This window comes from Schistocerca cancellata, chromosome 3, assembly GCF_023864275.1.
Source record: "Schistocerca cancellata isolate TAMUIC-IGC-003103 chromosome 3, iqSchCanc2.1, whole genome shotgun sequence".
In the NCBI taxonomy this organism is placed as follows: domain Eukaryota; kingdom Metazoa; phylum Arthropoda; class Insecta; order Orthoptera; family Acrididae; genus Schistocerca; species Schistocerca cancellata.
Window position 1 is genome coordinate 88,178,305 of NC_064628.1, and position 144,179 is coordinate 88,322,483.

The 144,179-nt window shown below is 43.1% G+C and overlaps 1 protein-coding gene and 2 non-coding genes across 3 annotated transcripts; 2 read left to right on the forward strand and 1 right to left on the reverse strand.

Annotated features, from left to right (window-relative positions):
- The first annotated feature begins 33,498 nt into the window (after positions 1-33,498).
- Positions 33,499-99,275, forward strand: LOC126176134 (facilitated trehalose transporter Tret1-like). The gene is made up of 5 exons (XM_049923272.1): positions 33,499-33,822; positions 51,879-52,148; positions 83,042-83,350; positions 87,888-87,996; positions 98,728-99,275. Exons 1-5 carry the CDS (start codon positions 33,499-33,501, stop codon positions 98,997-98,999), a joined length of 1,284 nt encoding a protein of 427 aa, XP_049779229.1. The 3' UTR covers positions 99,000-99,275.
- On the forward strand, positions 80,573-80,647 carry Trnat-ugu (transfer RNA threonine (anticodon UGU)). The gene has a single exon. It is a non-coding gene; the product is annotated as a tRNA-Thr (tRNA).
- Positions 99,276-129,292: 30,017 nt separating the features above from the next.
- Trnac-gca (transfer RNA cysteine (anticodon GCA)) lies at positions 129,293-129,364 on the reverse strand. Its single transcript has one exon. It is a non-coding gene; the product is annotated as a tRNA-Cys (tRNA).
- Between the last annotated feature and the right edge of the window lie 14,815 nt (positions 129,365-144,179).

The following is a 144,179-nucleotide window of genomic DNA, read 5'->3' on the forward strand; positions in this document are numbered from 1 at the left end:
TATGGTTTCGCAGTTTTCCACCTGCTACCTAAACCGCTGACTGCAATGTACGTCTTCCGGTTTACCTCTCACCTAATACGTGTAGTGTGCGGATTTAACGGTTCTGCGATGGTTGTCATGTGGAAGACTAGGAAACAAACTAACAATAGCTGCATTTTAGAATTCCCGTAAAATTTTTCTGGACGTTTCCTGTGATTATAAGGAAAATGCTGAAACAGATAATCCTAAAGATCACCACTAGGAAATCTTTTGACCCGCCCCCACTTCGCTAGTATTTAGATGAAAAGAAACGGACTGCTACGGTCGCAGGTTCGAATCCTGCCTCGGGCATGGATGTGTGTGATGTCCTTAGGTTCGTTCGGTTTAAGTAGTTCCAAGTTCTAGGGGACTAATGACCTCAGATGTTAAGTCCCATAGTGCTCAGAGCCATGTGTGTGTGAAAAGAAACGAGAGCTCTACAACGACCCGTCCTTCTTTTGTTAGGGTCTATCAGTAGATAGGGTTTCACTAGGCGTGGCCTGCACCACAATAGGTATGCGGAGGGGAGGCTGGCAAAGCTTATAGGTGACAGTGTAGTGGGTGGTGGTGGGATCACTCATGGAAAAATTCCTGTAGTAGCTGGTGTTAGAGCTGCACGCTTTTACATTGAAGTCAGCTGATAGGTATACCTGCTTAAAGGAAGTCCCTCTAACTAAGGGCTCACCTTCAGAGGACGTCATGTTTCCAAGCAGACAAGGAATTAGTATTTTCAAACAACTTACGGGTACTCAGACAAGTAATATTTTCAGCGACCGCCGATATTTCTACGGGAATACACCCCGCCATTTTCAAGGCAAACTGCTCTCTCCCTTGTCAAAAAAACTGAAGGATAGAGTCAATGTCACCTCACCTGCTAGTTCGCAGTCTCACTATCTCTGACTTTGGTCATCTTTGGTGGCACTAGTGTCAGTGTGTGTTATCTTTCCTGCATCAGTCTAAGACCCGAGGTTTTAAATTTGTCTGTACATCGCCTGTCCGTTGCAGTTTACCTTGAAAATGGCGGGATGTACTCCCGCCGAAATATCGGCGGCCGCTGAAAATGTTACCTGGCTGAATACCCATAAATTTGAAAATTGTATACGCCAGGAGAAACTCAGGGTTCGCAAAATCAAAATATAAGAGGTATTAGAGATAATGTTAGTGAGCTGCTTATAAATGTTGACTCTGAAATTATTGGTATATCGGAGCGCCAATTAAATAATTTGACAATTCATAGCCTTCCTTTACCAGGATACAGATTAGCTGGCTGTTTTTCTAGGCCTTCCTTGCAGGGTTGGGGAGTGGCAATATACGTAAAAAACAGTATTCCATTTGAGTCCGTAGATATATCACGGCACGGCACTGAACAGGTATTGAATGTTTTGCAGGGGTAGTTGAATGTAGTGAAACTAAATTACTCTGACTTCAGAGCATTTCTGCTCAAGCTAGAGAGGGTTCTTGGTTCCCTTTATAGGAAGTACTAAAAACTGGTATGTGGTGACGTCAACATTATTTTTGTATGTGATTGTGCAAGGAAAAGGATGCTGGAAGAGCTTCTACATTCATATGATCTGATGCAGAGCGTGGTTTTTTCCACCCAGGGTGCAGGGGAACAGTAGCACAGCCGTAGTCAATATTTTTATTCATTCTTCGTTACTACTTGGGCTTCTGTTAGTGAAAGGATGAATGGCCTTTCAGACCATGATGCACAAATTTTAACACTAAAAGCCTTTTGTACTCAAACAAATGTCACGTATGATTACAAACTATGTAGGAAAGTTGATCCAACAGAAATAAAGAGCTTTTTAAACCTTCTCAAGGACCAAGAGTAGCAAGACGTTTATAGTGCCGATAACATAGATGATAAATATAATGCTTTCATTAACACATTTCTCATGCTCTTTAAGAGTTGCTTTCCATTAGAACGTTCTAAACGGGGTACTGGCAGTAAAAGGCAGCCCGGGTGGCTGGCTGGTGGGATAAGGATATCATGTAGAACAAAGCGGGAATTATGTCACAATGTTAGAAGTAGTCACAATCAAGCTACAGTAGTCCATTACAAACAGTATTTTAAGGTGCTTAAAAATGTTATTAGGAAGGCAAAGAGAATGTGGTATGCAAATAGAATAGCTAATCCACAGGATAAAATTAAAACCATATGGTCAGTCGTGAAGGATGTGTATGGTCAGCAGCACAAGGTTGACGATACAAAGTCAGTTCGCAGTAAAAATATTTCTGTTACTGATAAATCACATATATTTACAGTATTTAGCAGTCATTTTCTGAGCATTGCCGGCGGATTAAGTGAAAATTTAGTTTCGACGGCGAATCACATAACTTTCTTGGCAAATGCCTTTCCGGGATTGATGTCTGAAATACTCATCTGTGATACACCAAGGTGGAGATTGAGTCAATAATGAAATCACTGAAGACTAAGGACTCTCATGGATATGATGGAGTGACTAGCAGAATATTAAAGTACTGTGCTGCACATGTTAGCTCTGTATTTAGCCATATTTGTAATTTTTCCTTTAGGAACGGTCAGTTTCCTGAACGATTAAAGTACTCAGTAGTAAAGCCGCTTTATAAAAAGGGAGGAAGGGATCATGCAGACAATTTTAGACCTATTTCTATGCCGTCAGTGTTTGCTAAAGTTATTGAAAAGGCTGTGTATGTAAGGATAATTGATCATTTTATACCACACGATTTGCTATCAAATGTACAGTTCGGCTTTAGAAGTCGTTCAACAACTCAAAATGCTATATTATCTTTTCTCTGTGAGTTACTGGATGGGTTAAAGAAAAGGTTTCGAACGCTAGGCATATTTTTTTATGTAAATAAGGCGTTTTATTGTGTTGATCACAAAGTATTGCTCCATAAGTTGGAACATTACGGAATATGGGGAGTAGCTCACAATTGGTTCACCTCTTATCTTGGCAACAGACAGCAAAAGGTTATCATTCACAATGTTGAGAATGGCTGTGATGTGGGGTCTGAGTGTGTTACAGTCATATGCCCTCTAGTATTACAGGCAACTCTCAAATATTTCTGTTTGCTGATGACACTAGCTTAGTAGTAAGGGATGTTGTGTGAAACATTGGCTCGGTTTCAAATAGTGCAATTCATGACCTAAGTTCATGGCTTGTAGAAAATAAACTAACGCTAAATCACACAATTCAACAAAACCTGATGATTTAATTTCACAGAATGGGCATAAGATTAGTGAAACTGAACAGTTCAAATTGGTAGGTGTTCAGATAGATAGTAAACTGTCTTGGAAAGCCCACATTTAGGATCTTGTTCAAAGACTTACTGCCGCCGCTTTTACTATTCGAACGGTATTTGAAGGGAGTGATCGTTCGACACGAAAATTAGTCTACTTTGCTTATTTTCATTCGCTTATGTCGTATGGTATTGTATTTTGGGGTACATGTTCCCATTCTAAAACGATATGTTTGGCTCAGAAATGGGCAGTTCGGGCAATGAGTGGTGTAAGTTCATGAACCTCCTGTCGACCCCTGTTCACGAATCTGGGTATTTTGACATTGGTCTCTCAGTATATATATATTCCTTACTGTCATTTCTTTCTAACAATAGCAGATTATTCTCAAGAATAAGCAGCTTTCACTCAGTTAGTACTGGGCAAAAATCAAACCTGCATTTGGATCGGACTTCCTTAACTCTTGTGCCGAAAGGCGTGCAGTATACTGCTACATCCATTTTCAATAAGCTACCACTCGAATTCAAAAATCTTAGAGGTAATTCATGCGCTTTCAAATCGAAACTGAAGAGTTTCCTCATGGGTCACTCCGTCTGTCGAGGAGTTCCTTAAAATATTAAGCTGATTCTTGTTGTATTGTTGACTGCGTTTACTTAAACTCTTGGATTGACTTTTCTCGGGTTCATAAACATTTTATTTTTATCTATTATTACTTTTATGTTGTAATTTCATGTACTGACACTTTCCATGACCTTGGAGATTTGCTCCTCAGTTTAATACTACGTAACTTGACGTGTAAATAAAAAAATGAAAATAGACATAAACGCCATCTTTTTGGGGTATTTCAGAACACAGACCTTGATGTTGAAACACGATTATGAAAAGTTATGACAAACGTATTTCAATGGAACAATATCTATTGGAGCCATGTGCTTGCGCAGCTAAATTTTAGTAAGGGAAGGAAAAAAAGAACGAAGATTAGGTTTTAAAGTCCCGTCGACATCGAGATCATTAGAGACATAACCACACGGTGGGAATGACGTAAGGCTGGGGAAGAAAACCGGCCGAGCCGTGCCCACGCAAACAAACCATCCCGGAATTTGCCTGGAGCATGTTAGGGAAATCACGCAAAACCCACATGGTGACAATTATTGAACTCTATGAAAAAACGTAAATTACGCACATCAAAAAAAGTTTTGCATCACCTCGATTCCGAGAGTTCCGTAAACTGTACAGAAAATTGGAATAGAGTTCAACATAAACATAATTTCTGCCCTTTTTATTGCTCATGAAAACCACACATTGCCTGTTGTACCACCATACAGCGAGATCTTCAGAGGTGGTGGTCCACATTGCTGTACACAACGGTACCTCTAATACCCAGTAGCACATTCTCTTGCATTGATGCATGCCTGTATTCGTCGTGGCATATTATCCACAAGGTCATCAAGGCACTGTTGGTCCAGATTGTCCCACTCTTCAACGGCGATTCGGCGTAGATTCCTCAGAGCGGTGTGTGTCCACAAACAGCCCTTTTCAATATATCCCAGGCAAGTTCGATAGGGTTCATGTCTGGAGAACATGCTGGCCACTGTAGTCGAGCGATGTCGTTGTCCTGAAGGAAGTCATTCACAAGTCGCCCATGAAGACGAATGTCTCGCCAATATGCTGCCGATATGGTTGCACTATCGGTCGGAGAATGGCATTCACGTATCGTACAGCCGTTACGGCGGCTTCCATGACCACCAGCAGCGTACGTCGGCTCCACATAATGCCACCCCAAAACAGCAGGGAACTTCCACCTTGCTGCACTCGCTGCACAGTGTGTTTAAGGCGTTCAGCTTGATCGGGTTGCCTCCAAACACGAAGGCATTTCACTCATCGGTGAAGAGAAAGGTCCGTTCGGCGTGTTGTTGGGCCCATCTGTACCGCGCTGCATGGTGTCATGGCTGCAAAGATGGACCTCGCCATGGACGTCGGTAGTGAAGTTGCGCATCATGCAGCCTACTGCGCTCAGTATGAGTCGTAACACGAAGTCCTGTGGCTGCACGAAAAGCATTATTCAACATGGTTGCGTTGCTGTCAGGGTTCCTCCGAGCCATAATCAGTAGGTAGTGGTCTTCCACCGCAGTAGTAGCCCTTGGGCGGCCTGAGCGAGGCATGTCATCAACAGTTCCTGTCTCTCTGTATCTCCTCCATGTCCGAACAACATCGCTTTGGTTCACTCCGAGACGCCTGGACACTTCCCTTGTTGAGAGCCCTTCCTGGCACAAAGTCACAATGCGCACGCGATCGAACCGCGAAGGAACTTGCCCCCCTTCTTGCAGCGGTGTACCGTATGTCTCTAGAAGAGCGTAGCGTTCCAAAGGATTGGAAAAGGGCACAGGTCATCCCCGTTTTCAAGAAGGGACGTCGAACAGATGTGCAGAACTATAGACCTATATCTCTAACGTCGATCAGTTGTAGAATTTTGGAACACGTATTGTGTTCGAGTATAATGACTTTTCTGGAGACTAGAAATCTACTCTGTAGGAATCAGCATGGGTTTCGAAAAAGACGGTCATGTGAAACCCAGCTCGCGCTATTCGTCCACGAGACTCAGAGGGCCATAGACACGGGTTCACAGGTAGATGCCGTGTTTCTTGACTTCCGCAAGGCGTTCGATACAGTTCCCCACAGTCGTTTAATGAACAAAGTAAGAGCATATGGACTATCAGACCAATTGTGTGATTGGATTGAGGAGTTCCTAGATAACAGGACGCAGCATGTCATTCTCAATGGAGAGAACTCTTCCGAAGTAAGAGTGATTTCAGGTGTGCCGCAGGGGAGTGTCATAGGACCGTTGCTATTCACAATATACATAAATGACCTTGTGGATGACATCGGAAGTTCACTGAGGCTTTTTGCAGATGATGCTGTGGTGTATCGAGAGGTTGTAACAATGGAAAATTGTACTGAAATGCAGGAGGATCTGCAGCGAATTGACGCATGGTGCAGGGAATGGCAATTGAATCTCAATGTAGACAAGTGTAATGTGCTGCGAATACACAGAAAGATAGATCCTTTATCATTTAGCTACAAAATAGCAGGTCAGCAACTGGAAGCAGTTAATACCATAAATTATCTGGGATTACGCATTAGGAGTGATTTAAAATGGAATGATCATATAATGTTGATCGTCGGTAAAGCAGATGCCAGACTGAGATTCATTGGAAGAATCCTAAGGAAATGCAACCCGAAAACAAAGGAAGTAGGTTACAGTACGCTTGTTCGCCCACTGCTTGAATTCTGCTCAGCAGTGTGGGATCCGTACGAGATAGGGTTGATAGAAGATATAGAGAAATTCCAACGGAGAGCAGCGCGCTTCGTTACAGGATCATTTAGTAATCGCGAAAGCGTTACGGAGATGATAGATAAACTCCAGTGGAAGACTCTGCAGGAGAGACGCTCAGTAGCTCGGTACGGGCTTTTGTCAAAGTTTCGAGAACATATCTTCACCGAAGAGTCAAGCAGTATATTGCTCCCTCCTACGTATATCTCGCGAAGAGACCATGAGGATAAAATCAGAGAGATTAGAGCCCTCACAGAGGCATACCGACAATCCTTCTTTCCACGAACAATACGAGACTGGAATAGAAGGGAGAACCGATAGAGGTACTCAAGGTACCCTCCGCCACACACCGTCAGGTGGCTTGCGGAGTATGGATGTAGATGTAGATGTAGATTGATCGCCTAGACATGGTTGAACTACAGACAACACGAGCCATGTACCTCCTTCCTGATGGAATGACTGGAACTGATCGGCTGTCGAACCCCCTCCGTCTAACAGGCGCTGCTCATGCATGTTTGTTTACATCTTTGGGCGGGTTTAGCGACATCTCTGAATAGTCAAAGGGACTGTGTCATCCACAGTCAACGTCTATCTTCAGGATTTCTGGGAAAAGGGGTGATGCAAAACTTTTTTTGATGTGTGTAGTTACAAACTACGGCGTGCACACACTTTACTCAATGTGTAAACGTCACTAAAGATAATTGGATTTAGGTTATGAAATGTTCGGTATGCGTGGCATCATTGGCGATGATGTGGCGCAGACGAACAGAGAAATTCTGCATGAGCCGCTGAAGTGCCGGAACATCAATACTATCGATGACCTGAATGCTGTTTTCAGCTCAGCAACGGTTTTGACCTTATTGCTGTACACCTTGTCTTTAATAGAGCCTTGTGCGAAGTTTCATGTGTTCAAATCCGGGGAATATGGCAGCCAGTCGAAGCCCACGCCAGTGGCCTCTTGGTACCCCAGAGCCAGAATGCGGTCCCCAAAGTGCTCCTTCCGGACATCAAACACTTTCCTACTTCGGTGGAGTAGATCTCCGTCTTGCACGAACAACATCTTGTGGAAATCAGGGTCACTTTGGGTAATGGGGATGAAATCATCTTCCAAAACCTTCAAGTGCCGTTGGGTAGTCACAGTGCCATCAAGGAATATCGCACCGATTATTCCGTGTCCGGATTTTGCTCGCCACACAGTCACTCGTTGAGGCTGAAGAGACTTCTCGGTCGCGAAATGCGGATTCTCAGTGCCCCAAATGCGCCAATTTTGCTTACTGACGAATCTATCCAAATTAAAATGGGATTCGTTAGGGAACCAAACCATGCATGCTCGTACTAATTCCCATCATGCCCCGCTGCCAACTGTGCAGTTTGAACGTTCTAACTAAACCGCACAGAAGTTATGGCAATTTTATTTCGTATAGTTCAATAATTGTCACCCTGTAAGTCAGGATGGTGGGAAACGGATTTGAACCGTTATCCTCCCGAATGTGAGTCCGGTATGCTAACCACGGCGCCACATTGGCTCTGCGAAACAGTTTGTAAGATAACGCCAGATTACACGTTACCTGAGTTGTCCGAACCTTCTTTTGCATTTTAAAGGATGCACCCTATACAATTTAGTAGGATACTTCACTCATCGAACATAACTGCAAAAGTGTCATTCAGCAATTGTCCTATGTCTGCAGTTTCAATCTTTTTCTACATAACTGAAGCAATGGTAGCGTGCGGAATTGTCTGCTGCACTTAACAGGTGTAAAATTTCCACACTCCCATATCTGCGGAAGTTCCATGGTCGTTTCGGTGATATTCTAAATTAAGTGGAATTCTCTCCACCCCGTCTTCTCACACACGAGCGCAAAATATTCTGTCCAATTTTGCACGTGATGTTGTGGATAACTCTAAAATACCTAACGCCTTCTCTCTACGACATCCTCTGAATATGTCTTTCTCTCTCTCTCTCTCTCTCCAAACAAGTGGATAGACACAAATGCGTGCAATTTCACGAACTACCAGTGATGTACGAACCTCATGTCGTCAGGAACAGTAGTCTCAAGACGTTTCCCCTTTATAATTTTCGATCTTCAGCAGTTCCCTCTGCTTTCTTAATAGCTGAAGGACCTTAAAGCTTCTCAACCTTCTCTGCCGCATCGTGGAACTTTCTGTTTTAAGTTGTTGGGAGGAGGAGATTAGTGTTTAACGTCGACAACGAGGTCATCAGTGACGGAGCACAAGCTCGGATTGCGGAATGACGGAGAAGGAAGTCGGCCGTGCCCTTTCCAAGGAACCATCCCTGAATTTGCCTGGAGCGATTTAGGGAAATCACGGAAAACCTAAATCTGGATGGCCGGACGCGAGTTTGAACCGTCTTCCTACCGAATGGGAGTCCAGTGTGCTAACCATTGCGCCACCTCGCTCGGTGTTGTTCAGTTGTTTGGTACCTTCACCTTTTCTGCAACCTCGTCGGTTATATCCTTAATTTGGTTGGATAAAGTCACTAGTTAAACATACCTAGTTCATGTACTAGAACCGTGCGGTAAGACACGGCACTCGGATGCGAGACGACGTCCCTTCAGACTTTTAGGTTTTCTGTGATTTCCCTCAATAAACGTGGGGCAGTTCAGTCGAAAAGACGGGGGATTATTTCTGTCCCCATCCTTCCATAATCCAAGTTTTATCCTCCGTCTTTATGGTCCCTTTGGCGGCGGGATGTTAAACTCTTATCTTCCTTCATTCCTCGAAGTGCGAGATAAAATTGCATTTTCGCGTTGAGCTCTCATATGAAAAGTGTCATTCACCGGCTTATTAGTTCTCCAGGTACAAAGCTTCGACTTCCCAAGGTCACCGTTTATCAGCTTCGTGGCTGTACTTCACCGGCCTGAAATCTGTAACCTTTGCTTATCTGCACCAGGTAAACACTTGAAATACGAGTCCGTAGCTACATTTAACCTCACGTCAAGCCAATTGTGGTGAGCGTCGGAAGGCGCTTTGGGTAACATTTTCATTCCTTCCCCCCCCCCCCCTTCCCCCCCACCCTTTTTGCTCGTGCTCGATACTGGTGCGCGGGATGAAAGGCTGTTTATGTGATTCCGCGTGTTACTTGAAATATCTTTGACTTCATCGTCGTGGACTTTAGTGATATGTTGGAGGAAGAAAATGGTGTTTACCATTTCTTGGTATGCATGAGTGAACATTACCAGGACGCAAAACGCCACTTTTGCAGAGGTATACACCCAACGGATGACATATTTCGCTGAACTTTCGCATGATTGAAAAGCATACTTGGATAGCAAAAATACTACTCTGCTACGAAGAAATTCTGGGAGATCTAAGTTGAATGTTTTACAAGCCCCTTGAACACCATACGCGACCATTAGATGTGCAGCTGCGGCGTTAGTGGGACTGGCTAAGACTACAAATCCGCACGCTCTGCGTTCGAATCTGCAGAGTCACCATTTTCTTTTGTGACTTAATTTCTGGTAAACAATATTTTCTCTTATGGCAAAAAACAGATTTGCATAACCTCTAAGCTTAGAATGTCAATAACTCTGGAAATATCTTCCTTTCTTTTCTTGCTACATCCTCTTCTAACTTCTTACATTACCTGTTCTCCTCCTACGCCCTATCTGTGCCGAAACGTGCAATTATGTAAGATATCGTTTTGTAGAGTAGTAACAGCTACGATCAAATAGACACATTCTATAGTGTTTACTTCCTTCCGTGTTACGAATTATATATTTGTATTCCTACAGCTCATATTCTGAGAGTGTCAGTGTGTTTTTTACACGACTATAATTACCTGGCCTGGGCTTGTTCTATTTAGACGTCATTACAGCCATCTCATTCAGATAACTACTAATTGCAGTAAGTATACAGGACCTGCTTGTTGTTTTATTTTTTTTAATCACGAAGTCCGATGCAACAGTATCAACAACATCGGTGCACATGAAATATTTAAAATTCGGGATCGCAGAATAATTATCCAAGCCAGATGCTCCTAAAACACCATATTCCGTGTTTTTCATTTAACACTTATTCTAAGCCGTCACTGTAACATTTACTTTAGGTACACTGGTGACTGAAACCAGGATTGTAGTTTTAAAAAATATTATTATGCCGCATATTTAGTTATTCAGAAATATGTATATTTTATGATCTTCAATAAAATTCTTCAGGGTATCAGACCGCATCGTCATAATTTAAAATGCGCCAACGTTTCGGCCAGCGTTGCAGCTAGCCCTCATCAGGGCCTTACGTTAAACGTACATTTAACGTAAGGCCCTGATGAAGGCTAGCTGCAACGCTGGCCGAAACGTTGGCGCATTTTAAATTATGACGATGCGGTCTGATACCCTGAAGAATTTTATTGGAGATGACAAAGGCCGCGGAAGCGTACGCTTACATTTATATTTTATGACTTTGTGGCAGCCATAGACCACAAAGAGAACTTTGAAATCGATATCCTGGCACATCTTTTGTATACCTTTGCACGGGCGGTGTGGCCGAGCGGTTCTAGGCGCTATAGTCTGGAACCGCGCGACCGCTACGGTCGCAGGTTCGAATCCTGCCTCGGGCATGAATGTGTGTGATGTCCTTAGGTTAGTTAGGTTTAAGTAGTTCTAAGTTCTAGGGGACTGATGACCTCAGACGTTAAGGCCATAGTGCTCAGAGCCATTTTTATACATTTGTTTTTTCCCACATGTTCTTAAAATGTGTGCATCATATTCGTCTACCGAATGAAGCGATTTAGATAATAAGTTGTTGGGATTGGTTCTACTCATTATCCGCCGTAGTAACTGAAGCCCACAACTTTATTTTTTTTATGTAACCTTAAACACGAGTGAGAATGCGAAATCAATGAATGTGGATGAAACAGGACACTCTATGAAAATAATAAAGAAATAACTAAATAAAACCATAAAATAAAAGAAGCGGGTAAAATAAAGAACATAAAAAACTTAAAATTACGATATCATCACCCGCAACGAAACAAGGTAAGCTACTGTTTCACTCATTACACTATAAATTGTACTTTTGCTTTCAGTGCCGATAAAAATCCATTTATTTGAGTCCTTTTTTTTCTCATAGAGATTTTATAATTTACAAAATTTGTCATTACTGTATATTTATTTTACTTTTTGTACGATAGCCGCAAGATTGTGCATGTTTATGGTTAGGCGTGCGCAGTTTGCATTAGTGATCTGCAATTGTTTTCAAAGAAGTATTTATTGACAGGTAAGTTCTGCTGCGCACCAACACCATCTGTGACTTATTTACATATTCGTTCAATATGATAAGCGAACTGTTCTTGTGTAATAATATGGTTAAGACGAGGAGTCAACATATTATCATGGATTCGTTAAATTCAGGAAATGGATCACTTCAAATTCCCGGGGCCGAATTCGTTGGTGTGAAGCAAGTGGGGTAATGTCACCTGCTGCGAGCGGAGCTACTGCTTGGTCCGTTGTTGCGACACCTCATCGCGTTATGCGAATTTTAAAAGAGTTAAAAACCGCAGTAGGAACTGTGTCTAATGATTTTACCAGTATGAAGCAACAACAAAATAATTTGATTAGTCAGGTCACACAAGTTAGTGAACAAGTCGGAAATCAAACTGAGTAATTAATGATCGAAGTTGCCAGTCACATAACTGGTGTTATGGATTGACCTAGAGAGCAAAACGTTCGAAATTTAAGGACAGCAAAAAGCTATTAAAAGTATCTCTGAATCGGTAAAGAAATTGACTAAAGCCCCTAATACTCCACTGCCAGAACAAGACACCTTAAAATCGGCACTTCAGCAGGTACCACAAGTAGAAGATATTTCTTCCAAATATGACAAAAAGGTAGATGAGCTCTCAAGACAGAAAGATGATCAGGTCACAGAAGGATTAGAGTCGTAGTTAAAAGGAGCAATACAAGAAACCATTACTGAAGCATATGAAGAGCGAAGCACTTCAGTCCAGGCAATAAAAAGCTGTTTTATACAAATACATAAACACTGACACAAGAGCTGACTCAGTACAAGAACAGTGCACACGCTCTGTATAGTACTCAAACAAATAACATAGAAAAAGAACGGAACGAGGTTAAGGAACAGGTAAGCAATGGTACTGCCCATCTAGTTAGGATTAGTGATGTCTATTAAAGCCCAATATATCCTGAAACACGTATCCTGACGAAGTATATGATAGATATCGGTCACCACAAAACCTTTACAACCAGTACTATGGGAGCAGAGCCCATTGCTTCTTCTGTTTTGCTAGAGGAGTTTAAGCATAGACAATGCCAGGTGTTTACTCCTGAAAAGAAAAGTGTATAGCCTGTCATTTTTATAAAATCTTTCAGAGGTGAGTTGCTTAAAATATGGTCTGTCCAGTGAGAAAACACAATTTATCGTAGGATATGAACAAGGGGAAAACATTATTTCTTCTGTTTTGTTGGACGAAACACGAGCAGTTTCGGGTATTCACATCTACAAGACATAATAATAATTATGACAAAGACAACAACAACAATTGCAGCGCATGTAAAGTTTCTTGCAGCTACATGTAAAGTTTTGTTGGTGCGGCACAAGACGGAAACGTCAATCCGGTGATACAACAAGCTATGCTGCCGCTACATTACACTCGACACCGATGTGACGGAAACCTAGTCGGTACTGTTCTCCGTATCTAGGACAGTACAATAAATATGACATAATCACAATACATGACATATTTCACATTCGATGACAACCAAAATTTAATTCCAAATAGCAGGAATTCGCTACGTGGGGAGATACTAGCTTATATTCCCACAGGACATAAAGAAATAATTTTGCTAGTGCTTGCCAGTTAATTAACTGAGGTGAAAGACCCGCCCAAGGTTCAGGAATCATAACTCGTTATGTATTGTTATGATTATTACATATACAGTCAGGTACAACTAACTCCTTTCAGACCGCAACTGAACTATATCGAAATAAAATCAAATAGCTTTTAATTTGCTTTCATATAGTAACACACTTTTTCTATGCCTTAAATGCTCATCCGTTATAAATATTATTATTGTTGTTATTATTATTATTAAGTAACCAGGATACACTAGTAACCAGTTAATGTACATCAACAGGAATGCAATTGGTATACTGTGTGATGAAAGGAGTTATGACCACTCTAATAGTAAGTTAAGTTTATTAAAGGTGATCGGATCCGGTTGGCACGGTCCTAATAGGTAGTTAAATGTAGTATGGTCGGGATGAAGCAATCTTGCAGGGGATGAATGAATCGGAATCGACCTTTTACCAGGATGGATCCAGCGATGGATAAAATAACAGCTGTACAAGACGTTTTGTAAAGAGTGTAAATGGTAAGACAAGTACCGTCTCACGTAGAAGTAAGTAATTTGTATGCGTAAACTAAAAGGCTGAAATTAGCATTTCCAGAGAAATTGATAGCTAAATAATGTTATGGTAAACACTACTGAAAGTAGAAGCTTAATTGTGATGAATACTGGGATAAGTATGTGCACATTGTCCTGTGGCCTTGAGTGTAGAATTTCAAGAACCATTCACTCATAGGTGTAATATAAAAGTATTCTTTTTACATGGTATAGTGGAAAGTATTTTTTCCGCCATGTGGTTGCAAAGTTACTGAACTGTATCCAGTGGAAGTAATATAACTGATGAAGTACAACTGGTAAATCACCTGGGGATTATTTTTGGTATAGAGGTGATCACCTCATGTCATGTGATGTAAGCTATAGAGATGTTTGTAATGACCTATGACTAACGGTATGTCTTATTATTTATCTGGTGCTGCCATGAATTAGCTATATTGGCAAATAAATACACATACAGAGGGCGTAATGGGTATAATTGTAAATTTTTTGTTGGTGACTAAGAACAGTGTACTGAACAATATTACATCAGTATTTACATCATTTGCAGACTAATAATTACAGCCATTAGAAGTCATGTTTAAGCTGGTTAACACCTCGAAGTACAAGTAGAAAGAGCAAGCCATTAATGTTTATTTTCCCCTGGGCAGTAGGTCATGTGTTGAAGTGTCGGCACATGGCCGCAAAATTGCTAGTCTACACTGACAGGCGTAGTCCAATTAGTTGTTCAGTTGTGACGTGTCTCATATACATATAAAGTCTGCAAGTAATATAATCAAAATCTGATGAGGATCTTAATCATTGTGGTCATTGATAGTGAGCAGTACTGAAATCAGTGGAACGAGACTGTACAGAGGTAAGAGAAAATTGAAACGACAATACAGTAATGGGAAGTCTATAATTATCTGATGGAGCAACATTTACACTAACTGGCCTAGCGTGTAATCTTGTAAATAACAGGCAATAAGAGTTTGGTTCGTACCTCTCAATTAGAAAATGACAACATTATTCTTGATGCACTAAAGACACTCTCCTGCTCGAATTTTTGAAACCTGTGTAAAGTATTAAGTCCTAATAATATTGATTTGGAAACTTTTAAAAACAGTGCAAAATTAGAGAAGCACAACAAGTACCATCAAATAGACATATTGTATAGCACTTATTTAATTCCCTGTTACTTGTTATGCATTTGTATTCTAACAGCTTATACTTTCGATGTGCCGTTTGTTTCATGGGTAGAATTAGCCGTAATCTATTTAGCCACCATTACGACTATCTCATTTAGATAACTACTAATTGCAGTAATTATAAAGAATCTGCTTGTTGTTTTATTTCTTTTTATCACAAAGTCCAATGCAACAGTGTGAGCAAGATTGGCGCGCATAAAATATTTGAAATTCACAGTCACTGAATAATTAACCAAGCCAGTTGCTTCTTAAACACAATATTTCGGGTGTTTCATTTAACACTTGATCTAGGCCGTCAATGTACCATTTTCATTACAAGTCTCGTCGATATATTTTTTTCTGATCTCCCATCAAACACTTGTGTTGCTACAGCGAACCGTGTTTCTTCGGAAAAGAACGGTATTAATAATGGTTAACGTACTGGGATTGTTAATTTAATTTAAATTCTATATACTTTTATTAGGTTGTTTTTCCAAATGTACTAATCTTCTGTTGAGTATAATTCTTTGCTAATGATATCCTCCCTTCCAGCTCATCTTCACATTTAGTATTAATGTTTTAACTCGATCACTCTCCATATATATCTTTATTTACTGTTTAACATTTTCAATAAGGTTCCCACAAAACTGTCAAGGATGGCACGTGCTCTGTGTTTCTACCTCACTCTCAAGGTTTAACTTCCTTCTTGGATATTGTTCATCACCATTGTACCCTTTTCGATGACGACAGTCAGTTAAAGTCTGTAAGGCGAAAACCGTTCACGAAACAAATTAATACTATAGAACATCCACAGCACTGCTCTTTTAATTTGTAAGTATGAAGTCGTTCTGTCAAGAAGCGTCAGACTGCTCACATCCGCTCAGGACGCTCGTTCGCTTCTGTATACTGCAAAGATACGTCTGCTGCAATTTTGAAAACGAGCCCTTTAGACCCTTACCACGACCTGCAACGGTTACTGAAGAGTCGTCATATAATGGTGGAACATCAGAAAAAAAATGAGTACACTAGACCGCAATATAGGGAGCATATCAAAACTACTCCCTTGCTGAAATGAACTGGCTCTTTTTCAAAACTCACAATTCATGATTCACTTGCTAAAATAAATGAAAATCCGGCGCTCTGGCTTTTATTCGAGGTCACTGTACCTGTATTTTGTTCTTATTTTAACCTATTTTCAAAGAGGATTGACAATCTTTCGAAAAGTCCTACGCTTCGTAAAAATTAAAAATATCACAACGAAACTCTGAAAATCTGTGGGTCCTCTCTCTTCTCTGGTAGCGAAACTTTCTCGTGGAAGGCCTTGAGGAGACGGCACTTGCTTCGACAGAAGTTAACACAAAAGTCTTGTGGCGATATGTAGATGATACTTTTAGTGTGGCACTACTGTGACGAGTAAGTGTCACGCTTCCTGCAGCACCTGAATTCGATCCACGAGAACATCAAATTTACGGTGGAAGTGGAGAAGAGCGGTCGCCTGTCGTTTCCGGATGTTTTGGTTAGTCGAAAAGTGGATGGATCATTAGGGCATTCCGTTTACGGTAGGCCCACATGTAAAGGCCTTTATTTGCAGGCATCTGGCTGCCACCACCCATTACAATGAATATTCTTCTCGTTAGATCTGCAGAGCTTTAAGGAGGAAGCAACGTGACCATCCACAAGATCAAGAGGAGAAAGAGCGATTCAGGTCCAGGGTATTCCTCAAATATGCCGGCTATATTTCGTTGAAAGTAGACAGAATATTTAAGAAAATGGTTCAAATGGCTCTGAGCACTATTGAACTTAACATCTGTGGTCATCAGTCCCCTAGAACTTAGAACTACTTAAACCTAACTAACCTAAGGACATCACACACATCCACGCCCGAGGCAGGATTCGAACCTGCGACCGCAGCAGTGACGCGGGTCCAGACTGAAACGCTTAGAAACGCACGGTCACACCGGCCGGCAATATTTAAGAAACGAAATGTAAAAGTAATCTACCGCCCACCTACAAAGACTTGTGCTCTTCTCGGTTAGGCAAAGAATGATATGGGTTTGTCGAGGGCTGGAATCTACAGAATACCTTGCCAGCGTGGCAAAGTCTACGTTGGTCAGACAACGCACACAGAACATGAAAGATGCGCTGAACATGATCGCCACCTCCACAGGACATTCCATAGATTATTCTGCCACGGATATCTTGGCCTCGGCGAAATCCTTCTGGAATTCATTTATTAAGGAATCGGTGAAACAAGTTTGTCAGAAGATCTTATTCATCATGACAGCGGCTTTCAACAGGACAAGGCGTGGGATCTGGTGATTTCTTTAATATCTTCAGAAAGCAGAAAGGAAACATTTTATGACTAGTGACACATTCAACGACAGTTAATTTTATGAATTTGACATCTCAGTTTTAATTCAGTGAGCCCCCCTTTTATACTCATCTGTTTTTGATATCGTTTATTCACCAATTTTTACCTTACCATTCTCGTTTATGTATACTTTTCTCATGTCTCTATGTTTCTTGTAACTCTCTTGGTTGAAGAGCGGCTTATTGTGCCACTGCCAGCCTGCCCCATTATGGGGAGTGAAATAACAATAAAGGAAAAAAATGGTAAAGGCAACACACTCACCTGAAGATGGCTGAATGGTTATCGACGAAAATATCGTCGCAATATGTCGATGTCCTCTGCCTGCAATCCCGAAAATTCATGGAATAATTTTTATCAGGTTGGGAAATCATAAAAATAAAACTCATTCATGTTACCATTTTATAGTTTTTGAAAACAACTAAAATGGAAATGAAATTAATTTTCTACTTCTTGAATCTACCGACATCATCATTCTCTAAGAATAAAGTTTCACTGCATATTTGTGTGCTTAGTAGGCACAGCCTTTTGTTTTAAACGCAGTGTAGTGTTAAGTACCACCACGTGTATAGACGCTTCCATCGAGCCCATTATCATACAGGCTGCTGGTCTTTTGGTTCGGCTAGAACACTTCAGTGTTGGTTAGACAACCAATGAGGCAGCTCACTTTTACGAGCTTCAAACAGGAGCGACTCATTTTCAGTTAACTGAGTGAGTACTAGTTTAATTTTTAGATTTATTTCGTGCTTGAGTGTTTACTAGGCACAGGCTTGCGTTTTAATAATTGTGAGTGTACAGTTTTGCCGTATTTGATATGGATAGGGACTGTGATTGCTGTGTTTGGTCGAAGGCTGAGTTGACGACCTTTCGCTCACAGCTCCAGGCGGTGCTGTCTTTGGTGACACAGCTTATGGCTTTTACCAATGGGCATCACTGTGTGGAGCAGGATGCGGGGAACTGACAGACGTCCAGCACATCCCACATATCCCCCGATCGCTCCACTAATGTTGATGCCCCAGTCACACCCCACACTGAGTTTTCGCAAGTGTTCCAGTGGAAGGCAGTCCCTTGGTGTAGCAGGCACCAAAAGACTTTCCAAGGGGCCTATCGAAAGACCTCCCTGGGTTGTCTGGCAAACTGTTTTATGGTGCTGTCTATGGCTGATATATATCATGAACCAGATGCAGTCGCTTGTCCTGTACTAGAGGAAGCCTCTGTGCCTGCAAGATCTGAGCAGTTACAGAGGATGATGGGATTATTGGTAGTTGGGAGCTAACGAAGAATGTTGTACCTATTTTCAATGTCTGGCGGTACTGTACCCTTTCAGTATGTGAAGCACACCAGCGGAAAACAAAGTCAATACCTTCACTACACGACAGCGAAGGTAATGCCACCGATGACAATGCCACCAAAATGGAGTTAGTTAATAGACTTTACAAAATTGCTTCACCGAAGAAGATGTACGTATTCCAGAATTCAAATCAAGAACTGCAGTCATCTTGAGCAACTTAAAAGTAGTAAATGTGCTCACTCTAGCAAAACACCTAACACTTAATAAAGGCAAGTCCTCAAGTCCAGACTATACCAATTAGATTTCTTCCACCGTATGTCGATTTAGTGGCACTGAACTTAACCATCGAATGCAGCCTCTCGTTCGACGAAAGATCGGTAGTTAAGGACTCGAAAGTTGCACAAGCCCTATCAATACTCAAGAAAGGAAGTAGGAGTAATCCAATGAATTATACCGGGTGATCAAAAAGTCAGTATAAATTTGAAAACTTAATAAACCACGGAATAATGTAGACAGAGAGGTAAAAATTGACACACATGCTTGGAATGACATGGGGTTTTATTAGAACCAAAATGCAGGATGGCGCTCCACCCCATATTGCTAGACGCGTGAAAGATCTCTTGCGCACGTCGTTTGGTGATGATCGTGTGCTCAGCCGCCACTTTCGTCATGCTTGGCCTCCCAGGTCCCCAGACCTCAGTCCGTGCGATTATTGGCTTTGGTGTTACCTGAAGTTGCAAGTGTATCTTGATCGACCAACATCTCTAGGGATGCTGAAAGACAACATCCGACGTCAATGTGTCACCATAACTCTGGACATGCTTTACCGTGCTGTTCACAACATTATTCCTCGACTACGGCTATTGTTGAGGAATGTGGTGGACATATTGAGCATTTCCTGTACAGAACATCATCTTTGCTTTGTCTTACTTTGTTATGCTAATTGTTGCTATTCTGATCAGATGAAGCGCCATCTGTCGGACATTTTTTGAACTTTTGTATTTTTTTTCTTATAGAACCCCATGTCATTCCAAGCATATGTGTCAATTTGTACCTCTCTATCTACATTATTCCGTGATTTATTCAGTTTTCAAATTTATACTGACTTTTTGACCACCTGGTAGATCCTTATTACTGATGTCGATTTTCAGTAGGATTTTAGAACATATACTGTGTTCAAACGTTCAGAATTACCTCGAGAAAAACGACCTACTAACACACTGTCAGCACGGATTCAGAAAATATCGTTCTTGTGAAACACAACTAGCTCTTTATTCTCACCAAGCAATGAATGCTATCGAAAGGGGATCTCCAACTGATCCCACATTTCTAGATTTCCTAAAGGCTTTTGATACCGTTCCTCACAAGCGGCTTATAATCAAGTTGCCTGCCTATAGAATATCGCCTCAGCTGTGCGACTGGGTTCGTGATTTCCCGTCGGAAAGATTACAGTTCACAGTAACTGACGGAAAGTCACTGTGTAAAACAGAAGTGATATCTGGTGTTCCCCGAGAAAATGTAACAGGCCCTCTGCTGTTCCTGGTTTATATAAACGATTATGGAGACAATTTGAGCACGTATCTTAGACTGTTTGCAGATGTTACAGTCATGTGCCGTCTAGTAAAATCTTCAGAAGACGAAAAACAATTGCGAAATGATTTAGACAAGATATCTGTAGGATGCGAAAAGTGGAAACTCAGCTTAAATAACGAAAAGTGTGAGGTCATCCACATGAGTACCAAAAGGAATTTGCTAACTTTTGGTTACATGATAAATTATACAGATTTAAAGGCTGTCAGTTCGACTAAATATCTAGTAATTACACCAACGAACGACTCGAATCGGAACGATCACATAGATAACGACACGGGGAAGGAAAACCAAACTGTCTTTTATTTGGCAGAACACTTGTAAGATGGATCAAGTCTGCTAAAGAGACTGGCTACATTATGTTTGTCAAGGGCAGCGCGTTTTGTGTTTTCGTCAAAAATGGGGGAGAGTATCCGGATACAATACGCAAGTCAGGGCGGCAGTTATTAAAACAAAGGCTTTGTCGTTGTGGCAAGATCTTTTCACGAAATTTCAGTATCGTACTTTCAGCGTCGAATGCGAAAACATCTACATAGGGAGAAATGATAATTGCAATAGAATAAGAGAAATCAGGGCTTCATAGAAGTGCTGGTTTTTCCTACGAGCTGTTAGAGAGTGGTTGGTAGATAAATAGTGTGAAAGTAGTTCGATGAACCCTCTGCCAGACACTTGAAAGTCAGTTGCAGAGTACTGATGTAGATATAGAAGGAACTAACCCATATTATGTTATACAAGCAAAATTATACCAATTTTACTCGAAGTGAGTCCATCTCTTTTCTCGGTGTATATCTGTGCTCCTCTTCGAAAAGTTACGCTCACAGGGTACCAACATAGCTAGGATGCGTAATCTTTCCAGAACCAACAGGTAAAGCGTTAGGTATGGCAGTTATCTGCATTCCCACAAATGTAAGGATTCACTATTTTTTGGTCATTAGTTTTATCACTGGTTTTTACCGCCTACTGCTCCGTCTAGTGCCTCAGAGTAAGCCCTCTGTCTTAAAACATGCCCTTTCATCCTGATCCTTCTTCTTTTCAATGTTTTCCATGTGTTTCTTTCCTCGCGGATTCTGCGGAGAATCTGCGGAAAATTCCCTATCAGCCCACCTAATTTTCAGTATACTTCTGTAGTATAACATCTCAAACGCTTCTACAATGTTCCGTTGCGTTTTTCTCACTGTCCATTGTTCACCACCTTATAATGCTGTTCTCAAAACGTACTTTCTCAGAAATAAAGGCCAATTTTTTATACTTGGAGGCTTCTCTTGACCTGTAATCCTCTCCTTGGTTAAGCTGTTTCATTGTTTTTCTGTAGTGTTCTTCCAGGCCTGGTAGAATATGTAAAGGACGGGAACAACTCCAGATTTGAGTGATTACTGTAAAGGACACGGATGTGCCACGTAGCTGTGTGAGAGTGCGTTATCATCACCAGACAGAGGTTGAAAAGGGGCTCATCGTGGGTCCCCAACTGTCTGGATAGTCGAATCGTGTATATCTAGGTTGGTGGGGAAATCGGGTGTGACAGCGACCGACGCTGGATTGCATGGGAACGTGAGGGATGGCTTAGTCGTCGACATCATTCTGGTCAGGAACACTCACGCTCATAAATTAATTGCAGAATGTGGTGCCACACAACGTTGCACTACACAAAACTGGCGCTAATAGCATAGGCATATAGGGAACACACACACAGCACAGATCTGTAAGTCCACGGTAATGGTGATAAGTTGAGAAAACCGTCCCGAAACACATGTGCTACAAAACATCTCTGTTTCCTGCGCATGTACCCCGACATCAATATGGGATATGATCACCATGCACACACACACAGGCCGCACAAGGGGTTGGCATACTCTGGATCAGGTGTCGAGCAGCTGCGGGAGTATAGACTCCCATTCTTGCACCAGTGCCTGTCGGAGCTCCTGAACTATCGTAGGGGTCTGAAGAGGTGCAGCGATACGTCGAACGAGAGCATCCCAGACGTGCTCGATGCGGTTTAGGTCTGGAGAACAGGCAGGCCACTCCATTCGCCTGATATCTTCTGTTTCAAAATACTCCTCCACGACGGCAGCTCGGTGGGGCCGCGCGTTATCATCCATCAGGAGGAAGGTGGAACCCACTGCACCCCTGAAAAGGCGGACATACTGGTGCAAAATGACGTCCCGATACACCTGACCTATTACAGTTCCTCTGTCAAAGACATGCGGGTGTGTACGTACACCAATCATAATTCCACCCCACACCATCAAATTACAACCTCCATACAGGTCCCTTTCAAGGAGATTAAGGGGTTGGTATCTGGTGCCTGGTTCACTCCAGATGAAAACCCGGCGAGAGTCGCTGTTCAGACCACACCTGGACTCGTTCGGGAACATAACCTGAGACCACTGTGTCGATGACCATGTGCTGTGTTCTTGAAACCAGGCTTTACGGGCTCTCCTGTGACCAGGGGTCAGGGGAATGCACCGTGCAGGTCTCTGGACGAATGAACCACGTCTTTTCAGTCGTCTGTAGACTGTGTGTCTGGAGACAACTGTTCCAGTTACTGTGGTAAGGTCCCGAGCAAGGCTACCTGCAGTACTCCGTGGCGTCTGCGGGCACTGATGGTGAGATATCGGTCTTCTTGCGGTGTTGTAAACTGTGGACGACCCGTACTGTAGCGCCTGGACACGTTTCCTGTCTGCTGGAATCGTTGCCATAATTTTGAGGTCACACTTTGTGGCACACGGAGGGCCCGTGCTATGAACTGCTGTGTTTGACCAGCGTCCAGTCACCCTAGTATTCTAACCCTCATAACGTCATCAATATGTGTTATCTGAGCCATTTTCAACACACAGTCACGTCTGAAAACGTCTGCGCACTTACTCGCTGCACCGTACTCTGACATGCACCAACACACCTCCGCGTATGTGGACTGCTGCCAGCGCCACCGAGCGACGACCGCAGGTCAAATGCATTGCACGGTCATACCCTGAGGTGATTTAAACCGCAAACATCCCACCAGAGCGTGTTTTCACCATTTATCAGCAAATATCCTTAATTTATGAGCATGTACATCTGACCACCATAAGGGAGGATCGCCGTATTGCACACCAGACGTGTCGTAGACCCTTCAGACCTCCGTCTGGCACGCGAGAACAAGTAATGGACTCCCTGCAACATTCCCTGTCACCTTGAACCATTAGACGGTGACTAGCAGCAGCCACACCAGGGCATTACAGTCCCATGCGTGGGCTGCCGTTAACACTACAACACAAACGGCTGTGTTTGGAGTGGTGTCGTGATCGTGAAACATAGACTGCTGGTAAAAGGCGTCGCATTGTGTGCAGCAATGAATCGCGGTTCTGCACTACTCTGGATGAGCATCGTCGACGAGCACGGCGGCATCTTGTGGAGTAATCCCAGTCCTCCACGTCATGGTGTGGGGAGTCATCGGGGATGACTTCAGGTCACAGCCACGGTGTAGGGGGTCATAGGTGATGACTTCTGGTCACAGCCATGGTGGGGGGGGGGGGAATCATAGGGGATGAATTCAGGTCACTACTGGTAGTGACTGAGGGAACTCTTATAGTCACTGAAATCCTGCGACCTCAAGCGTTATCATAAGACAGTATCGTGGTGCCATTTAAAACAGGACAATGCTCGTCCATAGATGGAATGTGGCTGGTGATGTTGAGGTACACCTGTGGCCAGTGAGGTCCCGAGCTCTGTCCGCGACAGAAAGTGTGTGAGCCGAGCTCGGACGTCAACGATGTCCAGGATACCAAGGGGCAGTTAATACAGTTGTGAGCCAACTTGCCTCATGAGAGGACATAACGGCTATAAGACACCCTTCCGAGCCGAATCAGCTGATACATCCACGCCCGAGAGGGTGCAGTGTCGTACCGAAAAGTGGCGTCATACTCGCAAGTTCTTTCTAAATTTGATTCTGTGTTGTAATCACTGTAATAGTATCACACATCTTCTCAATCAGCTAAGTTTCGTTTCGTTTTGTTTTCCCATTGTGGATGCTTCACATTTTTGGCAGGCAATGCGATTAAAAAATGAAACAAGCTAAACGATATAGTAATAAACTCGCAAAACAGTATTCACATTTTTGAAAAAAAAAAACAGCATTGCATCGAAGATCAGAGCTTGTCGTATTTGCGAACGTCCCTTCATGTCAGATACAACCACAACCCGTTTTCTGCCTACAGTGATTGTCTATGGATGGCGTTGGGTGAACGATTTTTTTTCACTAAATGCTGCCCATGATCAATAGCTGTTGAAGATTGCCAATGTAGGCAGATAAACGATTGTGATTTATTATGGAATGTATGTCTGAAATAAAGGGAAGTAATTAAAAGCACAGCGCATGAACTAAAGTGTAAGTAATAGTCATAAACATGAATTACAGTATATAAACTGGATGAGTGCAATATTTTTGTTACTTTACAAGGCTGCTGTCAATAAGAAATCATCCTGTTCATGTACACTATGTGATCAAAAGTATCCGGACACATTGCTGAAAACGACTTACAAGATAGTAGCGCCCTCCACCGGTATGCTGGAATTCAGTATGGTTTGGCCCATTCTTAGTCTTGATGGCAGCTTCGACTCTCGTAGACATACGTTCAATCAGGTGCTGGAAAGTTTCTTGGGTAATGGCAGCCGATTCTTCACGGAGTGCTGCACTGAGGAGCGGTATCGATGTCGGTCGGTGAGGCCTGGCACGAAGTCGGCGTTCCAAAACACCCCCAAGCTGTTCTATAGGATTCAGGTCAGGACTCTATGCCGGCCACTCCACTACTGGGATGTTGTTGTCGTGTAGCCACTCCGCCACAGGCGGTGCTCTATGAACAGGTTCTCGATAGTGTTGAAAGATGCAATCGCCATCTCCGAATTGCTCTTTAACAGTGGAAAGCAACAGGGTGCTTAAAACATCAATGTAGGGCTGTGCTGTAATGGTGCCACGCAAAACAACAAGGGGTGCAAGCCAAGCCCCCTCGATGAAACACACGATCACACCATAACACCAGCGCCCCGAATTTTGCTGTTGGCACTACATACACTGGCAGATGACGTTTACCGAGCATTCGCCATACCCACACCCCGCCATCGGATCGCCACATTGTGTACCGTGATTTGTCAATCCACAACGTTTTTCAACTGTTTAATCATCCTGTGTTTACGCTCCTTACACCAAGCGAGGCGTCGTTTGGCATTTACCGGCGTGATGTGTGGCTTATGAGCAGCCGTTTGACCACGAAATCCCAGTTTTCTCACCACCCGCGTAACTGTCATAGCCGGCCGGTGTGGCCGTGCGGTTCTAGGCGCTTCAGTCTGGAACCGCGTGTCCGCTACGGTCACAGGTTCGAATCCTGCCTCGGGCATGGATGTGTGTGATGCCCTTAGGTTAGTTAGGTTTAAGTAGTTCTAAGTTCTAGGGGACTGATGACCACAGATGTTAAGTCCCATAGTGCTCAGAGCCATTTGAACGATTTTTTAACTGTCATGGTACTCGCAGTGGATGCTGATGCAGTTTGGAATTCCTGTGTGGTGGTCTGGATAGATGTCTGCCTATTACACGTTACGACCCTCTTCAACTGTTGGCAGTCTCTGTCAGTCAACAGACGAGGTCGGCCTGTCCGCCTTGGAAATTTGTGGTAAGGTCTTATGGGACCAAACTGCTGAGGTCATCGGTCCCTAAGCCTATACACTACTTAATCTAACTTAAACTAACTTACGCTATGGACAACACACAAACCCATGCCCGAGGGAGGACTCGAACCTCCGAGGGGGGGGGGGGGGGGGGGCAGCCACATCGACCGTAATAAGGCGCCCTAGACCGGGCGGCGGCTACCCCGCGCGGCTGTACGCTTCTGTGCTGCACGTGTCCCCTCACGTTTCCATTTCACTATCACATCACAAACAGTGGACCTAGGGATGTTTAGGAGTGTGGAAATCTCGCGTACAGACGTCTCACACAAGTGACACCCAATCACGTGACCAAGTTCGAATTCCTTGAGTTCCGCGGAGCGCTCCATTCTGCTGTCTCACGATGTCTGGCTGCTGAGGTTGCTCATATGGAGTACCTGGCAGTAGGTGGCAGCATAATGCACCTAATATGAAAAACGTTTGTTTTGGAGGGTGTCCGGATGCTTTTGATCACATAGTGTATCTGACTCGGTGGTTGAGACTCTAGACCGTAGTGGCATTTTCGTCAGCTGCGTGCTCTGCTGATCATAACTGCGGCCTCTCGCTATTATATGTAATGAATCAGTTTTATTATTATTATTATTATGGCAAATTTTCTCACGGCAAAATATGGCTGATCATACACATAAGGTTATTTTTACATCCACGGAGTGATTTATACTTGACCATATCAGTGTCTCTCTCTCCCCCTCTTAAAGGTTTTTTTACTTGTAAGGAGTGACTTAAACTCGACTACGTTCAATGTCTCTCTCTCTCTCTCTCTCTCTCTCTCCCTTTGTTAAACACACACACACACACACGCACAGTAATACTATCATTCAGAAATTTGTGTGCAGTAGAAAACTTTTCAAGCAGATACTACTTCAGTTTGCATTTGAATTTACTTTTAGTAACCATTAAATTATTTACATCACTAGGTACGTGGCCAAAAATTTCTGTGGCTGAACACGTCGCTTCTTTCTGTGCCACACTAAGGCAGATGATGGACAATGTGAATCGTTTCTCGTTCTTGTTTCATATTTATAAATGTCACCGTTTTTCAAACAGTACTGATTGTTAAAATTTCATAAGGGAGTAAATTTACTACAAGATCTACAGTCTACAAGAAGTGCTAGAGTGGAGACAACACATCCTTCTGTGCTACGAACACTTTTTTCCTCAATGAAAATTTATTCCAGAACAAGATAATAATAACTGAAAATACGAAGAATAAATTAGTTTTTCTATATTATTTCCAAAACTTGACATTATGAAACGCTAAAGTAGAGCTAAGACGTTTAAGAAGATCCATAACATGTGGCCTCCATTTCAAATCATTATCAGAATAAACACCTACGAGTTGAGAATATTCTGTTTCATTTACTGATTTGTCCTCAGACAATATTTCTGATGGTGTGTTCAGGCCTTGTGAAATATTGAAATGCAAGTATTGTATTTTATCTAAATTCATTGACAGTCCATTTGCAGAGAACCAGTTATTAATTTTCAGAAAAATATTGTTTACTTTTTGAAGTGTTGTGTAGGCTTGATTTTTATCAAAGAGAACTATTTCTGCTTTTTTGGACGCGCGAGAGCGTGCTGGAAAGTAACGCCTTCGAACACTTTATCTGAAAACTCGTAAAGCTTTTTAAATAAAACAAACGTTATTAACATTCTACACCTTTATTCTTCATGTCTAAATATTTATTTCCCAACATAGTCACCCTGGTGATGAACTCATTTCTCCCGCCGAGAAATCACTTTGTTGATAACATCACTGTTGAAAGATCTGACTTTGTCGACGGAGCCACAGCCTGACCTCTGCTTGCACTGCTTCATCACTATCAAAGTGACATCCTTGAAGAAATTCTTTAAGGTTTGGAAACAGTTGAAAATCGGATTGGGCCAAGTCAGGACTGTATGGAGGATGATCGATGATGACAATGAACCCAAGGCGTCGAACTGGTGAAGATGTAGCAGCGCTCTTCGAATTCGTGCTTTCAGTTTTCGGAGGGTTTTCTCACGCTCCTACACAGCTGCGTTGCACACCGCCATATTATACACTACAATTCGGAGTCCTCTAGCAGCAGAGGGTTGCAACTAGCGACCGCGAAGTGGGAAAGACGACTGAGTTGGTTGGTTGGTTGGTTGGTTTGGGGAAGGAGACCAGACAGCGTGGTCATCGGTTTCATCGGATTAGGGAAGGAAGACGGCCGTGCCCTTTCAGAGGAACCATCCCGGCATTTGCCTGGAGTGATTTAGGGAAATCACGGAAAACCTAAATCAGGATGGCCGGACGCGGGATTGAACCGTCGTCCTCCCGAATGCGAGTCCAGTGTCTAACCACTGCGCCACCTCGCTCGGTCGACTGAGTACTTCAACTGATACCGTGAGCAGGATAAAAAAATCGGAGTCATTACTTTTCAGCACGCCCTCGTATGATGGAAGATCAGTTATATATAGGGTGATTCAGGAGGAATATCACATAATTTGTGAGGTGATTCTATATACGAGGGTGAGTCAAATGAAAATCTTAAATTTGTAATAACAAATCTAAATTTCGCGCCGTTATCCTGTAAGTTGGTAAGCGTGCTACAAACAGCGTGCAGAATGGCCTGTAGGTGGCAGCATAGTGCAGATACACACATACCGTCGTAGTATCAGTAAAAAGTTGGCCGCCCCACTTGCGACTTGCACCAGGGAAGAACAGCGTTCTGTTATTCACTTTTTGCGTAGTGAAGGTGTGAAACCTATTGAAATTCATCGACGAATGAAGGTTCAGTACGGTGATGCATGTTTGTCACAGCAGCAAGTCTACGACTGGAGTAGGAAGTTCGCAAATAGTGTGACTTCAGTGGAAGATGCTCCTCGTCCAGGTCAGGCACAACGAGTTGTGACTCCACAGAACTTTGCAGCAGTTGAAGCCATAGTGAAGTAAAACCGCCGAGTGACACTGAATGACATTGCAGCACGATTACAGATTAGTCATGGGTCAGCACACCACATTGTGCATGATGTGCTCCAGTTTCACAAAGTGTCTGCAAGATGGGTGCCAAGGCAGCTGACTCCTGAAATGAGAAAACAACATTTTGATGCTTGTAAAGAATTTCGTCGGCTCTTTGAACGAGAAGGTGATGGCTTCCTTGCAAGAATCGTTACTGGGGACGAAACCTGGGTTCACTTCCACGAACCGCAAACGAAGAGAGAGAGCAAGGAATGGTGCCATTCCTCATCACCTAAACCAAAGAAGTTTCGAAAGAACCATCAGCAGGGAAGGTTATGCTGACTCTCTTTTGGGACAAAAAAGGCGTAATTTTGAGCATTACATGCCTAGAGGGACCACTGTCACCAGTGCATCATACACAGATCTCCTAAAAAATCATATGCGGCCTGCAATCGAATCAAAGGGACGTGGATTGCTGACAATAGGTGTCCTTTTGCAACATGACAATGCAAGGCCCCACACTGCCTGGACAACAGTTGCAACAATCACAGACCTTCATTTTGAGTGTCTTCCTCATCCACCATACTCACCAGACCTTGTCCCAAGTGATTTCCATATATTTGGACCACTCAAAGACGCAATGGGAGGAAAGAAGTTCCGTTCTGCTGAAGAGGTACGCCACGCGGTGCATGAGTGGTTGCGCGGACTACCAAAAGAATTTTTTTCTAATCGAATTTATGCACTTTGTAAGCGCTGAAGGACTTGCATTGAGCATGGGGGAGATGATGTTGAAAAGTGATACAGCTTTGTACCACTACTGCATAATAAATAATATTTAAAAAAATATTTAAGGTTTTCATTTGACTCACCCTCTTATGACAATAAACCATAAACGTTCTGTGAACATGTGTCCGATTTTCGATTATTATGGGACTGGAGCGAGTTGAAGATTACTCATGTACATTAATGGACATGAAGACAAGTGTGAACAGTAATTGCCAAAATGCTGTGTAGGGGCTGTGGTGGACAGAATAATGGTGGGATATTACTCATCCATCCTGCAAGAGGTGTGGCGGTTCTCCAACACATGATAGCACTGTGACGTCACACTGAGGCATCGGTTGCAAGTGTACCCAGTGTGCAATCGTGTGTTGGATCAGTGAGCAGTTGTGAGGCCATGTGCGTCTCATGCTTGAGTGTTGTTTAATTTAACAAGTCCATTGTGACTGTGAATACCAACATGCAGAATATGCAGACATGTTTTTGTATGGGTACTGTAATGACACTGGCCATGTGGTTGTGACAGAATACCAGAGACGTTTCCCTGATCGACAAACCCCCTGTGCTGGGACATATCCCAGGGTTTTTCAAACATTACATGGATCTGGAACCTTATCCAGTGTACAAATAACAACAAAACGTGCTCCCAGCTGAGGAAAGTGAAGCCATTATTGCAATGGTACAATGGAGTCCTACCACCACTACACGGCGCTTAGCCATCATCTCGATATTCCACAAACGCGTGTGTGGTGTACATTAAATTCCAAGGGCTTGTATCTATTCCATGTGCAGCCCGTGCAACATCTACATCCAGGTGACTCAGTAAGCAGACGACAATTTGGTGAATGGTTGGCTGTGCATAGAGACGTCGTGCAGTACACTTTATATACAGATGAGGTTACATTTAAATGAACGCGCTCAATTCTCATACATGGTCGATGGAGCACCCACATGAAACTAGGGAAACAAGATCACAAGTTAGATTCTCAGTGAACGTCTAGTGTGCTATGAGTGCTATGAATGATGACCTACTGATAGGGCCCTTGTTCTTGCCAAACCGCATGACAGCCACAGCATAGTCACATTTCCTGATAGAAGAGCTACCTGCTGACATGATGTTAGAACAATGATGACAAATCCACCTGAAACATGATGGATCATCGATTCACTGTACCAGACAAGCATCCCAGTGTCTGAATAACACACACCCTCAATGATGGATTGGCCATGATGGACTCATTAGTTGGGCTGCCACCTCACCCTACCCAACCCCATAAAACTCCCGTTTATGGGGCAGGGGCATGTGTACACTATGAAGGTGGACACACATAAAGAGTTTGTCGCTCGCATCACCGACGCTGTTGGCAGCATTAAAACCCACAGAAATGACGTTTGATGTGCAACACATCACACGCTGCAACATGTTGACAAATGCATTCAGGTGGATGGCCGCCTTATTGAACACCTCTTGCAGGATGGCTCTGTCATCTATCCCACCATTATTCTGTCCACCAGAGCACTTACACAGCATTTCAGTAAGTAATATTCACACTACATCTACATCTACATTTATACTCCACAAGCCACCCAACGGTGTGTGTCGGAGGGCACTTTGCGTGCCACTGTCATTACCTCCCTTTCCTGTTCGAGTCGCGTATGGTTCGCGGGAAGAACGACTGTCAGAAAGCCTCTGTGCGCACTCGAATCTCTCTAATTTTACATTCGTGATCTCCTCGGGAGGTATTAGTAGGGGGAAACAATATATTCGATACCTCATCCATAAACGCACCCTCTCGAAACCTAGACAGCAAGCTACACCGCGATGCAGAGCGCCTCTCTTGCAGAGTCTGCCACTTGAGTTTGCTAAACATCTCCGTAACGCTATCACGCTTAGCAAATAACCCTGTGAGGAAACGCGCCGCTCTTCTTTGGATCTTCTCTACCCCTCTGTCAACCCAACCCGGTAAGGATCCTACACTGATGAGCAATACTCAAGTATAAGTCAAACGAGTGTTTTGTAAGCCACTTCCTTTGTTGATGGACTAAATTTCCAAAGGACTCTCCCACTGAATCTCAACCTGGCACCCGCCTTAGCAACAATTGATTTTATATGATCATTCCATTCCAAATCGTTCCGTACGCATACTTCCAGATATTTTACAGAAGTAACTGCTACCAGTGTTTGTTCCGCTATCATATAATCATACAATAAAGGATCCTTCTTTCCATATATTCGCAATACATTACATTTGTCTATGTTAAGGGTCAGTTGCCACTCCCTGCACCAAGTGCCTATCCGCTGCAGGTCTTCCTGCATTTCGCTGCAATTTTGTAATGCTGCAACTTCTCTGTATACTACAGCATCATCCGCGAAAAGCCGCATGGAACTTCCGACACTATCTACTAGGTCATTTGTATATATTGTCATCACATTCATTCATGGATGTCTGTGGTCTTTAACCTGCTCCGGTTCCATAATGATCGAAAATCGGACACATCTTCATGGGACTTTTTCGGTTTATTTTCATCTGTAGAATCACCTCACAAGTTATGTGACATTCGTCCTAAATCACCCAGTATAAAAAGAACAACAAGGTGTGGTACATCTTTAGTGATGATTTCTCATTTAGTAAAGGCTGTCTGCTTGTCCCCCATGCTAATTCTCTTTTGCAATACTCTGCATGTGGTCACGAGTTGCAGCTTTTGATAAACGTGGGTGTGGATCGACCACCTCTGCGAGGAGCCTGAAGGCAGATAAAGCTTTCATCTCAGCAAGCGCCGGCCGTGGTGGCCGAGCGTTCTAGGCGCTACAGTCTGGAACCGCGCGACTGCAACTGTCGCAGGTTCGAATCCTGCCTCGGGCATGGATGTGTGTGATGTCCTTAGGTTAGTTAGGTTTAAGTAGTTCTAAGTTATAGGGGACTGATGACCTCAGATGTTAAGTCCTATAGTGCTCAGAGCCATTTGAACCATTGTTAGCCATGATGGACTCATTAGATGGACTGCCAGATCACCCTACCTAACACCATTAAACTCCCGTTTATGGGGCAGATGAAAGGGAGATGTGTACACTATGAAAGTGGGCACTCATAAAGAGCGTGTCGCTCCCATCACCGACGCTGTTGCCCGCATTAAAGCCCACCAAAATGATGTTTCGTGTGCTACACAAGACACGCTGAAACGTGTTCACAGGTGCATTGACATGGATGGCCGTCTTATTGAACACCTCTTGCAAGATGTATCTGTCATCTGTCCCACCGTTATTCTCTCCACAACAGCACTTACACATCATTTCAATAAGTAATATTCACACTTGTCATCACATTCATTCATGGATATCTGTGGTCTGCTCCGGCTCCATAATGATCGAAAATCGGACGCATCTTCATGGGACTTGTTCGGTTTATTTTCATCTGTAGAATCATCTCACGAGTTATGTGACATTCCTCCTGAACCACCCAGTATAAAAAGAACAACAGGATGTGGTACATCTTTAGTGATGATTCCTCATTTAATATAGGCTGTTTGGTTGTGCCCCCACGCTAATTTTCTTCATGCAACACTCTGCATGTGGTCACGAGTTGCAACTTTTCATAAACGTGGGTGTGGATCGACTAACTCTGCGAGGACCCTCAGTGCGGATAAAGCTTTCATCTCATCAACCTTCTTGCTTTTTTTGTGCTATCTGCTTCTAAAAGCTGCCCTCACCTGCGGTTCTCATTGGCAGGAGACCTGGCGATGACGACGGCGGGCATAGTGCTGACGTGGACGTCTCCGGCGCTGCCGAAGCTGCCGCAGCTGACGGCCTCGGAGGCGGCGTGGGTGGGCTCCCTGGCGTCGCTGGGCGCCGCCGTGGGGCCCTGGCTGGGCGGCTGGCTCTCCGACCGCGTGGGCCGGCGCAACACGGTGCTGCTGGCCGAGCTGCCCATCGCAGCCAGCTGGCTGGCTCTCCTCTTCTGCGAGTTCCAGCCCACGTGGCTCTGCGTCGTGCGCTTCGTGTCCGGCCTCGGCGTCGGACTCATCTTCGCCGCCATGCCGGCGTACGCTGCTGAAGTCTCACAGGTCATTTTAAAACCCCATCAGTTTCAAAAGTAAGGGCTTAAAATACTGACCCAAATTATTTACAGGTAGAAGCCTGTAACACGCCCGGGAGTACAAATGGGGGTGGAGGTACCTTTAAACTGACTTCCTCACTGTACACCTCTTCTACTCGCCGTGCGTACCCATCCTGGTTTAGCGCAACAGCTGATATCCTGTCTTCACAGTGTTTCACTTCCTCATCCAGTTGTTCCAAATGCTCATCGTAAACCTCAACCTTTTTAGTAAGTTCTCCCTTCACTTCTTTGACTTCCGATTCTACCTTTTCAAAACGTTTAGTATTATCTGCAACGTTCTCCTCAAACCGAACAGTAAGCTCATCTATTCTTTGATGACTTGACTCAACCAGCTTCCTCAGAGCCTCATTAGTCTCGTCGATGTTTTTACTGAGTAGTTCGTTCATCTGCTCCACCATTGCCTAATATCCTCCTTCTGACGCATAATATCTTCCCTTAATTGTTTGTTATCTTGCTCTACTTGTTTATTATTTTGCTCGAAAGTTTGCTTAATATCCTCCTTCTGCCGCTTAATGTCTTCCTCTATTTGTTTGTTACTATTCAATAATGTTTTGAGCATGTCAACGATAGACAGGTCAGGCCTAAGTATACAATCATCTCGTTTGAGCGTCTCCATGATTGGTGACGACACTGCATTAGGACTTCCCATCTCTGTTAATAAACTACTGTCACCTATACCGGAATCCTTCGACATTTCCCCACTACTTGCTTCTGTTTCTGTCTCCACCTGATTACTTTCACCTAAAGAGACTGCTCTCACATCCCTGTCTACTGCAGTTGCACCAAGAACATTACTTGCCATATTGAACCACTGTAAAGTCACCCAAGCAAAAAATAAACAAATCACAGTAACACTCGTAGCATAGAATGGTTGGCAATATCCACAACCAAACTACAACGCCGTACACATTCAACGCTGTAATTCGTGCTCAGGAGCGCACATAACATACAAGATCAAGTAAAAGAAAAGAAGAAAGAAAAGCAAATATAAGCTATGTATAGTTCTGCAATTGTATTAACTGTTGTTAAAAATTTAGATTACTATTTAAGCAGGGGCCGACAGTGCCACTAGCGTCGTCTTCCGTAATGGCTGCCAAATAACTGTTCCCTTTCGCACATAGGTGCCGCTAGCGTCGTCAAAGCGCACCAAAGTGGAGTATGTTTACTCTTTGCACTGTCACTGATCGGACGAGGACATACACTGTGTCACAAGTTCTTTGACGTACACAGCCCACAGCTAGCGTGACGTCACTCAACAATCCAAATTAACTGTTATAGAGAAACAGTTCACACTCCAAATTAATTATACGGCACTTCTTATCCGAAAATTGTAAGTCCTGAATACACGTCGCCTTGTAATACGGCCGGGAGTACGAACGGGTCGGGTCCTTTTAAACTGTTTGTTGTTTCGGACTGTTGCTTTTCTTGACCGTGAGCCCTGTCCACACCACGTACTTGGTAATCCCGCGGCGGTCGTTCTGTTCTGCTCCACACTGCTGCTGGCTGTTGGCTTTCCTGAAAATTATTTATCGAAATATGCAAGCGAATAAGGGGAACCACTCGACGTTAAAACACAACACTGTTCGACGTCTGGTATGAACAAGTATATTCTGAGACGATAAAGGAAAATCGCAGGTTGCACTGTTTACATTCTAAATTGTAGATGTTTATCCCAATAAACAATCTTGATGATTAACAGTCCAAAATATCGTTCGGACGAGCGTACGCGTAACCGACACGACGAGGGTGATTGTTGATGATGCGGCAGCCGATTGATCGCACGAAAGTTCTTAAGCTCGTCACGCCTACACAAATGTTTGGTACCAGTCCTCCTTGACACTAGTAATGTTATTTTCACACTGTTCGTAAAGTTAGTTTTTCAGTTCTCAGTTCTCACTCGTACGAGCGCGGCGCGGCTGATTGTTGATAATGTGGAAACGCGATGACTGAACGCATGTTCTCACGCTTGGTACAAATCACTGGCACTTGACTGCACTCTTTTATCGTAACTAATTTCTACGGAATCACATCAGTTCATTCTGGGAGACCGAACACGGCGCGGATGATCGATGCTGTTCGAGACGCAACGAGAGGATACATAAATATGTTATAGACGGCACTGCTCATTTTTTCATTACTTCTTGACACACTTTCCTCTGAATCACTTCCATATTTCATCACTTTACTGTAACAGCACTTGCAGTAACACCTCAACTTGAATACTAAAAAAGCCTCTCACATGCAGAGCTACACACACAAAACATAACAGTACCGTGTCCCGCGCTCGACTCACTACAGACGCGGTTGCCCGCAAAGATACTCCACAATAGAGATGGGCAAACTGAAACACGTAACTGTTTCGAAACAAATGAAACAGTACAATGTAATGTTTCGATACGCTGTTTCGAAACAGTGAAACAGTTTGTATTTTGTAATCTAATAAACCTACACATTTTATCATCTTGAATGTCTACTGTATAAGTATGTCCATATAAACACAAATGAGGTGCGAGAGCGCTAATCATATCGCAGAAAGTATGAAACTATCACTTAGGCGTCTTGGCAGTTTCGTATTTCCTGCAGCAAATGCGCTGCTTTCGTGTCGTGTGACTTTCATACTTTTCAATTGGCTGAGGACAGCCATAGCTGAAGACAGAAGAGCCACCACAAACGGAACTGGAGATGGGAGCAAACTGCAGAAACAACGGATATGCTACTGGGATTCCCACATTCCGTTAGTATGGGTAATATATCCATCCTGCTAATTTCCATGCACACAGAGGGAATCATTGTGAATAATAGGCACAGTAACTATAGACTCACAAATAACGCCAAATAATTCGAATAAATAACAAAATATAACAGAAAAAATTTTTGTCTTGCAAGGTGTTTCGAACCGTTACTATAAATTCACCATCCTTCCCAGCCCTTCCCGTACACCATTACACTATCAGTGATACGTCAGATTGCTTGCAATTATACCTAGATTAAATTTATGTATATGTCTAATAACTGTCACTCTACGCCTTTTTTTTATTCAAAATGTTGTGGGCTTACTTGCGTTTCTTAATATGATTACTGTCCATGAACAGAGAAGCGTATGTTATAAAAAAAGTGTAATTTAACTGAATGATTTTCACATATTTATTATTCTGAATGTGAATAATATGCGTTGTTTTATTGTTTGGTTAGTGTTTATAAAGCGGATGTTACGCCATTGCGGAATAGGACAGTCCGCCAGAAACGAAGCTTTATTTTCGGATATCTTAAGCTTCATGCTATTGATTGTCAAAAAGATTTCGAGGCTCTTGAAAGTGTTTCATGAAGTGGTATGTTGTGTTTCAGTACCTGTGCCGAGCACGAATCTCGTCCGACACAGAGCGGAATGAAACATCACTGTTTCGATACAGTTAGTCTGTTCTCAGCACAGGTGGACTGAAACAGCCTTATTTCGAAACAACGATACAGTTTCTGTGTCTGGCTCGAGATCGAATCTGGTCCGGTTATCCGAGACAGGGGCGGAATGAAACAGCACTGTTTCGAAACAGTGAACCACAGCCGTTCCGAAACACTGAAACAGTTCCACGTATCGATACACTGTATCGAAACATAGAAACAGTGGCCAAGTCTACTCCATAACTAAACAAGCGTTATGACAATACGCTTACAAGCCATTCTCGGGGAAGATCAGTTTGTGTTCCAGAGAAATATAACAGGTAAGGTGTATCTTAGAAGGTACACTACCTTCCATAAGTTTCGACAATGGAAACGAAATAATTCTAAAACTGCTTTTTATTGTTGACGAAATGTTTATTAAGCTCAAGCAATATATAGAAAAATACAAACAAATACCGTCCAAAAAGGTCCTGACGGCCCAGTGGTACCAAGTGGTCGCTGTGTCATCCTTAGCCCTTACGCATCACTGGATGAGGATACAGAGAGCCATGTGGTCAGCACATTGCTCTCCCAGCAGTTGTCAGTTTTCGTGACCAGTGTCATTGCTTCTTTATCAGTCAAGTAGCTCCTAAATTGGCCTCGCAAGGGCTGAGTGCAAACCCGGACGGTGACCCATCCAAGTGTTAACCGAGCCCGACAGCGCTTCGGTGATCTGACGGGAACCAGTGTCACCGCCGCGGCGAGGCGTTGACTACACAGATGAATGAAACTATTACACTTTCTAGTTCTCGAAACAGCCACCTGAACAGCAAAATGAATTTGTTAGAAAGTATTTACTGAAGGCATTTTTCTGGATTAAAGCTTTATGTTGTTGTTGTTGTTGTTGTGGTCTTCACTCCTGAGACTGGTTTGATGCAGCTCTCCATGCTACTCTATCTTGTGCAAGCTACTTCATGTTCCAGTACCTACTGCAGCCTACATCCTTCTGAATCTCCTTAGTGTATTCATCTCTTGGTCTCCCTCCACGATTTTTACCCTCCACGCTGCCCTCCAGTACTAAATTGGTGATTCCTTGATGCCTCATAACATGTCCTACCAACCGATCCCTTCTTCTAGTCAAGTTGTCCCACAAACTCCTCTTCTCCCCAATTCTACTCAACACCTCCTCATTAGTTACGTGATCTACCCATCTAATCTTCAGCATTCTTCTGTAGCACAACATTTCAAAGGCTTCTATTCTCTTCTTGTCTAAACTATTTATCGTCCATGTTTCACTTCCATACATGGCTACACTCCACACAAATACTTTCAGAAACGACTTCCTGACGCTTAGCCGGCCGCGGTGGCCGTGCGGTTCTAGGCGCTTCGGTCCGGAACCCCACAACGGCTACGATCGCAGGTTCGAATCCTGCCTCGGGCATGGATGTGTGTGATTCCTTAGGTTAGTTAGGTTTAAGTAGTTCTAAGTTATAGGGGACTGATGACCTCAGATGTTATGTCCCATAGTGCTCAGAGCCATTTTGAACCTGACACTTAAATCAATACTCGATGTTAACAAATTTCTCTTCTTCAGAAACGCTTTCCTTGCCATTGCCAGTCTACATTTTATATCCTCTCTACTTCGACCATCATCAGTTATTTTGCTCCCCAAATAGCAAAACTCCTTTATTACTTTAAGTGTCTCATTTCCTAATCTATTCCCTCAGCATCACCCGACTTAATTCGACTACATTCCATTATCCTCGTTTTGCTTTTGTTGATGTTCATCTTATATCCTCCTTTCAAGACGCTATCCTTTCCGTTCAACTGCTCTTCCAAGTACTTTGCTGTCTCTTGCAGTATTACAATGTCATCGGGGAACCTCAAAGTTTTTATTTCTTCTCCATGGATTTTAATACCTACTCCGAATTTTTCTTTTGTTTCCTTTACTGCTTGTTAAATATACAGATTGAATAACATCGGGGAGAGGCTACAACCCTGTCTTACTCCCTTCCCAACAACTGCTTCCCTTTCATGTCCCTCGACTCTTATAACTGCCATCTGGTTTCAGTACAAATTGTAAATAGCCTTTCGCTCCCCGTATTTTACCCCTGCCACCTTCAGAATCTGAAAGAGAGTATTCCAGTCAACATTGTCAAAAGCTTTCTCTAAGTCTACAAATGCTAGAAACGTAGTTTTGCCTTTCCTTAATCTTTCTTCTAAGATAAGTCGTAAGGTCAGTACTGCCTCACGTGTTCCAACATTTCTACGGAATCCAAACTGATCATCCACGAGGTCGGATTCTACGAGTTTTTCCATTCGTCTGTAAAGATTTCGCGTTAGTATTTTGCAGCTGTGACTTATTAAACTGATAGTTCGGTAATTTTCACATCTGTCGACACCTGCTTTCTTTGGGATTGGAATTATTATATTCTTCTTGAGATCTGAGGGAATGTCGCCTGGCTCATACATCTTGCTCACCAGATGGAAGAGTTTAGTCAGGAATGGACCTCTCCCAAGGCCGTCAGTAGTTCTAATGGAATGTTGTCTGTTCCCGGGGCCTTGTTTCGACTTAGGTCTTTCAGTGCTCTGTCAAACTCTTCACGCAGTATCATATCTCCCATTTGATCTTCATCTACATACTCTTCCATTTCCATAATATTGTCCTCAAGTACATCGCCCTTGTATAGACCCTCTATATACTCCTTCCACCTTTCTGCTTTCCCCTCTTTGCTTAGAACTGCGTTTCCATCTGAGCTCTTGATATTCATGTAAGTGGTTCTCTTTTCTCCAAAGGTCTCTTTAATTTTCCTGTAGGCAGTATCTATCTTACCCCTAGTGAGATAAGCCTCTACATCCTTACATTTGTCCTCTAGCCATCCCTGCTTAGCCATTTTGCACTTCCTGTCGATCACATTTTTGAGACGTTTGTATTCCTTTTTGCCTGCTTCATTTGCTGCATTTTTCTATTTTCTCCTTTCATCACTTAAATTCAGTAAGCCTTCTGTTACCCAAGGATTTCTACTAGCCCTCGTCTTTTTAGCTACTTGATCCTCTGCTGCCTTCACTATTTCATCCCTCAAAGCTACCCATTCTTCTTCTACTGTATTTCTTTCCCCCATTCCTGTCAATTGTTCCCTTACGCTCTCCCTGAAACTCTGTACAATCTCTGGTTTAGTGAGTTTATCCAGGTCCCATCTCCTTAAATTCCCACCTTTTTGCAGTTTCTTCAGTTTTAATCTACAGCTCATAACCAATAGATTGTGGTCAGAGTCCACATCTGCCCCTGGAAATATCTTACAATTTAGAACCTGGTTCCTAAATCTCTGTCTTACCATTATATAATCTGTCGGAAACCTTCTAGTATCTTCAGGGTTCTTTCATGTATACAACCTTCTCTCATGCATCTTAAACCAACTGTTAGCTATGATTAAGTTATGCTCTGTTCAAAAATCAACCAGGTGGCTTCCTCTTTCATTTCTTAGCCCTAATCCATTTTCACCTTCTAGCGTTAAAAGGTTTTTTTTTTTTTTTTTTTTTGCTTTTCACATTTAACCAAATATAACATTGATGATGATAATTTATGGCAATGTTTGCCGACAAGATAAAGAATGCAACCTTTAACACTAGATTGCGTACTCACGGCAGTTCTCCTTGGCCGTTTTTTGGTACGACTTGGAAAGAGAGAAAAATTAATGAATGATCGCCGATGCGTCGGTTCTCGATTGTGTTCAGGAGACGTACAGATTGATGGCGCGAAAATAGTTTCTCAGATGACCTCTTAACCCGGATTGCTTTCACGCAATCAGACTCTTCAATGAAATTACCTAAGGGGCCTATTTGAATAATAAAAAAATTGGAAATAAATGCAAATCAGTGTAATTTTGTAAAAAAGTTGTCAGATCGGAAATTGAACACATTAATGGTCTCCCAAATACCGTCGAGACACCGCGATAAAGAGCGAGCCTGTAACAAAGTTCATTTAAACATAAGCATTATTTGTGGTTAATTTAAATAAAAGAATAAGCATAGATTTTCTGTACAGTGAAGCATCAATATATTCTCAAAGAACAAAGGCGTTAAACTATAAACATTAACAAATTTACAATGAATACAAAACTTACATTTTTATGTTTTTCTCATACATGGAGCAGTCCAACAATCGCTGCTTTTGTATGTGTGATATTTTTTAAAAATTAAATGTCCTGGCGTGCGCGTAAGTATTTTTTATCGTCCCAAGGTTTACAAAAGCGTTTTTCTTTTCTTGGTGACAACGTGGTTTTTCACACTAAATGAAATATAACTTGTAGCGGTGCTACACAACACGTCTTAACAAGTCGGCGACCAAACATCAAGGGTAATGAAGTACATGTTAACATATCGGAGACCAGAAGTACAACTAACTATAAAGACTCTAGAATTTTCCTAACAAATGATAAATTGTTCTTTCTTCTGTTTCGCAGCTTCTTGCTATCAAGCGCTGCGGCAATGATTTTAAATATCTGCGCCCAGCGAGTCATAGTGTTTAAAAGTACCTTTTAAACGCTGGCCGCGCGTCTTGGTATAGGCGCACGTTATAAACAGATTTCGTTTCTTTACTCTCGCGTTGTCATGCTTAGTACCATTACAAACTACAGCTCGATGACTGTCCTTTTCTCATATGCAAAATGTCTGAAATCCAATAATATCACAACCTACACGTTTCCTTCTCTTCCTTTTCCTACTGTTGAATTCCAGTCACCCATGACTATTAAATTTTCTTCTCCCTTCACTACCTGAATAATTTCTTTTATCTCATCTTACATTTCATCAATTTCTTCATCATCTGCAGAGCTAGTTGGCATATAAACTTGTACTACTGTAGTAGGCGTGGGCTTCGTGTCTATCTTGGCCACAATAATGCGTTCACTATGCTGTTTGTAGTAGCTTACCCGCACTCCTACTTTTTATTCATTATTAAACCTACTCCTGCATTACCCCTATTTGATTTTGTATTTATAACCCTGTATTCACCTGACCAAAAGTCTTGTTCCTCCTGCCACCGACCTTCACTAATTACCACTATATCTAACTTTACCTATCCATTTCCCTTTTTAAATTTTCTAACCTACCTGCCCGATTAAGGGATCTGACATTCCACACTCCAATCCGTAGAACGCCAGTTTTCTTTCTCCTGATAACGACGTCTTCTTGGGTGGTCCCCGCCCGGAGATCCGAATGGGGGACTATTTTACCTCCGGAATATTTTACCCAAGACGATGCCATCATCATTTAATCATACAGTAAAGCTGCATGCCCTCGGGAAAAATTATGGTTGTAGTTTCTCCTTGCTTTCAGCCGTTCACAGTACCACAAGAGCAAGGCCGTTTTGGTTAGCGTTACAAGGCCAGATCAGTCAATCATCCAGACTGTTGCCCTGCAACTACTGAAAAGGCTGCTGCCCCTCTTGAGGAGCTACACGTTTGTCTGGCCTCTCGACAGATACCCCTCCGTTGTGGTTGCACCTACGGTACGGCTATATGTATCATTGAGGCACGCAAGCCTCCCCACCAACGGCAAGGTCCATGCATGGTTCATAGCTTTATACTGAACTGAAATGTGGATGGTAAACAGTTCAGTCAATAAAGAGTAGAATCTTTTGAAATGTGTTGCTGCAGAAGAATGATGAAGAATAGATGGGTAGATTGCGTAACTAGTGATCAAATACTAAATCGGACTGGAGAGGGAAGATATTTGCGGCACAAATAGACTTCAAGTAGGGCTCAGTTGATAGAACACATCCTGAAGCATTGAGGAACAGTCAGTTTAGTATTGGCTGAAAATGCAGAGGTAAAAAACGCAGAGAAAAACTAATGAAAAAATACAGTTAGCTGGTTTAAATGGCTTTAGGCTGCACTAGTTATTCGGAGATGAAGACGTTTGCACAGGATAGGTTAGCACGCACAGCTGCAGCAAACCAGTTTTCGGACTGATGACTATAACAACAACATGGTCTGCTACGCCAAAGTCACCTAATTTGTGCGAACATTCAAATTCGGGGTTTCCGCATATTATTGCCATGTTCAGATGTGATATTAATCCACAAATCATGACCAAACTGTTTGTGGATTAATTATCACATCTGAAGCTGTCAATAATATGCTGAAACTGGTAATATGGATGTTTGTACTAATTAGGTGATCTTAACATAATAAATTATTATATGAACCCTGAAAGGTGAGTTCTATCTCATTTGGATGGAGTCGAGTGAGGTACAACATTTCGCGTCGACCATGAACTGTAGAAGTCCTATATATGCACCCAAACATGTTCCAGTAACCTGCGCTGGTCGATCCACTGCTCATCCACATCTATATCTACATCCATACTCCGCAAATCACTTCGAAGTGCATGGTAGAAGATATTTCCCAATGTAACAATCGTTAGCTGTTCTTCCCATTCTAGTTACGTGTTGAGCACAGAAGAATGTTAGTTTAAACGCCTCTGGGCTCGCTATAATTAATCTCGTACTCACGATCCCTATAGGAGTGATACATAGGCGGTTGGTATATTTATAGATTCGTCAGGTAAAGTTGATTCTTGAAACTTTGTAATTAGGCTTCCACGGCGTCGTTTGCACGGATCTTGAAACGGTTGCCAACTCAGTTCTTTCACCATCTCCGTGACGCCCTCCCCTGTATCAAACAAACCTATAACCATTCGAGCTGTCTTTTCTTTGTAAATGTTCAGTATCTCTTTAGTCCTATTTGGCACGGATCCCACAAACTTGAGCAATATTCTAGGGTTCACTAAAGAAGTGTTTTCAGGAAACGTGATCAGCAGGTTGTTGAGTCTTGTCTATCAGTGTGAGACCCTTACACAGAAGATGTAACACCGAAAATGCAGGATGCACGGCATCTGCTACCGATATATAATTTTTTTCTGATTTGAATGTTAATATTTGTAATTTAAATGGTTTCTTTTAATAATTAAGGACATTGCTTCACTGTATGTGTAAATTTAGGTAGAAGTCTGTTGACATTTCATTGTATTTATCTGTGTCTGACTGTGAAACTTATAAGCTCTGGGAAAAAGCCAAAGACATTGTTATTTGCATCGACTAGCAACGATAATAGCAGTGCTTGTGCGTTATAAGATCTTTGGGTAGGGAGTTGTTGCTCGGAGCACGCAGAGAGAGAGACGGGTTCCAGCGCTTGTAGGGTGCGGAAGTATGGCGTTAACTCTCTCGTAGTAGGAGTACCGTTTTCGGCGGCATCATGTACGCACACCAGCCATATGTCTAGTAGCAGGAGTACGGACAGTGGACGGGTGGAAGAGGCTGTATTAATTACGATTGCCCGTTACTAGAATTAGCCGTAGCTCCACAATATGCTACCGTCTTCAACGACAGCAGCAGTTCCAGCGACACACTTTTCGTCGTCGGCTCCGTTTCGTCGTATGCATAGCACTGAAGTAAGACTGTTCATTGGTAGAAAGTGTTAATGGGTAACCCAGCAGCACAACTGAATGTGATTTGATTGATGTAATTTATTTAAATAATAATCAGTTAAACTCAGAGCGATTGTGTCCTCATTGTCCTCAGACATTGTTACCAAGTAGGGTCCGTGTTCCTTTTCTTTCCTTATATGCTGAGTGTCATAAGAAACTAATTGAATAGTTACAGCCAGTTTATTAGTGAATAATTTCACTTTTAAGAATTTTTGCCTCAGTCTACTTTTAATTAACTGTTGTACAACAGAGGTTTCAGTATATTACTAAAGTAAAGCAGTTTCATTTTTCAAGTTTGAGAATCAATCACTGGAAAAAATCAAAATCTAAAGAAATGCACAAATTAAGAGTGCGGAAGTTTTACTTATTTTACATATAGCTTGGAGCACTTGGCTGTTTGGTTTGGTACGTATTCTAGTGTTCAATTCTGTTCAAGTCAGTAAAAAAGGCTCAGTTGTTCAGACAATAATATGAAATCCGATTTGCAAAATAAGTAACGGCAAATTAAAAAGTGCTTGCTTTTTTTCTAAATTTCTTTGATGACGTTATGTTGAGCTCACTGAAAGTCATTGTTCACGTAATGAAGTTCAATAGTAACATACAGTTTAATTGCATATTTTCAAATTATTACTCCATTGCCTTTTTCAAAATTTTATGCCAAACATAACGTAAGAGTGACTTCTCAGTTTTCTTTATCATTACATACTCATTTAAAATTAGTGTCGAAAAACGTGACAACCTTCGGTTGCCCTGTGAGTGTTTAATAATACAGTACATGTTTTTCTTTGCCATCATCTTATACAGGATTTTGGATGTATATTTCCCTAGTGGGTTGCCGACCATTTATTGTTTCCTTTTCGTTCATTAGGGTAACTTTTGGATTCATGATCAGTGGTACTCCTGTTCCGTCCAGTGTTGTTCATGAGTGAATGCACAAAATAACTTTCATTTTTCCAAATTATAGCTCTGTTCCGTTTAATTACTTTTAATTTTAGTAGTCTTTTCCATCAGAATGGTCGGGTGCACACTTTCCTCCTACTTACCGGTATTACTTCTTATCCAATTAATAAAAATCCATCAGGCATACACGCGATCCACGGTCATATTTTATATGGCAAGCAGAATAGGCCGATTAGTAAGAGGGAGATTACAAAGAGACAGAGAAGATCCGGCGAAGAACGGCGTGTTTCGTCACGAGATCGTGTAGTAAGCGTGAGATCGTTACGGGGATACTCCAACAGATGTGTTGCGTATCATAGTTAATGTTGAAATTCCGAGTGTTGCGTTCGAAAAATATGGACCACGTATTACTTCAGTGACGTATGCGGGGCGGCCCCGACATAGTTCGACCACCATACATTCGTCTGCCTTACCTTCGAGGTGTCCGCGGCTCGTGGTCTTGCAGTAGCGTTCTCGCTTCACGCGCACGACGTCCCGGGTTCGATTCCCGGTGGGGTCAGGTATTTTCTCTGCCTCGAGATGACTGGGTGTTGTGTGTCTTTCATCATCATTGACTCCCAAGTCGCTGAAGTGGAGAACACTAAAAATAACTTGTAATACGGCGGCCTCCCGGCCAACAGTGCAATACGATCATTTCATTTCACCCACGAGATTATCAGTAAATAGACGAGGCAAGGCAATGTATACAGTCTAGCCGCCAGCAGATGCTCTACGTCCAGGGAAGGAAACTTCGCAACTACGTATCGTGTGAGCCACAGCGCACAGTGCTGCTATCGGCCGGCACTATGCTCATGCTCATGCTCATGTGGTACCGCGTCGTATCCTTCCGCAGATATAGATCCGGGCTCCAACAGCCGTCATTTTATCATCTAATTAAGCAGAATACATCAAAATTCTATGAAACATCCAATGCATCACCACATCAACTCATCCACTCTCTGGGAAGGGATGACAACCCCTCACCAGAGAGCACCAGTCACTACCATCCACCGCCAATTCAGGCGCTAATCATAAGTAACTCATAAACACACATACTATCACATCAACTGCATCACTGCAACTGCTGTGTACGGATGCGGGCTGAGTTGGCATCCCTTCGCTCCCAGCTTCAGGCTTCGGTCACACAGCTTGAGGCTGTTGCCAATGGGCCTCACTGTGGGGGTCCGGATGGGGGTTTGTCGGGGACGGCCAGCTCGTCCCGCGCATCCCCCGATCGGACTACGACTGTGGCTGCCCTGGATACTGCCCACATTGAGGCTGATCCCTCACCTGTGGTAGAGTGGGAGGTCGTCTAGAGGTGTGGCAGGGGGCGAAAGACATTCCGGAGGGCTGAACGGAAGGCCTCTTCAGTTTGTCTCACGAACCAGTTTCAGGCTCTGTCTCAGGCTGATACTGATCTTCGGCTGGACATGGCTGCTCGTCCTGTTCCAGAGGTTGCCCCTCGGTCTGCAAGATCCAGGTGGTTGCAGAGGGTGGGCTTACTGGTAGTTGGGGGCTCCAACGTCAGGCGCGTAATGGGGCCCCTTTGGGTTATGGCAGCAAGAGAGGGGAAGAAAACCAATGTGCACTCCGTGTGCATACTGGGGGGAGTCATTCCAGATGTGGAAAGGGTCCTTCCGGATGCCATGAAGGGTACAGGGTGCACCCATCTGCAGGTGGTCGCTCATGTCGGCACCAATGACGTGTGTCGCTATGGATCGGAGGAAATCCTCTCTGGCTTCCGGCGGCTATCTAATTTGGTGAAGACTGCCAGTCTCGCTAGCGGGATGAAAGCAGAGCTCACCATCTGCAGCATCGTCGACAGGACTGACTGCGGACCTTTGGTACAGAGCCGAGTGGAGGGTCTGAATCAGAGGCCGAGACGGTTCTGCGACCGTGTGGGCTGCAGATTCTTCGACTTGCGCCATAGGGTGGTGGGGTTTCGGGTTCCGCTGGATAGGTCAGGAGTCCACTACATGCAGCAAGCGGCTACACGGGTAGCAGGGGTTGTGTGGCGTGGACTGGGAGGTTTTTTAGGTTAGATGGCCTCGGGCATGTACAGAAAGGGCAACAGCCTCAAAAGGTGCGGGGCAAAGTCAGGACATGCGGGACCAAGCAGCAATCGGTATTGTAATTGTAAACTGTCGAAGCTGCATTGGTAAAGTACCGGGACTTCAAGCGCTGATAGAAAGCACTGAAGCTGAAATAGTTATAGGTACAGAAAGCTGGCTGAAGCCAGAGATAAATTCTGCCGAAATTTTTACAAAGGTACAGACGGTGTTTAGAAAGGATAGATTGCATGCAACCGGTGGTGGAGTGTTCGTCGCTGTTAGTAGTAGTTTATCCTGTAGTGAAGTAGAAGTGGATAGTTCCTGTGAATTATTATGGGTGGAGGTTACACTCAACAACCGAGCTAGGTTAATAATTGTCTCCTTTTACCGACCTCCCGACTCAGCAGCATTAGCGGCAGAACAACTGAGAGAAAATTTGGAATCCATTTCACATAAATTTTCTCAGCATGTTATAGTCTTAGGTGGAGATTTCAATTTACCAGATATAGACTGGGACACTCAGATGTTTAGGACAGGTGGTTGGGACAGAGCATCGAGTGACATTATACTGAATGCACTATCCGAAAATTACCTCGAGCAATTAAACAGAGAACCGACTCGTGGAGATAACATCTTGGACTACTGATAATAAACAGACCCGAACTTTTCAACTCTGTAAATGCAGAACATGGAATCAGTGATCATAAGGCCGTTGCAGCATTCCTGAATGTGGAAGTTAATAGGAATATAAAAAAAGGGAGGAAAGTTTATCTGTTTAGCAAGAGTAATAGAAGGCAGATTTCAGACTACCTAACAGATCAAAACGAAAATTTCTGTTCCGACACTGACAATGTTGAGTGTTTATGGAAAAAGTTCAAGGCAATCGTAAAATGCGTTTTAGACAGGTACGTGCCGAGTAAAACTGTGAGGGACGGGAAAAACCCACCGTGGTTCAACAACAAAGTTAGGAAACTACTGCGAAAGCAAAGAGAGCTTCACTCCAAGTTTAAAAGCAGCCAAAACCTCTCAGACAAACAGAAGCTAAACGATGTCAAAGTTAGCGTAAGGAGGGCTATGCGTGAAGCGTTCAGTGAATTCCAAAGTAAAATTCTATGTACCGACTTGACAGAAAATCCTAGGAAGTTCTGGTCTTACGTTAAATCAGTAAGTGGCTCGAAACAGCATATCCAGACACTACGGGATGATGATGGCATTGAAACAGAGGATGACACGCGTAAAGCTGAAATACTAAACACCTTTTTCCAAAGCTGTTTCACAGAGGAGGACCCCACTGCAGTTCCTTCTCTGAATCCTCGCACAAACGAAAAAATGGCTGACATCGAAATAAGTGTCCACGGAATAGGAAAGCAACTGGAATCACAACACAGGAAAGTCCACTGGATCTGACGTGATAGCAATTCGATTCTACACAGAGTACGCGAAAGAACTTGCCCCCCTTCTAACAGCCGTGTACCGCAAGTCTCTAGAAGAACGGAAGATTCCAAATGATTGGAAAAGAGCACAGGTAGTTCCAGCCCTCAAGAAGGGTCGTCGAGCAGATGCGCAAAACTATAGACCTATATCTCTGACGTCGATCTGTTGTAGAATTTTAGAACATGTTTTTTGCTCGAGTATCATGTCGTTTTTGGAAACCCAGAATCTACTCTGTAGGAATCAACATGGATTCCGGAAACAGCGATAGTGTGAGACCCAAGTCGCTTTATTTGTTCATGAGACCCAGAAAATATTATATACAGGCTCCCAGGTAAGTGCTATTTTCCTTGACTTCGGGAAGGCGTTCGATACAGTTCCGCACCGTCGCCTGATAAAAAAAGTAAGAGCCTACGGAATATCAGACCAGCTGTGTGGCTGGATTGAAGAGTTTTTAGCAAACAGAACACAGCATGTTGTTATCAATGGAGAGACGTCTACAGACGTTAAAGTAACCTCTGGCGTGCCACAGGGGAGTGTTATGGGACCATTGCTTTTCACAATATATATAAACGACCTATTAGATCGCCGGCCGGTGTGGCCGTGCGGTTCTAGGCGCTTCAGTCTGAAACCGTGTGACCGGTACGGTCGCAGGTTCGAATCCTGCCTCGGTCATGGATGTGTGTGATGTCCTTAGGTTAGTTAGGTTTAAGTAGTTCTAAGTTCTAGGGGACTGATGACCACAGATGTTAAGTCCCTTAGTGCTCAGAGCCATTTTTGACCTAGTAGATAGTGTCTGAAGTTCCATGCAGCTTTTCGCGGATGATGCTGTAGTATACAGAGAAGTTGCAGCATTAGAAAATTGCAGCGAAATGCAGGAAGATCTGCAGCGGATAGGCACTTGGTGCAGGGAGTGGCAACTGACCCTTAACATAGACAAATATAATGTATTGCGAATACATAGAAAGAAGGATCCTTTATTGTATGATTATATGATAGCGGAACAAACACTGGTAGCAGTTACTTCTGTAAAATATCTGGGAGTATGCGTGCGGAACGATTTGAAGTGGAATGATCATATAAAATTAATTGTTGGTAAGGCGGGGGCCAGGTTGAGATTCATTGGGAGAGTCCTTAGAAAATGTAGTCCATCAACAAAGGAGGTCGCTTACAAAACACTCGTTCGACCTATACTTGAGTATTGCTCATCAGTGTTGGATCCGTACCAGATCGGGTTGACGGAGGAGGTAGAGAGGATCCAAAGAAGAGCGGCGCGTTTCGTCACAGGGTTATTTGGTAACCGTGATAGCGTTACGGAGATGTTTAGCAAACTCAAGTGGCAGACTCTGCAAGAGAGGTGCTCTGCATCGCGGTGTAGCTTGCTCGCCAGGTTTCGAGAGGGTGCGTTTCTGGATGAGGTATCGAATATATTGCTTCCCCCTACTTATACCTCCCGAGGAGATCACGAATGTAGAATTAGAGACATTCGAGCTCGCACGGAGGCTTTCAGACAGTCGTTCTTCCCGCGAACCATTCGCGACTGGAACAGAAAAGGGAGGTAATGACAGTGGCACGTAAAGTTCCCTCCGCTACACACCGTTGGGTGGCTTGCGGAGTATAAATGTAGATGTAGATGTAGATCATCATAGCCGCCGCCTCCACTACCGTCATCTACCCAGGGGCCAATACAACATAACCCCCGAATCCGCATCAATAAGGATGATTGGAAAGACAGGGTGTTTTCAAGGACGCTGGCTCTCCATACACATCATGGGTACAGACCCAGCCATTTCATGTCGGGAGGCCAAACACGCCCTGGACTCCAACGGATCAAGAATCGCTTCACGTCTTCGCAACGGACCCTGCTTACTGTGACCGCTGTCGCTGCCGCCGCCCTCCGTGTTGTAGTGCCTTCTTCGCACTGAGCCACATCCTCCGCTACGCTTTCGACAGCCGCTCAGGGCACCGCTTCGTCGTGGTTACCCATGGCTGCCTACGAGCTCCTCGCCTTGTAGGACCGTGCAGAACTCCCTTCCGTGCTCCTCGAGATACTGTCTACGATATACAGTTTACTGTTATCAAGTTGTGAAGATATTCCCTCTCAGAAGTGTGCTTTGTTCAGCTACTGTAATAAACATTGAGTTGTAAAACGGTATTTCATCACCCCTGCCAGCCGCTGTGGCCGAGCGGTTCTAGATACTTCAGTCCGGAACCAGGCTGTAGCTACGGTCGCAGGTTCGAATCCTGCCTCGGGCATGGATGTATGTGGATGTCCTTAGGTTAGTTAGGTTTCAGTAGTTCTAAGTCTATGGGACTGATGACCTCAGATGTTAAAGTTCCATAGTCCTCAGAGCCATTATTGAATCAGCACTCCTCAGCAAAGGATAGAACAACTTCCTGCAGTGCATGTGCCGTGAAAAAAAATCAGAAAAAGTAGAGTTCAAGCAGAAGTTTGTCGATAGTCGTTCTTCCCACGCGTCAGTCGTGAATGGAACAGAGGTGGGGGGTGGCGATAATAGGAGTGGTACCAGATGTACCCCCCGCCACATACAGTATAACTGTTTACGGAGTGTAGATGTAGATAAGAATTCACTGATGCTCGTCTGATTGTTCACACTCTGGTGTACACCAAATTTGCGATTCAAGCCAAATTCTGATTTTGTCGTGCTAAGCTGCGAGGGTTCGCAGTCGCACCTAACGTGTGACTTCGCATTCGCAGGCGGACGTGAGGGGGGGCCTGTGCTCGCTGATCCAGGCGTCCAACACGCTGGGCTTCATGGTCGACTACTGCGTGGGCCCGTTCGTTTCGTACGCGACGCTGGCGCTCATCGGACTGTCGTCGCCGCTGGTGGCCGTGGCGTGCTTCGCCTGGATGCCCGAGTCCCCTTACTACCTGCTGGCAGTGGGCAAGGACGCCGCCGCCGAGAAGGCTCTGCGCTGGCTGCGGGACCCGGACCGCGACGTCGCCTCGGAGCTGCGCGAGATGAAGGTTCGTGTGCCGTCTCTCAAATCTGCCGTCTCCTCTTATTCTCTTCTCTCGCCGCCACTGAACCGTTCGTAATATAAGGGTCGATCAAAAATTTCCGTCTGAGGCTGTTGCTGCAGCTTATACTCAACGTAGCGCGATTCCAATATGGTTGTATAAGCACCGAAATGCAAGCAAGCGATTAGTGCATACATACATACATTAATCCTTGTTCCATAGATCATGAATACGACATTTCGCAATGATGTGGAACGTGTCACTTTAACATAAGTTTTCTTTACACGAAATAATTAATTTTTTTTTTTTTTTGCAGTTACTACTTCATATCTAAGAATTCATCTATTGAGTAGAAGGAGTTGTCATTCAGAAATTCTTTTAATATGCTTTTAAATGTTGGTTGGCTATCTTTCAGGCATTTAATACTATTTGGCACATGACCAAAGATTTTTGTGGCAGCATAATTCACCCCTTTCTGTGCCAAAGGGAGATTTAATCCATAATAGTGAATATCATCCTTTCTTCTAGTGTTGTAGCTATGCACTTCCTTGTTATTTTTGAATTGGGATGGGTTATTAATGACAAATTTCGTAAGTGAGTATATGTGTTGCGAAGGTACTGTGAATATCCCGAATTCCTTAAATAAATGTCTGCAAGGTGATCTTCGGTGGGCTCCAGCTATTATTCTGATTACACGCTTTTGCGCAATGAATACTTTCTCTCTTAATAACTCCTGAAGATTAGATGGGTAGATCACATAACTAATGAGGAGGTACTGAATAGGATTAGGGTGAAGAGAAGTTTGTGGCACAACTTGACTAGAAGAAGGGATCGGTTGGTAGGACATGTTCTGAGGCATCAAGGGATCACCAATTTAGTATTAGAGGGCAGCGTGGAGGGTAAAAATCGTAGAGGGAGACCAAGAGATGAATACACTAAACAGATTCAGAAGGATGTAGGTTGCAGTAGGTACTGGGAGATGAAGAAGCTTGCACAGGGTAGAGTAGCATGGAGAGCTGCATCAAACCAGTCTCAGGACTGAACACCACAACAACAACAACAACAACAACAACAACAACAACAACTTCATATCTAAGAATTCATCTATTGAGTAGGAGTTGTCATTCAGAAATTCTATTAATATGCTTTTAAATGTTGGTTGGCTATCTGTCAGACTTTTAATACTAGTTGGCAAATGACCAAAGATGTTTGTGGCAGCATAATTCACCCCTTTCTGTGCCAAAGTGAGATTTAATCCAGAATGGTCAACATCATCCTTTCTTCTAGTGTTGTAACTATGCACTTCGTTGTTATTTTTGAATTAGGGTTGGTTGTTAATGACAAATTTCGTAAGTGAATATATGTATTGCGAAGGTACTGTGAATATCCCGAATTCCTTAAATAAATGTCTGCAAGGTGATCTTCGGTGGGCTCCAGCTATTATTCTGATTACACGCTTTTGCGCAATGAATACTTTCTCTCTTAATGACGAATTGCCCCAAAATATGATGCCATATGAAAGCAGTGAATGAAAATAGGCGTAGTAGACCAATTTACTGATATCTTTATCACCAAAATTTGCAATCACCCTAATAGCATAAGTAGTGGAACCTAACCATTTCAGCAGATCAATTTCTCATCAATGCACACACCCAGAAATTTTGAGTATTCTACCTTAGCAACATACTTCTGTTCATAGTCTATATTTATCAATGGTGTTATGCCATTTACTGTACTGAATTACTGTAAACTGTGTTTTCTCAAAATTTAGTGATAGTCCATTTGCAGAGAACCACTTAATGATTTTGTGAAACACATTATTTGCAATTTCCTCACTTGATTCTTGCTTCTTGGGTGTGATTGCTATACTTGTATCATCAGCAAAAAGAACTAACTTTGCATCTTCATGAATATAGACTGACAAGTCGTTAATATATATTAAGATCAATAAAGGATCCAAGACTGAACGCTGTGGGACACTATTCTTGATACCTCCCCAGTTAGAGGACTCTGCTGGTTTTTGTACACTATCTGTACTGTTAATTTCAACATTCTGCATTCTTCCAGTTAAATATGAATTAAACCATTTGTGCACTGTCCCACTCATACCACAACACTTAAGCTTATCTAGAAGAATTTCATGATTCACACAATCAAAAGCCTTTGAGAGATCACAAAATGGGTGATGTTCAGTTATTAATTGCATTTAATATTTGATCAGTGAAAGCATATATAGTATTTCCTGTTCAGAAGTCTTTCAGAAAACCAAATTGACATTTTGTTAGTACTTCATTTTTACAAATATGTGATGCCACTCTTGAATACATTACTTTTTCAATAATTTTGGATACAGCTGTCACAACTGAGATTGGGGGGTAGTTGTTAGCATCAGATCTATCCCCTTTCTATGCAATGGTTTAACAATAGCATATTTCAGTCTATCTGGAAAAATTTCCTGTTTCAGTGAGCTACTGCATATGTGGCTGAGAATCCTACTTATCTGTTGGGAACACGCTTTTAGTACTCTGTTGGAAATACCATCAATTCCATGTGAGCTTTTACTTTTGAGTGAATTTATTATTTTCCTATTTTCAGTAGGAGATGTGGGTTGAATTTCAATTTTATCAAATTGTGTAGGTACTGCTTCTTCCATATACTGCCTTGCATTTTCCAATGAATAGCTGGAACCTATTTTCTCTACAACACTCAAAAAATGATTATTAAAAATGTTTTCTACTTCTAACTTCTTGTTAACAAACTTTTCATTGTGTTTGTAAGAAATAAAGTCTTCCTGTGCTCTTGGTTGCCCTGTTTCCCTTTTTATAATATTCCAAATTGTTTTAACTTTACTATCAGATGTGCTAAACTCAGACATAATGCACATACTTCTGGACTTTTTAATAACTTTTCTTAATACAGTGCAAGGTTTTTATAATGTTTCATTGTTTCGGGATCATTACTCCTCCTAGCTATACATTTACCTTTTCTGTTTACAAGAAATTTGTATCCCTTCAGTAAGCCATGGCTTTTAACATGGTTTCTTACAGTTATATTTCTCTGTTTTCTTAGGGAAACTGTTTTCAAATATACTCACAAAGGTGTCATGAAATAGGTTAAATTTTAAATTAGCATCATGTTTCCTATACACCTCATCCCAGTCTAACTGTTGCAAGCTTTTCCTAAAATTCTGAAGTGTTAAATCGTTAACGTAACGCACTATTTTGGAGGACTGTTTTGCATTACTGTATGGAGCTATATCATATACTGTAACTAGCTGTGCGTCGTGATAAGACAGACTATTCTCAATAGGAAAAGCTTTTATTTGACTGAATTTATCTTGGTCTATGAAAACGTTATCTATCAGTGTGCTGCTTTCCTGTACCACCCGAGTAGGAAAATCAATAACTGATGTCAAATTGAAAGAACTGTATGGAGTTCGTGTATTTCCGACGAGCGTGCGGTAAATTCGGAAAGTGAACTAAGGCGTCGTTATTACCAAATGCGCCCAAACAGTACCAGTCTACAGTTATTCTTTTCTTGGTTGCCGAAGGACGAACAATAGTAGACATCCGTCGGTGAATGAAGAATATGTTCGCGGCAGCATGTCCGTCGAAACCCGTCATTGTGGGATGATGCGCCAAGTTCCGTGCTGCTTCGTGATAACGCACGTCTCCATATCGTAACGCTGAAGTTACATCACCTGAAGTGGGAGACGCTCGAGCACTCGCCCTATAGTCCTGATCTATTCCCACAACATTATCGCACCTTTGGGTCCCTTAAAAAAAAAAGGCCTTGAAGGGACGACGCATGCTTTGGGACGAGGATATGCAGCTGGTAGTTGCGGACATCTTCATGCAGCAGGGCCAGTATTTTATCACCCTGGTGTGTCGCTCTGGTGATTATCTCAGAGGTCACAGCTATGGGCATACCGATTCTGGACTGTAGGGCCTTCGAAAGCAAACTGTTTTACTGCCCTCATACTATCACTGGAAAAAATATAAGGTACCCATTTGAAACAGAACATTGTATTACATATGATTTTCTGCCTGTTTGCTAGTTTCTGTGCTATCGTGTGCTCCAGGGAAGGAAGTTAACCAGGTGATGGGCCACTCATTCCCTAATCACCCTAAGCGGCTTGTGGAGGAGACCTAAACTGCTGACTCAAGAGCTGGTCATTGTAGTAGACTGATTGGTGTCTCTAAGCACCTGCTGTGAAGTAAACGTTTCAAAAGCCCTCGCGGCAGGCACTGTTTTGCAGTAAAGTGACTGACGTCAGCGGGAAATAAACAGTGAAATTGCCTGCATGTAGCTGCTGAACCTGGCTGCCCCGAAAGCCTTGGATGTTAAATAATTTGGTGGAGCAGTTTGGAGCTCGAAAACCAGAGGAGTCTGCTGGCAGCATTCGTGGCTTTGTGCCCCCCTGAGACAGAGGCCGCTGGTTTGGTTGTGTATTGTCGAAATCAAGAGAAGGTGATCCTTCATTAACCGACTTTTTTCTTGCGTTAGGAAATATCGAGAAAGTTCGGAAGTGCGACTGCAGTGCGCGGCTGAGGATTTCACGTTGAACCATTCCGAGTTTCGGGCCGAGTGTTCCTGTTTTGTTGTTGTGGAGATTAACGACGGGAGATATGTAGAAACTGTTGGTAGTGTACATATTCCGGTCCAGTTGTCAGAACTTCGAATCTTTCTGGGTTGCGACATTGCTTGTTGACTTCGGACTCGTGCTGATGCAATGTCAGCTAACGTTTTGATTCACACTAGGCAGCCTTCATCTCCCGTGTCCCACGGCTCTGACGGAGCAAGGTGGCGCAGTGGTTAGCACACTGGATTCGCATTCGGGAGGAGGACGGTTCAAACCCGGCTCCTGCTATCCTGATTTAGGTTTTCCATGATTCATCTAAATCGCTTCCGGCGATTGCCGGGGTGGTTCCTTTGAAAGGGCACCGCCGAGTTCCTGCCCCATTCTTCCCGGGACCGATGGGACCGATGACGTTGCTGTTTGGTCCCCTCCCCCAGGCCAACCAACCAACGATCCACGGCTCTGAGGCTGCGATCCAGGCCATCTCAACTCCTTCCTTCTTGTGCTGGTTGACAGCTACCGTTATGGCACCACGCAGAGGTGCCGCGACGAGGTGTTACTATCATGCACAACAACGTCTCCTGTCTGCGTCGATTGTCTCGTAGAGGCAGTTTCAGTCTTTCTGTGGAATATTTGAGAACTAAGGTCAGATGAGGAATATACAGTCAGCCCCATAAAGATTGAAGCACGTGCCCGAAGTGAATTAAAAACTAGGATATCACAAAGCGAAGACAGACATCGGAACGACTGCTGGGATCTGACTGGGGGGGGGGGGGGGGGTGAGGTGCCTCCAGAAGGCAAAGCTGGAATACAGTGTGTAAAGCAGCCCACAAATCACTCCTCCTCAGACGTATCTCGGTCCTCCTCTCACTCATCGATCTCTTCTATCTTCGCTCACCGACAGTCTGGTCCCGTGCCTGCCTTTGCTCGACAGGTTTGTTTATTTTTTGCCACTCCATCCTTCAGAGAGCCGATTGCCCGTCGTATAGTCTTTGTCATTAGTGAGTTCAGTTTGCAATCTCACCCAATGAATGATCGAAACTACGTAACCACATAGAGCAGAGTTCATGCAGGATTCCAAAAATTCCCATCAAGTGAGTCGAAAAGTCTCTGGATTGTGGATTGCGTGTGACATGCAAACGCCCTCACTGTTCTCATGCTGGCTGCTCAGCGTCGGCTCTTGGTTCCATTGTTACTCGCTCCATTCCGATAGTCCGATGGCAAATGGCAGAGCCAACAGTGGAAACGTCCCACATCTCCCTCACTAAAGAAATGCAAAACTGTTCACACAAGTTTCGGTAAGGCTATGAGGACGTTCTTCTTTGACTTCAGTTCTTCTTTGACTTCAAGGGCCTCTGCTTGTCGAGGTCCTCGAGTGTCGAACCACAATCAGTAAGAAGCGCTATGAAGACACTTTGCAGAAATTATGATGCACCATGAGGTCCAAACGCCCAGGAATACTGTCGGACGCAATCATCCTGTTGCACGACAGAGCACGTCCTCACACTGCCAATCGGACAAAGGCTACGCTCCAGTGATTTGGTTGGGAAACACTGCAACATCCTACGTACAGCCTGGATCATGCATCAAGTGATTTTCAAATCTTTGGCGACCTGAAGAAAGACGTGTGAGGACGTCGGTTTCAAAAATGTTACAAATGGCTCTGAGCACTATGGGACTTAACATCTGAGTCCATCAGTCCCCTAGACTTAGAACTACTTAAACCTAACTAACCTAAGGACATCACACATATCCATGCCCGAGGCAGGATTCGAACCTGCGACCGTGGCAGTAGCGTGGTTCCAGTCTGTAGGGACGTCGGTTTCAGTCGGACGAGGAAGTGCAAGAGTGGGTGCGGTTGTGGACCTGTCAGCGGCCGACCGCGTTCTAATGAACAGAAACTGATCGTCACTTTGCCTAGTGGGATAAATGTCTTAACGCGTGTGCTGCTTACTTTGGAATGAAACCATTCCATTGCTCCGTTGTGGCGGATGTTCGGTTTTTATTTGATCGCTCTTATATTTCCGTCGTTGGTAAAGGGCTGGGCAAAATGACGTAAAATATCATTGTACTGTAGACTGACCCGCGGTGTGTTATTCTAACCAAGAACTCAACACTGAACATAACTGTAAGCCTCAATATCTCAAATTACTGCAATGTGTTGGAGTTGTTGCTTCCTTGTTACATAAATCAATGTCTTTCATTCTTAAAATAAAAAAAGCAAATAAATTCCGCATGTGTAAATGCCAAAACGAAGCGCCATTTTCAGTTTAACATGAAAAGACAGAGATTTAGGAACCAGGTTTTAAATTGTAAGACATTTCCAGGGGCAGATGTGGCCTCTGACCACAATCTATTGGTTATGACCTGTAGATTAAAACTGAAGAAACTGCAAAAAGGTGGGAACTTAAGGAGATAGGACTTGGATAAATTGAAAGAACCAGAGGTTGTACAGAGTTTCAGGGAGAGAATAAGGAAACAATTGACAGGAATGGGGGAAAGAAATACAGTAGAAGAAGAATGGGTAGCTTTGAGGGATGAAGTAGTGAAGGCAGCAGAGTATCAAGTAGGTATAAAGACGAGGGCTAGTAGAAATCCTTGGGTAACAGAAGAAATATTGAATTTAATTGATGAAAGAAGAAAACATAAAAATGCAGTAAATGAAGCAGGCAAGAAGGAATACAAACGTCTCAAAAATGAGATCAACAGGAAGTGCAAAATGGCTAAGCAGGGATGGCTGGAGGACAAATGTAAGGATGTAGAGGCATATCTCACTAGGGGTAAGATAGATACTGCCTACAGGAAAATTAAAGAGACTTTTGGAGATAAGAGAACCACTTGTATGAATATCAAGAGCTCAGATGGAAACCCAGTTCTAAGCAAAGAAGGGAAAGCAGAAAGGTGGAAGGAGTATATAGAGGGTCTATACAAGGGCGATGCACTTGAGGACAATGTTATGGAAATGGAAGAGGATGTAGATGAAGATGAAATGGGAGATACGATACTGCGTGAAGAGTTTGACAGAGCACTGAAAGCCCTGAGTCGAAACAAGGCCCCCGGAGTAGACAACATTCCATTGGAACTACTGACGGCCTTGCGAGAGCCAGTCCTGACAAAACTCTACCATATGGTGAGCAAGATGTATGAAACAGGCGAAATACCCTCAGACTTCAAGAAGAATATAATAATTCCAATCCCAAAGAAAGCAGGTGTTGACAGATGTGAAAATTACCGAACAATCAGTTTAATAAGCCACAGCTGCAAAATACTAACAGGAATTCTTTACAGACGAATGGAAAAACTAGTAGAAGCCGACCTCGGGGAAGATCAGTTTGGATTCCGTAGAAATACTGGAACACGTGAGGCACTACTGACCCTACGACTTATCTTAGAAGAAAGATTAAGGAAAGGCAAACCTACGTTTCTAGCATTTGTAGACTTAGAGAAAGCTTTTGACAATGTTGACTGGAATACTCTCTTTCAAATTCTAAAGGTGGCAGGGGTAAAATACAGGGAGCGAAAGGCTATTTACAATTTGTACAGAAACCAGATGGCAGTTATAAGAGTCGAGGGACATGAAAGGGAAGCAATGGTTGGGAAGGGAGTAAGACAGGGTTGTAGCCTCTCCCCGATGTTATTCAATCTGTATATTGAGCAAGCAGTAAAGGAAACAAAAGAAAAATTCGGGGTAGGTATTAAAATCCATGGAGAAGAAATAAAAACTTTGAGGTTCGCCGATGACATTGTAATTCTGTCAGAGACAGCAAAGGACTTGGAAGAGCAGTTGAACGGAATGGATGGTGTCTTGAAGGGAGGATATAAGATGAACATCAACAAAAACAAAACGAGAATAATGGAATGTAGTCGAATTAAGTCGGGTGATGTTGAGGGTATTAGATTAGGAAATGAGACACTTAAAGTAGTAAAGGACTTTTGCTATTTGGGGAGCAAAATAACTGATGATGGTCGAAGTAGAGAGGATATAAAATGTAGACTGGCAATGGCAAGGAAAGCGTTTCTGAAGAAGAGAAATTTGTTAACATCGAGTATAGATTTAAGTGTCAGGAAGTCATTTCTGAAAGTATTTGTATGGAGTGTAGCCATGTATGGAAGTGAAACATGGACGATAAATAGTTTGGACAAGAAGAGAATAGAAGCTTTCGAAATGTGGTGCTACAGAAGAATGCTGAAGATTAGATGGGTAGATCATATAACTAATGAGGAAGTATTGAATAGGATTGGGGAGAAGAGAAGTTTGTGGCACAACTTGACCAGAAGAAGGGATCGGTTGGTAGGACATGTTCTGAGGCATCAAGGGATCACCAATTTAGTATTGGAGGGCAGCGTGGAGGGTAAAAATCGTAGGGGGAGATCCAGAGATGAATACACTAAGCAGATTCAGAAGGATGTAGGTTGCAGTGGATACTGGGAGATGAAGAAGCTTGCACAGGATAGAGTAGCATGGAGAGCTGCATCAAACCAGTCTCAGGACTGAAGACCACAACAACAACAATGAAAATTGTACTTCACTTTTCGCATCCAGTAAAATTATTGCCATGTCATATTTTGTATGTGACTAATGACAAAAGTCATTGTACAGTTCGAGATGATATATCTTTTAGGTTAGTTTTTCTTACTTTAGTTTGCCTCATTTTTATGGATAGTGAATATCCTTTTCGGCGTTCACTGTTAAGATACGTTCCCTGAACTGCCAATGGAATATCCGTAACCCCTTCGGACCGACCAATAAAAAGAGTAACGAGTGTCACACGTTTCATTACAAACTATTCTTTAACTTCTTCGTTTATTCTGACTCGATAAAGACCAGAAAAGTCTGTCATACATTGCTGTCTCTTTCAATCACCTATCCGGTTCACTTTAAACCTCTTTCAATAGCCACAGAATGGTACTTCATTCCTATAAATGTGTAATGATTTGTTGTGGATACTACACTCAGAGGATTTTTGTCTGTTTCTAAGGATTAGCTTGAATTCCTTTAGCTAATTCCGCAAGTCATTGTACAGTGAGAGATAGTGGGTACACAGTAACAATAATTATCAGCTAATTCATCGCGCTAGTAGTATGAGTTCGTGTATTTCACTGCATGCGTCTTACCTAATCTCATTTTGCTGCGATCCTTACGCATTACACACGATGCAGCCTTATTACGGTATGATGCTGCTCCTTCGCGATTTCGTCCACTACACATGAGGGCGTCATAGGGTCATTTTCTTCAACAAGTGAATATAAAAGAAGGTTCCTCATAATCATATTCACGGTAACATCTGGTGCCTGTAGCACTGAACCTTAACTCTTTCGCGATCGTTTATGATTGAGCTATGTTCATTATCACTGAGTGGTATGGAGCATTGTCCAATGTAATTATTATAGCGACAGAAAACTGTTTTGAAATGTTCCCAAACCACTCACCAAATAGTGTGTGTTGCTTGTCTTCATGACACTCACCTCTCCCTTTGGATCGAAAAACTAAAAGTGCACCAAAGACAAAACTGTTGGAAGAGCCTGCATGGACCACAATTAATCTAGCTCCTCCTCCCGTCGCTACATCTACATCTACATCTACATCTACATCTACATGGTTACCCTGCAATTCACACTTCAGTGCCTGGCAAAGGGTTCATGAATCATTTTCATACTACTTCTCTACTATTCCACTCTCGAATGGCGCGTGAGAAAAAGGAACACCTAAATCTTTCCGTTCGAGCTCTGATGTCTTTTATTTTATTATGATGATAATTTCTCCCTACGTAGGTGGGTGTCAACAAAATATTTACGCATTCGGAAGAGAAAGTTGGTGATTGAAATTTCGTAAATAGATCTCGCTGCAAAGAAAACCGCCTTTGTTTCAGTGACTGCCACCCAAACTCGCGTATCATATCAGTGACACTCTCACCCCTATTGCGCGATAACACGAAACGAGCTGCCCTTCTCTGTACTTTTTCGATGTCCTCCGTCAATACTACCTGGTAAGGTAGGTAGAGGACGAACAAGTGTAACGTATGCTGTCTCTTTTGTCGGTTTGTCGTATCTTCTAAGCGTTCTGCCAACAAAGGTTCAAATGGTTTAAATGGCTCTGAGCACTATGCGACTTAACTTCTGAGGTCATCAGTCGCCTAGCACTTAGTACTAATTAAACCTAACTAACCTAAGGACATCACACACATCCATGCCCGAGGCAGGATTCGAACATGCGACCGTAGCGGTCGCTCGGTTCCAGACTGTAGCGCCTAGAACCGCACGGCCACTCCGGCCGGCTGCCAACAAAGCCCAGTCTTTATTTTGCCTTCCCCACAATATTATCTGTGTGGTCTTTCCAGTTTAACTTGCTCGTAATTGTAATTCCTAGGTATTTAGTCGAACTGACAGCCCTTAGATTTGTGCGATTTATCATACACCCAAAAATTATCGGATTTCTTTTAGTACCCGTGTGGATGACCTCGCACTTTTCTTTGTTTAGTGCCAATTGCCACTTTTCGCACCATACAGAAATTCTCTCTAGATCATTTTGTAATTGGAATTGACCGTCTGATGATTTTACTAGAAGGTAAATTACAGCAAACAATCTAAGGGGGCTGCTCAGATTATCACCTAGATCATTTATGTAAATCAGGAACAGCAGAGGGCCTATGACACTACCTTGCAGAACGCCAGATATCACTTCTGTTCTACTCGATGGTTTACCGTCTATCACTACGAACTGTGACTTCTCTGACAGGAAATCAAATTCCAGTCACATAACTGAGACGATATTCCATAAGCACGCAATTTCAGTATGAGCCGCTTGTGTGGTACAGTGTCAAAAGCCTTCTGGAAATCTAGGAATATGGAATCGATCTGATATCCCTTGTCGACAAAACTCATTACTTCATGGGAATAAAGAGCTAGCTGTGTTGCACAAGAACGATATTTTCTGAATCCGTGTTGGTTATGTATCAATAAGTCATTTTCCTCAAGGTGATTCATAATGTTCGAGTACAGTATATGCTCCAAACCCTATTGCAGATTGGGGTCAGTGATATGGGTCTGTAATTCAATGGGTTACTTCTATTTCCGTTCTTGAATATTGGTGTGACCTGTGCTACTTTCCAGTCTTTAGGAACAGACATTTCGTCAAGTGAACAGTTGTATATGATTGCTAAGAAAGGCGCTATTGTGTGTGCATACTCTGAAAGAAACTTGTTTGGCATACTATCTGGACCGGAAGACTTGCGTCGCTTAAGTGATTTGAGTTGTTTCGCAACACCTAAGATATCTACTTTTATGTCACTCATACTAACAGCTGTTCTGGTTTGGAGTTCTGGAATATTTACTTCGTCTTCTTTCGTGAAGGAATTACAGAAAACTGTATTTAGTGACTCCGCTTTAGTGGCACCATCATCGGTAACATTTTCATCGCTATCGCGCAGGGACGGTATTGACTGTTTTTTGCTACTGGTGTACTTTACATACGACCAGAATCTCTTTAGGTTTTCTACCATATTTTGAGACAATATTTCATTGTGGAAACTATTAAAAGCATCTCGCATTGACGTCCGCACTAAATTGCGAGCTTCCGTGAAACTTAGCCAGTCTTGGGGATTTTGAGTTCTTCTGAATTTGACATGCTTTTTCGTTGCTTCTGCAACAGTGTTCTGACGTGTTTTGTGTAGCATGGTGGATCAGTCCCGTCTCTTATTATCTTATGCGGTATGAATCTATCTAGTGCTGTCGATACTGTATCTTTGAATTTGAGCCATATCTGTTCTATACTTACATAATTAGCTTGGAAGGAATGGAGACTCTTTTAAGAAGGCCGATACTGTTTGGAGTACAATGCGTCCAAAATTTAATGACAGCTTCCCCGGCATTAAGTTACTCTTCGTCTAGGCATTTGGAATGGCTGTCTTTGTCCACAATTTTTTGCAAGAAAATGCTTCGAGCCGTAAGAGGATTTCGCGTCCGTCTAGCGTAGTATAATGGAAGCTGATACTTCTCAGCACAATTTTAATGATGTTTTCCCTCCCCTGAAAACTTCACTTTCTTTTAAAGACACTAGTAACTTTACTGCGGTGGGATACTCTTTACTGCTGCAGTAAGCATAAACATGCCTGCAAATTGCGTCAGTCAGGATAGAATCCGAGTCTGTGACGGGATGAGGCTGCGTTTTCTTCTTTTCAGGAGTCGCTAAAAACATATTATTTTTTATTATGTGGTTAATGCGGGTCAGGATCGTTAAGGCTCACGTCTTCATGTTTCAACTACTGCAGTAACACTCGGTTACTTGTTACTGTTCTTGCGGTACTTACAAGAGTTTTTGATGTTCATGCCACAACTGTACTGGCAGGAACTCATGGCTGTCCACGAATACTTACGTATTCTTTCTCCATCTCGTGAAACTCGTCAGTACTCCGCAGTAACTCCAGTGCCTGGCTGTTTAGCGGCACATATCGACGCAAAGGAGACTGTCACCAGGAAACGAAGTCTTTTCGGTGGCATTTCCCAACAATTAGAACTTTCTACACTCCTGGAAATTGAAATAAGAACACCGTGAATTCATTGTCCCAGGAAGGGGAAACTTTATTGACACATTCCTGGGGTCAGATACATCACATGATCACACTGACAGAACCACAGGCACATAGACACAGGCAACAGAGCATGCACAATGTCGGCACTAGTACAGTGTATATCCACCTTTCGCAGCAATGCAGGCTGCTATTCTCCCATGGAGACGATCGTAGAGATGCTGGATGTAGTCCTGTGGAACGGCTTGCCATGCCATTTCCACCTGGCGCCTCAGTTGGACCAGCGTTCGTGCTGGACGTGCAGACAGCGTGAGACGACGCTTCATCCAGTCCCAAACATGCTCAATGGGGGAAAGATCCGGAGATCTTGCTGGCCAGGGTAGTTGACTTACACCTTCTAGAGCACGTTGGGTGGCACGGGATTCATGCGGACGTGCATTGTCCTGTTGGAACAGCAAGTTCCCTTGCCGGTCTAGGAATGGTAGAACGATGGGTTCGATGACGGTTTGGATGTACCGTGCACTATTCAGTGTCCCCTCGACGATCACCAGTGGTGTACGGCCAGTGTAGGAGATCGCTCCCCACACCATGATGCCGGGTGTTGGCCCTGTGTGCCTCGGTCGTATGCAGTCCTGATTGTGACGCTCACCTGCACGGCGCCAAACACGCATACGACCATCATTGGCACCAAGGCAGAAGCGAATCTCATCGCTGAAGACGACACGTCTCCATTCGTCCCTCCATTCACGCCTGTCGCGACACCACTGGAGGCGGGCTGCACGATGTTGGGGCGTGAGCGGAAGACGGCCTAACGGTGTGCGGGACCGTAGCCCAGCTTCATGGAGACGGTTGCGAATGGTCCTCGCCGATACCCCAGGAGCAACAGTGTCCCTAATTTGCTGGGAAGTGGCGGTGCGGTCCCCTACGGCACTGCGTAGGATCCTACGGTCTTGGCGTGCATCCGTGCGTCGCTGCGGTCCGGTCCCAGGTCGACGGGCACGTGCACCTTCCGCCGACCACTGGCGACAACATCGATGTACTGTGGAGACCTCACGCCCCACGTGTTGAGCAATTCGGCGGTACGTCCACCCGGCCTCCCGCATGCCCACTATACGCCCTCGCTCAAAGTCCGTCAACTGCACATACGGTTCACGTCCACGCTGTCGCGGCATGCTACCAGTGTTAAAGACTGCGATGGAGCTCCGTATGCCACGGCAAACTGGCTGACACTGACGGCGGCGGTGCACAAATGCTGCGCAGCTAGCGCCATTCGACGGCCAACACCGCGGTTCCTGGTGTGTCCGCTGTGCCGTGCGTGTGATCATTGCTTGTACAGCCCTCTCGCAGTGTCCGGAGCGAGTATGGTGGGTCTGACACACCGGTGTTAATGTGTTCTTTTTTCCATTTCCAGGAGTGTAAATCACAATAAAATAAAGCACAGTACAACAGAAGCACGTTGTAGAAACATACGCAACACTCGTTGTTTGTATCCACAGAATACGAAGCGAGCAACGTGGGAGATTCGATATCACGACACGTCACGACCGGCAGTAATTACAGCGCTGTGACTGGTTCGCTCCCATCGCCTAGTGCCTCGCATCTCTCGTTCTTCACTTGTTAAACTGTTACGCTGCCAACTTGAAACGCATAAGTCAAGCGCAAATTTTCAGCGGCTTGTCTCCTCAACGACAGTTCATCGAACGGTGCTGCATTTGGGCCTCAGCTGCAGGAGCTTGGTTCATGCACCCACCCTCACTGCTGTTCACAGCCGGGCTGGAATCTGCACGCCAGTACCCCAACTGGACGTCCACTGAGAGGCGACAGGTGACCTTTTGGGACTCATCACATTTTATGCTTCGTCGGACATACGGCAACTATCCTGCAACAATAATCCGAAAGGTGGAGGATGGAGGAGGGAGCGTTGTCGTCTGAATGTTTTTTTGACATTCCTTGGGTGATCTCGCCATTATGGAAGGCACAATGGATCCCCAGGCGTATACATCCATCGTCGGGGACCGTGCCCACCACTACTTGCAGTGTGTTCCTCTTCGGCATGAGCCGGCCGTTGTGGCTGAGCGGTTCTAGGTGCTAGAGTCCGGAACCGCGCGGCTGCTACGGTCGCAGGTTCGAAAGCTGCCTCCTGCATGAATGCGTGTGATGTTCTTAGGTTAGTTACGTTTAGATAGTTCTAAGTTCTAGGGGACTGATGACCTCAGATTGTAATATTTCTGGCTTAGTCAGCCATCATATTAGGCTGCAAGAAGCTGTTCCCAGAGCAGTGGAGATGCAAGAAGTACATAGATGACGAAATGTGGTGTGAGGTACCTGTGACAGATGTTTGATTCGGTACCATTCCCGTGAGAAAGACCGCCTGCATAATGCTACTGCTCTGTGATTGGCTGCTGTGTTAGGAGCAAGGGCGCCAGAACGTTAAAGTATAGTTATTATTGATTACGTAGGCTTTCCCGGCGTAATAAGTCTTGAAAGTCTCTTCGGGTTTGCTGCCGGATCCTAAAATCAACTTGACTCGATATTTCGGCGATCCAACTGTTCGCCATCTTCAGGAAATGCTGCTTCTGCTGATGAGTCCCGCTGAGAACTGACGCAAGATTGCAATTCGACGTCCTATATAGGCCACCGTTCAGTACACGGCGCATGCGCCGCCCATCACGGTTTCTGCCTTACAAAACAGGGAGGTGGCGCCGCCCTTAGTGAAACACTGCTGGCAGCGATATATCGCAATCCATGCCGCACCGAAGAACGTTCAGTTTTTGATGCGAGATAATACGGGATTCCACGTTTTGCTAAGAGGAAACCCATTGTCTCTGTTGATTAAATTATCAGCCAACCTAATTTCAATCGCCTCTTTATAGACACTATTCCAAAAACCGGAAATGTTGGCAATCACAACACTTTCCTCAAATTTCATTTTGTGTCCCTCATTTAGGCAGTGTTCCGCTACGGCCGATTTTTCCGGCTGTTGTAGCCTCGTGTGACGGCGATGTTCCACACACCTGTCATGCACTGTGCGAATAGAACGGCCAACGTAAGCTTTCCCACATAGACACGGGATTTTGTACACTCCGGGTTTCCTAAGGCCCAAATCATCCTTCACAGAGCCGAGAAGAGCCCTAATCTTAGAAGGTGGACGGAACACACTCTTAATGTTAAAATTCCTTAAAATTCGTCCAATCTTAAACGATAAGCCTCCAGCATAAGGAAGAAAGGCGACAGACCTATGTTCCTCTTCGTACACCTCCGGAGATGGTCCAAATTCCATAACCCGACGAATCTGTTTCTCGGTGTATCCATTTTCCTTAAAAACAGTCATCAAATGCTCAAGTTCTTGGGTTAAGCTGTCTGCGTCGGAAATGGCATATGCTCTCCGTACGAAAGTCCTAAGGACGCCACTACGTTGGTGTGGTGGATGAAAACTCTTAGGGTGCAGATACCAATCTGTATGTGTCGGCTTTCGGTGAACACTGTGTCCCAAAGTTCCATCTGGTTTTTTATAAACCATTACGTCTAGTTATTATTATTATTATTAGTTAAACTACTCATTGGAATGACTTCACATTTTAATATAAATATCTCTCAACAGCGGACTATCAATTAGTCATTTTAGAATTATTAAAAACAATTTAAATCAAAAACATAAGACTGACGAAACTGCAGACGAAGCGCTTCGGAAGCGTTCGGGTCACTCCTTTTCTGGTACGGCGCGCGAAGTGTTTCGGGCTGTTCATCACTCTGGATTAGGCAGTCGAAATGAACAGACATTTTATCTATCGTAGGATGTGTTTCCAAATTTTAAGTTCTTGTTCGTCACTCTGGATTAGGCAGCCGACAAGAACAGACACGTTATCTGTCGTAGGATGTGTTTCCAATTTTTAATTAAGTTCCTGTTCGTCACTCTGGATTAGGCAGTCGAGATGTACAGTCATGTTGTCTGTTGCAGAATGTGTTTTCCAGTATTCACTATTAAAAGATTCACTCCGGTAGTCATGAGGCACAGACACGTGGCACAAATAGTGTAAAGATACATTTTCGTAAACATTGTGTTTGATCATGTACTTTGCTGTATCAGAAGGTGTTGTGCTGAGATCATGTAGTCTTCTCGTGCGGCTCTATTAAAATACGCGAGTGGCATCCCAAAGATGTGATACATTATTTCAGAACAGAACCTCGCTAAAAGTCAGCTTCAGCCTCAAGATACAGAACCTACGACCTGCGTACTGTTTTCTGCGCTGGGGACATCAACTTGAAGACAGCAGGTTAGTGAACTATAACTGAACCTTCGTATTCCACACAGTGCAGTGGAAACATCTAAGCGCCTCACGTGTACTGCATGCACAGAACAAATGTGCTCAGTGACACGTCATCTGCAGTAATGCAGAGGAGGTAAAGGAGGATGATCGTTATTAACACCAACAATAAATTCATTCTTCCTCTCTTGCCGTAAGATGTTAAGTCCCATAGTGCTCAGAACCATTTGAACCATCCTCGGCATGATGGCATCTACCAGCAGGATAGTACAACTTGTCACACAACTCACAGTGTACTTACATGCTTCGAAGAACGCCAGAACGAGTTTAGGTACTCCCCTGGCTACCAAACTCCTGTTTTTAAATCCAATCAAGAATCTGTGGGATCACCTCGATCGGGCTGTGGACGTCATGTGCCGCCAACAGAGAAACCTTGGCGCAGCTGGCCACGACACTGCAGTCCGAAAGGCTCCACATCCCTGTCTACATCTACATATATACTCCGCTAGCCACCAAGCGGCGTGTGGCGGAGGGCACTATTCGCGCCAAAGTCACATTTCCCCGCTCTGTTCCACTCGCGGTTCGCGCGACGGAAAAACGACTGTCTGAACGCCTCAGTACGAGCTCTAATTTCCCTTATCTTTGAATGGTGATTATTGCGTGGTATGGAAGTTGGTGGTAATAATACACTCCTGGAAATTGAAATAAGAACACCGTGAATTCATTGTCCCAGGAAGGGGAAACTTTATTGACACATTCCTGGGGTCAGATACATCACATGATCACACTGACAGAACCACAGGCACATAGACACAGGCAACAGAGCATGCACAATGTCGGCACTAGTACAGTGTATATCCACCTTTCGCAGCAATGCAGGCTGCTATTCTCCCATGGAGACGATCGTAGAGATGCTGGATGTAGTCCTGTGGAACGGCTTGCCATGCCATTTCCACCTGGCGCCTCAGTTGGACCAGCGTTCGTGCTGGACGTGCAGACCGCGTGAGACGACGCTTCATCCAGTCCCAAACATGCTCAATGGGGGACAGATCCGGAGATCTTGCTGGCCAGGGTAGTTGACTTACACCTTCTAGAGCACGTTGGGTGGCACGGGATACATGCGGACGTGCATTGTCCTGTTGGAACAGCAAGTTCCCTTGCCGGTCTAGGAATGGTAGAACGATGGGTTCGATGACGGTTTGGATGTACCGTGCACTATTCAGTGTCCCTTCGACGATCACCAGTGGTGTACGGCCAGTGTAGGAGATCGCTCCCCACACCATGATGCCGGGTGTTGGCCCTGTGTGCCTCGGTCGTATGCAGTCCTGATTGTGGCGCTCACCTGCACGGCGCCAAACACGCATATGACCATCATTGGCACCAGGGCAGAAGCGACTCTCATCGCTGAAGACGACACGTCTCCATTCGTCCCTCCATTCACGCCTGTCGCGACACCACTGGAGGCGGGCTGCACGATGTTGGGGCGTGAGCGGAAGACGGCCTAACGGTGTGCGGGACCGTAGCCCAGCTTCATGGAGACGGTAGCGTATGGTCCTCGCCGATACCCCAGGAGCAACAGTGTCCCTAATTTGCTGGGAAGTGGCGGTGCGGTCCCCTACGGCACTGCGTAGGATCCTACGGTCTTGGCGTGCATCCGTGCGTCGCTGCGGTCCGGTCCCAGGTCGACGGGCACGTGCACCTTCCGCCGACCACTGGCGACAACATCGATGTACTGTGGAGACCTCAAGCCCCACGTGTTGAGCAATTCGGCGGTACGTCCACCCTTCCTCCCGTATGCCCACTATACGCCCTCGCTCAAAGTCCGTCAACTGCACATACGGTTCACGTCCACGCTGTCGCGGCATGCTACCAGTGTTAAAGACTGCGATGGAGCTCCGTATGCCACGGCAAACTGGCTGACACTGACGGCGGCGGTGCACAAATGCTGCGCAGCTAGCGCCATTCGACGGCCAACACCGCGGTTCCTGGTGTGTGCGCTGTGCCGTGCGTGTGATCATTGCTTGTACAGCCCTCTCGCAGTGTCCGGAGCAAGTATTGTGGGTCTGACACACCGGTGTCAATGTGTTCTTTTTTCCATTTCCAGGAGTGTATATGCTGTACATCCTCGGCGAAGATCGGATTTTGGAACTCAGTGAGTAGCCCCTTCCGTTTAGCGCGCCGTCTATCTGCAAGTGTATCCCATTCCAAACTCTCCATGAGACTTGTAACGCTCTCGCGATGGCTAAATGTAACAGTCACGGTTTTTGCCGCTCTTCTTTGGACCTTCTCAATCCTTTGAATCAGACCCAACCGGTAAGGGTCCCGTACAGACTAACAGTACTCTAAGATTGGACGAACTAACGTATTGTAGGCAATTTCCTTTGCTGAAGGACTGCATCGCTTCAGGATTCTACTGATAAACCACAATCTAGAGTTCGCCTTGCCCGTTACTTGTGTAATCTGACCATTCCATTTGAGATCATTTCGAATAGTCACAGCCAGATGTTACCGCTTCCAAAGACTGGCCATTTATTTTGTACTCGTACATTAAGGGGGATTTTCGTTTTGTTATATGCAGTAGGTTACACTTACTAATATTGAGAGATAACTGCCAGTCATTACACCACGAATTTGTTTTCTGCAGATCCTCGTTAATTTGTTCACAACTTTCGTGTGATACTACTTTCCTGTAGACTACAGCATCATCGGCAAACAGTCTAATGCCGCTGTCAATACCATCAACCAGATAGTTTATGTAAATCATAAAAAGTAGCGGACCTATTACGCTGCCCTTGGTCACACCTGATGTTACGCTTGTTTCTGTTGAGGTCACCCCGTTCAGGACGACATAGTGCTCTCTGTCTGTTAAAAAACTTTCTATCCAACCGCTTATGTCATCGGATAGACCGTAAGCGAGCACTTTTTGGAGCAAGCGACAGTGCGGAACTGAGTCTAACACCTTTCGAAAGTCGAGAAATATGGCATCAACCTGGCAGCCGGTACCTGGAACCTGTCGGTATCTTCCACAACTTCACTGACTTTCTTTCTGCACATCTCGCAGCAGCCTGCGCTTCCAAAGTTAGTTATTCAAACCTTTGGCCGGTTGTCACATTAATGTGACTGGACAGTGTACAAGTGCGAAGATCACGTAGCTGTTTCCCAGAAATTATCTCGACATATCACTCGCCTGTAAACACCAGTTCTACTCGATTATATAGATGTTTCTGCAATCGTTGCGTAACGGACGCCAATACTTCTTCCAGAATTTGATAATATCTGTCCATCTAGTTTTAAATTTTGTGTTCTGATAAGAAATCTTCGATTCAAACAGCTATCTCAAGTGATATTCCGCAAGCGCGTGACACCTAGATTAAATGAGACTTTGCAACGTTATCAAAGTCTTCCATAAAGGTCGAACCGGAAACCATAACGAACTCCTTTAAATTAAGCATAAAAATGGTTCAGAATTCGACAGTATGTGATTAGCAGTACAGTTCCGTAAGCTACCTCCAGACAGTTGAGGTCGTAGTACGCACACACAGTCACAGACTCAACGAAAGATTTTTAAATTCAGTGAGAAGTGGCAAAGTGATTTACATACAGACTGACTATCTCGTTTTACCTACAAATCGCCAGTAGGGAGGTGTTACATCAATTTTAAAGCAGAAACAGCATTATAGAAGGATGGAAGAATTAGTAATGTGGAACAAACGATCCAGTGTTTTTCATTTTTTGATGTTGTATGCGTTTCAACCTGTTTTATATGCTGCAGTTTCCCTCGTTTTTCTAGTCTTAACAATTTGGCGCCTTTATATATTCACAAACTCCGCACGCAAATTTACACTTCGTGGTAACTTGTAACGTTGGTGCTTTATTTTGTGGTGTAAGCGGTGCTCCTAGACAATAAAAGCGGGTTAAAAGCTGTGAGCTGTCTGGGGAAGTTAACCTTGCGTTACTGCGCAACTGTTTCACCAGGTATCCAGTCTAGCTTACCAAATTCCCAACCAGACTAACATTAATTATAATCTTTTAATAGTCATACGCCAACCGGTGATATATATATAAAAGAGAATTTAAATAAAAAGAAATAAATCAGTTTATATTTGGAAATTTATTTTAACATTGATCATTGAAATTTCAGCATATTAAATTTGATTCATAACTAAACTGGTGCCTTATTTAGGATTGTGGAAAATGTGAGTTTGTAATCTTACGGAACACATCAAATATGGAGCCTAGATTGGGAGACTGCATACAACACTGCATTCATAAAATAACACACGAAGAACGTTGAAACATATGCAAGAGGAAATTAACCACAGCCAACCGATTCAATTTTCACCCAAAGAAGTTACGTTCTTAGCACAATCCTGTCCGTCATGGAATTAACACACACTGGTATACTAAATTCATACTAACTCTCTGTGAAATCTTCCCGAAAAGAATAGCTGAGGGCTACTTTGATGATTACACCACATGATTCACGTGGTCAACTTGGTTTACACAAAGAGTGTAACTCCACAATAATTTTGATAATTAAAATAAATTAGATCGAAAAGCAATTTACAAAAGAAAAACCTCGAACTGGTTACTAACATCTTACTATTAACCTGATGGGTCAAACAATTGTATATGCACGTGGTACTGGTCTCACAAAGTACACCCCACGTGGGTTGAACAAAAAGAAAAGTTGCTATATTGCAAAATAATCTCACGCACATTCGCATTTAAGATTGATGATCTTAGTTAGAGTTACTGATCAACACGTGGTTCCACTTTACTCAAAAAGTAGTGACAAAGCAACTACCGGAAAATAATCTGAACTTCACACGCGAATTACACTGCGTTGCAATTTAAGATAACATTAGATATTTTAGAGCTAAACCTGAAATAAAGGTGATTAAATTTTCAGTTAGGCTGAACTTAAGAAATCCATTGTCCTATGGACTTAGCAGACACGCGCTTAGCAGACACGTAATGAAAAGTAGTTGCTGGACTTTTGGGCAAACTAATTTGAAATCGCTTCTGCCGCTCTTAGTTGTTCCCGCAGATGCACTGTGACAGCTTACACCAGAGCTCTGCGAAGACCAATCCTGGAAACCAACTGTTTTTTTTTTAGTACACTATGCTATGGCCGTTGGATAGTAGGTTTATCTTGTTATTCAGCAGAGGTACTAATATGAAGTTCAGAGTTAAGAAATATTTTCTGAAAGTAGTTGTCTGATACGAAAATAAACGTCAACTATTGGCCGAGATCACCCTGAGGCATCAATGAATTGTCCATATGGTTACGGTGGAGAATGGATGAGGAGGATAAAAATTGTAGAGGGGATACAACTTCCTGCAGTAATACAGAGGTGAAGTAACTTGCACACCGACAGACAAGAGTAGAAAGTAATGGTACTCAGGCTTCGGGGAGGACCACGCGAGGTGGGGCAGTGGTTAACACATTGGACTCGCATACGGCAGGACGACGGTTCAAACCCTCGTCCAGCCATCCTGATGTAGGTTTTCCCTAATTTCATTAAATGGCCTCAGGCAAATTTCGGGATGTTTCCTTTGAAAGGGCGCGGTCGATTTTCTTTCCCCATCCTTCCCTCAACCGAGCGAGGTGGCGTAGTGGTTAGCACACTGGACTCGCATTCGGGAGGACGACGGTTCAATCCTGCTTCCGGCCATCCTGATTTAGGTTTTCCGTGATTTCCCTAAATCGCTCCATGTAAATGCCGGGATGGTTCTTTTCAAATGGCATGGCAGACTTCCTTCCCTAATCCGATGAGATTGATGACCTCGCTGTCCGCTTTTCTCCCCCAAAACAAACCCAACTCAACCTTCCCTCATCCGATGGGACCGATGACCTCGCCGTCTCGTCTTCTCCCCCAAATCAACCAACCAACCAACCAATCTCCAGGGAGGGGCTACAACAACATTTTTGGTATTTGTAGGAGTAGCAATATAGATAATCGTTATCACTCCTAATTAATGCGGCACTAACAAGGGGACGTCACGACGTTGGAATCACGGATTTACTTCAAACTTTGTACACCTTTAGTAGCCCATTAAAACAACATAAGGTGGAGGTAGTAAGTGCACTACTCTAGCAATTCAGAGAAAAACGCAAGAGAAATTTTACGTGTCTTTCATGTACGAGGGTAATCCCGAAAGTAAGGTCTCCTATTTTTTTATAAGTACATAGACCTGTTTATTTCTACCATGGTTTACATCAGTTTACGTCTTGAACATTTAGCTATTTTTCGACATAATCACCATTTCTGTCGATGCACTTTTGTAGACGCTATGGCAGTTTTTGTATGCCCATGCCATACCAGCTCGCCGCCACGCTGTTCAGAAAGTTATGAACCTCTTCTTTCACCTCGTCGTCGGAGCTGAGTCGCTGGGACCATAATTAACGCTGACAGATACTGTGAGAGTCTGAAAAATCTCAAACGGGCAATTCAGAACTGAAGAATAGGAATGTTGAGCAAGGGCGTACACATTTTCCATGACAACGCTCGCCCACACATCGCTCGGCAAACCGTTGCTCTCCTGCAACAGTTTCAGTGGAACATAATCTCCCACCCACCCTATATCCCTGACTTGGCACTCAGTGACTATCACCTGTTCCCTAGGTTAAAAGAACATTTGGCCGGAAAGCGATTCAGCTCCGACGACGAGGTGAAAGAAGAGTTTCATTACTTTCTGAACAGCATGGCGGCGAGCTGGTCTGACATGGACATACAAAAACTGCCACAGCGTCTAGAAAAATTATCGACAGAAATGGTGATTATGTCGAAAAATAGCTAAATGTTCAAGCCGTAAACTGATGTAAACCATTGTAGAAATAAACAGGTCTATGTACTTATAAAAATAGGAGACCTTACTTTTGGGATTAACCTCGTAAATTATATTTCTGTGCAAAGGTACCGGTCACAAGAATCCATTGTGGTCATGTGGTTAGCGTTCGTGCAAAGCAAGATGACGAGGCGACGGTTCGAATTCCGCCAACACTTACTTTTTAATGTATATTTTTTCATCACTGGTCTCATTATTTAATTTATATGACGTTTGAGAGGTAATATAATGAAAGAAAATCACATGTATTTTGATGAAGTTGTAGTGAATTTCATATGTTATTTGATTACTTACTGTATGTAATTAAATTTTCAAGGACGAGGGGCAGGCTTTGAAAGCCCATGGCAAAACTCGATCAATAATGATGCGAATGACGTTACTTGCAGTCAGTGATATGGTAAGTGACCGTGTGCCAGACCAAAAAGGTAATGTAGAATTATTTGTCGAATGTGCTTTCTACATCTCAAGTTGTTGTTGTTGTTGTTGTTGTGGTCTTCAGTCCTGAGACTGCTACTCTATCCTGTGCAAGCTTCTTCATCTTCCAGTACCTACTGCAACCTAGATCCTTTTGAATCTGTTTAGTGTATTCATCTCTTGGTCTCCCTCTACGATTTTTACCCTCCACGCTGCCCTCCAATACTAAACTGGTGATCCCTTGATGCCTCAGAATATGCCCCACCAACCAATCCCTTCTCCTAGTCAAATTGGGCCACAAATTTCTCTTCTTTCCAATTCTATTCAATACCTCCTCATTAGCTTAGCTAGATTAAGAAAAGAGAAACCTACGTTTCTAGCATTTGTAGACTTAGAGAAAGATTTTGACAATGTTTACTGAAATACTCTCTTTCAAATTCTGAAGGTGGCAGGGGTAAAATACAGGAGCGAAAGGCTATTTACAATTTGTACAGAAACCAGATGGCAGTTATAAGAGTCGAGGGACATGAAAGGGAAGCAGTGGTTGGGAAGGGAGTGAGACAGGGTTGTAGCCTCTCCCCGATGTTGTTCAATCTGTATATTGAGCAAGCAGTAAAGGAAACAAAAGAAAAATTCGCAGTAGGTATTAAAATCCATGGAGAAGAAATAAAAACTTTGAGGTTCGCCGATGACATTGTAATTCTGTCAGAGACAGCAAAGGACTTGGAAGAGCAGTTGAACGGAATGGACAGTGTCTTGAAAGGAGGATATAAGATGAACATCAACAAAAGCAAAACGAGGATAATGGAATTTAGTCGAATTAAATCGGGTGATGCTGAGGGAATTAGATTAGAAAATGAGACACTTAAAGTAGTAAAGGAGTTTTGCTATTTTGGGAGCAAAATAACTGATGATGGTCGAAGCAGAGAGGATATAAAATGTAGACTGGCAATGGCAAGGAAAGCGTTTCTGAAGAAGAGAAATTTGTTAACATCGAGTATAGATTTAAGTGTCAGGAAGTCGTTTCTGAAAGTATATGTATGGAGTGTAGCCATGTATGGAAGTGAAAGATGGACGATAACTAGTTTGGACAAGAAGAGAATAGAAGCTTTCGAAATGTGGTGCTACAGAATAATGCTGAAGATTAGGTGGGTAGATCACGTAACTAATGAGGAGGTATTGATTAGAATTGGGGGGAAAGGAATTTGTGGCACAACTTGACAAGAAGAAGGGACCGGTTGGTAGGACATGTTCTGAGGCATCAAGGGATCACCAATTTAGTATTGGAGGGCAGCGTGGAGGGTAAAAATCGTAGAGGGAGACCAAGAGATGAATACACTACGCAGATTCAGAGGGATGCAGGCTGCAGTACGTACTGGGAGAAGAAGAAGCCTGCACAGGATAGAGTAACGTGGAGATCTGCATCAAACCAGTCTCAGGATTGAAGACCACAACAACAACAACCTCCTCATTAGTTATGTGATCTACCAACCTAATCTTCAGCATTCTTCAGTAGCACCACATTTCGAAAGCTTCTATTCTCTTCTTGTCCAAACTAGTTATCGTCCATGTTTCACTTCCATACATGGCTACACTCCTTACATATACTTTCAGAAACGACTTCCTGACACTTAAATCTATACTCGATGTTAACAAATTTCTCTTCTTCATAAACGCATTCCTTGCCATTGCCAGTCTACATTTTATATCCTCTCTACTTCGACCATCATCAGTTATTTTGCTCCCCAAATAGCAAAACTCCTTCACTACTTTAAGTGTCTCATTTCCTAATCTAATTCCCTCAGCATCACCCGACATAATTCGACTAAATTCCATTATCCTCGTTTTGCTTTTGTTGATGTTCATCTTATATCCTCCTTTCAAGACACTGTCCATTCCGTTCAACTGCTCTTCCACAAGTCCTTTGCTGTCACTGACAGAATTACAATGTCATCAGCGAACCTTAAATATTTTATTTCTTCTCCATGGATTTTAATTCCTACTCCGAATTTTTCTTTTGTTTCCTTTACTGCTCACGTTACAGGATGTTATTTGTCATGCAATAATGGAAACCACAAGTTGAAACTTCATGCAAATACACGTGGTTTTTTTCATTATATTACTTCTCAAATGTCATAAAAGATTAAGATATGAGATTAAGATATGTGAACACAAAATAAGCAGTCTTGCATATGCGGATGACTTAGTTGTGATGGCAGATTCGATTGAAAGTTTGCAAAGTAATATTTCAGAGCTGGATCAGAAATGTAAGGACTATGGTATGAAGATTAGCATCTCCAAAACGAAAGTAATGTCAGTGGGAAAGAAATATAAACGGATTGAGTGCCAAATAGGAGGAACAAAGTTAGAACAGGTGGACGGTTTCAAGTACTTAGGATGCATATTCTCACAGGATGGCAACATAGTGAAAGAACTGGAAGCGAGGTGTAGCAAAGCTAATGCAGTGAGCGTTCAGCTACGATCTACTCTCTTCTGCAAGAAGGAAGTCAGTACCAAGACTAAGTTATCTGTGCACCGTTCAATCTTTCGACCAACTTTGTTGTAGGAGAGCGAAAGCTGGGTGGATTCAGGTTACCTTATCAACAAGGTTGAAGTTACGGATATGAAAGTAGCTAGGATGATTGCAGGTACTAGTAGATGGGAACAATGGCAGGAGGGTGTCCACAATGAGGAAATCAAAGAAAAACTGGGAATGAACTCTTTAGATGTAGCAGTCAGGGCGAACAGGCTTAGATGGTGGGGTCATGTTACACGCATGGGAGAAGCAAGGTTACCCAAGAGACTCATGGATTCAGCAGTAGAGGGTAGGAGGAGTCGGGGCAGACCGAGGAGAAGGTACCTGAATTCGGTTAAGAATGATTTTGAAGCAATAGGTTTAACATCAGAAGAGGCACCAATGTTAGCACAGAATAGGGGATCATGGAGGAACTGTATAAGGGGGGCTATGCTCCAGACTGAACGCTGAAAGGCATAATCAGTCTTAAATGATGATGATGATGTCATATAAATTAAATAATGAGACCAGGAATGAAAAAAATATGGGTTAAAATTCGAGCTGTCGCCTCGTCCACGACCTGCTAGCCGCGCACGAACGCTAACCACGTGACCACAAGGAATTCTTACGGTGGGCACCTTTGCACACATACATGATTCACATAATAGCCTCATAAACCTTCTCTTGTGATTTTTTCTGAATTGCTAGAGTAATGCACCTTACGGCCTTCACTTTATCTTGTTTTAATGGTCTATTAAAGGTGTTTGAAAAAAATCCTTGATCCCAATGTCATGGCCTCCCCTTACGAGTACTGCATTTACAGTGGAATAATTAGAATCTATATATGACGGTAGTATCTGTTCCCGAAAGAACAGTTACCGTGGATGACCATGCAGCTTTGCTAGAAATGAAATGATAATTAAATGGACACCCTAGCTGCAAACAGGCATTGATGTACTTCATTGGGGACATGTTGAAAATGTGTGCCCCCACCGGGGCAAAGCTGCATGGTCATCCACGGTAACTGTTCTTTCGGGAACAGATACTACCGTCATATATAGTTAAAATATGGCTTCCCGGCCATTGACCTTCTTGTGCGAATGCACACGCTACGCCCGAACTCGTACGGGACTTGGTAGATTAATCTGCCACGAGTAATGAGTATGATGGGCAAACATCTATTAGGCGCACTACGAATGTAGTGGTGTGCACATGTTGGGAATGTGGATCTCACGGGAAGCGTGCAAGGGATAAGTCCCTGCAGACGCACTTTCTTCTGTGCCCGCGGTGGCTCAGAGGGATAGAGCGTCTGCCATGTAAGCAGGAGATCCCGGGTTCGAGTCCCGGTCGGGGCTCACATTTTCAACATGTCCCCATGAAGTACATCAACGCCTGTTTACAGCTAGGGTGTCCATTTAATTATCATTTCAATTAGAATCTACCGTCATATTCCCATACAGTACAACGTCTGGTCTTTGTCACATCCAAATATCCCACAAATCTGCATACTGCAGACCAGCTGATTAAATGGAGACCGCAAAGAGATCCGTTTCAAACACTGTCAAGAACTGATATCGCGGTCTCACAAGAGTACACAGCATCTACGTTTCCTTCACAGAGATCACCCAACATCTGATACAGTTCACGTTTATTATACAGGGTCGTCCATTGATCGTGAGCGGGCCAAATATCTACAAAGAACAAAACTTGTCTAGCTTGAAGGGGGCAACCAAATGGTGCTGTGGTTGGCCCGCTAGATGGCACTGCCATAGATCAAACGGATATCAACAGTGTTTTTTAAAAAAATAGGAACCCCCATTTTTTATTACATATTCGTGTAGTACGTAAATAAATATGAATGTTTTAGTTGGACCACTTTTTTCGCTTTGTGATAGATGGCGCTGTAATAGTCACAAACATATGGCTCACAATTTTAGACGAACAGTTAGTAACAGGTAGGTTTTTTAAATTAAAATACAGAACGTAGGTACGTTTGAACATTTTATTTCGTATGTTCCAATGTGATACATGTACCTTCGTGAACGTATCATTTCTGAGAACGCATGCTGTTACAGCGTGATTACCTGTAAATACCACATTAATGCAATAAATGCTCAAAATGATGTCCGTCAACCTCAATGCATTTGGCAATACCTGTAATGTCATTCCTCTCAACATCGAGTAGTTCGCCATCCGTAATGTTCGCACATGCAATGACAATTCGCTGACGCATGGTGTCAGGCGTTTTCGGTGGATCACGATAGCAAATATCCTTCACCTTTCTCCACAGAAAGAAATCCGGGGACGTCAGATCCGGTGAACGTGCGGGCCGTGGTATGGTGCTTCGACGACGAATCCACCTGTCATGAAATATGCTATTCAATACCGCTTCAACCGCACGCGAACTATGTGCCGGACATCCATCATGTTGGAAGTACATCGCCATTCTGTCATGCCGTGAAGCATCTTGTAGTAACATCGGTAGAACATTACGTAGGAAATCAGCATACATTGCACCATTTAGATTGCCATCGATAAAATGGGGGCCAATTATCCTTCCTCCCATAATGCTGCACCATACATTAACCCGCCAAGGTAGCTGATGTTCATAGTTCCACTTGTCGCAGCCATCGTGGATTTTCCGTTGCCCGATAGTGCATATTATGCCGGTTTACCTTACCGCTGTTGGTGAATGACGCTTCGTCGCTGAATAGAACACGTGCAAAAAATCTGTCATCGTCCCGTAATTTCACTTTTGCCCAGAGGCAGAACTGTACACGACGTTCAAAGTCGTCGCCATGCAGTTCCTGGTGCATAGAGATATGGTACGGGTAATGTAACATTCTCAACACCGACGCGCAATTTGTCTGCTACTGATGTGCGGATTAGCCGCGACAGCAGCTAAAACACCTACTTGGGCATCATCATTTGTTGCAGGTCGTGGTTGACGTTTCACATGTGGCTGAACACTTCCTGTTTCCTTAAATAACGTAACTATCTGGCGAACGGTCCGGACATTTGGACGATGTCATCCAGGACACCGAGCAGCATACATAGAACACGCCCGTTGGGCATTTTGATCACAATAGCCATATATGAACACGATCTCGACCTTTTCCGCAATTAGTAAACGGTCCATTTTAACACGGGAAATGTATCAGGAAGCAAATACCGTCCGCACTGGCGGAATGTTACGCGATACCACGTAGTTATGCGTTTGTGGCTATTACAGCGCCATCTATCACAAAGGGAAAAAAGTGGACCAACTAAAACATTCATATTTCTTTACATACTACACGAATATGTAATAGAAAATGGGGGTTCCTATTTAAAAAACGCAGTTGATATTCGTTTGACCTATGGCAGCGCCATCTAGCGGGCTAACCATAGCGCCATTTGGTTACCCCCTTCAAGGTAGACAAGTTTCGTTCTTTGTAGTTTTTTCGTTTGACGCCTATTTCGTGAGATATTTGTCCCGGTCACCATCAATGGACCACCCTGTATACCCTACCAGGCCTGGTGGCAATACTAAAACACCAACAACTCCAACGCGCTATGCTGGCCGTTCTACCTGTAATAGAGAATTGCAGCTCAAATCATTTACATATTCGCCATCGGTGTGTACGTGTACAATGTTCCAATGACGTCAGAGCACGTCTTCCGGGTGCTGCACATTTTTTGTGAGGAAGCGTGTATTTATAGATTAACGAACATCCTTACCTCAAAAGACGCAATACTGCTGTTCGCAGAAAGCTGTGGAGGACTCCAAGGTGAACGAGGCGTCGGTGTTAGACCTCTTCCGGTCGCGCCGCTGCCGCCGTGCGCTGGCCATCTCGCTGGGCGTGGTGTGCGCCGAGCAGCTGGCGGGCATCAACGCGGTGCTCTTCTACACGCAGAGCATCTTCATCGCGGCGGGCGGCGCCGTCAGCGACAGGGTGGCTCCCATCATCATCAACGGCATCATGCTGGTGGAGGCGTGCATCGTGCCCTTCCTGGTGGATCGCGTCGGCCGCAGATTCCTGCTGATCTTCTCTTCCAGCGGCATGTCTTTCGCTCTGGTGAGTCCACGGAGGAAAAGCTTGGTGGCCTGTGTACCGCTCGGAGGACGTGGAGAGAAACAAGCAGTAAGATGAAAGTCTGGATCATATCGCGACCCCTGCGCATATACTGTAACTGGTGGCACGCCGCCTGCTAAAAACAAGCGTTTTGATTCACGTCTGTTTCTGGCACAACACAGTGTTAACTTTTCAGAAAAGTCCAAAGTGTATACTCCGCCTCCGCCTGCGCCGCCGCTGGGTTGGGGGTCGGGACAAAAGGCATCACTTTTGTTACCAGAGGGTCTGTGGCGAGTCGTTCTCCGATTAGGTGCCTCCACTGCAAGTTGTTTTGGATCACTCGAAATAACTTCTCGATAGCCGCACTTTATTTGATTGGTTGGTTCGAGAGAGGGGACCAAACTTCGAGATCATCATTCTAATCGGATTAGGGAAGGATGGGGAAGGGAATCGGCCCTGCTCTTTCAAAGGAACCATCCCAGCATTTATCTGAAGCGATTTAGGGAAGTCACGGAAAACCTTAATCAGGATGGCAGGGAGCGGGTTTTTAGCCGTCGTCCTCCCGAATGCGAGTCCAATGTGCTAACCGCTGTGCCACCTCACCCGGTACACTTTATTTCTGTATTTACGAGGGCTATTCGTAAAGTAAAGAACGACAGGTCGCGAAATGGAAACCATGGTGAAAATCAAAACTGTTTTATTTGTAACGGTTAGCTACACCTTCCACCTACTTCACAGTCGCTGCTGAGACTTAGACATCTGTCATATCGTTGTACTAACTTTTCAATTCCCTTGCCGTAGAAGACAGCCGCCAGTGCTTTTCGACAATTTTCTACTCTGGACTGCAGCTCGTTGTCTGTGTCAAAATATTGTCTTCATAGTGGTTCCTTGAGCAGAGATGAACCTCAGGGGTAGCCAATTCAGGCTGTATTGTGGGTGATCAAACACTTCCCATCGAAGACGCTGCAGGAGCATCTTCATTGCCCCTGCACAGTGCGGCCGAGAATTGTAGTGTAGAACGAACTGCATGACAGCTATGTTATGTGGATTGCATAGCTTCAGGCGAAATCATTCGCCAGGCCCTCATACTTGGCGGGAAACGCTAATTTCTAGTCATCTTTACGTTCTCACTGTGAGCTCAGAATTGAAAAGAGCGACATGATGCGATCGACGGGCGTATCAGACACAGTTCCCAACACATCTGTGCAAAGCTTCATCAGATTTTCACTCTATTTTCCATTTCGTGACCGATCGTTCCTTACTTTCCTAATAACCCTTGTATTTTTTCATACGTAGATTCAACGCCGAAGGCCCATTATCAGCGTTCAACACTAGCTATCATCGTATCCCCAAATCAAATTCCTGTCTGATCACTGACCAGATATTTAAACTTTCCATCGTTGACTGGTCTACGGAAAACGCAGTCATGTGACTTAGTCAGGAAAAAGGAAACTGCCTCAGAAAACTGCCTCAGACAGCAGTTCCGATTTCAAATGCATGTAGTCTCATTATCAGATGCAAGCTACCTGTTCGCAACACAGACATACAGTAAAACAGTGCCGTACGTAATACACTTACATTATTTGCGAAATATTCCGTCGCTAAATAGAGGAACATAGACATATTAAAATCATAAATACATAGTATTGATTTTCCACAATAATATTTATTTAGTAGTTCGTTTTGAACCGCCTTGCACCGTTCTAGGCATCGTCAGGTAACTTAACACTAAACAGATGGTCCACACAATATCAGCAAGAGCTCATAGGTGTATAAAGATTGTTTGCCAAAGACCTCTGGTATCGTAGGACTCTATATCGACAGAAAAACACAAGTATAATATAATTTCCGAAGATCCTCTGAACAAGTGAACCTTATGGTAGTTCATATTCAAACATTGGAATTATATTAGCTAGGTGCTACTTTAGTAAGGGTGAATAAAGAAACAGTGTTTGACCATTAAGGACTAGGACAGGATTTTTTGACTAGTGCTTATTATTAGCCAAAATATCGAGTAATGTTAGTTGTCTGCCTTTATTTCCTTTGTGGAGAACATCACATTTAATATCACAAGTACACTACAACTCGTGTGTGTGCTAAAAAATTTATTGACATCTTCCGATCGTGAATTCTGTCACTAAAGTACGTCAAGAGCCTTCACCTCCTATTTTTGTGAATCTTATGTGTAAACATATTTACTAACGTCATCAAGGTATTCTGAAAGATGCAAATTATATATTGCCAGTTACTACATATATTTGTAATTTTGTACATTTAATATTAGTCTAGGGATCGACATGTCAGTCTCACAACAGAAAGAGATCGTTGAATTTATTGGCAGACACGTAATTAATCTGTTAATACACTCCTGGAAATGGAAAAAAGAACACATTGACACCGGTGTGTCAGACCCACCATACTTGCTCCGGACACTGCGAGAGGGCTGTACAAGCAATGATCACACGCACGGCACAGCGGACACACCAGGAACCGCGGTGTTGGCCGTCGAATGGCGCTAGCTGTGCAGCATTTGTGCACCGCCGCCGTCAGTGTCAGCCAGTTTGCCGTGGCATACGGAGCTCCATCGCAGTCTTTAACACTGGTAGCATGCCGCGACAGCGTGGACGTGAACCGTATGTGCAGTTGACGGACTTTGAGCGAGGGCGTATAGTGGGCATGCGGGAGGCCGGGTGGACGTACCGCCGAATTGCTCAACACGTGGGGCGTGAGGTCTCCACAGTACATCGATGTTGTCGCCAGTGGTCGGCGGAAGGTGCACGTGCCCGTCGACCTGGGACCGGACCGCAGCGACGCACGGATGCACGCCAAGACCGTAGGATCCTACGCAGTGCCGTAGGGGACCGCACCGCCACTTCCCAGCAAATTAGGGACACTGTTGCTCCTGGGGTATCGGCGAGGACCATTCGCAACCGTCTCCATGAAGCTGGGCTACGGTCCCGCACACCGTTAGGCCGTCTTCCGCTCACGCCCCAACATTGTGCAGCCCGCCTCCAGTGGTGTCGCGACAGGCGTGAATGGAGGGACGAATGACGAATGGAGACGTGTCGTCTTCAGCGATGAGAGTCGCTTCTGCCTTGGTGCCAATGATGGTCGTATGCGTGTTTGGCGCCGTGCAGGTGAGCGCCACAATCAGGACTGCATACGACCGAGGCACACAGGGCCAACACCCGGCATCATGGTGTGGGGAGCGATCTCCTACACTGGCCGTACACCACTGGTGATCGTCGAGGGGACACTGAATAGTGCACGGTACATCCAAACCGTCATCGAACCCATCGTTCTACCATTCCTAGACCGGCAAGGGAACTTGCTGTTCCAACAGGACAATGCACGTCCGCATGTATCCCGTGCCACCCAACGTGCTCTAGAAGGTGTAAGTCAACTACCCTGGCCAGCAAGATCTCCGGATCTGTCCCCCATTGAGCATGTTTGGGACTGGATGAAGCGTCGTCTCACGCGGTCTGCACGTCCAGCACGAACGCTGGTCCTGTGGTTCTGTCAGTGTGATCATGTGATGTATCTGACCCCAGGAATGTGTCAATAAAGTTTCCCCTTCCTGGGACAATGAATTCACGGTGTTCTTATTTCAATTTCCAGGAGTGTATTATGTATTGCAACAGCTTGTGAGCAAGGTGTGGGAAGGTCGGGTAGCATCGGACATGTAAGGTTTTGCGAAATCATATTTTCTGTAGGTTGTACATTGTTCACACTAAACAATACTATAATATGTTACTTAAGACAGGACAAAAATCGATGTCATAAGGATATTCACTCTAAGAATAAGATTTATTGGCAGAACACTAAGAAAATGCAACAAGTCTACTAAAGAAACTACCTACACAACGCTTCTGTAGTATTGCTGTGCGGAATCCGCATCAGGTAGCATCGACTTAAAAGAAGAGGAGCTCCTATTGAGCCAAAATGGGAGAGAGAGTGCGATGGACATGATAAGTGAATTAACTGGGTTGGCAGTCGTTAAAATAAAGGCTTTTTACTTTGCGGTGAGATCTTTTCACGAAATTTCAATCACCAACTTTCGCGCTAGACGGCCGAACATCAGATGCGATCTCCCGGCCAGTAACGCCATACGATCATTTCATTTCCCCTTGTCGCGAAAACATTTTGTTGACTCCCACTTATATAGAGAGAAATGATCATCGTATTAAAATAATAGAGGTCAGAATTCGCTCGAAAAGATTTAAGTGTTCGTTTTTTCACGCGCTGTTACAGGTTGGAAGAGTAGTGAATAGTAGAAGGTGGTTCAACGAACCCTCTGTCTGGCAACTAAGTGTGAGATGCAGTGCAGTCACGTAGATGTAGATGTAGATATGCTTCAACTCCCTAGTGAAAGGGTTTCTTTTGTTTTCCAGTTGGTGTACCACAGTTTTAACCTGTAAGGTTATGTGTCCCAGTCACAAATGATGTGCTGGACAATCGTACTTAAAAGTAGCGAGAGGCAAGAATCAGATGCTATTATAACGCAACTGTTTAAAATGTGTGGACATTGTCGATGTTGCAGCTGTGCCTGGGCGTCTACTTCTACCTCCGTGAGACCGGGAAGTACGTAGGCAACATCGGATGGGTTCCCGTTGTCTCTCTGATTCTCTACATCGTCGTCTATACGCCAGGTAAGCTTCTTACACTTCATTTAAGACTAGCTTCATATATGATGAATTTCATTCTGAGACAGAAGGGCTTGCATCACTTATAGGGGACAAGACACAGATAAACTAATCAAGAAGTTCAGTTCAGTTTAAATAGCAAATTTATGCCATTTGTTACTTCATGGAGTTATCTGTTGGGGCAGTGCAAAGATAATAGTGGAAAGTAGATAACCACACTTGCAGCAGAAGCATCTTCCAGCATCTCAGAATTCTGATACTCGGTCCCCAGTACTTTTATACGTTAATGGAATTTGGTACTGATAATACCAATCGCAGCTGAGTGGCCTGTTATGCGGTTGTGACCACTGAGGGCTACGGCGGGATGAAGCCTCTCCGTCGTTTCTAGGTCCCCGGTTTAATACATACACACATACAGACAATCACAGCTGAAATGTTCGCTAATATAAGATACAAAAATAATTTTGGTTCAGACTTTGCCACCTTATCAAGCTCAGAGCTGAGTTATGTACTCTGATGTAAATATCTTCAGCTATTTCCGATCTAACAAAAACGAAAAAATTAGGAATCTCTGCCAGTTTTAAGGGGCCCCAGAACGCCCTATACTTGCAATGTTAAAATAACGCTTATAAATTACATCTTTCCTCACAAAGTATTTGAGGTACGAAGTTGAACTTTTTACAGATTATTTATTGGAATATGGGCTACAACTTAACACAGGGATTTTACAAAATTTTAGTTCAGTTATTAAAGATGATTTTTTTTCAATTGTAATGAAAATTCATAACATTTTTTTGCAATTTTTTATTTATATATTCAAAAATATACAGTTTTTTGGAAAAAGGCTGAGTTAAATTATACAGAAGGTACTGTGTAACATTTACTGAAAGTTTGAAACAAATCCTTAGAAAACATGTAATTAGTATGAGAAAATAAAAGTTTTGGGAATCGAGCGACAAAGATTGGATTAACTTTTTAGTGCATTCCAGGTCCATAGGATGGATTATCTTCATCCTCTGCAAACTCCTCCTCCAGCTTTCTCTTGTTCCTCCTCCTGTTTACTCTTGCTTGTATTTCTAGACTCTTTACAGCCCTGTCTGCAGCCCGAAGGCGTTCCTTGTCTAAAGCAAGCATCACTCGTACCATGTTAGAACCCATCTTCATTCCCATATTTCTAAATACCTTGCACCTTACAATGTTGCCATCATTGAAAGTCGCAACAGCATCATACACACCAAAGTGAAGTGTTTCCATTCCAACTAATACAGTCTTGGGGATTCTCGACCATATAACACTATTTACACTTTCATTGGGGTTTTGAGTTTTTCCGTGAATACACTTTTTCAACAGTTCAGGTGCTGCTAAGTCTCTGAAAATAGGTTTAGCCACAACACATACTGTATCTCACATCACTAAAATGTACCTGATGAACACGGACGTTAATAATAACACCATTTGACAGCAGTTTAACAGCGCCACAATGGGTCACGCCCATGTAGAACACATTTCAAAAAAAATTTAAAAATAGTTGTAGTCTTCGGAATTGAATAAATTATATATCTATTAAAAGGTAATAGTCTGCAGATTCAGAAAACGCAAAAAAGTAAAAATTGAACTTTTCATGATTTTGAGCCTTTCCGGAGCCCCTTAAAGAAAATTTAAAATGTACTCATTCTACAAATGTATTCATTCTACAAATTGTCCGATTATTCAGATTCAGTAACTGAAACTGCTATTAGCTGTATTGCAATTCCCAGTGTGCATTAAAAAATCTGTGCGACAAGTAGTAGTATATTGTGAATAAACCTTCGTTGTCACAGATGTAATTGTTTTCTTCAAACATACAATATCCTCATGCAAGTATGACGTTATCACTAGAAGTCTATCATCAGCTATTTATTACAATTGAAGAAACGTCAACCATTTTTTTTCAAAATAGCAACTTCACTATACTACTAGTCACATTTCACCGGTGTAAATACAAACAGTATTACTCAATACCCGTAAGGTTAATGTTAATAATATGTACAGAATAACGTTCTAATAGTGTCTACGCTTCTGTTAATGTGTACCTTTACGCGTTCCACATCGCTGATGTTTCTGATGGGAACTGCCAAACACGATCAATGAATGAAGAAATGAATGTAGGGTGCTATTGGAAGAAAGAAGTATTGTATTTTGAAATTCACTGCAAAAATTTGAAAATATACAAAAACCTCATTTTGTGAAGCTATGGCGATAGTTGGATAGATAAAAAGAGAATTGACAGTAACATACAAGCAACAGAGATGAGGTTCTTGAGGTGAATGAAGCGCTACATAAGAAGAGACTTAATAAAAAAAAAATGAAAACGTTCGTAATGCGTTGAATGTACATGCTATTAGCGAGGAAATAATTGAATATAGAAATGTTGGAAACAACAACTGAATAAAAGGATAGATAAAAGACTACCCCAGAAAATTCTAAACTTTAACCGTACTGGGAGGAGAAGCATATGTCGAACAAGGAAAAGATGGACATAAACTTTGTGAAGATCGAATAGGCGGATGTCTAATTCTTGTATTTAATCCGACGACGGCAACTTTCACATACTTAAAGCACACCTTCACGTGGATTATTATTTTACAAAGTCAAATTCATGCACTATTCGCAATTACATAATACCAATACTGCATGAATTTGACTTTGTAAAATAATAATCCACGTGAAGGTGTGCTTTAAGTATGTGAAAGACTTATTTGGTGAAAGAAGTGAAAACTAAGAAAAGCCAAAACACAATTATGGCTATCATGTGCGTAGAAACTACCTTTAAACAGTTGTTTGTAATGTGAAAAGGGTAGGTGCAAAATATGTTAACAGGAAGTTCAGAATACGTGCAGATATGGTAGTAAGGCAGATAGACAACCCATATGGGAACTGCCAAAACTGTACACTGAAGAACCTATCTGTTGTCGGGGTCGTTACATTTTCAGTATGTGCTACACATCAACACAGGCGCTTCCAATTAGAGGCTCGTATTTGTTGTTTGGCCTCATTAACGTAACGATAAATGGTTAATAGTAGCCTATGAGCCAATATTGTCATTCAGTATCCAACCCTCTTCGAAGTGAACCTTTTACTATTTCACTTCACCAAAATACAAAACCATCTTCTCGGCCATCCAAGTATAAATTTGCCGTGGATTACCTAAATTGAGTACAGATAATTCTGAGATTGAAGTTAAGATCTTCTGGGTTGTTAGGTTCCGTCATATTTCTTCAAAAATCGATAATTCGACTCCTCTGCCGGAATCTCCTTCAGGATCTTGTGGTGTCCACTGCAGATTGGGCTCAATCTACAATGGACACTACATGGAAAACGTCGGCGACGAAGGCTGGAATTTGCACACCGCTAACTCAAGTAGACTCCCACTGAATGGCTACAGACGGTCTTTTCAGATGAATCTCCACTGGAGAGATGGCTGTTGGTGTGTGTGGCGCGAAACGTCAGAAAGCAAACACTCTGCAACCGTTATGACCTGGGGAATGTTTTCGTGGCAATCGCTGGGTGATCTTGTCATTCTGGAAGACGCAGTGGATCAACACAAGGTCGTGTCTATCCTTGGGGACCACGCCCACCTCCAAGTGCAGCATCTACCAGCACCATGATGGAACGTGTCACACAGTAGCAGTGGACGTGCGTGTTTTGAAGAGCGCCAGAATGAGTCTACCGTACTCTTCTGGTCGCAGACTCACCGCATTTAAAGTTAGGCGAGAATCTGTGGGACCACCTCGATTAGTCTGTTCGCGCCATGGATCCTCAACCGAAAATCGTAACGTAGCTGACCACGGCTCTAGAGACGGCATGACTCTACATAGGTGTCGGTGCCTTCCAGAATCTCATTGACTCTCTACCTGCACACCTCGTAACGGCCCGCTTTCCAAAAGACTGTTATTCAGCTTTCTGGCAGGTGGTCACGTTAATGTGACAGGACGGTATAGTTCCAATTCCAAAGGAAGGAGGGGCTGACAGGTGTGAATATTATCGAACTATCGGTTTAGTGAGTAGTGGTTACAAAATGAATAGTGGTTACAAAACACAGAAACGAATTCTTTACAGACGAATGGAGAAACTGGTAGAAGCCGACCTCGGGGAAGATCGTTTTGGGTTCTGGAGAAATGCGGAAACACGCGAGGCAATACTGACCCTACGACTCATCTTAGAAGAGATTAAGGAAAGACAAACCTACCTTTACAGCATTTCTAGATTCGGAAAAAGCTTTTGACAGTGTTGACTGGAATACACACTCTAAATTTCTGAACGTAGCAGGGGTAAAACACAGAGGGTGAAAAGTTAGTTGCAACTTGTACACAAATCAGGCGGCAGTTATAAAGAGTCGAAGTGCTTGTAAGACTAGCAATGGCAGAAAATTGAGTGAAGCAGGTTTGTAGCCTATCCCAATGTTATTCAGTCTGTACACTGAGCAAGCTGTGAAAGAAAGTAATGAGAAATTTAGAGACTGCATTAAATTTCGGGAAGAAATAAAAAGTTTGAGATTTGCCGATGACAATGTAATTATTTCACCAGAGACAGAAGAGTACTTGAAAGTGCAGCTACACGGAATGTACAGTGTCTTGAAAGGAGGAATTAAGATGAAGATCAACAAAAGCAAAGCAAGGTAATGGAATGTAGTCGAATTAAATCAGGTGATCCTGGAGGAATTAGAATACGAAATGAAACACTAGAAGTTATAGATCAGTTTTGTTATTTGAGCAGTAAAATAACGTATGACGGCCCAGGGGGAGAGGATATGACATGCAGAATGGCCATGACTAGAAACACTTTCCTGACGAAAATAAATTTGTTAACCTCGAATATAAATTTAAGTGTTAGGATGTATTTCCTGAAGGCATTTGTCTGGTGTGTTGCTTTGTACGGAAGTGAAGCGTGGACAATAAGCAGTGTGGAGAAGAAGAGAATAGAAGAGTTTGAAATGTGCTGCACAGAAGAGTGCTGGAGGTTATATGGGTAGATCGCGCGTGTGATAAGGAGGTACTGAGTAGAGTTCGGGGGGAAAAGATAATTGTGGTACAACGCAACTAAAATCTAAAAATAGAAATCGGTTGATGGCACATATTCCAAGACATTAAGGAACCTTCGAAATTTGTAGAGGGATACAAAGAGACGGGTGCTGCAAGCGGGTTCATATGGTTGCCGTAGATGTAGAGGCTTGCACAATATACAGGGTGAAAAGTATTTAAACCGACAAACTCTGGGAGGCTGTATGGGACATCAAAACAAATATTTTTCCCTGGTGTCTTTTTTTCCTTTAGGGAGTATTTAAACCGGTAGAGGAAGATGTCTCTGGCGGAAAATTAATTAAACCAGCAAACACTTTTCCATTTTATTATGACCAAGACACAACACATTAACACAGCCCAATTTCAATTACAGTAGATTTTAAAAAATGCCTCCATTGACACGTAAACAAAGGTTACACCGTCGGATCATGTTCTGTCTGACACGGTCAAAAACCCCAGGAGTATCCTGAATTGTTCCTGCTGCTGCTACTATCTGGGCAACCAGATCCTCTTCTGGTGCAACAAGAGTTGCGTAAACAGGGTTGCGCATCTCTCCCCACACAAATCAGTCAAGAGGTGACATATCTGGGGAACGAGTAGACCATGGTACAGGACCACCTCTGCCAATCCACGTTTCTGGGAACCGTCGGTCTAGGAATCGACGCACACGATTATTGAAATGTGCCGGCGCCCCGTCATGCTGGAACCACATGCGTTGTCTTGTAGGGAGCGGCACGTCTTCCAGCAATTCTGGCAATGCTCTGGCGAGAAAATTGTAATAGTGCCTGTCATTTAATGGTCTAGGTAGCAGATACGGCCCAATTAAACAGTCCTTAACAACACCGACCCACACATTAATGAAGAACCGCACTTGATGAGCGCTAGTAACTATGGCATATGGGTTATCCTCACTCCAAACATGAGAATTGTGCATCCTGAAGACTCCATCACGCTCGAACATTACTTCATCGGTAAACAAGAAAGAGGATGGAAATGTAGGATGCATTTCACACTGTTCCAGGTACCACTGCGAAAACTGTGCTCTGGGTGGATAATCAACTGGTTCCAGGTTATGGATACGCTGTTAGTGAAATGGACGTAACAACTGCTCTCGAAGGACAGTTCTTACGTTCATCTGATTTGTCCCCATGTTACGTGCAATTGCATAAGTGCTGTTGAAGGATCCCACTCCACATGCTGCAAGACAGCTTCCTCAGATTGCAACGTTCTTACCGTGCGGCGGCGTCCCTGTCCTGGTAATGTGCTAAATGACCGGTCTTACGCAGACTTTGGTACACAGCAGCAAAGGTCGTATGATGCGGGATACGGCGTTAGGATATTTTTGTTATTTATTTAGCGTAAGGCTAATACAGACGTATCATGAAATTAAATTACTTATACATATGTACATATTGACACACAAGAAACTTATGTTTGTCTTTATAACTGTATATCCAGTCCTTCAATCCAGTGCACTGCATCTGGAGTTGCTAGCAGGAAGTCCTCTTTGGCGCCGTGATAGGCTCGAATCCTGCATTCACTGACAATGTGGTGAACAGTCTGGTATGGAGCCCCGCAGTCACAAGCTGGATCAGGCAGTTTCTTCCACTTAAAGAGAGCATCCCTGCATCGCCCATGGCTGGTATGGATTCTGTTGAGAGTAGTCCAGGTCTTGCGTGGTAAGTCGAATCCACTTGGAAGTTTAGCACCTGAGAAGAAGCTATGCAGGTGCGCATCTGTCACTGCTTCCCACCGACCTTTCCATTCTTCAAGAGATTTGAAATTCTTAACAACCATGTCAGCAGCATCGCACAGAGTTGGATGGCGTGATTTCAGTCTCTTGCGATTTAAAAGTGGCAGGTCGCTATGCACGGGTAGGTTAGAATTCCTGGAGATCTTGTGGAATTCTCTCTTAAGGGCAGTACATCTGCGTAGATCAGGAGGCATTATACCGGTTAACAGTGGAATCCAATAAACTGGAGTAGATCTGATTGCGCCAGATATTATGCGCATTGTCTTATTTAGCTGGGTATCAACAAGCCTTGTATGATGACTGTTCATCCAAACAAGTGCACAATACTCAGCACTTGAGTACACCAAGCACAGAGCTGAAGATCGCAGGGTGGTTGCTGAAGATCCCCAAGTAGTTCCGCATAGCTTATGGAGGATATTGTTTCGAGTCCTCAGCTTTTGAGCTAAGTTAAGAAGGTGTTGTTTGAAGCATAGTGTACGATCCAGGATGACACCAAGATATTTTGGGTTCCAATTATGATGAAGAATTCTGCCTCCGAAACTTACTTCCAGTTTTACGTTCACCAACCGGTTATTTAGATGGAAGCAACACACTTCTGTTTTACTCACACTGGGTTGGAGTCTCCAGATTTTGAAGTAATTGTCTAATGCAGACAGATCATTGGCTAGAATCTCTTCTGTTGTCTTCATTTCCTGGTGTTTTACGGCTAGAGCCAGGTCATCGGCATAGCAGTATTTTCTGGACGAAGTGTCAGGTAGATCAGATAGATATAGGTTGAACAGTAAGGGTGAGAGAACTGATCCTTGAGGCAATCCGTTGCTCAGCTTCCTCTCCTTACTTATGTTGCTTCCACTGATTACCTGGAACTTCCGATCACTTAGCATGCTGTTAATCAGTCGAGCCATTGTTCTGCAGGGTATGATGCGGAGAAATTTGTAGCTAAGGCCTTCCCTCCACACAGTGTCGAAGGTGGCAGTTAGATCAACAAATGCCACATATGTTTTCTGCTTCATTTGGTATCCTGACTCTATGAAGGATGTGAGAGACAATACTTGGTCGCAGCAGCTACGCCCTGGTCTGAAGCCTGCCTGATCAACTGGAACGTTCTCCAAGATAGCGCTACTTATTCTGTTATATATTAGCCTTTCAAAAAGCTTGTAGCAGCAGCTGAGTAGGGAAATGGGGCGATAGTTTTCTACCTAGTTGCTGGGTTTGCCACGTTTCAGAACAGATATTATCTTCGCCTTTTTAAACTCTGCTGGAAGTTGACCAGTCAGCAGGATGTCAGTGAAGAATTCTGCCAGCCATTTCTTAGCTTTTCCTCCCATATGGATCAGGAATTCTGGATGGATACCATCGAATCCAGGTGCCTTAAGAGGTTTGAGGTCCTTCAGTCCAGAGTCAATGTCTGAAACTGTGAAGGGATGGGTATTCTCAGATGAGGGAGATGCCTTCTTTTTCAGGTCACGAAGCTGTCGTCTGATATGTCTTGTATGTTTCTTGTCAGGAGGTATTCTTGAGATAGTAATGATGTGGGAAGCAATTTGGTCTGGTGTTACTTCGGAATTTTTTCTGCATGCTGGTGCACTTCCTCCCAGTTTTCTCAGGAGACACCATGCCTTCCTGCTCGAGTGGGTAAAGTCCATATTTTCGACTGTTTCTGCCCATTTATGCCTCCGAGACATGTCCAAGCTGGACAATAGTTCCGTAGCTATCTCTGGGTCACCACTTTGCTGGAAGTGTTGGAACAGTGCCGGCCGCGGTGGTCTCGCGGTTAAGGCGCTCAGTCCGGAACCGCACGTCTGCTACGGTCGCAGGTTCGAATCCTGTCTCGGGCATGGATGTGTGTGATGTCCTTAGGTTAGTTAGGTTTAAGTAGTTCTAAGTTCTAGGTGACTGATGACCACAGATGTTAAGTCCCATAGTGCTCAGAGCCATTTGAACCATTTTTTTGTTGGTACAGTGTTTCACTTTCATCATTCCATCCTGGAACATATTCTTTTCGGTATCCGCTTGGCATACACTTTTTAGCTGTTGCTGTTACTGCACCAATGAAGCGTTGATAGTTATTATGTGATGGAGGTATCCATCGAATGGTCTTATCCAGTTCCGTTGAAAACTTCATCCAGTCAACTTTCTGGAAATTCCATCGAGCATGCGGAGTTGATCGTATGACAGGAACAGTGCAGCCAATTTGTATTATTACAGGTCTGTGTTGGCTGTGAGGAAAGGCATCTATCGCTTTCCTTGTGGTGTTGATGGGAAAACCAGTTTCGTTGCAGCTAACAAAGCATAAGTCAGGATTTGAATCCTTGTCCCAAGCACCTGATCTGAAAGTGCCTTGATCTTTGGCATCAAACACTAGATGAAGATTATTCTCTTCGATCCATTCTGCAAGCATGCTCCCATTTTCATCATTTTGAGAGTACTTCCAAAGTTCATAATGACTATTGAAGTCTCCTATGTAAATTGCAGGATGTTCCTATGTGTAGGACAAAATCGGGCCATGTTGTTTTGGGTGGTTTGTAAACATTTGTAATAGTAATGCCGTGCAATTGTATGACAACTGCATGTATATCTGCCTCCACACTTACAGAAATCAGTGAAGCTTCGTTTATGTTGTTACGGACATACGTAGCAATTCCATACACCATCATGGTAAGTTACACCAAGTGCAGAATATTCAGGAATTCGACCTCGGCTTCGGAATATTTCTTCGCTGGAAGCACGAGTTTCTTAAATGGCGACGACATCGATATTGTTGTCCGGTAAAAATTTTGACAGGTAGCCACACTTTGCCCTGCTAATGCTTTCGATATTCAGATGAAGGAGTCTGATAGTTGGTCCAATGTTTCTTGTTAATGAGCTCTGAAAAGAACTGTTTCTGCTATTTAGTTGATACGTCATTGCCAGGAGAACCTATGGATAGTCTGACTGCCTGTAATCACTGTTGCTCAATTAGAACCACCCAGGAGGCACGTGTAGGGTATTTTAAGGTTAAACCTACGGACGTGAGCAACGCTACCTCCCGATATTTTTGTTCATAAGCCCGCTGTGCAGCTCGTCCGTTGTGGTGCGCTGCGTAGTACGCACCAACCGTATCAGTGAGCTCACTGCAGGTGTATCGCTCCATTAGTAAACAGAGACAATGAACTACTACACTGGTGAACAGCATTTGCCTACAGCTGAAGAGCGTAATACGCCCTCTAACAACTTGAGATCGTAATAGGCGTTCAACAACTGAAGAGCGTAATACGGCCTCCACCGGTTTAAATAATCTTCATCGGAAAAAAAGACACTAGGGAGAAATATTTGTTTTGATGTCCCCTAGAACCTCCCAGAGTTTGTCGGTTTAAATACTTTTCACCCTGTAGAGTAGCGAGAAGAGCCTCATCAAAGCAATCTTCGGACTGAAGACCACAGTAACAACAACAGGGTACTTTCCTATCAACTTCGTGACAACCACAACATGAATCAAGTTGTGCAGTTTTTGCTAAAGCCACATTATTTCCCGTAACGCTTGGCAAATTTATATATGCCGATTAGTAGAATTGCAGACGATCATTGCTGGACATGTTTGAGAATTTTGTAATGAATAAATAGTGTGTACACCCAGAACAAGTATCTCCTCTTCCAGACGCCACCCCTCACCCCTTCCATGCCGCTATAATCTCAGTTTATAAAACACTGTGGATGTGGAATTTAGCCCAGGACATCAGCATACAGGTGGCTTAGGACCATACGTAGGCAAGTTCCTTCCCAACTTTGGTCATACAACAGAAATAAAAATCTCCTCGGGAACCAGGGTTGCTACTTTCTTCTCTCGCGTGGAATACTGTCGCATCATACCACGTTTTCAGCAGGAGCCACGGAAGTCTGATGTGTCTTTAATTTTTCTCTGACTATGCTGTGTGTCTGTTGCAGGTTACGGCTGTCTTCCTTACACGGTGACTGGCGAAGTCTTCCCGCCGAATGCAAAGTCCGTGGCGATGCCAATGGCCGCTTTCGTGACGTGGTTCACGTCCTTCCTGGTCACCAGATTCTTCGGGGACATCGTCGCCGTGGTTGGGAACTACGGCCCGTTTTTCGTCTTCTCCGGGTGCGCACTCCTCGCTTCGTTCTACGTGTACTTCGTGGTGCCCGAAACGAATGGGAAGACTTTAGAAGAAATACAGGATATGCTCGGCGAGGAATAATGTTGGTATAAGATGTGTGGTAACTAACACCACTATGAGAGCCAACGGTCCCACCATTAGATACCTGCACTGAGAAAGGAGAGGAATACGTTTGTTTTGCATTTTTGCAAATGTTTGGATGCAGAATGAGAAGGTGGCAACACTTCTTCTTAACTTGATTTGTCTATGAGGAGTCATCATGCAAACTGCGTGCATTAATGCATGCAACATTGAGATGCGGCGCTCGCTACTAAGAAATTAACTCCAGCGAATCATGTGTGTTACGTCTTTGAAGGTGAAAGGATCACGCTTTCGTGTGATCTACAACACAAAAATACTCAGGGAGCGGTATATCTGTTACGAAGTATGCACTGCACTTCGTGAAAACTGACGGCGTCCTTTTAACCAGTTTGAAGAATTAGAAAATAGGAGTAGAGGTTAGTCATCTAAAGACGCATAATTCGGTACATGAGTGCGACAGAGAGGAAGAGTCTCGTCTGGGGATGCTGAGCCACCATCTCTGGTGTTGACAGAGAGTGCGGACGTCCGCCTAGAGAAGCTGTATCGAGGCTCCTTCAGAACGAGTGTGGTGGCTATTGCGAGAACTAGCACACTACTGGCCGCACAAACACGCGCCATACATTCGTAGGAGGCACACTATACGGTGGAATAAGCATACGGTCCACAAAATGGCACTTGTAGCAGGATACTTCTAGAAAGGGACTCAACTTTAATTCATTTTCACAAAAACGCCGCTGGCCAGTAGAAGACTTCAATACAAGATCTGCTGTTTAGAAGTTCGTCGCATTACTGTGCAGGCTGCAGTATGAAATGCAGAATTCGTAGCTCTGTGACTAAATCTGGTGCGATGTCGCAGCCATAGACTCAATCATGGAAAGCAAACTTTTTCATCCTTGAGATATCACACTGTGTTGTCTCTCTTCTAGCGCAGAAAATGGTATTTTCCTTTTTCGACTGATGTACTTGGGAAGGTAGCTCTACACTCTACACTACAGCATGGCTTTGTTCTTCCGATTGTACAGAAGCTCCATCGTGTAACACTGTATGCAGAGTCAGCAAGTCATAATGAATTTTCTTTTTCCGTAAACAAATGGTTGTGATTCCGTTGTGCATCAAGATTGTCGAGGACGTCCACATGGGAAATGGGAACAGCAGACTGCCAAGTGTACTGCAGCCACGTTTACTGTGTTGGGAATCGCCTACGGAATCAATGCGGTAGGGTGTTAGGGCGCCACATTTCAGCAGCACGGTAAGGGCTGAATGAAGGAGGAGGAGGAGATTAGTGTTTAACGTCCCGTCGACAACGAGGTCATTAGAGACGGAGCGCAAGCTCGGGTGAGGAAAGGATGGGGAAGGAAATCGGCCATGCCCTTTCATAGGAACCATCCCGGCATTTGCCTGAAGCGATTTAGGGAAATCACGGAAAACTTAAAGGCTGAATGAGGAAGCTGCAGAAAAAAGAGTGAAGACTTTACTTCGATGCCGTAATGTAAAGGACCGTATCCATTTCTGACTGCACATAGAAACAGCAGTCACAGCAAGGAATTGCCACAATTTCCCGCTGATAGAGTGACAACTCAGAAAACTCAAAATACACTCCTGGAAATTGAAATAAGAACACCGTGAATTCATTGTCCCAGGAAGGGGAAACTTTATTGACACATTCCTGGGGTCAGATACATCACATGATCACACTGACAGAACCACAGGCACATAGACACAGGCAACAGAGCATGCACAATGTCGGCACTAGTACAGTGTATATCCACCTTTCGCAGCAATGCAGGCTGCTATTCTCCCATGGAGACGATCGTAGAGATGCTGGATGTAGTCCTGTGGAACGGCTTGCCATGCCATTTCCACCTGGCGCCTCAGTTGGACCAGCGTTCGTGCTGGACGTGCAGACCGCGTGAGACGACGCTTCATCCAGTCCCAAACATGCTCAATGGGGGACAGATCCGGAGATCTTGCTGGCCAGGGTAGTTGACTTACACCTTCTAGAGCACGTTGGGTGCCACGGGGTACATGCGGACGTGCATTGTCCTGTTGGAACAGCAAGTTCCCTTGCGGGTCTAGGAATGGTAGAACGATGGGTTCGATGACGGTTTGGATGTACCGTGCACTATTCAGTGTCCCCTCGACGATCACCAGTGGTGTACGGCCAGTGTAGGAGATCGCTCCCCACACCATGATGCCGGGTGTTGGCCCTGTGTGCCTCGGTCGTATGCAGTCCTGATTGTGGCGCTCACCTGCACGGCGCCAAACACGCATACGACCATCATTGGCACCAAGGCAGAAGCGACTCTCATCGCTGAAGACGACACGTCTCCATTCGTCCCTCCATTCACGCCTGTCGCGACACCACTGGAGGCGGGCTGCACGATGTTGGGGCGTGAGCGGAAGACGGCCTAACGGTGTGAGGGACCGTAGCCCAGCTTCATGGAGACGGTTGCGAATGGTCCCCGCCGATACCCCAGGAGCAACAGTGTCCCTAATTTGCTGGGAAGTGGCGGTGCGGTCCCCTACGGCACTGCGTAGGATCCTACGGTCTTGGCGTGCATCCGTGCGTCGCTGCGGTCCGGTCCCAGGTCGACGGGCACGTGCAACTTCCGCCGACCACTGGCGACAACATCGATGTACTGTGGAGACGTCACGCCCCACGTGTTGAGCAATTCGGCGGTACGTCCACCCGGCCTCCCGCATGCCCACTATACGCCCTCGCTCAAAGTCCGTCAACTGCACATACGGTTCACGTCCACGCTGTCGCGGCATGCTACCAGTGTTAAAGACTGCGATGGAGCTCCGTATGCCACGGCAAACTGGCTGACACTGACGGCGGCGGTGCACAAATGCTGCGCAGCTAGCGCCATTCGACGGCCAACACCGCGGTTCCTGGTGTGTCCGCTGTGCCGTGCGTGTGATCATTGCTTGTAGAGCCCTCTCGCAGTGTCCGGAGCAAGTATGGTGGTTCTGACACACCGGTGTCAATGTGTTCTTTTTTCCATTTCCAGGAGTGTACATTGTGATTTCTAAGGCTGCAGTATTACTATTAGCGGTCGTCAATATAAAATCTGCAGTTGAGTGGAGTAGCAGATAGTGGTTGCTAAATGGGGCTATGTGTGAGGGACACTATTAAGCATGTAGCCCGATTTACATCTGGACATAGAAGAATTCATGAAACATCATATCCTAGGATTTCTCTTGCGTTTACAGTGACAGCTCACGAACTTAAAATGTCTTTCTTTGACGAAGACTCCAAAGGAAAACTAATCCAGGATAGGGAGATCCAGTGATCCGGGCCGCCAGCTAAAGTTGCCGTATCCAGAAATCATATTTCCTGGAACATCTCTTCGAAAATGACACAGTCAACAATAGCCCTATTTTGTTGGAACCGCGTGTTAGGCAACATCCACAGCAAACAATGGAGGAAGGAGTGTCGAGAATGTGTCGATAAGATTCAACAGTCACAGCACCGGTGTTCAAAAAATGGTTCAAATGGCTCTGAGCACTATGGGACTCAACATCTTAGGTCATAAGTCCCCTAGAACTTAGAACTACTTAAACCTAACTAACCTAAGGACATCACACACACCCATGCCCGAGGCAGGATTCGAACCTGCGACCGTAGCAGTCCCGCGGTTCCGGACTGCAGCGCCAGAACCGCTAGACCACCGCGGCCGGCAGCACCGGTGTTCCCTTTTTCACTCTAGAAAAAAAAAAGAAAGAAGAGAAAGTGGAATAGACTATGGGTAATTATCGTACATCTAAGTCGCTTGTCGGCCATGAAAATATTTTCATGGAAGTGGTTTCTGACTCGTTCTTTTATACGTCAGCCTCATCTGTTACCATTAGCTTCTTGTGAAAATTTGAGCTTTCGAACAGGATGCGGAATTAATTTGCAACCTCTAGTTGATCCAGTTAGTAGTAAATTCTGAACAAGCTGAATTAGGTGTGTATATCAGCCTTTACGTGTTCGTTCACGCATGATCTGTTGATGCAAAGTTCTTGACAATGGCGGCAAGTCAGAGTACAGTTTATTAGTAACGGATTGACAGTTTAGAAATTCTGTGGACAGCGAGCTGTTTTTGGACGCCAGAGTTGGAGACGTTCATTAACATTGTCCTCAGGATATAATTTCTCTTCGTGTCCTTCCATGATCTGTTCTGAAGGAGCAATGCGAATATTGAATCTTCATTTGAATTCTCTGAGAGCTTCCATAACGCAGCGCATGTGAGTGAAACATATTTTCAGAATTGCTACACGTCCTTGTTGAGACAATCTATTGGTATCTGAATCTTGTAGGACACGTCTTATATTTTCAACGGAGAGAGATGTAAAATATTTCAGATAACTGTAGTTATGTACATTTGCAGCTCTTCCTGCTTTAGAAACACCTGCCTATTTCACCTAGTCAAATTTGAAATAAGCGATCTGTATTTATTGAATAAACATCTTTATTCAATAAACGCAGACCGCTTCCATACAATTTGTCTATATCAGACAACAACATCACTGTGGCAGATCAGGAGAATGAAGACTATAAAAAACTTTGTAAGATCTGAAAATGGCTAATTTAGCAGAAACTAGTTATCAATGAATAATTATACTTGTAATACTGACTAATAAAGGATTTTTTCTTAATCAGCATCTTTCAGTTAACTAAATGCGTAAACACTTGAATTCAGTATAATGTATGTTTACTTTTTTCACTACATTTACTGAAACCACTGAGACCTTTTACCATTCAAACCAAATTCGTAAGTTAGTTTGATGGTTCGTGGATCATTCGTGCAATGAGTCATAATGATGTGCAACGAGTCATTTTATATCCACATCATAAATTATTTTGTAAATATGGCTGCATGTTGATAATTTACAAGTTTTTCTTTATTTTTTTAAAGAAAAAAGGCACACAGATGTATGTTAGTAATTCCCATCCATCACCTTTTCACATTACAATAACAAAAATTCTTCTATGGAATAGAAGAAGTTGCCAGAGAGAAACTGTTTCAGTTTGGTTTCAGATTTTACTTTGCTGTCTGTCAAATACTTGATATCACTGGGTAACTGATCAAAAAATTTGGTTTCTGCTTTGTGAACCCCTTTTTGTGCTAGAGACAACATTAATGTGGTATAATGAATGTCATTTCTTCTTATAGAAATGTAATTATGTTCATCATTGTTCCACCTGAACTGCAGTGGGTTATTTACAATAAACTTCATGAGTGGATAAATATACTTTGAAGCAATAGTCAGTTAAATAGATCTCTACAACATGATTGTGGGTGAGTACCACATATTATTCCTGCGGCACGTTCCTGAGCAGTAAAGACTTTCTTTCAGATATAAAGTTTAGTTACCCCAGAACATAATTTCATGTGACATTATTGAATGAAAATATGCCAAATATGTCAACTTACTGATTTGTCTCTCCTCAAGACTTACAATGATTCTAAGTGCAAATGTTACTGAATTAAGTTGCTTTAGGAGTTCCAAAATGAGTTTTTTCGGTTTAAATTCTTGTCAATTCGGACACATAACAATTTTAAGATTTCTACCTTATTTATTATTTTCTCAGCCATGTGTTACACTAATCATTGGTGTAGTATATCTAGATGTGCAAAACTGAATATATTGTGTCTTCTTAAAACAGAAGATGAGGCCATTAACAGACAATTAGCCAATGATAGTTTGAAGAACATTATTTACCATTTTTTCTGTCGCTTTATGTATCTTTGGGTTGATTACAATACTAGTGTGATCCGAAAAAAGAACTAATTCTGCTTTTTGTATGTTAGATGGAATAACAGTTATATATGTATGAGGAACTATAGAAGACCTAATCTTGAGCCTTAGGGAAACCTCATATGTATTTCCTCCCCATTCACAATAATGTCCTCTAACTACACTGGTTGAATTCCTAAGTACAGCTTTCTGCATTCTTTAGGTTAGACATGAAATTTTATCCGTTGCTTGCCTGTACCATCAAGTCCATAAAACCTCAGTTGATCCAGATGAATACTGTGATTCGTAGAGTCAGATGCCTTATACAGGTCACAGAAAACACCAAAAGGCGCTCTTTTGTTATTTAATGCCTTTCATATTTGGTGAGTGAACGTCTTACTTGAATCGGTTTTCGATCTGAAGTCGAAAACGTCACACTCACGCTAACTGAGCTTTATCAAATACAAATCTTTATTCACTACATTGTGAGCCCACTTTTATGAGACGCTTGGGTTTTCGAAAGTCTCACTTCCCTTAATGTCCATCGTCCTATTATAGTAGAGTTCATTACATTATATTTGCCATGAATAAAGAAACATCAGAAATATGGAAAATAGCCAGTACTACTAGGACAACTCTTAATTCCATTAATTCAGGAGTGAATATTCTTACAGTCTGGTGCAGAGTTTTCGTTCTCTTTCTTCAGTTCATTTCGTACCTGGACTCCAAGCGATCTGTTTCTCTTTTTCTTTTTTTTGTTTGTACAACGAGATACTCAGCTTCAATCACTGCAACTAAAGGTCAAATCCATCACTTAAAGTGATAAATGCCTACCAATAACAATCCAGTGATCTTTTAGGTAGATGGTACAAAAGCACTTTAAGAAACACCAACAGTCACGTCGCTCGACAAAAATTTACCTAATTTTTTATAGAAATGTATCACATATTTCTTTCTAGATTTGAACCGAATTACAATTCTCACACTATATTTTGTGTAGAAAATGTGATCTCCTGCAGATCCCATGCAGACCAGTGTCAGAATCTGAGGATTTCGGAAGTCATATAATGATACAGAAGGACCAACAGGATGACATTGTTTGTGCCTAAGTAAACTTTCAGTAAAATATATTTTTTGTCGACAAGAAATACAGTCCGCATCTAAAGATATACTATATAGGCTAAGATGTTAAGGATTTGATTCAGTATGCAAGTTACAATAAAAATACACGCACAAGTACTAGTTGTGGTGCTTTATTCCTTGTTAATAAGCTGATTATAGACAATCCATTAACCAGTCATGGAGACACTGGTATTAAAAATGTGCAACTGAGTGCATTAACTGCATTTAATAAAATTTGTGATGTACATCGGCTGTAAGGACATAAATACACTCCTGGAAATGGAAAAAAGAACACATTGACACCGGTGTGTCAGACCCACCATACTTGCTCCGGACACTGCGAGAGGGCTGTACAAGCAATGATCACACGCACGGCACAGCGGACACACCAGGAACCGCGGTGTTGGCCGTCGAATGGCGCTAGCTGCGCAGCATTTGTGCACCGCCGCCGTCAGTGTCAGCCAGTTTGCCGTGGCATACGGAGCTCCATCGCAGTCTTTAACACTGGTAGCATGCCGCAACAGCGTGGACGTGAACCGTATGTGCAGTTGACGGACTTTGGGCGAGGGCGTATAGTGGGCATGCGGGAGGCCGGGTGGACGTACCGCCGAATTGCTCAACACGTGGGGCGTGAGGTCTCCACAGTACATCGATGTTGTCGCCAGTGGTCGGCGGAAGGTGCACGTGCCCGTCGACCTGGGACCGGACCGCAGCGACGCACGGATGCACGCCAAGACCGTAGGATCCTACGCAGTGCCGTAGGGGACCGCACCGCCACTTCCCAGCAAATTAGGGACACTGTTGCTCCTGGGGTATCGGCGAGGACCATTCGCAACCGTCTCCATGAAGCTGGGCTACGGTCCCGCACACCGTTAGGCCGTCTTCCGCTCACGCCCCAACATCGTGCAGCCCGCCTCCAGTGGTGTCGCGACAGGCGTGAATGGAGGGACGAATGGAGACGTGTCGTCTTCAGCGATGAGAGTCGCTTCTGCCTTGGTGCCAATGATGGTCGTATGCGTGTTTGGCGCCGTGCAGGTGAGCGCCACAATCAGGACTGCATACGACCGAGGCACACAGGGCCAACACCCGGCATCATGGTGTGGGGAGCGATCTCCTACACTGGCCGTACACCACTGGTGATCGTCGAGGGGACACTGAATAGTGCACGGTACATCCAAACCGTCATCGAACCCATCGTTCTACCATTCCTAGACCGGCAAGGGAACTTGCTGTTCCAACAGGACAATGCACGTCCGCATGTATCTCGTGCCACCCAACGTGCTCTAGAAGGTGTAAGTCAACTACCCTGGCCAGCAAGATCTCCGGATCTGTCCCCCATTGAGCATGTTTGGGACTGGATGAAGCGTCGTCTCACGCGGTCTGCACGTCCAGCACGAACGCTGGTCCAACTGAGGCGCCAGGTGGAAATGGCATGGCAAGCCGTTCCACAGGACTACATCCAGCATCTCTACGATCGTCTCCATGGGAGAATAGCAGCCTGCATTGCTGCGAAAGGTGGATATACACTGTACTAGTGCCGACATTGTGCATGCTCTGTTGCCTGAGTCTATGTGCCTGTGGTTCTGTCAGTGTGATCATGTGATGTATCTGACCCCAGGAATGTGTCAATAAAGTTTCCCCTTCCTGGGACAATGAATTCACGGTGTTCTTATTTCAATTTCCAGGAGTGTAGTATTTGAAAGCAATTCACTTACAAATACATTGTCCACAGCTGATAACATTCTGAAGGACATTATTTCTATCTGTGTTTAAGCTACCTAAGACACTCGTACACGGCGAGCTGTATCATTCTTATCTGCATGCTACATTGCACTGCACTGACCATTAGGTGGAGGCGGCAGTGACTTAACTGCATTAGCTACACTGCAGTGACAGCCTGTCATGTGTGAGGTGCTGACGAATTATGTGACAGTCACTTCGGCAGCTGCATCAGCTGTCTTTTACCACTGCTCAGACTTGCTTCAGATTTTAACTCAGTGCCCATCTAGCTAGACAAACCTAGTTTATCCAGCACAATTAGAGGTGACAAATGTCTCTCATTTCAGCTAGATAATGTTGTGTTGATATTAGCAACAGTGTACAGGTCTCCACTAGGAGATTGGGAGCTTTTCATAAAAAAAGTGTGACTCCCTATTATGCTGTCTGTCAGACAAAAAGAAGAAGTTATTAATCTGTGGTGATTTCAATGTTAACTTTCTAAGCAATTCTGATAGGAAAAGTGAACCAGAAGTGTTGTTAACAACATATAACTTACAATCAGTGATCAATTTCCCTACACGTATAGCTCAGGGCAGCAGTACTCTAATAGATAATGTACTTGTACAGCTAGAGGATGTACAACAAACACATGCTTTCCCTGTGGTAAATGGATTGTCTGACCATGATGCACAACTGATTAATTTACAAACCCTGACAGGGTGTACACTTCAGATACAATTAAATAAAAGTGTGAGGGTGCTCAACCCGGTATCTATAGATCACTTCAGAGAAAGTTTAGGAAATGTAAACTGGGAAGACGTATATAATGAGCCAAATGCTAATGATAAATGCATCATATTTCTTGATAAATTTATATCCCTTTTTCAACATTGTTTTCCAAAGAAAATTACTAAATGTAACACCATAACTTTTCAAAGAAACCTTGGATTACCACAGGTATTAAAGTGTCTTCAGAAAGAAAAAGAAAACTGTATGAGACAGCAAGAACTAGTAAAGATCCAGAAGCAGTTTTACACTATAAAAAGTATTGTAACATACTGAGAAAAGTTGTAAGGAAATCAAGAAATATGTGTGTTAGAGAAGAAATTAACAACTCTAGCAATAAAATCAAATCAATATGGAATGTTGTTAGAAGGGAGACAGGAAAAGTAACCACTGGGGTAGGTAGTATTACTGTCAAAGAGAATGAGAGCATCTTGACCAACAGTACACAGGTAGCCAATGTATTTAACAATCACTTCTTAAGTGTGAGAACATATCAAAAGGAAAAGTCAGGCACTACATGGAAGAGTCAGTTTTGAAAAATTTTCGTCAGGTTAAGTTTCATCTAACAACCTCTTGTGAAATAAGGAAAATTATTAAATCTTTGAAAAATAAATGTTCTGTTGGAGTAGATGACATCTCTAACAAGTTATTAAAACAATGTGGAGCAATTGCAGCTGATGTTTTGAGTCACATATGTAATGTATCACAGACTCAGGGTATTGTTCCAGACAGGTTAAAATATGCCATTGTCAGGCCTCTCTACAAAAAGGGGGAAACCACAGATGTCAATAATTTACTGGCCAGTATCCTCACTTACAGCATTTACAAAAATCTTTGAGAAAGTAATTTACTCAAGAGTGGTTAGCCATCTCAACAGTAATGGGATACTTAGTAAATCACAGATCGGATTTCAGAAATGCTGTTCCTCTGAGACAGCAATATACAATTTCACTGTCCACATAATAGAGCCTTTAAATAGTAAAATGACACCAGTAGGAATATTCTGTGACTTATCCAAAGCATCTGATTGTGTGAACCATGACTTTATGTTAGAGAAATTACAATTCTATGGTATAAATGGAACAGCATATGAGTGGTTTAAGTTATAGCTACAGAACAGGAAGCTAAAAGTCTCTTTATATGCTTCAAGTGATTCAAAGGAGTTCGCCACTTCATCTAACTGGGGTGAAATTACATTAGGTGTTCCACAATGTTCGATCATGGGTTCCTTCCTATTCTTGATATACACTCCTGGAAATTGAAATAAGAACACCGTGAATTCATTGTCCCAGGAAGGGGAAACTTTATTGACACATTCCTGGGGTCAGATACATCACATGATCACACTGACAGAACCACAGGCACATAGACTCAGGCAACAGAGCATGCACAATGTCGGCACTAGTACAGTGTATATCCACCTTTCGCAGCAATGCAGGCTGCTATTCTCCCATGGAGACGATCGTAGAGATGCTGGATGTAGTCCTGTGGAACGGCTTGCCATGCCATTTCCACCTGGCGCCTCAGTTGGACCAGCGTTCGTGCTGGACGTGCAGACCGCGTGAGACGACGCTTCATCCAGTCCCAAACATGCTCAATGGGGGACAGATCCGGAGATCTTGCTGGCCAGGGTAGTTGACTTACACCTTCTAGAGCACGTTGGGTGCCACGAGATACATGCGGACGTGCATTGTCCTGTTGGAACAGCAAGTTCCCTTGCCGGTCTAGGAATGGTAGAACGATGGGTTCGATGACGGTTTGGATGTACCGTGCACTATTCAGTGTCCCCTCGACGATCACCAGTGGTGTACGGCCAGTGTAGGAGATCGCTCCCCACACCATGATGCCGGGTGTTGGCCCTGTGTGCCTCGGTCGTATGCAGTCCTGATTGTGGCGCTCACCTGCACGGCGCCAAACACGCATACGACCATCATTGGCACCAAGGCAGAAGCGACTCTCATCGCTGAAGACGACACGTCTCCATTCGTCCCTCCATTCACGCCTGTCGCGACACCACTGGAGGCGGGCTGCACGATGTTGGGGCGTGAGCGGAAGACGGCCTAACGGTGTGCGGGACCGTAGCCCAGCTTCATGGAGACGGTTGCGAATGGTCCTCGCCGATACCCCAGGAGCAACAGTGTCCCTAATTTGCTGGGAAGTGGCGGTGCGGTCCCCTACGGCACTGCGTAGGATCCTACGGTCTTGGCGTGCATCCGTGCGTCGCTGCGGTCCGGTCCCAGGTCGACGGGCACGTGCACCTTCCGCCGACCACTGGCGACAACATCGATGTACTGTGGAGACCTCACGCCCCACGTGTTGAGCAATTCGGCGGTACGTCCACCCGGCCTCCCGCATGCCCACTATACGCCCTCGCCCAAAGTCCGTCAACTGCACATACGGTTCACGTCCACGCTGTTGCGGCATGCTACCAGTGTTAAAGACTGCGATGGAGCTCCGTATGCCACGGCAAACTGGCTGACACTGACGGCGGCGGTGCACAAATGCTGCGCAGCTAGCGCCATTCGACGGCCAACACCGCGGTTCCTGGTGTGTCCGCTGTGCCGTGCGTGTGATCATTGCTTATACAGCCCTCTCGCAGTGTCCGGAGCAAGTATGGTGGGTCTGACACACCGGTGTCAATGTGTTCTTTTTTCCATTTCCAGGAGTGTATGTGAATGACCTCATTTCTTATGTAAAACAAGATGCTGAACTGACACTATTTGCTGATGATACAAGCATAATTATTAATCCAGTAAAAGAAAGTCCGATAGAAAATGATACAAATAAGGTCTTTGGAAAAGTTATTAATTGGTTTTCTGCGAATGGGCTTGCTCTCAACTTTGAAAAAACACAGTACATCCAATTTTATGCTGCAAAAAGTATAATTCCTTCAATAAACATAACACATCAAAAGAAGTCAGTAGCCAGGGTAGACCATACTAAGTTTTTGGGTGTACATATAGATGAGAATATTAATTGGAAAAGTCATATTTTGGATCTCCTAAAGCGACTAGGTTCAGCAACTTTTGCAATCAGAATAATTGCCAATTTTGAGGATGTAGAAATTAGTAAGCTAACATACTTTGCATACTTCCACTCTCTGATGTCATACGGAATAATATTCTGGGGCAACTCAACACTTAGGCAAAAGGTATTCACTGCTCAAACGAAAGTAGTTAGAGAAATGTGTGGGGTTCATTGTCGTACATCTTCTAGGCATCTGTTTAAAAGGTTAGGAATTCTTACAACTGCTTCACAGTACATTTACTCAGTAATGAAATTTTTTCTCAACAACGTGGACCAGTTTAAAATCAACAGCGACATTCATGATTACAATACCAGTAAAAAGAAAGACCTACACTATCCTTTACTTAACCTATCTTTGGCACAGAAAGGAGTAAAATATGATGCTATAAACCTTTTTGATAAATTACCAGACTGTCTGACAGACAGCAGTAATTGCTTCAAAAATAAATTGAAGTCATATCTCCTTGATAACTCCTTCTATACCATAGATGAATTATTGAATATGATTAAACAAATCTGGAGATATAATATATGCATTTTGTGCCATTTAAGGGAATGGGAAAGTTAATAGAAATACATAGGTGCAACACTATACTGTAAAAAAAAAGGAACTTGTTTCCTGTGCACATTTCTTGTGCATTTGACACGTTCCACATCATAATGGTTTTTCCGTGCTATTGATCAATGGAACACTTAACTAACTAACTAAATAACTAACTAACATTTAACGCAAATGTGGCATAATATCTTTTGCAGCAATATTTGCAACCTCTCAGGTGGTTTTACTGAAGACCAACGTGTATGAAGTGTAAATGCCTAGAGATGTAAGGGTTTACAGTCTTCATTACGCAAAAAATGTCCTGACAACATGCCTGGCTTGTCTCCTAGGACTCACAATCGATCATTTGTTATCTTTTAGCTCCATTACACGTCTGTTACAACGTTCTGTACCATCTATGAACTTGATGTCATGTAAAAGTTGAAATTTTTTAGCAACACCCAATGAACTCGTCTGTCTTTCCTGATCTTCTTCCAGCACAAACTCATTAGAAACTCACAGTCCAGGCAGGGACGCTAAGGCGAAATGGGCACGTGAAAGATGTGAAGAAATCTAAAACGAAATGATCGTGGAAAGAACAGGCTCGACATATAGAAAAGTCGAAATAACCTTCGGTGAAATTATAATCAAGGGCGCTAACATTGAGAGTGCAATTGGAATTCCACTGTTAAATGGAGGGGAAGGAGCGGATAGGTGGAAAGACTACCTTGAGGCCTCTATGACGGGGAGGACTCATCTGACGACGAGACAGAACAAGAAACAGGAGTCGATAGAGAAGAGATAGGGGATCCAGTATAAGAATCGCAATTTAAAAGAGCTTTGGGAGACTTAAAATCAAATAAGGCAGAGGGGATCGATAAAATTACATCAGAAATTTGTAAAATCGTTGGAGGAAGTGGCAGTAAAACGACTACTCCCGCTTGTGTGTAGAATGTATGAGACTGGTGATACACCATCAGACTTTCGGAAAAAACATCATCCACACAATTCCAAACATTGCAAGAGCCGAAAAGGGCGAGAATGATCGCACAATCACCTTAGCAGCTAATGCATCCAAGTTGCTGACAAGAATACTACACAGAGGAATGGAAAAGAAAATTGAGGATGTGTTAGATGACGATCAGTTTGGCTTTAGGAAAGGCAAACGCACCACAGAGGAAGTCCTAACGTTGCAATTGGCAATGGAAGTAAGACTGAAAAAAAAATCAAAATATATTCACAGGTTCAAAATGGTTCAAATGGCTCTGAGCACTATGGGACTTAACAGCGATGGTCATCCGTCCCCTAGAACTTAGAACTACTTAAACTTAACTAACCTAAGGACAGCACACAACACCCAGTCATCACGAGGCAGAGAAAATCCCTGACCCCGCTGGGAATCGAATCCGGGAACCCGGGCGCTCGCTATATTCACAGAATTTGTCGACCTGAGAAAGGCGTTCGACAGTGTAAAATGTTGAAAGATGTTAGAAATCATGAGAAAAACAGTGGTAAGCTACAGGGAAAGACGGATAGTATCTGTACAAGAACCACGAGGGAACAATAAGACCAAGAACGAAGTGCGCGGTTTGAAAATGGTGCAAGACACTCACACAGACTTTCGTCCCTGCTATTCCATCTATACGTCGAAGAAGCGATGATGAAAACGAAAGAAAGTTTCAAGAGTGGAATTAAAATACAAGGTGAAAGGATATCAACGTTAAGATTTGGCTATGACATTGCTATTCTGAGAGAAAGTGAAGAAGAATTACATGATGTGATGGATGGAACGTACAATCTAATGAGCACAGAATATTGATATAGAGTAAATCGAGGAAAGTTGAAAATTATGAGACGTAGCAGAAATGAGAACAGCGGGACATTTCGCAAGCGCCTATGACTATCTGCGATGCTCTCAATGACAGCTCTCTGAGTGGAATGCACCTCCATTAAATATGCCATTTTGAAGACTACGTATAGGGCCACCATCTATCGGAACTTAATGAAACCATAGGGACTGAATCGGGAGTATTCCACGACGTCCCACAACAAATTCTGCATTTTTTAAAACAGAAATTGGCCGACAAAAAACTGTGTTGCATTACTTATAGAACGCTCCTCGTATATTTGTTCCAAGTTCAACCATTTGAATAACTATCTCGAGTCGAAATTTCTTCTGCTGTACCAAAAGAGGACGGCTTAACTTTTCGACAAATTTCTCGTTACCCACTATTCCAATGAATAGCTTAACTCTTAGACAAATATCTGGTTATCCAATAAAATAATCATTTCCATTTTGGAACAAAAATATTGCAACTGTTCCTTTGCGCGCATTCAAATTTTACGTGCAACAGCCTTCGATGTGTTGAACAACTCCATAAAGTTTGATAAACATCGAACTGGTGCTTCATGGTGTAACACCGATTCCGTCGATGCAAATACAGGGCACTTTAAAATAGTGTCACATATTTCTACAGGAGGTAGTATTGGACGAAAATAGAAAACTAGAAGAAACATACCTGTAATTGTATATCCACAAACCAATATTTGTTGACATATGGACAGTTATGACTGGTAATGTGTGTGTAAGGCAGGATTCACAAGAGATAGCATACTAAATCAATACAATACTCACATGTGAGCACATGCAAATTCTCGAGCAGTCGTGGAGGTGAGGTTCGCATCAGTACCAATGTATGAGCAGGAATTGTCTTTGACGCATTCAGAAACAAAAAGATTAACAGGCACTCTGCGTCACCTTTTTCTGAGGGAACAATTGCCAGAGCTATCATGGAACGGTTCGCTTGCTGAAAGACAGCGACTGTCATTTATGCACGACAGGCCCTAGCATGGCCTCCCCATTCAACGGACCTGAACCAGATGGATTTCTGGCTATAGGGACATTTCAAGGTATTGGTGTACGCCAACCTCATCGATAATGTGCAGACGTTAGCGGTGCGTGTGGCCAATGCATGTGACGCCATCTGAATGGTGGCAGGTGTATCTGAAAGAGTGCGTGAGTCATTGCGAAGGATGTGTTAGGATGGGCAGCCACATGCAGCATTCTCTGTAGTGTCTGCTTCCGCATAACACACAGATGGGAATGAGACGACACGTTGGCCCATATCTCAACAGGTATTTGTTTCTGGACATATCATTACAGGAACTTAGCTTCTAAGTTAACGAGGATAGGATAAGTAATCGGTCGTGGCCTTGATGACAAGGAAACCACAGACAAACTTATGCAGAGTGGCGTGAGCAAATGTGAATCTGAGGCCAAGATACTGAACACAGAGCTACCTCATTCGGTTTATGTTTAGTATACAATGTTCTTTTGTTTATATATACCTTGAACAAATTTGCTTCATGACACGTAAAACATTTACAAACTTCTCACTGGGTGCACTTCGTTAGTATATTTCCATTAACGAGAATAACCATTATCAGTTAACTGCCGCCCTCGAAATACTGGAAGCTCAAATTAACGTGTGCATGAAGTGACAAAACCGTTGTAAGGTTTCTAGTTTATTTTTGATGTTCAAGAAAAGTGATGTGATCTGTATATTTCCATTGCACGTGCGCTAAACATTTTTCAGACAGTTGTTTTCAACAGTCGATATGTTGCGCCATATACACTATGTGATCAAAAGTATCCGGACAGCCCCAAAAACTTACGTTTTCCATATTAGGTACGTTGTGCTGCCACCTACTGCCAGGTACTCCATATCAGCGACCTCAGTAGTCGTTAGACATCGTCAGAGAGCAGAATGGGGTGCTCAGCGGAACTCACGGACTTCTAATGTGATCAGGTGAAAAAAATGGTTCAAATGGCTCTGAGCACTATGGGACTCAACATCTTAGGTCATAAGTCCCCTAGAACTTAGAACTACTTAAACCTAACTAACCTAAGGACATCACACACACCCATGCCCGAGGCAGGATTCGAACCTGCGACCGTAGCAGTCCCGCGGTTCCGGACTGCAGCGCCAGAACCGCTAGACCACCGCGGTGATCAGGTGATTGCGTGTCACTTATGTCAGACGTCTGTACGCGAGATTTCCACACTCCTAAACATTCCTAGGTCCACTGTTTCCGATGTGATAGTGAAGTGGAAACGTGAAGGGACACGTACAGCACAAAAGCGTATACCCCGACCTCATCTGTTGACTGACAGAGACCGCCGACAGTTGAAGAGGGTCGTAACTATAACAGTTAGGCGAGAGGTGAGAAAACTTGGATTTCATGGTCGAGCGGCCGCTCATAAGCCACACCTCACGCTTGTAAATGCCAAACGACGCCTCGCTTGGTGTAAGGAGCTTAAACATTAGACGATTGAACAGTGGAAAAACGTTGTGTGGAGTGACGAATGACGATACACAATGTGACCTATTACACTAATAGGCAGACATCTATCCAGATCATCACATACGAATTCCAGACTCCATCAGGATCCACTGCAAGTACTATAACAGTTAGGCGAGAGGTGAGAAAACGGATTTTATTGTCGAGCGGCTGCGAATACATAGAAAGATGGATACTTTATCATTCAGCTACAAAATAGCAGGTCAGCAACTGGAAGCAGTTAATTCCATAAATTATCTGGGAGTACACATTGGGAGTGATTTAAAATGGGATGATCATATAAAATTGATCGTTGGTAAAGCAGATGCCAGAGTGAGATTCATTGGAAGAATCCTAAGGAAATGCAATCCGAAAACAAAGGAAGTATGTTACAGTACGCTTGTTCGCCCACTGCCTGAATACTGCTCAGCAGCGTGGGATCCGTACCAGATAGGGTTGATAGAAGAGATAGAGAAGATCCACCGGAGAGCAGCGCGCTTCGTAACAGGATCATTTAGTGATTGCGAAAGCGTTACGGAGATGATAGATAAACTCTACTGGAAGACTCTGCAGGAGAGACGCTCAGTAGCTCGATACGGACTTTTGTTAAGGTTTCGAGAACATACCTTCACCGAAGAGTCAAGCAGTATATTGCTCCCTCCTACGTATATCTCGCGAAGAGACCATGAGGATAAAATCAGAGAGATTAGAGCCCACACAGAGGCATACCGACAATCCTTCTTTCCACGAACAATACGAGTCTGGAATAGAAGGGAGAACCGACAGAGGTACTCAAGGTACCCACCGCCACACACCGTGAGGTGGCTTGCGGAGTATGGATGTAGACGTAGATGTAGATAAGCCACACATCGCGCCAGTAAATGCCAAACGACGCCTCGCTTGGTGTAAGGAGCTTGAACATTGGACGATTGAACAGCAGAAAAACGTTGTGTGGAGTGACGAATCACGGTACACAATGTGGCGATCAGATGGCAGGGAGGGGTGTGGCGAACGCCCAGTGAACGTCATCTGCCAGCACATGTTGTACGAACAGTTTAATTTGGAGGCGGTGGTGTTACGGTGGGGTCGTGTTTTTCATGGAGGAGGCTTGCATCTCGTGTTGTTTCGCGTGGCACTATCACAGCACAAGCCTACGTTGATGTTTTAAGCACCTTCTTGTATCCCACTGTTGAAGAGCAATTCGGGAATGGCGATTGCATCTTTCTACACGATCGAGCACCTGTTCATAATGCACGACCTGTGCGGAGGGTCAAACGACAATAACATCCCTGTAATGAATTGGTCTGCACAGGGTCCTGACCGAGGCATTTGCTCTGATTGTTGCCAGCATCATATTTAAAGTACCAGGGAAGCAGGTTGCTAGCCTTACTTGCCCCGAGTCCCATTGGGTTTTACCCCTAACGGCTGAGGGACTAACCGGTGGATCTGGTAGTCTTTGCCGTATGAGCACAAAGGTGACCACGACTCAGAATATGTCCGAGTTGCCCAGCCTTATTCCAAAGTAACTGGTATCCCGACTGTCAGGACTTGGCCACTCATACGTTGCCCGTGGTTCATGAACTAGGACACGACTACAGGAACCCACACCATGAATTAGCAATTAAAGGTCTTTACATGGATAGTCAGGCAGCAGTTAGAGTTGACGGTAAATTGAGTTCATGGTTCAGAGTAGTTTCAGGGGTAAGACAAGGCTGCAACCTGTCTCCACTGTTGTTCATATTATTTATGGATCACATGTTGAAAACAATAGACTGGCCGGGTGAGATTAAGATATGTGAACACAAAATAAGCAGTCTCGCATATGCGGATGACTTAGTTGTGATGGCAGATTCGATTGAAAGTTTGCAAAGTAATATTTCAGAGCTAGATCAGAAATGTAAGGACTATGGTATGAAGATTAGCATCTCCAAAACGAAAGTAATGTCAGTGGGAAAGAAATATAAACGGATTGAGCGCCAAATAGGAGGAACAAAGTTAGAACAGGTGGACGGTTTCAAGTACTTAGGATGCATATTCTCACAGGATGGCAACATAGTGAAAGAACTGGAAGCGAGGTGTAGCAAAGCTAATGCAATGAGCGCTCAGCTACGATCTACTCTCTTCTGCAAGAAGGAAGTCAGTACCAAGACTAAGTTATCTGTGCACCGTTCAATCTTTCGACCAACTTTGTTGTATGGGAGCGAAAGCTGGGTGGATTCAGGTTACCTTATCAAAAAGGTTGAGGTTACGGATATGAAAGTAGCTAGGATGATTGCAGGTACTAGTAGATGGGAACAATGGCAGGAGGGTGTGCACAATGAGGAAATCAAAGAAAAACTGGGAATGAACTCTATAGATGTAACAGTCAGAGCGAACAGGCTTAGATGGTGGGGTCATGTTACACGCATGGGAGAAGCAAGGTTACCCAAGAGACTCATGGATTCAGCAGTAGAGGGTAGAAGGAGTCGGGGCAGACCGAAGAGAAGGTACCTGGATTCGGTTAAGAATGATTTTGAAGTAATAGGTTTAACATCAGAAGAGGCACCAATGTTAGCACTGAATAGGGGACCATGGAGGAACTGTATAAGGGGGGCTATGCTCCAGACTGAACGCTGAAAGGCATAATCAGTCTTAAATGATGGTGATGATGATGATGAGAGCCCTGACCTGAATCCTATAGAACAGCTTTGGGGTGTTTTGGAACGCCGACTTCGTGCCAGGCCTCACCGACCGACATCGATACCTCTCCTCAGTGCTGCACTCCATGAAGAATGGGCTGCCATTCCCCAAGAAACGTTCCAGCACCTGATTGAACGTATGCCTGCGAGTGTGGAAGCTGTCACCAAGGCTAAGGGTGGCCCAGCACCATATTGAATTCCAGCATTACCGATGGAAGGCGTCACGAACTTGTTTGCCATTTTCAGCCAGGCGTCCGAATACTTTTGATCACATAGTGTAGGTTTCGAGTACAAGCAGAGTGGTCTTTGTTTGCCAGTGGCATTGTCGTTGCAGTAGCATTCTAAGAGAAGCTAGCGAGGGAGTCATGTGTTGGCTATGCTACTGATCGGTGTGAGATGGCCTGCAGAGCACAGAGATAAAGCTACAGAGAACAATGAATTCTGAAATGTGATTTGATAAAGATTAATTTCAAAAGTGACGATTAACAGACACAGATGTTGCTGCATTGCTTCCTTTGGCGTAAGTATGATGCGCTTTTTTTTCTTTATTGGTCTGGGTTTCTTAATGTAAAAGTTATCGATTCCCATGGCTTGCATGCCGATGTTATAGATTTTACCACTCCTTTATCAGTTTCAGTAATTAATCTCTTGGCAGAGTAAAATTTGTTATAAAAGATAAATATTGTGCCGGCCGGAGTGGCCGTGCGGTTCTAGGCGCTGCAGTCTGGAGCCGAGCGACCGCTACGATCGCAGGTTCGAATCCTGCCTCGGGCATGGATGTGTGTAATGTCCTTAGGTTAGTTAGGTCTAATTAGTTCTAAGTTCTAGGCGACTGATGACCTCAGAAGTTAAGTCGCATAGTGCTCAGAGCCATTTGAACCATTTGATAAATATTGTAAAGATGATTGCAATATTCAGACAACGAGTTCCAGTTTTGCAATAAAATTTTTTTGAAGGTCAGTTTCCCTTCAATCATTTAGCAAATGCAAAGTCCATTATCACGCCGCTTTGCACAGAGCGGAACACAGCTGCTTAAAAGAAAAAAATATGAACTACTTAGACTAGATTCACGTTCTTGCATTGCACTGAGCAAGTTTTTACTTTATTTTTAGCTAGGTTACTGCTGCACTGCATATTTTATGTTCTTCACTTCGAGCAGTACCGAGTTTTCGGCGCCACAGGACAGCCACATAACCGAACAGTTACCATGGGTTCGGTGTGGAGTGGTGATGGGGTGGTTGGACTGCTGTGACCTGTTGTGGGGTTGTGAACCACTGAGGGCTACGGTGGGACGAAGCCTCTCCGTCGTTTCTAGGTCCCCAGTTTAAGACAATACAATAGGTCGTTCCCAGCCAGCCTTCGTTTTCAAAGTTCATTGCCAGTTCTGTTTAGGTAAAGTTCATTTCAGATGTCACTTCATATTCAGACAGTCTTATTCTCACAGTGCAGTGTTATAGCTGTGTTTGTATCACTTACTCACTGGTCATACCGGACTCGAGAGTCCATTACCGCAGTAACGTATTTTCGCCACCTGTCCCTGTCTTGGGCTATTTCCTTCCATCCACCTTCAATACCTAGGCTCCTCAAATCAGCCTTCACATTGTCCTCCCATCTACGCCTCGGTCTCCCCACAGGACGTTTTCCCTCTAAGTGCCCTACCAGAACTCTGCGCGCTGCCCTGCCCTCATCCATTTGAGCTACGTCACCCGCCCATCGCAGCCTACGTGATTTAATGACACTGATTATATCAGGGCTTGAATAGAGTTCGTGAACCTCTTCGTTACGCAGTTTTCGCCACTCTCCGCTAATGTCATCCCTTTTTGCTCCGAAAATTATCCTCAAAATTTTGTTTTCAAATACTCGAAACGGCTTTTCATTTTGCACAATGAGAGACCAAGTCTCACACCCATACAGCATAACTGGTAGAATAATAGTTTTGTATATTCTAATCTTTAAATTCTTAGACAATATCCGTGATGAAACTAATCTGTTCGGTGAGAAGTAGCACGCATTTCCCGCCCGTAATCTCTTCTTCAGTTCGGATTCAATCTCATTTCTCGAAGTGATGTCCACGCCTAGATACTTAAATGTGTTCACTTTTTCAAACTGCATGTCTCCAACTCTTAACATTTCCTGATCTACTGCTGTTGGCATTCTAGTAGTAACCAGGTATTAAGTTTTGTCTTCACTTATCCTTAGACCTACATCTTCACTAGCCTTGATTAACGCATTCGCATTTGCTGTTACAGATTCTTTCCTGTCGCTAATGATGTTTAGATCATCTGCATACCCTAATATCTTAATATTTCCATTTAACTCCAAACCGTCTGAATTATCTGCTGCCATTCGTACAATATATTCTAGGACTAAATTAAAAAGTAGCGGAGACAGGGCATCTCCCTGCTTAAGTCCGTTCTTTATTACAAATTCTTCTGACTCCAATTTCCCCACGCGTACTCTTACCTTTTGTGTTTTTCAAACTCGCTTCTATAAGTCTAACATACTTCTTTGGTATTCCAAGTTCCAAAAAATTTCTGTAAAATTTTGATTACAATACTGAATCATGTGCTTTTGTAAAATCTATGAAAAGATTGTGAACTGGTTTATTGTATTCCCATTTCTTTTCCAAAATTTGACGCAAGGTGAATATTTGGTCTATAGTTGATCTGTTCCTCCGAAAGTCGGCTTGGTAATCCCCCACAATTTCATCTGCATATGGTGTAAGCCTGCTTAGCAGAATATTCGAGAAAATTTTGGAACATACTGGTAATAGCGAAATCCCTCTATAATTACTACAATCCATTTTGTCGCCCTTCTTAAAAATTGGGATCAGAATCGACTCCTGCCACTCTTCAGGTATCATCTCTGAGTTCCATACTTTAGTTATCACTTTGTGAACTATTTCCACCAATTTCTGTCCCCCATTTTTAACTAATTCTGCGGTTATGCAATCTGATCCTGATGCTTTATGGTTTTTCAATTTGTTGATTGCATCTCTTACTTCCTTTAACGTTGGTTGGTTGGTTCTGAGCACTATGGGACTTAACTGCTGAGGTCATCAGTCCCCTAGAACTTAGAACTACTTAAACCTAACTAACCTAAGGACATCACACACATCCATGCCCGAGGCAGGATTCGAACCTGCGACCGTAGCGGTCGCGCGGCTCCAGACTGAAGCGCCTAGAACCGCTCGGCCATTCCGGCCGGCCTTTAACGTTGGCTCAGGTATCTGGAGTTCTGCTGTATGTATTTCATACGCCTGCTCATTTCCTGCTTCCTGGTGTACATTCCACAACTTTTCTACACTGACATGATCAGATAGGAAGGAGTGAAGACTGTCTCTTAAAAAGGCGTTAAGAGCATTTTTATCAGCTTTTTTAAATAGATATATTTAGATATGCTGGAAAAATTATACGTTTAAAGCCGGCGGCAGGCATAAAACATAATCTGAAATTGTATTGAATGCTTTCTCAGAAAATTATTTTCATCAATCAGTTCATGATCCCACTCGAAGCGTAAATGGTTGCGAAAGTATACCTGACCTTTTAGCAACAAATAGTGAGTGTTGTGACGAATACAGGGATTAGCGACCACAAGGCAGTTGCTGCTAGTCTGAATACCGTAACACCTATAACCATAAAAAAGCAACGCAAAGTATATCTATTTAAAAAAGCTGATAAAAATGCTCTTAACGCCTTTTTAAGAGACAGTCTTCACTCCTTCCGATCTGATCATGTAAGTGTAGAAAAGTTGTGGAATGTTCTCAAAGAGATAGTATCAACAGAAATTGAGAGACATATACCGCATAAATTAATAAGTGATGGTACTGATCCCCCATGGTGCACAAAAAGGGTCAGATTGTTGTTGCAGAAGCAACTAAAAAAGCATGCCAAATTTAAAAGAACGCAAAATCCCCAAGATTAGCAAAGTTTTACAGAAGTTCGAAATATGGCGCGTACTTCAATGCGAGATGCTTTTAATAATTTCCACAACGAAATTCTGTCTCGAAATCTGGCAGAAAACCCAAAGAGATTCTGGTGGTACATAAAGCACTCCAGTGGCAAGACGCAATCAATACTGCGTGATAACAACGGTGAAGTCACTGATGACAGTGCCGCTAAAGCAGAGTTATTAAACACGGTTTTCCGAAACTCCTTCACCAAAGAAGACGAAGTAAATATTCCTGAATTCCAATCAACAACAACTGCCAAGATGAGAAACATAGATATCTCGATGTAACAAAGCACCTTAAATCACTTAATAGAGGCAAGGCCTCCGGTCCACATCGTATACCAGTCAAGTTCCTCTCAGAGTATGCTGATAAAATAGCTCCATATTTAGCAATTATATACAACCACTCGCTCACAGAAAGATCCGTACCTAAAGACTGGAAAATTTCTCAAGTCACACCAATACCCAAAAAGGGAAGTAGGAGTAATCCGCTGAATTACAGGCCTATATCACTAACGTCGATTTGCAGTAGGGTTTTAGAACATATAGTGTATTCAAACATTATGAAGTACATCGAAGAAAACGATTTATTGACGTATAGTCAGCACGGATTCAGAAAATATCGTGCTTGTGAAACACAACTAGCTCTTTATACTCATGAAGTAATAAGTGCTATCGACTGGGGATCTCAAATTCCATATTTTTAGATTTCCAGAAGGCTTTCGACACCGTTCCTCACAAGCGTCTTCTAACCAAACTGCGTGCCTACGGATTATCGCCTCAGTTGTGCGACTGGATTCGTGATTCCTGTCAGAAAGGTCACAGTTCGTAGTAATAGACGGAAAGTCATCGATTAAAACAGAAGTAATATCCGGCGTTCCCCAAGGAAGTGTTTCTGATCTATATTAACGACATAGGAGACAATCTGAGGAGCAGTCTTAGATTCTTTGCAGATGATGCTGTCATTTACCGTCTTGTAAAGTCATCAGATGATCAAAACGACTTGCAAAATGATTTAGATAACATATCTGTATGGTGCGAAAAGTGGCAATTGACTCTGAATAAAGAAAAGTGCGAAGTTATTCACATGAGTACTAAAAGAAATCACTAAATTTCGATTACGCGATACGTCACCACACAAATCTGAGAGCTGTAAATTCAACTAAATACTTAGAGATTACAATTACAAATAACCTACACTGGAACGATCACATAAATAATATTATTGGTAGAGCAAACCAAAGACTGCGATTCATTGGCAGAACACTTACAAGGTGCAACAGGTCTACTTAAGAGACTGCTTACACCACGCTTCTCCGCCCTATTCTGGGGTATTGCTGTGCGGTGTGGGATCCGCATCAGGTGGGACTGACGGATGACATCGAAAAAGTACAAAGAAGAGCAGCTCGTTTTGTATTATCGCGAAATAGGGGAGACAGTGTCACAGACATGATACGTGAATTGGAGTGGCAAACATTAAAACAAAGTCATTTTTCGTTGTGGCGGGATCTTCTCATGAAATTTCAATCACTAGTTTTCTCCTCCGATTGCAAAAAACATTCTGTTGGCACCCACCTACATAGGGAGAAAGGATCATCACGATAAAATAAGAGAAATCAGGGCTCGCACGGAAAAATTTAAGTGCTCGTTTTTCCCGCGTGCCGTTCGACAGTGGAACGGTAGAGAGACAGCATGAAGGTAGTTCATTGAACCCTCTGCCAAGCACTTTATTGTGAATAATAGAGTAATCACGTAGATGTACTCGTAGATGAGCGAGCAAAATAACAGAAAAAGACTCGCAGCACTGCTTTCAACAGTGGAAAATTCGCATGGAGCGGTGCAGGGATCAGGAGAGGGGATTATATCGCAGGTGACGACATTTCAGTTGTCTACCTAAATAAAGAGTAGGAGTCCGGTTTCTTTACAACAACACATCGAACATTCTCATGAATTCCTCTCTCAATTAAAGGCTTATGTTTGATACTAGTACACTTTATTTCACGAGATATGCCCTCTTTTCCAATACTAGTCACCTTATATCCTCCTTGCTTCCGTCTGCCATTCATATTTTGCATCCAAGGTAACAGAACTCCTTCATCTGTTATATAGTTACGAATTTCTTAATGTTTAGGTTATCGTTAGTCTTATTTCTGCTGCTAATCAAGACTCTCGTCTAATTTTTTTAACTCTCAGTCCATATTCTGTGCTCAGAAGTCTGATCATTCCATTCTTCAGGTTTTTTAACTCTTCCTCACTTTGAACAAGGCAGTAATATCATCAGGGAATCCTATCATAAATGTTCTTCCATTTTATTTTATTTTCGTTGTTGTCTTTCGGTATACAGGCTGAACAGTAGTCGAGATAAATTGTATCTGTACCTTTAGGCAATTTAAATTTGAGCACACTCTCTTCGTCTTCCATTCTTATTGTTCTCTGTCGGTTCTCGAATATACTGTAGAGTTCCTGCCTTTCCTTATAGCGTATACCAGTTCTCCTGAGGATCTCAAATACTCGGCACTATTTTACATACGGGAACACTTCTCTAAATAAATCCTTACAACATGTCTTGATTCTTTTTTAATTTAATTTATTTTATTTTTATTTTATTTTATTTTGTTGATTCCATTTTCAGCCGTAACGCCAGAACTTTTCCTCCAGCATCTTTACCTTTCTGAAATTCATTACTTCGTTGCAGATTCACATTCTGCCTTACTTGCTTTATGAGAAGGTGACACAAATTAAGAAACATCGTAGGAGCAATGCAGCCGTCACAAAACTGTTCATGCCGCCTTAAGAATTGTTATTTAACAAATATGAATCTTATTGGTGTTTTTAACATTGTGCGTTCTAAAGCCATCCCAAGACAGGACAGTGCCCACTTTGTTCGGGAAGAAAAATTAGTTTCATAAAAAAGTAATAACTGCACCAAACCAAGAAAAATAGGTCTAACGGATAGATTATGTTCCTGAAAATTTTACAAAGGTTCGTGAAAGGGAACGGCAAAAAAAGGCACGCTCTGCGTAACGTGTTACATTTCTTGTTATTCTCATATAGTATGTGATGTCACCATTAATGAACAGTTGTGTTTGTATTTTAAATTTCCATAGCCCTGCAATTCCGAGCGATTTGCGTTTGCTCGCGAAGGGCGGTTGGTGATACGGTGATAATTTCTGTACTCTCTAACGATGCTGGTGCAGCGTAAGTTCTTAAGCATCTGCGAGCACTATCGATACTTGCTCTAAAGCCCGGCGGGGAGCAGCGGCTGCAGGGGATGTGCCAGTTGTTTACGTAACCAACGCCTGGGCGAACAGGACACTCGGAACTCCAACCCCCTTGCTGCTGAGTGGTCGGTGAGTGTTGTTATGCTATAATTACATCAATATAGTTCATAGAACAAATTAAGAACTGCGGGTTTATTTATACTCGCAGTACGTTTAATTCTGAGTACATTTTTTATGTAATGATGAATTTGCTACGGAAAGGAACTGTGACATTACTGATCACGGTCCTCAATTAAATGCGAAGTAGGATTACATATTCGTTAAATAAGCTGTCACATTTCTGGTCATTACGTGAAATTTCGTTCAGACAAGCGATTTTAGTCTCGGTTGAATTGGTGTAGCACAAAAAGCCAGTATTACGATACGAATGGAGGTAGTAACGATATTTCACAGTTCACACCTGTCCGCCTCTAACATGTACCGGTTGAGAGAATGTCGTACTTTTATTTCCAATTCTTCAGTCCCGTTTTTTCATTTTAGTCTTCCTATGTTATGCTGTTACAATTTTTTTGAAAAATTATTTTTGTTCAGTGACGCGTGACTGAATTCACCTGTATGTTTACAAAAGCATATTCACTAAGGCTACCAAGCAACAGATAGAACAAGTTTTTAGATGTCGTTTAGATTCTTCTCTGGTATAGGGTCCCAAATTTTATAGTTTGCAAGTGGTATATGAAAAGTCGGTTACAGGATCGTTGCAATTATACGAGCTAATACAAGCAACACAATTCTGTGAAACTTTCACGCTTTATGAAAAAAAAGGCGTGTCATCAGAGTTTAAGTTGTTGTGATACCTGAAAAAACTTGCGATGTTATGAAACTGGACGAACGCTGGCGTAAGCGAAAGTAGTATTGTCTACCTAGAAATGGAAAAAGTTTGATTGCTTCGAAGAATTTTTGATAGTGTGTATTACGGTCGTAATTGTTGTGCAAGTGGAAAATATTACCTCATCTAACTTCCATGAAATTAGACATCACTCGGAAGCCCACAAATAGTTGGCTTCCGCTTGTTGCTGTGCGCATAATGTTACTCATGCAATGAAGTGGCGATATGAAGTCAAAGACCACTAAAAAATTAAGGAAACTACCGTTAACGAATCATATTCCATTACATAGAAATGTTCCAATCATTGTAGCCAATGAAGTGGCAAGGAAGATATATAATACTAGTCTCTAACCATTTTATAGGTAGGCAATGGGTTTCACTGTCAGATGTGCAAGAATCGAATAATTACTTCCCGCTAAAAAGTGGAAGAGCTACACAACATAGTTTACCTTAATGGTTTATTTTTTTAGAAGCAGGAAGTGTAACTTCCCAGTATCTCCTATATAAATTACAGAAATGGCCTATCGCGCCTTTCAAGGAAGTTTCAGATTTCATGGTAGGATGACAATTCCTCCGTAGCTCTCCAGCAAACAGGAATGATATTGTGCTATTAGGTTTGCTCCCTTGTGACTTTTATAAAAAAATCTTCGTCAGTAGATTAAGACGACCTGCTTGAACCGCATTCAGGTTTTATGCATGTCCTTAAGTTCCACTATTGCCGGAATAATTTATAGAAATTTCATTTTCACTGCTCTAACTTGCTAGCATGTAATCCTACGTGTCGCGGAGTGGCACCAAGTGTGTAGTTAAGGCTCTGTTTTTTAGAATTGGAACCCTCAACCATGCTTCTAGAGGTCTACGTGTTACCGTGTACCTGAAGTTGCTACATGAAATCACGTAGGAATCTTGCAACCACAAAGTAAAAAGAGAACACTAAACATTACCGATGACTGGCTCGCTTGAAATGAACAGAACAATGTTTCAAGCGACCCATTCATCACTGGTATAAGAAGTGCTCTCCATTTGCCGTGTTTCATTTCTGTTGACTCAAGTTCAAAAACATTCAGTTGGTCTGAAGAGCATGTCGCCAGCAATTGTAGACTGTAAATTCCTTCCCCTTCGCACCATACCCGTACTTTGATACTCGCTTAGTTTCACAACATTTCGCTCAGTGTTTGGCTGTTCTGCTGTAGTATTTGGGATCATTAGGCCTTTAATCTGCTTTGAACAGAATCGATTGTATACGTAGCTGAACGTGAATGTTTAGATACGTCGTGCTAAACATTTACTATCGGTATTAAAATGTTTCGTCTTTCTCTCGCCACGTAAAATAAGGGGAAGGGTGGATTATATAAATGACGAGAATCCCACCGAAAACACGAAAAGCAATGATTTGTCTGCGAATGTGCCTGCTTATCAGTTCTATAGTCTATCGGTTTCACAGCTCTGACTTTCTGCAAATATTGGGGATAGGGGAAGGGGAAATAGAACTCAGAATCGATGAGTCACGTGGGAATTTACGTAATTTCATAAAAATGTTTATCATGTAGGTATGAATGCCATGCACCTTTTCGCAAGTGAATTTGTCAAAAACATTCAACTGCTAAGACAGATTTACGTGAGTGAGTGTTAGACAAGAAGTAACTGAGCATATTGGCTACGAAGTTTCTCGCGACGCCGTCTTTGGATAAAAATTTCTCGGTTCACTTGCAGAGTCAAATTCGGACAAAATTCCAGGCTTTCGATGATATCCACCACCTTCGCCAGAGACTAAAACTGACGTAATCGAGCCAATGGGGTCTAAGAGGGAACCTTGTTAGCTCAAGAGTCAGTTTGTACCTGACGAAGATGACGGATTTCGTCGAAAGCTTAGAATTTTACACGAATTAGACGCGGCAAGTAAACCGAGAAATCTATGCAACTGAGGAAATCGGCTGCATATATAAATTATGGTAAACTATTAACTTCAACTCTTTGGCAGTTTGGCTAAAGTCTTCTTTTCGTATCTTACACTTTACGCTTAGAATAGCAAACAACATACCTATTCAATTTATTTCGTCGGTGCAACTATTTTATAAAGAAATTACACGTTGCTTTAGTGTCACAAACCTGATGTAGGCCCAAATATTAACTGTGCAGTAATAAGCAGATCCTTACTTTCTGATATAATGAAGTGCACGTGCAGTCTGTAACTTTAGATTGTCCACGAAAACTCACTAACTTTTGATCTTTACTATTAAAGGTTAAACATTTGGCTGCGTGTGATTAATGAACGATAGAATAAAATAGGTCAAAATGTAAGGGGGCACCCGGGTTTGAACCGGGGACCTCTCGATCTGCAGTCGAATGCTCTACCACTGAGCTATACCCCCGACGATGCAATGTTCTCTTGGTAGTGCATCTGACAGTCATGAACTGATCTGGTGTAACAAGTTAATTTTGTTCAGACAGAAATCACTTTTAATGCTGCGTGTTTTTTACATCCGTATGTCAATATGCATAATTTGTCCGCAAGTCCGTGCTACAGCAAGTTTGTGTATGTTATTTAGATAAACAGAAATTCTCATCGAAGATAGAATTTGAAGTGTCTGATTTTAATTTGCTTGACTTGTATTCACCCTTCTTTCGATCCAGTATCTTATCACCGCTCTACGAGGAGAGAAAAATAACCTTGAGTGAACAACGGCTCTTTGAGTTAAGTGTTAGAGCACTGAACGCCTTAAAGGCTACTTCAGATATTTCAAGGGAACTCAATAAAACGGAGAAATTTTTCCTGTAATGCATTTTGTGATGGAACACAAGGCTTTAAAGAAGTTTATCCGGTGAAACATTCGTGAGATCGAATATCTTGCTTTTAGGATCAGCTGCAAACCTCCTTAAGTTAGCGTCCACTGTGACTCTGGTATAGAGACGAGGGAGATGGCAATATAGCTACTATATTTTTATACTACTGGCCATAGATCAGGACGACATGGGTGCAAAAAGGCGATCTAGATTTTCTGTGGTTTATGGAAAACACTGAGAATTATTCCAAGAAGAGTCCCAAATATGTATCTTCCTTGAGAGCAGTTAACTACAGAGCAATGTACTTTGTTTCTCCTTCGTAGCGGAAATGAAATCATTAAGTAGACCATTTTTTGTTGTGCAAAGGAATAGTCTTCAGCGATTTCTGATTTTTCTTGATTGTTCTCGGATAATCAATTACATCTACCTGCAATGCTAATGTTTCTTTGTTCTGTCAGTACATACTGATAATTTAAAACTAGAAGACTCCTATATAGGAACTGTGTTCAGAGTTCCTCCCAGATGTCTTGAACAGCTTCGTGAAATCACTTAAACTGAATGGTTGCTTAAGCATGTCACACAGGGATTTAAACTTCCACTTGCGCTAAACTGATTAACTGAAGTATTGCTACTTTGATGCCCTACAGGTCGACGAGGTTCTTGTGTTAATCATCCTTCCTTCTGCCTTCGAAATCTAATCGGCCTAAGTAACGCGTAAGGGATAAATAAACTTAATAAAAACCGGGTCTGTACTCACACTTCCTTCCGCGCCGGAGCAGCACAGAAAATGGCTGTTTATTCCGCAGTCATAGCACCTATTATCTTTAATAATTTTGATTGAGATCTCGTAATGACTGTTTTTCTCGCCTCGTTTGCGGAGTAAAACATATCTGCAAACTGACCTAAGTGCACAATAATTTGACCTTTACACAAACATTTTGGTGTTGCTGTTTCCTTCAATATTAAATTGCTTGATGAACCCCTGTTTACCCAAATTGCGGCACACTGCGAGTTGTCACTTCCAACCATGTCATTCATTCTTAAAAGGGTAGTAATGTAAAGGTAGATGGACTTAGAAAGGTTGCAGCACAAAAATGTGTATTACATAATAGGAATGAGTCGCCTCAGTAAGCTCGTTGAATGACAAGTATTTTTAAGGATTATTGCAGGAGTTCAGTTCCTTATGCTGACTTGGATGTGTTACAAAGTGCGTACGTAATATCGAAACCTTAGAACCCCACGTAATGTGCCTAAAATTGCTGATCCCAGAAACTGGATGAACCGTTCGCATCCAAAACTTCGCATTTTACCACGAGGTACATTTGAACGATCACCTAGACCAGATCTGACAGTCCTTCACTTACTCGAAGAAACAAAATATCCATATAATATAACCGAAAACACATACATTCCAGTGTCGTGGCTTGTAGCTATATTTCATCTAGCTTAAAATAAGGACCCCCATGGTGCACCCCTCGGCCACAGCCTTGTCTTGACCTGTCACAAGGTCTGAAACACTTTGTCCCTGCCGAGGCCCTTCACCACCAATTTTTCTCAGTCCTTGGCGCATCCCAGGGTTCAGAAGTTGTCTACACTGATGGCTCGATGGTTACTGATCGTGCAGGCTTCGCTTATAAACATGCGGGTATAATGAACTGGTCACCTTGCTTGGATGGCTGTAGTGTTTTCACAGCAGAGGTGGTATCCAAATCTCGGGCTCTTGAGTATATCCGTTCCTGCGCTGGTGGGTCCTTTCTCATCTGCAGCGACTCCTTGAGCAGCTTGCAAACACTCAAACAGTGCTACCCTTTGCCATCCCTTGGTCGTAGCTATCCAGGATTTGCTGTATGCCCTCGAACAATGTGGACGCTCAGATCTTTGTCTGGACCCTGGGTCATGTTGGGATCATGGAGAATGAACTCACCGATTGGCCAAACTGGCTACCAGAAAACAGCCTCTTGAGATCGGTATTCTGGAAACAGACCTCTGATCGTTATTATGCTGTCAAGTTTTAGAAATATGACATACAGAATAGCTAACTCTAACTTCACCAAATAAACTACAGATGTTAAAGCAGACTAAAAATCTCTGGAGGTCCTCCATGCAGGCCTCTCACAAAGACTTTACCTTACTTTGCAGGCCCCGCATCGGCCATACTTGGCTGACCCATTGTCATCTTCTGTCACGAGGACCCACTCCACTGTAGGATGTATGTCCATTCATTGCACTCTGCTTTCGGGGGCCCTCTGGCTGCTTCCTAGATAGGGCACCTTGCTTGCTTTTCTTCCTTTGTCTCCCTTTCTTCTTTTTTGTCCCTCTGTTGGCCTTTAGTAGACATTTGGGGTTTTCTTCCCCAGATTTTGCGCGATAGGCCATCTCTGGTGTGCAGTCATGTAGACTTATCTGTTGGACGAAAGATGGGCTGGGGACCTGCTAGTTTGGTCCCTATAATCATCCAACCAACTAACCAATCCTATGCATAGATCAATACTGCGACTTAGTAACTTCTACATATCACCTCTTTGCTTTCTATGGGACGTCTTTGTTCAAGGCCAGGTTCCTAACACTTCACATGAATGCTTCTGCCGTGTTTGCTGATCTTCCTCATTTCTTCCATTTTCCTCTGGCACACTTCGCAAGTACTTGACACTTTATAACTTTAGTTTTTCACCTTGTGGAGAAAACGGTTCTCAGGGGTGTAATTCGTGGGATTACAGACCGTGTGTTTGTAGGAGGTGTTAGAAATAACCTAAGTGAGTTGACGTCTGATTATTTCGTTCCGGAACAACTTCCAGATTGTGTGGATGTGGAAAATGTGATTCAACCTAGTCACTAAATTATGTAAGTCACACACACACAATTATATTACTAATCAGTATACACTGTAGTATCACACTATACATCTGTTCGCTTTTTCCTGTAATCATTAATAACAGTAACTACTCGTGAATGTGTGGTAACATGACTAAGTACGATGTAAACATAAGCTGCGTGACTTAACAGCTGTCAAATTCAATTTGCCCTCGCCACGAAGCTTAGACCGATAGCGAATAAGCAGCTTTAATTTTATTGGCCGGTGCCCAGCAACTAATGGTCGACGCCGCTATTTACGAGCGCGACCGTACCACACATTAGGTATGCCAACTCTCTTCGAAGATAACACTACATCCGCGTTTGTAACCGTTCCCTCCAAAAGGCGCACACACCTGCAACAGCAGCAACATTAATTTAAGAGATAAATAGTTGAAGTAAAAGAAAAATACTTAAAACAATGGTGGGTCAGCAAAGTTATATTGAAAGTTAATAGTTCACTTCAAGCAGTTTTATTTACGAAGCAAAAGTTAAGGAAAAGAAATAAAACAGCTTTATAATGAAACAATCAATCTACAATCTGAACTGCTGAATTGAATTGTTAGTCTTGAACTGGGGAGCGCACACGGCGATGCAGCTTATCTATTTGTTGTTGGAGAGGCGTGACGGTGTGTTGAGCTGACGCCGGCGGCTCGTGATGGTGCAGACGAAGTTATTACAGCAACTCTCAAAAAATGGCTCTGAGCACTATGGGACTTAACATCTATGGTCATCAGTCCCCTAGAACTTAGAACTACTTAAACCTAACTAACCTAAGGACAGCACACAGCACCCAGTCATCACGAGGCAGAGAAAATCCCTGACCCCGACGGGAATGGAACCCGGGCGTGGGAAGCGAGAAGGCTACCGCACGACCAAGAGCTGCGGACTTACAGCAACTCTACTTGTATTTCCACGGTGAAGTATACTGGGGAAGTATTTTCTCAGTTAGGCAGCAAAGAAATCCGCAGTGACGTTTAACAACCCACTGCCTGAATAGACGTGATTGTTGGTGACAATCCGCAGGCTTAAGGTACGTTGTCCAAGACGCGATGCACACTAGCGACTGCGACTGGTCGCTACGTGACGTCAGAAGTTGCTTGCTGGCGCATGCGCAGTTCGAGTTTGGGATGCGACGCGCGGCTGTTGCGACAGCTGCCGCAGCACTGCACCAGTGAGCAGTGTTGCGACGGGAGTCGCACGACACAAAGACGTACGGCTGCCAGAAAGATGTCGAGCCAGTCAAGGAAAACTGAAATGAGCCACCCACAGGATGTGATGCTCTGTGAGCTGGTCTCGCGACATCCTTGCCTTTACGATTTGAAGAACCCTAAATATAGAGACACTATGTTCAGAGACAGAATTTGCGAAGAAATTGGTGCACAGTTGAAACTGGCAGGTGAGTGAAATATATAATATTTTCCCATTAATGCAAATTTTTCAGGCCTGTTATGAAAATCAGTATAATCCATGCAGATGTAGAATTAGAATGATGAAAATGAACTTGAAGGTCAATTTTCGCATTACTCTTTTTTGTGACGATAAAAATTGAAAACGTCAAGTACATTATAAAATGAACAATCTAAAGAACGAGAAAGTTACATTTTACAATACCTTCACTTTGAATGTAAACGGTAGATTGGTGTCTTGATGATACCTTCTAGTTGTGAAAAACCACCACCAGATTGTTGTACAGCTTTCTGTAATCAATAGATGCTCGTTTTTGAGGAAGGCGTTTCTCAACAGATTGCGCAAACAGTATGCTGCAATAAGTAATTTGTCACATTCGCTTCAATTCATTGGTAGAAGATGGTGCTCAAAAAAATTGTGCCAAAAGTGCACTACTGTTTTACAAGGCCCTTCTGGTCTGACACAGTTCACAATTGAAATTCGTCCTTTGTAAATCCTGGAGTCATCTTTTGAGTGCAGCTTGGCAAGATTAAATGTTCATGTCATCCATAACGATGTATGCTGTCAGAATATAAGAATATGGAAGTTCATTTGGATGGGAATAAAGACTCAGTCGGCTATGAAAGTTGCCTTAACTTGTTCCAAAAGTTTCTGCATGGGAGAAACTGACAAGTATAATTTGGGGAAATTTTGTGAACAAGCACGGACATTATTTCTTCCACATTTCTGCCAGTGTATACTGTAGACGTTCAGAATGAAAATTCTAGAGATGTTTAAGGTGTAACCCTATCTTGTTGTCAGGAACTTGAAACAATGCAATGACGCAAGCGTGCGGTTATTGTTAATAAACTTATCTTTCATTGGAATTTTAGGTGAAATGTGCAAAAACAGATGGAGGAATATTCGGGACTCGTATCAGAGAAATAAACGAGAAAGAAAGCTTGGAACAGGTTCAGATGCCTCAGCAAAACCACGAAAATGGGTTCTGCTTGATCACTTGGGTTTAAGAAACCTACATTTCGTGGCATTTTAAATGAAATTGTCAAGAGCATATGGAGAAATATTAGTAACTCACATCGGAGAAATATGACATAAAATGGTTTCATTAGGTCCAAATGTGTCAGCGAAACAAAACAAATGCATTCTCTATCGTGTGATGACCACACGATTCTCGTTGCGCGTCGATAGAACTGGCGGCTAGTCGCGACGCTCCCGGAGATATATGAGCCCAAATCTCGGTAACGGAGTTAGATATCATTCTGATCTCAACTTTAAAAATAATTTCAATATGTTAGCTTCTTTTCATCGGCAACGATGTATGACCTAACGTAAACCATACGTAAAGTAGCCAGCGACCACATTTTTCACTGTACACAATTCAAATTTTATGCAGTAGGTTACTTGTAAATTAAGTATCGGGATAACTGTGACGAATATCGGAAAAATAGACACCTCATTATCAAGCTGTGATGTGAAACTGTAAGATACGCAAACATCAATTTTTTGTGCCTTTTACTTTCCTCAATTGATAGAGAAGTAATATACAGCGAAAAAAACACGCAAAACCGGAAGAGATACTTTTCAATTTTTTAAAGTAAAAGGAGAATCTGTATCGAAAAACTAACTCTGGGAGCCGATGTAACTTTGTTGCATTAACATACAGTATTTTTTACAGCAAGGAAATCGGAATTCTTATTTTTCTTATGTATTTGAATCCGCCGCCGCCGGCCGCAGCTTGGGAAACGGCGACGACTCCAGTCGTCTTGCGGCCGTGTCGCCGTCTGCCAGGGTGGGAAAAGAGGAGGGGGCAGCGTCGCAGTCGCAGCCAACTGTCGCGTCTTGCACAACGTAACTTTAGCGTGTTCCCGTTTGTTACTCCTTGTACACACCTAGTTCTCGTTTCAGTACTTTGTACACTGTTCGTGATTATTTTCGACCGCGATATAACTGTTAGTCACGTTTACATAAGATTATAGCAATCGCAAATTAGCAGTAAAACCCTTCTTACACCTTATCCACAGTTGTAATTACCTTTACCGCGACAATTACGGCGTCACACACTCTGCTATTCATTAAGAAGAGATATTTCACACTTATATGGAGCCTGGGCTTTCGCAGTGCGGTTACATGTAAAAGCAATTTCATTCTTGCGGTAGTAATAAATACTACTCGCGAAAGCATTTTCTGTAACGATTGTTACACATTCCAGTCTACATCTACATGACTACTCTGCAATTCACATTTAAGTGCTTGGCAGAGGGTTCATCGAACCACAATCATACTATCTCTCTACCATTCCACTCCCGAACAGCGCGCGGGAAAAACGAACACCTAAACCTTTCTGTTCGAGCTCTGATTTCTCTTATTTTATTTAGATGATCATTCCTACCTATGTATGTTGGGCTCAACAACATATTTTCGCATTCGGAAGAGAAAGTTGATGACTGAAATTTCGTAAATAGATCTCGCCGCGACGAAAAACGTCTTTGCTGTAATGACTTCCATCCCAACTCGCGTATCATATCTGCCACACTCTCCCCTATTACGTGATAATAGAAAACGAGCTGCCCTTTTCTGCACCCTTTCAATGTCCTCCGTCAATCCCACCTGGTAAGGATCCCACACCGCGCAGAATATTCTAACAGTCATCAGTCTTCTGACTCGTCTGATGCGACCTGCCACGAAGTCATCTTCTGCGGCAACCTCTTCGTCTCACAGTAGTACTTGCAGCCTATGTCCTGAGTTTTGCTGAATGTATTCCAAACTCTCTCCCTCTGCAGCTTTTGCTGTTTGCAGATCCCTTTAGTACCGTCAGCTACTCCCCGATGTCTCAACAAATTTCCTTTCATCCTGTTCAACCTCCTCAGCGTTCTCCATTTAGTAATACTCAAACCGTACGATCTTTCTGTTCATAATCATCACTTGAATTGTCATTACACACTGCGACGTTAATCCAAATCATCAATCGTAAAGTTCTCGGCAATTTTTTGCATCTCAAATCAAGCACGCGCGTCTCGCCATATTAGCGCACGCGCGCACAAAATATTAAATTTTGCCTACTTTAATTTTTTCTGTGTAGAAAAGTCACAGAACGTTAACTTCCTAATTATATTACCAGATAAACTGACATAACTAAAAACAATGTCTTATCTGCTCCAGCTACCTGTATTATATAAACATTTATTACTAAAAATTAAAAAACGCATTTTTACGAGTTTTTACGTATTTACTTGAAATCCGCCGTCACAAAACTTGTGAAAATTGCACAAAACACTGTTTGGATAATGTGTTAGTAGTTATTGCAATCAAAATGGGCAGTCTTTGTGTGTAATGAGTTAAAAATGTTTGAACCTTCAGCGTATTTCGTATCACTGAATTTCCAAGGTAAAATATGTGAGCAATACTGTTTCCAGCTCTCTTCTGTTTATAATAAACGGGTGAGAACTTGCGCAAGACTCATTCTGCATAGTTTGTGCTGGTTTGATGTTTTTGCTGGAGACAGTCAGTGAGGAAATAGAGCAGTAAAAGTGTGAGAGATGTGGATTAGGAAAAACCACACAAGATGGAGTTTGAGAAGTGAAAACCATTTCAGAATTATCGAAAATTTGAGAGGTATATCTTGGTCCTCAAATAACGGTGTTATCATCATGTGTAGGAATTGAGATACTCGTTAGAACAAGAAATTTCGTGATAAACCACCTGAACGATCAGTCATCAGAATGTGAAACTAAAGAAGACAGTGCAGATGTTCATATTCCTGGCTGTGAAATTGTTGTTGCGTTGAATGTTAACATTCCTATTGTAACCCCTATGTATCCACTCTTAAAAACTGGGGACAAGGTAAGAAGCACAAGAAGAAAGACGTGTCTGTAAAGAAAAGTGGTAGAACTTGAAACAAGTTTTGCACAAACAACAATAATGTATTTGCAGTAGGTGCTAAACCTGAAGATAGTGACACGTGCACCCAATATGGCAAGTGGTTTCAAAACCCACACTATCTCGGCAGCCACCTGTACCGAGAAGGTACAGTTACTGACGCTGATACCAGATTGCTATTCCAAGCAACAGACACTGAAATACATACTCGCGTCCGCACATTATTTAATTTCAAAAGCTCTAAAATAAAAAATAAAGTATTTGGGCACGTTACAATTCCTGCCGTGGGCATCCACCGTAAGATGACAGGCTTAATGTTGCCCCCGCATATCACTTCAGTAATGACAAAGATTGCAGTAGGCAAAGTCCTAATCAGGTTGATGTTACCTCTGGTAGTGAAAATGGTGATAATATGATGAAGATATGACTAAATCAGTAAGAAAAGCATTTCTCCTAGTGAAAAAGGAGATCCCAAATTTAAAAACTGCTTTCACAAAATTCCACTCATTACAAACCAAAATGGGTAAAATGACAGCTAGTGAAAGACGTATGCATATGTATTTACTACATTGGCTTGAAAGTTGTCGTTCACCATAAGTAGTGTGACGGGGCAGAAGTGGAGATGGACCTGGTGCTTTTGTGTGTATGTCAAGAGCCGCAAGATAAGTGTTGGTTTCAAGAGTGTGCAGTGTGTGCCGGTACTGAAGGGATGACCGCATAGGCGTTACACCTGTAGGATACTGACAATGACGCAACCTATGCATTGTGGGACGGAGGAAAGTTGGTGAATAAGACAGTGGAACTATGGAAGTTTGTTACAGAGGTCAGGTGTTGGCAGGATTCAGAGACAGGCCATATCAGAAGTAAAATTAGTCATATCCCATAGTACTGCCTCTTAGCTCTTTTCGACTTTGCTGAGAACTGGTCTGTTGTTCGCAGAACGAGGTTCAAAGTTACCAATGGCACACATCATAAGTGTCAGTATTCACATGTGTTGCTCATTTCCTTGGAAAATCATACAGTTTTGCTATTCTCAGTGATCTCATTCATGACAGTGTACCTGTATGCTATGCTGTCAGCATAATTGAAGACATAGCATACAGAGGTGATACATTTTCTAAACATGTGTGTGAGTGAGTGTTGCCGCAACACCTCATTTTTAAAGTCGCTTTCAGCTTTGAGTTTGGAAAGCACTATGAGGAAGTTACGACAAAAAAATTCTCTGTAAAAATCTTGCAACAAGATCGTCTCCAGCATGAAACTGTCGATGGTATAAGAGATGACATATCAAAACACACACCATATCAAAATTACTACAAAACACTTCTGAATGAAAGTACATTAGGGGAATTCCGTTTAAAAAAGTGATTTGCTATGGAGCTGGTGGTAGAATTGTCAAGTCACTGCTGGGCTGCATCTTGGAGTGGCATATACATTGCAGGAACAGATCTCCACGAAATGCAGCTTGTTACTGTATGTGAAATGCAGAGACGTCAGTATGTTAGAAAACTTTCAGATGGTTCAAATGGCTCTAAACACTACGGGACTTAACATCTGAGATCATCAGTCCCCTAGACTTACAACTAACCTAAAGACATAACACACATCCATGCCCGAGTCAGGACTGGAACCTGCGGCCTTAGCAGCAGCGCTATAAAACTTTATAGTGAGAAACTACATTTCTTTTGTGTGTAACAATCAGTGGTAAGACAGTCTTCACATGAGTTGCAAGATGTAACTGTCTCCTTTGACACCTTACAGTTCGGCAAATCATTTGAAATGGCCATCGACATACCAGTGTGTAGCTCCCATTTCCCAAGTATTGCTCTGGTTGGATCATTCTTGTACATGTACCAGTTCAGTTCAACCAGGAGCAAATGATAAAAAAATATGCTCTTTTCAACGGCGCAGTGTTGACTGTTAGTGTAGGTAATTTTAATTCGGGAACTGTCATAAAGAATTAAAATCATAACATAAGACAATAAAAAGTTGTGAATAGTGTCAGAAAGAGAAAAACGTATACTACTGGCCATTAAAATTGCTACACCACGAAGATCACGTGCTACAGACGCGAAATTTAACCGACAGGAAGAAGATGCTGTGACATGCAAATGATTGGCTTTTCAGAGCATTCACACAAGGTTGGCGCCGGTGGCAACACCTACAACGTGCTGACAAGAGGAAAGTTTCCAACCGATTTCTCATACACACAGCAGTTGACCGGCGTTGCCTGATGAAACGTTGTTCTGATGCCTCGTGAAAGGAGGAGAAATGCGTACCATCACGTTTCCGACTTTGATAAAGGTCGGATTGTAGCCTATCGCGATTGCGGTTTATCGTATCGCCACATTGCTCCTCGCGTTGGTCGAGATCCGATAACTGTTGGCAGAATATGGAATCTGTGGGTTCAGGAGGGTAATATGGAACGCCGTGCTGGATTCCAACGGCCTCGTATCACTAGCAGTCGAGACGACAGGCATCTTACGCGCATGGCTGTAACGGATCGTGCAGCCACGTCTCGATCCCCGAGTCAACAGATGGGGACGTTTGCAAGACAACCACCATCAGCACGAACAGTTCATTTGCAGCAGCATATACTACCAGCTCGGAGGCCGTGGCCGCGGTTACCCTTGACGCTGCATCACAGACAGGAGCGCCTGCGATGGTGTACTCGACGACGAACCTGGGTGCACGAATGGCAAAACGTCATTTTTTTTTCGAATGAATCCAGGTGCTGTTTACAGCATCATGATGGTCGCATCCGTGTTTGGCGACATCGCGGTGAACGCACATTGGAAGCGTCATCGCCATACTGGCGTATCACCCTTCGTGATGATGGTATGGGGTGTCATTGGTTACACGTCTCGGTCACCTTGACGGCAGTCGCATTGACGGCACGATGAACAGTGGACGTTACATTTCAGATGTCTTACGACCCGTGGCTCTACCCTTCATTCGATCCCTGCGAAACCCTACATTTCAGCAGCATAATGCACGACCGCATGTTGCAGGTCCTGTACGGGCCTTTCTGGATGCAGAAAATGTTCGACTGCTGCCCTGGCCAGCACATTCTCCATGTGTGTCACCAATTGATACGCCTGGTCAATGGTGGCCGAACAACTGGCTCGTCACAATACGCCAGTCAGTATTCTCGATGAACTGTGGTATCGTGTTGAAGCTGCGTGGGCACCTGTACCTGTACACGCCATCCAAGCTCTGTTTGACTCATTGGCCAGGCGTATCAAGGCCGTTATTACGGCCAGAGATGGTTGTTCTGGGTACTGATTTCTGAGGATCTGTACACCTAAATTGCGTGAAAATTTAATCACATTTCATTTCTAGTATAATATATTTGTCCAATGAATACCCGTTTATCACGTGCATTTCTTCTTGATGTAGCAGTTTTAATGGCCAGTAGTGTATTTTTTTGCAAGAATGGTGCGAAAGACAAGTATTTGCGTATGCTTCCAGCGAGGTCTGCCTGCTTCCTGAGATGAGCGCCAGACGCCAGTAACAGATAGCAGCCTTGGCGGCGCTGGCCCACCAGCGGCAACTGCAGCAGCTGAATCTTCCTCAGCAGCCTCGACATGAGAGCCCCAGCGTGGCACAGTGGAGTCTTGAGGCAGTTCGCCGCAGTCGCAGCCGGTAAACGTTCTTAACCCACTCTAAAACAATCTTACCAAGTATCCATTTTAAATGCATCGTAAGTCTCCAACTAAAGGGAACAATAATGCTGTGCCTATAAGCACTGATTTCGGAGGGTGCCTCGGAATTAACTCTGTGGGGTGTTGAGACCAAACTAACTTTCCTTAGCGGTATCTCATATCTAACCACGTCATAGATGTTTTTGTTTACATCTTCTGCATTTTCATGCAAAAATGAGTGTTCTGGCTATCTTTACCATCAACATTTTAGTCGTTTTTAAGATGGTTCGTTCCGCAACAATCACATTTTCATGCACGTCACTTCCTACCTTCGTTACTGATAAAATACCAGTATTTTCCATTAAACCATTGTCCGTATTTGAAACCGGGTTCAAAACACTCACAAACTCATCTTGAGTATTTTCCCTTTAAAAATGAGTGTCTATAAAAACTATCGACAGTCCTGAAGGGACCAATTTTCAGAAGTTCTTTAACTGAAATTGAAGTGCTTATTAAAATTTTCCTGGAAGGAATGCAGCTTGAATTTAAGGATGAGAATGAACTACAAAGACATTTGTCAATCACTTTTACATTTTAGGTCCTCACGGTTGGATTGATCTAAATAAATTTGAAGATTGTTGTTGCAGAATTTTTTGTTATTATGTAAATCTATTTTCTCACATTTCAGTATGCCATACAGTCTTTCGATTTTTCAAATTAAAAAATCCGGAATCACATTGTTCGTACAAAATACAAAAATACGTCCGATCACATCAGAGGTATGCTTAAGACTCACACTCTGCGGAAATAACCATATTACAAAGGGTTTACAATCTTTCTTGACAAATAAATTTCTTCTAGTTTCTTTTACAGTATTACTTTAGATCATTATTTCATAAATGAATCCAGAAATAAACATAACCAGTACAGTATACCGTAATTAATAATAGAAATTTCAAGTGTGCCAATAATTCGTAATTTCAAAAGTTTCTAAAAAAATAACTTTAACTGTACATTCAGAATCAGTTCTTATCGATTATCGCATAGACTAAAACATTATACAGTAATTAATTTTCACAAATTTTAGCTTTAAATATAACATACTGTGTGTAAAATTATACGAAAGTTTTCAGAAAAGCAACTGAGATAATACTGACCTGTCCAAAATTAGAAAAATAATACTGGTATAGTCAACTACTGTTGAGGAAAAGTAATGCTGGAGGGGATGCCCCGTTACAGTCTATAACCGAAACTGTCGGCAGGTATTTTACCACGCAACAGAGCATACTTTTGCTGGTATTTTATTGGCGTTAATATTATGTAGGTCTACCAATATTCTTTGGTTAGCTTTTGTTGGATACTGGTTAGAACGCTTGATTTATGAAGATACGAACGACCATTTTAGAGCGAGCAGCACCATAAAGCCAAGAAATTCGGCGCAGTTAGGATGCACCCTTCAAATTTACAGCTGTGCCTTATGCCACAACCAACAGATCGCAAGGAAGTATGGACTGGTAGAGACTTAATTGTGACGTCCCCTCTCCGCCGCTTGCTGGTGTTGTCGACGCCGTGGAGCTGTTACTGCTACAGCTCGGTCGGTGGAGTACACGAGATGCGCGATGATGGATGTTTCCGTCGGTTAACGATAGACAAGATCTGAAAAAGTTCTTAAGAAATCGTTCCTCGCGTAATGATCAATGCTTGATTGCGAGTCCGTACAGTTTCCTTATTAATGCGAACTGCGCCCTCTAATTCTCTTATGGTTTGAAGTTGAATTATGTGACCGGTTAACACTTTAGTGCAGTAATTAATTAATCTTCCCTCATGCACGTCGTCCACATCACCAAATGCCAGGAAAAAGTTAAATTGCAGATCGTACTGGTCGTTGCTGCGTAAAATTGTTAGTAAGTAAAACTGTTCGCTCTATATGACGCAAGATCCACAGATACTCTTTAACAATATCTTAATTATCTTGCGTCGTAATATTATGTATGTCCAAACCTTCCTTGTCACCACCAACAGTCCACGAATTTATTTCCAAGTTAGTCACTGTTCATTAGCTTTTGATCAATTACCAAATATTCATAGAATGACGGAAGCGACACGTTGAATTCCACTTTTAACAATTTTACTGTTCCTTTTCGCTAAATACTTTATAAACATCACGCCACACGCACACACGGTTAGTTAGCACTGGCAGTTCGTTTAGTTTCAAGTATCGTGACAATTACGACAGCTTTAACCCTCGGCGTAATTCTATCTTCTTCATATATTCGTGTCAATGTCTCCTAGTCTTTTGAAACTTTGTCCATTCCTTTCTAAAAGTTCACTTATATGAATGTTGAGTCCAATATTGCCTACTTCCGTTAAAGTCCAACAACTCGGTATACACAGTCAGCATACTATCTCGGTTCCAGTCTCTAGTCTGAATATCAGTTCACAAAATCCGTGCGTCTACGTCACGCAACAACGACTCTTGAAAGTAAAACACTCTCGTCGTGCTCCGTTCGTTCAACTATGGCAAGAGCTGCTCTCGTATGACTTGATAGCACGATACCTAACAAGCGACTTACTTTTTCCGTGAATGAGTATTGTAGACGCATTGAATTTCTTCGTTGCGTTT

What these genes read in the sequence shown, in the direction of transcription:
- LOC126176134 (XM_049923272.1), top strand. Translation starts at nt 33,499, where the DNA reads ATGACGACGGCGGGCATAGTGCTGACGTGGACGTCTCCGGCGCTGCCG. An exon ending in ACGCTGCTGAAGTCTCACAG is followed by an intron (nt 33,823 to 51,878) that starts GTCATTTTAAAA and finishes TCGCATTCGCAG; the next exon opens with GCGGACGTGAGGGGGGGCCT. An exon ending in CGGAGCTGCGCGAGATGAAG is followed by an intron (nt 52,149 to 83,041) that starts GTTCGTGTGCCG and finishes TGCTGTTCGCAG; the next exon opens with AAAGCTGTGGAGGACTCCAA.